This window comes from Coregonus lavaretus, assembly GCF_964263955.1.
Source record: "Coregonus lavaretus genome assembly, contig: HAP1_SCAFFOLD_1318, whole genome shotgun sequence".
Lineage (NCBI taxonomy): Eukaryota > Metazoa > Chordata > Actinopteri > Salmoniformes > Salmonidae > Coregonus > Coregonus lavaretus.
Window position 1 is genome coordinate 1 of NW_028164681.1, and position 136,232 is coordinate 136,232.

The window sequence follows — 136,232 nt, forward strand, 5'->3', positions numbered from 1 at the left end:
TTTGTGTTTGTGGGTTCTTGTTCCGTGTTGGTCATTGTTACGTGGACTTCACGAGTCGTTTCTTGTTTTGTTTATTGGTGTCTATTATCACTAAAGATAATAAAGTTAACCATGTTCGTTCATCACGCTGCGCCTTGGTCTATTCCCTACGACGATCGTGACACAGAGGAGGGGAAATGCAGAAAAGTAAGAGAGAGAATGACTAAATACTGCAGTCCAGAGTCCAGAGTTCTGTTTGCAGTGATTTGCAAGGATCATTTGATTCTTGCATGGACAATATGTTATTTAGCAAAGAATATATGGACTAAAGTGTGTGTGTGTGTGTGTGCGTGTCCCCGTATTGGTGTGGTTGTGTGTGTGCGCTTACTTATGTGTGTGTATGTCACAAAAATACAACACCTGTCAGCATCAGCATAAGTGTTGCCCCATGCCAACCCAACCCCTCCATGCCCCCACTTGCCCCTCCCCTGGAAATCCCTCCCAGAGGGGTATCCCTGCGCCCCTCTCTGCCCCCCTACCCTCTGATCCAGTGTGTGTGTGTCCCAGGTAGCACGTCTCTCCCCTGGCAGGCCGTCTGTGTGGCAGCATGGCCCTTGTCCCCTCAGCTGTAATTAACAGGCTTTAATGTCTGTTTGTCTGGCTGGAATCACCACTGGTCAGCAGCAGTCACTGCGTGGGTCCAGCAGAGTTTGTCTGGCAGCTGCTCACACACACACACACACACACACACATACACACACACACACACACACACACACACACACACACACACACACACACACACACACACACACACACACTGTGTCTGAGTGTGAGGGCTGCACCAACGGCCCACTCTCTGTTCAGATTGATTTGTGAACCCTCCCAGTGATGGATGCCTCTTTCCTCTACACCACTATTAGCTGGGTAGTTGATCACTGGCTGCTGTCACTAGAGTCACCAGAGCTACAGTACCAGACCAGTAGTAGGAGCGTTTAGGCAGCAGCAGAGATTAAGGGTCTGATATGGAATCCCCAGTCCGTTACGTCGAGCGTTGGAGGCTTAATGGTGTCAAAATGGCCCCTTGTTTTTTTTCTCCCTTTTGTCCCTTTCCTTTAATGTATCCAAGCCCCATCACCACCACCACTACTCTCCTTCCCCCAGCCTTTCCTCTCTCCTCCATCCACAGTCTATTTCGTGAGCTGCAGGCGACTGGCAGAGATCTAACTGGGCATCATCTTGCGTGGCCTTAGTTGTTTTGACAGAGGCTGATCAGAAGCAGGCAGCACTCCTCTCCCCAAAACACCTCTCCAGTGAGTACCAGACAGCATGGAGGAGAGCCATTAGCTGACTGGCTTCTCTGGGCTTCTGAAGGAGTCAGGGTTGGGGCTAGCACTCTGTCTACCAGTGTGGAATGGTGTGCTAGCATTCGCCTCAATGGTCTTTAATGAAAAAGTGCTGGAATGAAGAAGATGAGCAGAACACCTGAATGCGTCAAATGTAAAGGCAGAGATAGGTTAAGATACTGTAGGACTTGCCATCGCTCCATTAGAATTCAGCTGCTTGCATGCACAGCCTTTTCTCAAAGGGGATGAAGAAATACACCCTGTGATTTATTAAGACAACATTGCTTCAGACCACAGTGGTTGGGGACGTGAAAAAAGTGGCATAATAGAGTTAAAAGAGCTGAACGTGCAGGACTGTGTCCCTCTGCTGCTCCACAGTGGCTTTAAGACTCTAGAGTGGGCATTTGCAGGATGCAAACTGTGATTGTTTTATCCAGACTCCAGCACAGTAGTCTCAGTACCTCATCATGGCTCTCTCATCAGTCCCAACCAATTTATGAAATATGAGCTTCCGACCATAGCTGTGTCTCAAAGACCCCTTAGTTAGCATCTTCACAGCAACAAAAACATCATCCCAGCCCCCCTTCGCCCCTCTCTCTCTCCCTTCAGTCTTAATACCAGACATCAAGGACAAAACGGCACTCAAAGTGGCGTTTAGTGTCGGCACTCTATCCGTTGCAAACACAGGGCTTGATTACACTATCCCAAATTACTAATCAGGACAGCAGGAACATTGTAAATGCTCATCACATCGGCTGCAATCAAAGCATTGTTATGCGTTATATATTACACAGTCTTTAATTGGCCACTCTCGCTCTATGATTGACCAGCGCTGCTATTGCAGAAGCGGTTTTAAATAATGATGCCCGATCTAGCCTGGTTCCAGAACTGTTTGTGCTGTCTTGCCAACTCCTACAGTCATTGTTGTGCAATGGCAATATGAGTTGTCAAGACAGCACAAACAGATCTGGGACCAGGCTAGCTCGTATCCACTAGGAAGTGTAAATGGAGCTGGCCTGGACCTGGGTTGGCCCGAACTGTATCTCTGCAGTATTTTAGCCTAGCTAATGCCTGGTCACTCTGTCATATGGATGCATCAGACTGCCAGCTCCAGTTCCTATGGCAGATAGTCTTTGCATTGGCGGGCAGATAAATTATGTGTTTGCTTTCCTTTGACGGCACCATAATACTGAGGGGTCAGTAGGCTCGGGCTCTGGGACCGCTCGGCTGCCTCTTATTCGCCGCTCCGCGCTCGTCTGCTCAAGCACGGGGTCAGGACTGGGTCAGGGGTCAAGATGGTCTCCACGGCAGCGTCTCTTCTCAGTCAGAGAACGGCTGAACTCTTGTGCAGCAGCTAACTACTTTGCACCAACCACACATGACGAAAACTGGATGTCAATGTTTTTCAGTGAGTCCGAGACGGAAACTTCACCAAACCTAAAGGGCGTTAAAAGTTTGTGCAAATTAGTATGGCAGCATGTTGGATATTCCATGTATTCCAGATGTTTCTGGCCATCCTGCCCAATGGAATCCTGCCCAAAGAGCTGTGGAGGAGATGGATGGACGAAAGATGGTCCACTTCGTCACATACTTGAGACAATGTGTTCGAAACTTCTGAAGGGTTGGCGTTAATTCAGTGACAGTTTCTTCAGAAGAAGATTGGCATCAGGTGTCCTTCTCCTTGCAACGCCAATCCTCCATCCATCCATCCATCCATATTTCCATCCCTCCATCCTCCCATTCATTTCATTCAAACCTGCTTCCCGCTAGTTAACTTCACAGTCGTCACACAAGTGCTTTTGAATTAACGGCAGGTGTTTGTTTAGTTCATCTTTACAATTAACATTGTTTGATGAGTCAGCGAAACTACCTCTCCAATGCGTAGCGGGGGGCTGGGGAACAATGACTACTTCACGCCTCATGCAGTAAACACCATGATGATGATCCACAGTTGGATGATGAGGTCCCCATGGTTGAGTCATAATGGCTCCATGCCTGTGTGTCCATAGCGTTGATTACTTTGATACTGTATGTGCACTGACGCTGCGCCCTAGTCAAAAGTAGTGCATTACCCTACATAGGGAATTGGATGAAGGGCTCTGGTCAAAAGTAGTGCTCTACAGTATCTAGAGAATAGAGTGGCATCCATACAGTCTACTCTGTGTGAGCAGGATCTTCATTAATTATACAAAGTGTGCAACAGCCCTGTTATAAATAAATAAGAGGTCTGTTATGAGCTCTTATAGCTATCATGGTACCCCCACTGTGTTTAGTTCTGTTGTTTTCCCTTTAAAGAACACTCTGGAATTTTAAATGGCTTTATTCTCCCTTTTGTTTATTCCATCCGTTGTATTCACAGAAAATGCTAATTGAGTGGAACTTTAGAAGCTTTTGGATCTTAGCTTGTTGTAATAGTGTTTGGGAACTGTGTGTTGGAGCAGAGATGAAAAAATGAGTAATGTTTAATCAATATGGTTTTGTATAGAATTGTTTCTAAATTGTTATTGTACTCTGTTGGTGGGAGCTCCCTGTTGAGGCACTGTAGAAATGTTCAGTTTAGCTGTTCTCCTGGCCACATTACCTGCTCCGTGGGCTAGCAAACCTCATTTCTCTTCCACTTTGTCTCTCGCTCCCTCTTCCACTCCCTCCCTCCTCTCTTCCTCCAGACAGCCGCCTGCACTGCATTTGGTGAGACAGCAGTGGGATGGCATGGGGAAAGGAAACATTATTAGGAATTCATTGGGAATGTGTGAGGCATCCATTAAAGTCAGGCTTGGCCCACGTCGTGCAGGAACAGTTGGCTCCATTGACAGGACTGCATCCATCAGACCTGTGCTAGCAGGATATTGTCAGGATGCTTCCATGATTCCAGCTCCAGCACCACACTCCCTCCCTCAGCATCTCACTACAGAGACACACCAAGGGGCTGAGGTTGAGGCAGGCTGGCTGGCTGGAGCTTTGATGGGCTGTTGGGACATTAGTAAAGTTTCCTCTCCGTCTGAGCTCACTGACAAACTGAAAAACTGCATGCTTCTGGTCTATGGACTGGAGAAATGGAGAGGAACCGAGGCGAAACGAGGAAGCGAGGCGTTAGCTCAGGTGTTACTCTCTATCTCCATAGTTACTCTACATTTCATCATGGCTTTCTTGTTTAGTCACTCTTTCTCTCGCTGCTGGAGAAAACCAATACTCTTTTCTCAGTCAATCCATGTGATTATCAATACGTCACTGTATCAAAGAGTGTGGTATTAGATTTGTTTCTGACTGCCGTATGTATCGACTGGTTTGTATTGAGAGGCCCCATGTGGAAGGGGCTGAGGTTAACACCACCAATCAAGCTAATTAATTGCCCCAATTTAGTCATTAAGACAAAGTTGGAATGGAAACCTGACACGTGCGAGGCTGCAGAGATCCGGGGAAATCAGGGTCGTATTTACTAGGCACCAAACGGAAGGAAACTGACTGAAACAGGGAGGGACTACCTGGCCTCGTCCAATAAGAGAAGCTGCTTTTTTATCTTCTGTTTGCTACGGTGTGCACTAATGAATATGACCCTGATCCACGAAAGCAGTATTCTCACTGGCACTTCAGCACAGCCATATAACCTCACCCTCAAGATGCAATGCATGTCTCCAAGTCTCCCACTATTACAGATGTTGATATGCTGATATGTGTAGTACGTGATGTTGTGTGCTGATGCTGTCTTTTGGAGCTCTCTCTCGCTCCATTGATGGCACTGCAGGCTATCTTCTGGCTCAGATAAGACAGGCTATGTTAGGGGGAGGGGAAATGGTGCATGGGAGGGTTTGTGTACCGTAAATTATTTGAGGTTTAGGGGTGTGGAGATGGGGGTGACGTACTGTATTTGGTATATACATTACAGATGTGAGGTAGGGTAGTTTGGCACCTTGGGCTGTGCCAGTGCTGACTCTGGAGGTATAGGGAGTAGAGGTCTTCACGGGTCCAAAAAGTTGGACCCGTTCCGAAATGGACCTTGGGCTTTCCCACCCGGACCGGATAGATTATTTTTTATATATAGAGACCCATTCCGAACGGACCCGAGGACAACTAGACCCGTTCCGTATAGACCTGGTCGGATGCAGACCGGTCCGATCCGATCCAAGTGATGGAAGTCATTTTTTAAGCTACTTTATTAAGCGGAGCTGACAAAGCACGAGAGGAGGGAGAGAGAGGTGACGCTCTAGCAGGCGGGGGAGGGGCCGTACTTTGTGCGAGTGAAACGGGGAGCAGGGAGGGAGAGACCAGAGACAGCAACAGATCAACCAACCAAGCCAACTCGCGTTATATGTAGTAGACTAATAGCTGCCATAGCTAGGTTATTTATTATCAAATATGATTACATATTACCTGTCTTGACAGCATCAAACCAGGAGACGCTAGTTAGGCTAGCTAACGTTAGCTAGTTAGGCTAATTGAGGCTGCAGTGCATGCGCTTTCTCATCCTACAGTTACAAATAACAACTCCATTCAGAATATTAGCTAAATAGCAGCCTACCTGTTGGCTCTTGGTCGTTGTAGCCTATCCTTCTCCTTTAACTTTTAAATATGTAATTTTAATTCCATGTTCCATTTTTTTTTAGATATCTCCTAACTTTTGTCACACGGAGGCTTTATGACTGTAGCCTATTGCCACTTTGATGACTTGTAATTGGCCAACATCAACAAGCTACATGCGTCACGCTCCACTCTCGTGAAAAGCAAGAGCAGCAGCATAAATTATAAAAATGTATCTCTCTTTCTACTACAGCAGTAACGTTCAGATCTGTACGGGCCCTTCTGGACAAGTCAGTTAAAATTACACATACCCGAGACCCGTGACAATCATATCAGATCCGACCCAGACCATTTACATTATTTAGAATTCTGGATCCGGTCCTGCTCTTTCAGAATGTGGGGGGGTCATGTCCCCCCCCCGTTCCCCCCCGTCCCCAGTGATAGATGCGCCCCTGGTTGTGTGCAATCAGTCTTCCTGGTACAGATGGTTCCCAGGAAGCTGCCCTCCCTATCTGATGAGATAGGGCTAATAAAGATAAGAAAGATGGCGCCCTTAATGCTCCATCTCTTCCTCTCCTCCACTCCTCCACTCTCTCTTCCTCCGGTCCTTGAGTGGATGAGGACGGTAATAGGATAGAGGAGGTTATGTTGGCAAGTCAACACGCTCTCTGTGATATTTAAATGAGCCTCTTCTCTTTCATTTGTCACAGGCCTGTACATCCTCTGTACTAGGATGCTTAACGCCTGAAACCATCACCACTGTGTTTACTGAACACTTATTTGGAGTATAACACAGAAAGGCATTAGCACTGTAGGGGCAGGTCAGATTGATTATAAACACAAAGAATTAAAGGTGTAGATAGTAAGTATAGACCGGAAGTAGAGGCCTGGGCATTGTTGTTCACTAATTTACTCCAAGTAGGGAAAGGATGGTGGGGTTGAAAAGTAATAAAGGGGAATATATATATATAAAACATGGGGGATTGGAAGTGATGCAGACAATTACATTGATAGAAGATACAATCTATTTGCAATATTAAGCTGATCCATTCCCCCCCCCCCCAAAAATAAAATAAATAAATAAACGAAATAAAAAGAACAAAAAAAAAAAAAAAAGATTTAAAGGCACTCATCATAATGTGGCCAGTGTCACGATCGTCAGGGAGAGAAGTAGACCAAGGCGCAGCGTGTGAAACAAACATGACTTTAATTAGTTAAAGTATACCAAAACAAAACACGACTCGTGAAGTCCACGGTAAACAATACCGACACGGAACAAAAACCCACAAACACAAAGTGAAACACAGACAGTTAAATATGGCTCCCAATCAGAGACAACCAGCCGACAGCTGACACTCGTTGCCTCTGATTGGGAGTCACACAGGCAAACATAGAAACAGACAACCTAGAACACCCAAACAAAGAAACAGAACACAATGAATGAACACACCCTGGCTCAACATATAGAGTCCCAGAGCCAGGGTGTGACAGTACCCCCCCCCCTAAAGGCGCGGACTGCGACCGCGCCTAAATACGAGCAAAACAGGGGAGGGCTGGGTGGGCATACCTCCTCGGCGGCGGTTCTGGCTCCGGCCTTGCCCACCACCCTCCAACAAACCCCCCATAGCGCCCCTGGTCCGGTCTGGCCCCGCTGGCTGGAGCTGGACTGGACGTAGCAGGGGCGGTAGGCTTCAGCTCCTTAGTGGAGCAGTTGAGCGGTACCTGAATTGGCACCGATGACCCAGGCACGGGTTGTGCCGGACTGACGACTCGCACCCTAGGCTTGGTGCGTGGAGCAGCGACGGGCCTTACCAGGCTGACGACTCATACCCCGGGCTTGGTGCGAGTAGCAGGAACGGGCTGAACCAGGCTGACGACTCGCACCCCTGGCTTGGTGCGAGTGGCAGGAACGGGCTGGACCAGGCTGACGACTCGCACCCCTGGCTTGGTGCGAGTGGCAGGAACGGGCTGGACCAGGCTGACGACGCACACCGTAGGCTTGGTGCGTGGAGCAGGGACAGGCCGGGCTGGGCTGGCGACGCACACCGTAGGCTTGGTGCGTGGAGCAGGGACAGGCCGGGCTGGGCTGTCGACGCACACCGTAGGCTTGGTGCGTGGAGCAGGGACAGGCCGGACAGGGCTGGCGACGCACACCGTAGGCTTGGTGCGTGGAGCAGGAACAGGCCGGGCTGGGCTGGCGACGCACACCGTAGGTTTGGTGCGTGGAGCAGGGACAGGCCGGGCTGGGCTGTCGACGCACACCGTAGGCTTGGTGCGTGGAGCAGGAACAGGCCGGGCAGGGCTGGCGACGCACACCGTAGGCTTGGTGCGTGGAGCAGGAACAGGCCGGGGAGGGCTGGCGACGCACACCGTAGGCTTGGTGCGTGGAGCAGGAACAGGCCGGGCTGGGCTGGCGACGCACACCGTAGGCTTGGTGCGTGGAGCAGGAACAGGCCGGGCTGGGCTGGCGACGCACACCGTAGGCTTGGTGCGTGGAGCAGGGACAGGCCGGACAGGGCTGGCGACGCACATCGTAGGCTTGGTGCGTGGAGCAGGAACAGGCCGGGCTGGGCTGGCGACGCACACCGTAGGCTTGGTGCGTGGAGCAGGAACAGGCCGGGCTGGGCTGGCGACGCACACCGTAGGCTTGGTGCGTGGAGCAGGGACAGGCCGGACAGGGCTGGCGACGCACACCGTAGGCTTGGTGCGTGGAGCAGGAACAGGCCGGACCGTACTGGGAACACACACCACTGGCCTTAAACGGGGATCAGGAACGGGCCGGACCGGACTGGCAATACACCTCAGTACCTCTCGCCGTGCCTCTACAACTTCCTTCCCTCCTCTCGCCAATGGCTCCCGTAACCCGGTGGCCTTCTCTCCTCGTCTCCCATTACGCCCTGTGGCAGCCTCCTGCTGCCCAGTCGCCCATGCCGTGTGCCCCCCCCTAAAAATTTATTGGGGTTGCCTCTCGCCTGTCCGACGTTGACCCGTTTGGCGCCGCTGCTCCTCTCCTGCCTGGGTCTCCCCCTTTATCGCCTTCCGGTACCGGACGGCCTCCTCCTCAGTAATCTGCCCCCAACCGAGGAGGACATCCACAAGAGTCACCTCCTGCGTGTGTTCCTGGACACGCTGCTTGGTCCTGGTATGGTGGGTTTTTCTGTCACGATCGTCAGGGAGAGAAGTAGACCAAGGCGCAGCGTGTGAAACAAACATGACTTTAATTAGTTAAAGTATACCAAAACAAAACACGACTCGTGAAGTCCACGGTAAACAATACCGACACGGAACAAAAACCCACAAACACAAAGTGAAACACAGACAGTTAAATATGGCTCCCAATCAGAGACAACCAGCCGACAGCTGACACTCGTTGCCTCTGATTGGGAGTCACACAGGCAAACATAGAAACAGACAACCTAGAACACCCAAACAAAGAAACAGAACACAATGAATGAACACACCCTGGCTCAACATATAGAGTCCCAGAGCCAGGGTGTGACAGCCAGCCATCGGTCTTGTTGTTGGGGGTAAGTTGTACCATTAATACGAATGGGGGTGTCTGCCCTATCTTGCCATTGTCATTAGCAATTGTGGCCTTTCAATCAATTAATGCCAGCTGAGGGCATGGTGGTTCAAAACACTTCCATCCGGCTGGCTGGGACCTTGATGCAGTACATGATAGGCTACTGGCAGTAGTGTGGTTTTATTTGATTTATTAGGATCCCCATTAGCCAGCGCCAATGGCGACAGCTAGTCTTACTGGTGTCCGCCACATAACGAAAAATACATTACAGACAAAATATTTTACAATTGACATGCATTTAAAAACATTAACTGTGTGTGTGTGTGTGTGTGTGTGTGTGTGTGTGTGTGTGTGTGTGTGTGTGTGTGTGTGTGTGTGTGTGTGTGTGTGTGTGTGTGTGTGTGTGTGTGTGTGTGTGTGTGTGTGTGTGTGTGTGTGTGTGTGTGTGTGTGTGCATCTATCAGTTACACATACAGTACACTATTTTAGACCCAGCTTTTGGAACTTTGGCTTTTCTGGATATAGTCACTATATTGTGATCACTGCATCCAATGGGTATGAATACAGCTTTAGAACATAGTTCTACACTATTACTACAAATGTGATCAATATATGTGGATGATCTTGTTCCTGTAATGTTTGTAAACACCCTGGTAGGTTGATTAATAACCTGAACCAGATTACAGGCATTGGTTACAGTGAGAAGCTTCCTCTTGAGTGGACAGCTTGATGAAAATCAGCCAATATTCAGGTCCCCAAGAAAGTAGACCTCTCTGTTTACATCACATACACTATCAAGCGTTTCACACATATTATTTAGATACTGACTTAGCACTTGTTGGCACCCCAAAAGAAAAGGCTTGCAACCACAACATTTCAATAACACTTGACATAAGATCTTCTCTAAGCATTACAGGGATATGGCTCTGAATATATATACAGCAACACCTCCCCCATAAGCCTTCCTGTCTCTTCTATAGATGTTATATCCTTGTACTGCTACTGCCGTATCATCAAATTCATTATCGAAGTGAGTCCCAAAAATGGGTAATATATTAATGTTATCTGAGTTATTGATTTCATTAACCTTATTTGTAAGGCTACATATATTAATATTGGCTATTTTCAGCCCTTTTTTGGGTAGCTTATCAGAAATAGACATAATATGGAAAAGAGCAAACAAAGCAAGAGAAAAAATTATACATTCATCAGTCCATTAATCAGTTAGTGCGTGTAAGTGTGTGCTGCTGGGTTGAAGCTACGAACCCATAGGCTTGACTCTCTCATCCCTTCCAGGCTTTTGGGAGGGAGGGTGGATAATGAGCCTGTCATAGCGGATGTAAGCAATGTCCCCACGCACTCTGGCAGCTTTCATGGCTGGGGTAAGTTCTTTCCTCTTCTGGCACACAGCTTCAGGATAGTCCTCGTTGAGGAAGATATACGTTCCTCTCAAGTTCTTGGCTCTTTCCAGAACAGCTACCTTGTCCTTGAACCTCAGGAACTTGACAACAATTGGCTTGGGTCTGTCACCTGGGCCGGTGGTGGGTTTTCCAGTGCTGTGGGCACTCTCCACCTCAATCTTCCTGTGGTCCGTCTTCAGTTTCTCCAAGATCATTTCCCTCACTTTGTCCTCAGACTCCGTCCAGGTTTCATGTGGAGATTCTGCAATTCCGTCCACAACCATGTTGTTCCGCCTTGATAGTCCATTTCCATTTCCATTTAAGTCATTTAGCAGACGCTCTTATCCAGAGCGACTCACAGTTAGTGAATACATATTTTTTTACACTGGCCCCCCGTGGGAATCGAACCCACAACCCTGGCGTTGCAAACGCCATGCTCTATCAACTGAGCTACATCCCTGCCGGCCATTCCCTCCCCTACCCTGGACGACGCTGGGCCAATTGTGCGCCGCCCATGAGTCTCCCGGTCGCGGCCGGCTGCGACAGAGCCTGGATTCGAACCAGGATCTCTAGTGGCACAGTTAGCACTGCGATGCAGTGCCTTGAGATAATCAGATTTCTCCGTCATTGTTATCATGGATTCACATACAGAACTGATGTCCTCTCTCAATGACTTACAAATTGCTGTTATCTTGCTGTTCTCCTGTTTAGACTCATCGAGCTGACCCTGGGAGAAATGCAAACTATTCTTCAGGTCCTGGACCTCTCTGGTCAGGTCATTCATTCTTTTATTAATTGACCACCAGTATTTGGACAAAACACTTGAAGCTATTTTCTTGTTGTTGTAACAACTGCTTGTAGAACTATTTTTGTTCATTTATAAAGACCTTTCACCTGTGATAGAGAGACACCCCTGTCCTCAATGGTACTCCTGCCGGCTTTGGTCTGTGTCATGGTAGCAACGTAGGTTACGATGTTACTCCTCGCAGTTCCAGACAGGGCAGGTCGCAGGGAAGATTGAAAACAACAACAACAACAACAAACAGCAGGGATCTAGACAGCCACAAGCCTGGGACAAGCCTGGGAAAACCCCGCTAGTTTGATAGGCAGCTAGCTAGAATCTAGGCTAGCTGCTACGCCAAACAGCTCCTCATACCCGGCCGGTCGGCAGGATCACTGGACAGATTTTAGCGGTCCCAGCAACTGATGCCAACCACGTCGCGGGATCCAAACTCAAAAGGTAGTTAGCTAGTAACCAAACTTTTTCAATGGACTTTCAAAACACAAACTTTCCAAAACAACAAACCGAGCTCTCCCTCGTTTCGCGTTCAACAGGAAGTGACGAGCGTCTCCTGAGAGTAATAGCCCAGCATGAGCCAATTAATGGCTAATGACTAAGTTACACTAGCTAGGAGGGATACGTGAGAGGAGAATCAGGGGGATATATGAGAGGAGAGCTGGTCGGTTGGAGGTGAGCTGTAATTTTATTAACCACAGCCTCGTGATGGATATACAACATATACCCACTTATTTTTCAGTGGCCATTGCGTGTACTCACTTCTTAATCCCCACTATGCGTATCAAAGTAGTGTAGTGGAGGTATACACCATATCAATTAATACGGCTGATGGAACAGATCAGAATGTTTAGCTTAAAATGTTGATAAACTATTACACATTTTAGGTGCAGCAATGGGCACATGGTGGTAGGCCTACATGTGAATGTTCCAAAATGCAATTTGCAGGAAAACACCGGTTCTAAAATGCACACAGAAATGTTGAAAGAGGGCAGATCTGAAGATGCAACAACTATCATGGGTTGCTAATATGACTAGGATAATGGCTTTGACTGCTAGACAATAAAATATAGTTGTAAGAAAAACAAGAGAACAGGAGAACGCATATGAGGAAGTCTTTATAAAATAATTGCCTTCACGTTATTATGGTGGGATTTTGTCTATAGGCTACTATGAAGTAAAACACGGGGGGGGGGGGGGGGGTATCAATGCAAATAGTTCGGTTAGCCATTTGATTAGCTACATCACTGGTGTTTACACCACTCTCACTACACCACTGGCTAATGGGATTATATAGAGCTGCAGCAATTTCAATAACACTCAACTATACAAACAGTACTTTGTTGAAGCACCTTTGGCAGCGATTACAGCATCGAGTCTTCTTAGGTATGACGCTACAAGCTTGTGTTTGGGGAGTTTCTCCCATTCTTCTCTACAGATCCTCTCAAGCTCTGTTAGGTTGGATGGGGAACGTTGCTGCACAGCTATTACCAGGTCTCTCCAGAGATGTTCGATCAGGTTCAAGTCCGGGCACTGGCTGGGCTACTCAAGGGCATTCAGAGACTTGCCTGTCCCGAAGCCACTCCTGCGTTGTCTTGGTTGTGTGCTTAGGGTCGTTGTCCTGTTGGAAGGTGAACCTCCTCCCCAGTCTGATGTCCTGAGCGCTCTGGAGCAGGTTTTCTTCAAGGATCTCTCTGTGCTTTGCTCCACTCATCTTTCCCTCGATCCTGACTAGTCTCCCAGTCCCTGCCACTTAAAAACATCCCCACAGCATGATGCTGCCACCACCATGATTCACCATAGGGATGGTGCCAGGTTTCCTCCAGATGTGACGCTTGGCATTCAGGCCAAAGAGTTCAATCTTGGTTTCCTCAGACCAGAGAATCTTGTTTCTCATGGTCTGAGAGTCTTTAGGTGGCTTTTGGCAAACTCCAAGCGGGCTGTCATGTGCCTTTTACTGAGGAGTGGCTTCCGTCTGGCCACTCTGCCATAAAGGCCTGATTGGTCCCCTGTAGCTCAGTTGGTAGAGCATGGTGCTTGCAACGCCAGGGTTGTGGGTTCGTTTCCCACGGGGGGCCAGTATGAAAATGTATGCACTCACTAACTGTAAGTCGCTCTTGATAAGAGTGTCTGCTAAATGACCAAGGCCCTTCTCCCCCGATTGCTCAGTTTGGCCAGGCGGCCAGCTCTAGGAAGAGTCTTGGTGGTTCCAAACTTCTTCCATTTAAGAATGATGGAGGCCACGGTGTTCTTGGGGACCTTCAATGCTGCAGACATGTTTTGGTACCCTTCCCCAGATCTGTGCCTTGACACAATCCTGTCTCGTAGCTCTACGGACAATTCCTTCAACCTCATGGCTTGGTTTTTCCTCTGACATGCACTGTCATTTTACATTTACATTTACATCATTTAGCAGACGCTCTTATCCAGAGCGACTTACAAATTGGTGCATTCAACTTATGATAGCCAGTGGGACAACCACTTTTTTAAAATATTTTTTATGGGGGGTGGGGAAGAAGGATTACTTTATACTATTCCAGGTATTCCTTAAAGAGGTAGGGTTTCAAGTGTCTCCGGAAGGTGGTCAGTGACTCCGCTGTCCTGGCGTCGTGGGGGAGCTTGTTCCACCATTGGGGTGCCAGAGCAGCGAACAGCTTTGACTGGGCTGAGCGGGAACTGTGCTTCCATAGAGGTAGGGGAGCTAGCAGGCCAGAGGTGGATGAACGTAGTGCCCTCGTTTGGGTGTAGGGTCTGATCAGAGCCTGAAGGTAAGGAGGTGCCGTTCCCCTCACAGCTCCGTAGGCAAGCACCATGGTCTTGTAGTAGATGCAAATCTCAACTGGAAGCCAGTGGAGTGTGCGGAGGAGCGAGGTGACATGAGAGAACTTGGGAAGGTTGAACACCAGACGGGCTGCAGCATTCTGGATAAGTTGTAGGGGTTTAATGGCACAGGCAGGGAGCCCAGCCAACAGCGAGTTGCAGTAATCCAGACGGGAGATGACGAGTGCCTGGATTAGGACCTGTGCCGCTTTCTGTGTAAGGTAGGGTCGTACTCTGCGAATGTTGTAGAGCATCAACCTGCAGGATCGGGTCACCGCTTTGATGTTAGCGGAGAACGACAGGGTGTTGTCCAGGGTCACGCCAAGGTTCTTTGCACTCTGGGAGGAGGACACAATAGATGGAGTTGTCAACCGTGATGGCAAGATCATGGAGCGGGCAGTCCTTCCCTGGGAGGAAGAGCAGCTCCATCTTGCCGAGGTTCAGCTTGAGGTGGTGATCCGACATCCACACTGATATGTCTGCCAGACATGCAGAGATGCGATTCGCCACCTGGTTATCAGAAGATAAAATTAATTGTGTGTCGTCTGTGTAGCAATGATAGGAGAGACCATGTGAGGATATGACAGAGCCAAGTGACTTGGTGTATAGAGAGAATAGGAGAGGGCCTAGAACTGAGCCCTGGGGGACACCAGTGGTGAGAGCACGTGGTGCGGAGACAGATTCTCGCCACGCCACCTGGTAGGAGCGATCTGTCAGGTAGGACGCAATCCAAGAGTGAGCAGCGCCGGAGATGCCCAACTCGGAGAGGGTGGAGAGGAGGATCTGATGGTTCACAGTATCAAAGGCAGCGGATAGGTCTAGAAGGATAAGAGCAGAGGAGAGAGAGTTAGCTTTAGCAGTGCGGAGAGCCTCCGTGACACAGAGAAGAGCAGTCTCAGTTGAATGACCAGTCTTGAAACCTGACTGGTTTGGATCAAGAAGGTCATTCTGAGAGAGATAGCAGGAGAGTTGGCTAGAGACGGCACTCTCAAGAGTTTTGGAGAGAAAAGAAAGAAGGGATACTGGTCTGTAGTTGTTGACATCGGAGGGATCGAGTGTAGGTTTTTTGAGGAGGGGTGCAACACTCGCTCTCTTGAAGACAGAAGGGACATGGCCAGCGGTCAAGGATGAGTTGATGAGCGAGGTGAGGTAAGGGAGAAGGTCTCCAGAAATGGTCTGGAGAAGAGAGGAGGGGATAGGGTCAAGCGGGCAGGTTGTTGGGTGGCCGGCCGTCACAAGTCGCAAGATTTCATCTGGAGAGAGAGGGGAGAAAGTAGGGCAGTGTGAGCAGGACCAGCGGTGTCATTTGACTTAATAAATGAGGATCGGATGTCGTCAACCTTCTTTTCAAAATGGTTAACGAAGTGATCCACAGAGAGGGAGGAGGGAGGGGGAGGAGGAGGAAGATTCAGCAGGGAGGAGAAGGTGGCAAAGAGCTTCCTAGGGTTAGAGGCAGAGGCTTGAAATTTAGAGTGGTAGAAAGTGGCTTTAGCAGCGGAAACAGAGGAAGACAATGTAGAGAGGAGGGAGTGAAAAGATGACAGGTCCGCAGGGAGTCTAGTTTCCTCCATTTCCGCTCGGCTGCCCGGAGCCCTCTTCTGTGAGCTCGCAATGAGTCGTCAAGCCACGGAGCAGGAGGGGAGGACCGAGCCGGCCGGGAGGATAGGGGACATAGAGAGTCAAATGATGCAGAAAGGGAGGAGAGGAGGGTTGAGGAGGCAGAATTAGGAGATCGGAGGGAAAAGGATTTAGCAGAGGGAAGAGATGATAGGATGGAAGAGGAGAGAGTAGCGGGAGAGAGAGAGCGAAGGTTGCAACGGCACATTACAATCTGAGTAGGGGCAGAGTGAGTAGTGTTGGAGGAGAGCGAGAGAGAAAAGGATACAAAGTAGTGGTCGGAGACTTGGAGGGGAGTTGCAGTGAGATTAGTAGAAGAACAGCATCTAGTAAAGATGAGGTCAAGCGTATTGCCTGCCTTGTGAGTAGGGGGGGACGGTGAGAGGGTGAGGTCAAAAGAGGAAAGGAGTGGAAAGAAGGAGGCAGAGAGAAATGAGTCAAAGGCAGACGTAGGGAGGTTAAAGTCAGGGGTGAGCCATCCTCAGGAAAGGAACTTATCAAGGCGTCAAGCTCATTGATGAACAATAAATGACCAGGATGTTAAGCTTGAATGGGCTAGTGACTGTGACAGCATGGAATTCAAATGAGTAGATTGACAGATGGGTCAGGGGAAAAAGAGAGAATGTCCACTTGGGAGAGATGAGGATTCCTGTGCCACCGCCGCGCTGACCAGATGCTCTCGGGGTTTGCGAGAACACATGGTCAGACGAGGAAGGAGCAGTAGGAGTAGCAGTGTTTTCTGTGGTAATCCATGTTTCCGTTAGCGCCAAGAAGTCGAGGGACTGGAGGGTAGCATAGGCAGAGATGACCTCTGCCTTGTTGGCAGCAGAACGGCAGTTCCAGAGGCTGCCGGAGACCTGGAACTCCACGTGGGTCGTGCGCGCAGGGACCACCAGATTAGAGTGGCAGCAGCCACGCGGTGTGAAGCGTTTGTGTGGCCTGTGCAGAGAGGAGAGAACAGGGATAGACAGACACATAGTTGACAGGCTACAGAAAAAGGCTACAATAATGTAAAGGAGATCGGAATGAAATGAACTAAACATCTGGGAAAGCGAGAGAGCGGGGCCTCCCTCACTTACGTTTCACTGAAACACTCAAATATAACTCTCCCAACTTCCACTTTAGAAATTATAATTGTTGTAAACTACAGCGGTTCAATGTTTTCTAGGAATAGACTCTAACTTAGTTTATTCAGCTAGCTAACTTGGTACAGTATTCTTCAGTGAAAACCGTCCAGGGCACCGAATCCTATGACGCCATAGCCAACTAGCATGCCAGCCTCCAATAACACGGTTTAGCACCAATATTCGGTTACAACAAACCACCAGTGTGTTAACACGCCAAACAGATAATTCGTGTCCGTGTCTAACGTTGTGTAAAGTTTTGGGTTAGTTTTGACAGTATGAGTGAGTACGTCGTCAACTTATTCAGCCAGTTAGTTTGCTAGAATAGTTAGCATACTAGCTAGCCATTGCTCTCTGCCAACGAACCAACCCCTCCTCCCACGGCACGAAACACACAGAGAGAGCCAAGCTAACGTTAACTAGTCACCCATGTCCCGAATTCCCTTGAACGACTCTGGTTACCAGTATGTAAAAACAAAACAAAAATAAATGTAGGTTATAACTTACCCTTAGTAGCTACTATTAGCCAGTTAAGTGCAAAGCTAGCCACTGAATCGATTCAGCCAGTTCGCGTCTGTCCCAACGGAGAGAAAGCGTTTCCAAATATTACAGCTAGGTCGTTCTAGCTATTGTTTAGTTAGCTATCCAGGTAGCAACAAGCTAGCTACATTTTGAGTACAGTAGCTACTAACTACCTAACGTTAACGCTTCAGATAATGAGGTTAGAAAAACAGCTGAATGGTAGGTAGCTAGCTGGCATAATTACAGGTACTCTTAAGCGTGAAATAACATTGGAAACAACTATCCACAGTGATGTAGTAACGACAGGCTATCCAAATTGCTCCTAATTCTCTCCAGTAGTTAATCATTGAATCTGAGTCACAGAGAGAGAGGGAAACAGAGAGAAAGAGAGAGTGTCTGAAACAGTAGCGGTTCTATGGCGACATCTGTGCGACATTATATAGACAGGTGTGTGCCTTTCCAAATCATGTCCAATCAATTGAAATGATCACAGGTAGACTCCAATCAAGTTGTAGAAACATCTCAAGGATGATCAATGGAAACAGGATGCACCTGAGCTCAATTTCGAGTCTCATAGCAAAGGGTCTGAATACTTATGTAAATAAGGTATTTCTGTTTTTAATTTTGAATAAATTAGCAACAATTTCTAAAAACGTGTTTTCGCTTTGTCATTATGGGGTATTGTGTGTAGATTGCTGTGGATTTTTATTTATTTAATCCATTTTAGAATAAGGCTGTAACGTAACAAATAGTAGAAAAAGTCAAGGGGTCTGAATACATTCCGAAGGCACTGTATATGAGTTTCAATGTTTTGTGGAGCATGAATTTGTTTGCAACTCAACACTCTATCGATCCAACAACCAAGGTCATTTCTGCGGTGCTCACTGCTTTAATCTTATAAAATGCCAAAATCATTCAAATAAATAAATTTCCAAAGATGTAATTTGGTAGCACTGGCTCATGAAGCCAATATTCACTTATGGAGCGCAGTGGAATTTATCAAGGCCCTTTCTCTCTAGACACATTCTCAGGAATAAAGTAAAGTCTTTGAAATGTTATTCAATTCACAGTCAGGCCTTACTGGCAAATGCTGTAATTTAGGTACATTGCGGCAGCAATAGAAACGAAATTGTTCCTTTACTTTATATTCATTGCCTGTTAAATCCAGTTTAATTCAACGCTGTGGTATTTCACGACAGATGAATAGCAACTTTACTGCCGATCCTCATTTTTCATGGTCATCTGTTGTACAGTATAACCTAAATCCTTTAGACTTACAAAAGTGGAAAGAACTGCAGAGGAAAGAGAGAAGTTAGGGCAGTGAACTATAACAGCAGTTTCATAATTTAAATGAAATAACTATTAAACAATATTACATAATGATGTTCCAACTCCCTGTTGACATGAAATCCCATGTTATCTGCATCATGCCTGGCATGTAAGGACGCAGAGTATGAAGAGGTTGTACACAATTCCATTCCATGTTCCCATCAAGTATGCCCATCAAAATCTACCCATGTGAACATCTGGCTATGGTAGGAACATCAGTGGAACCTTAAGAGATGTCAGAGTAGCTTAGGCACAGCAGAGCAATGGTTTCCAGATTCACATCGGTGAGTCAGCCAGAGCATATGACATCATGCCTCCATCTTGGCTCTGTGTGGTACAGTAGCAGTAAGATGATTTGAAGGCTGCCAATTACTGGTAGAAACATGCCTAGGCCCCGCTGATCAAAGTGTCCTACAGTCTGAGTCAAGAAGATGTGCAGCTTCTTTGTTCATTCCTCTAAGGGGGAACAGAGCAGTAGAATATATGCAGAGGAGCTACAGAACCAGAGCTGCATCTCTCATAGAGATAGATACAGTAGAGGACTCATCTTTGTATCTGTGCCATTATAGCATCTGTGACAGCATGGGCAGCGCTATTGAGTCTATCTACAGTAAGGTTGTCTATTTTCTTCTTCGCGATTGGCTGATCCTCCTGAGCACCCGGTTGGACATAACTCCAACAGGGTCATCAGGAGGGATTAGCGAATGAAGTTGGAAGTCCCACACAGTTGACTACATAAAAATGGTGGAAGCCCTCAATGGTGCTGCCCATGCTAAAACTACCTTTTGGCCACTAGAGGCCTCTATCATTCTCTATGGCATCTCCATAGACTTTAGGCTAGTTATCCTCTTGTAGAATGTGTCGTGTGCATGTACCAAGTGTGCAGCCTATCAGGGGCGGAATGGCTATCTGACATTTCAGGCAAATGCCAGGTGGGCTGGTAAATGTTTTGCCTAGTGGGCCTGTCTAACTTTTCTTCCCCACAAAATTATAATTATCTGGCTAATAATGGGGGCCTTAAGGAACACATGGGCTGGTGTGGGGGTCTCGAGGAAAAAAATGGGCCAGTGTGGGGGCCTCAAGGAAAAAAATGGGCCAGTGTGTTAGAAAATGTCAGTGCTGATTTCTGGTCCCAGTCCTCCACTCTCTTCTACTACCCACCTATCTCTCCCTGCATCTCCATAGAATTGAGGTACTGTGTGGTGTATGTGTACCAAGTGTGTGCTTGTTCAGTATAAACCTATACAGGATCCACTCTATCCCACCACCCACCTACCTCTCCCTGAGACCACAGCAAGGCTGGCTAGATGATCAACATGCCAGAGATTGCATCAGAGTTTTGTCACACATTTTTTATGCCATCATTTGGACTGTCTGTTGAAATCCAATTATCCAGGGAGCCTGTGTAGCTTACAAGATGGGGGCGGTAAAGGAGGAAGGAGAGAAAGAGGGAGGAAGGGAAGGAGGAATGAGGAATGAGGGAGAAAGAATGGATGGATAATACTGTACTGTGATAACTGGAGCATTATTCTGTGAGAGCAAGACAGAAGGAAATAAGAGGATAGAAATCCCTGTTGATTCTTTAGCTTTCGTTTCTCACATTCAGTGGCTCCCTTAGCCAGAATGATAGTATGGAAATGGATGGTGTTTATGATACTAAAGATTTACTATGAGTAGGGGAGAGTGGGGTAAGTTGAGCCAAAGGGTTAGTTGAGCCCCCCCTTGTTTCTAGGTAACCATACCCTAAATTAATCATGTGACCAAATATTTAGGAAGAAGTCATCATTTCCTGGAGTCTGTGAAGGAAGAAATTACATGGAAAAAGTGGTAAGCAAGTTAGGTAAAAAAGAAACAGTCTGAGGAATCTATTGTGTTATAGATTTCATGCTTCTATCTAAAGTAAGGTAGATCGTTTTAAGATTGGTTTAAGATCAGTTGGGGTCTCTATAAGCTACAATATGAGGTCCTAAACCTAGCATGAAAGTGCATCCTTGTAGCTGTGTGGGCTAATATAGCCAAATGTTTGCCTTGGGGTAAGTTAAGCCAATGGCCATTGAGTAAGTTGAGCCAATGTCCACCATACCCCATACAAATGATGATTATATTTTGTCAGTTTTATGCATAATATGCATAGTATTTTAGCAATGTGTCATGCATATGAACTCAAGATAATGCATTTTTATTGTTACAGAGCAGACATCATCATGCGATGTGGATACAAATGTAAAACAAACAGAGTTCTAGCCCTGAATAACACTGAATGAGCTGCAAAGCTCCACAGTGGAGAATGGAGTATCTGTCCATAGGACCACTTTAAGCCGTACACTCCACAGAGCTGGGCTTTACAGAAGAGTGGCCAGAAAAAAGCAATTGCTTAAAGAAAAAAATAAGCAAACACGTTTGGTGTTCACCTCCTGTAGCTCAGTTGGTAGAGCATGGCGCTTGCAACGCCAGGGTTGTGAGTTCGATTCCCACGGGGGGACAGTATAAAAAATGTATGCACTCACTGACTGTAAGTCGCTCTGGATAAGAGCGTCTGCTAAATTATTAAAATGTAATGAGGGAGACTCCCCAAACATATGGAAGAAGGTACTCTGGTCAGATGAGACTAAAATTGAGCTTTTAGGCAATCAAGGAAAACGCTATGTCTGGCACAAATCCAACACCTCTCATCACCCCGAGAACACCATCGGCAGGGACTGGGAAATGAAGGAATGATGGAAATTATTGAAGGAAACCTGTTTCAGTCTTCCAGAGATTTGAGACTGGGAGGACAATGACCCTAAGCATACTGCTAAAGCAACACTCGAGTGGTTTAAGGGGAAACATTTAAATGTCTTGGAATGGCCTAGTCAAAGCCCAGACTTCAATCCAATTGAGAATCTGTGGTATGACTTAAAGATTGCTGTACACCAGCGGAACCCATCCAACTTGAAGGAGCTGGAGCAGTTTTGCCTTGAAGAATGGGAAGAAATCCCAGTTGCTAGATGTGCCAAGCTTATAGAGACATACCCCAAGAGACTTGCTGCTGTCATTGCTGCAAAAGGTGGCTCTACAAAGTATTGACTTTGGGGGGGTGAATAGTTATGCACACTCAAGTTTTGTTTCACAATAAAACATATTTTGCATCTTCAAAGTGGTAGGCATGTTGTGTAAATCAAATGAAACAAACCCCAAAAAAATCCATTTTAATTCCAGGTTGTAAGGCAACAAAATAGGAAAAAAGCCAAGGGGGGTGAATCATTTCGCAAGCCACTGTACCAGTTGCTGAATTTCAAAGTCAGAATCCCTGAATTTTAATAGCCGGACTGGTTTTTAATCGATTACTGTGGTGTCTTATTGGATCCTTATGACACTTAGTCAACAACAGAGTCACAGCAGAGGAAAAACTTGATGAAAAATACCTTTTTGAATCACCAGGTATTTTGAATCATGGCCCTTCTGCAGTTTAGATTACCCATACCTATCATCCTTTCCCACACTTACTTAAAAGGCAAAAGTCACCGGTAGCTTTCTCTCTGAAATGACTTTTCTGACCTCAATATATGAAGGCTGGGAGATGTCCCTCTTTGCCTGTCAGCCAGGGCCAAAGATAAATACTGTAAGTAAATAAACCCTGACCTAAAGGAGAAGCAATCCATTCTGATTTTCCAAATGAGTCTGTGCCTCCGAATCAATATGGCCGTGGGATCCCATTCTGTCTCTATTTCAGACAGCAGAGAGACCATCACCGAGCCAAAACCTCCTATTGCCTCAGTCTCTCTTTTTTCTTGCTCTTTTCTTTCTTTCTCTTTCTCATTATTTTCTCTCTCTTTGTAACTCATCCTCCCTCATTCCCTCGCACAATCTCCCCCTCCTGCTCTCTCTTCTCGCTCTCTCCCTCTCTCTCTCTCTCTCTCTCTCTTTCTCATTTTTCTCTATCTGTAACTCATCCTCCCTCTCTCCTGCTCTCTCCTCTCCCACTCTCTCTCATGATCCGTCTCTCACATCTCTTCTGTCTTTCACATCCCCCACTCTCTCCTTCCCTCTCTCACCTGACACCTCCCAAACAACACTCCTCTACTTCTGTCTTCTCTCTCCATCTAGCAGGAGCCAGAAACATCTGCAGACTTTCATGACTCATTAGCTGTTCCAAGTGTGTTTATTTAATAAGCTGACACACTTTAAAACAACCACCTAGGCTGAGCTTACACAGGCATGTCTGTGCGTCTGCATGTATGTATGTGTGTGTGTGTTTAGTTGGGGACGCAACGGTAGCCGCAGAGGCAGCATATGCTTCACAGTGTGACTGTATGATAGTTTAATGAGCTTTCTTTTCACAAAGTGATTGGATGAAATGGCGTGGGACAGAATAGGCTCTGCAATCACACTTGGTGTGTGTGTGTGTGTGTGTGTGTGTGTGTGTGTGTGTGTGTGTGTGTGTGTGTGTGTGTGTGTGTGTGTGTGTGTGTGTGTGTGTGTGTGTGTGTGTGTGTGTGTGTGTGTGTGTGTGTGTGTGTGTGTGTGTGTGTGTGTGTGTGTGTGTGTGCGTGCGCGTGTGTGCGTACATGCTTGCATGTGTGTGAAGCCTGGAACGTCCAGCTCTATTGCCGACACCTAACCCCTATCCACATACCTTCCATAGTCCCACTCATCCATTTGGCACCATTCTTGCATCATCTCAGGCGGGAAGTGTAATTTATAGCATGATTAAAACAAAAACTGCCTTCAGCTGCGGAGACAAGGTAACAGTAGATCCCCTGACTCCCACAGTGGGAGAGTTAAGCCTCATTAAAACACAGTGATGGACTGGGAGAGGCTCCTCCATACACACTCTCTCCATGCGTCTCACCACAGTCTCTTTGCTGTTTGTGTGTGTACGAGCATGCGTATGTGTGTGTGTGTGTGTGTGTGTGTGTATGTGACCGACCGGCTCAATTCGGTCCTATGTAGCAAAATATGAAATTGTGTTTTTTACATTGGACAAAAATAGAGACTCAGAGCTAGAAAATGGTATGTCATACACTGCAGTTGACGAACAATGGGAAAGTAATTCTGCTTTGAAAGTTGATAAACTTGTAACCCTACTTTTGAGAAATATTTTGGTGCACCTACTGAAGAGCTCTTTTTTGTCTACACCAATGTATCCACTTTATCTAGTCCTTGGCCTATATCCTAATCTGACTTTGGTGCAGGTCATGTTGTTCTTCACATTACTGTCTCTGGTAAATACACACTATATAAAATAAAATACAAATGTATTTGTCACATGCACAGGATACAGAAGGCGTAAATGGTACAGTGAAATGGTTAATTGCATATTTGCATAGTAGCGATATCAAAAATAGAAAGTGTCCAGATAAATATTGTATAAATATGTAATAATTATTAGATGATTCTTACCCAGACACACTTGTCTAAATTGATGGGTAATGTGAAATAAATGCTATAACCACCCCCCAGCCACATCTAGCTAGGTAGATGACTCACTATTGTCTAGACATGTTCATGAAATACAATAGATGACCTTAATCACCCCCAGACACACATGTAATCATCTGGCGAAGTGGAGTCTTGTTTGGACATGTAGCTAGCTAGCTAGCTAAACAATGAACCTAATGGTGCTTTCAAGACAACTGGGAACTTGGAAAAATACGAGGTCAAATCATGATGTCAGTGATATTCAGGTTCGGAAAGTCGGGGCTCTAGAAAGAAGCCAGAGTTCCCAATATGGAATTCCGAGTTGGATGACCGTTCAAAAGATTTTTCCCAGTCAGAGCTAGTTTTTTCCCGAGTTCCCAGTTGTCTTGAAATCACTGAAGTCGGAAGTCAGAGATTTCCAAGTTCCCAGTTCCGAGTTCCCAGTGTTTTTGAACGTGGTAATAATCCCAACCCATACTGATTGCCATAGCTAGCCACCATGCATGAATCTGCAGGTAGCTAAAGCTAACCAACTAGGTTCAATGTTAGCTAGCTAGCTAACATTAGGCTATAGCTAGCAATACAAATGGCTTTCTGAGATACAAATAATATTACTACACAGATCATACACGTAACTTTAGCTAGCGAGCCAGCCAGCTAACGTTAGCTAGCTAGCTAACAGTACGCTTTAACTTGACAATGAAAACAACTTTCTGACAAAATGTTAAATGTAGCTATATTATCTGATAATGAAGCTAGCTATAATATTACCCGTATACATGGATGAATGCTTCTCCCTCTCTGTCACAGATGCCAAGGTTGCCCTTAGTTTGAAGATGTAATCTGCGGACAGGTGTTTTATACAACAGCCTTCTGTGTTCTCTTTTCGACTCCCTCCGCATATTGGCAATCAAACGCCAGAATTTTCTCCATCTCCATAGCTATCATACTCTGCTTCAACCGGGCATTCCACTGATTTCAAAACTCTGTCAACTTCTTCCGTGGCAACAATACTGTTCGGTAATCGGGAAGAAATGGCGATCAACAGTATTGTTGCCACGGAAGAAGTTGACAGAGTTTTGAAATCAGTGGAATGCCCGGTGGAAGCAGAGTATGAAGACTCTACAATGTCTGATTAAATGAAAATGTTCTAACCTAAATCAGGGATTTCCTGATCGTCTGATTCATATTCAATGTCAGAGAGAGTCAGCATGGCACGATCGTCCTCTAGAAAGTGGAGAGCAGTAGCAACACTTTTGCAGTTCTTCATGATATCTTTCAAAAAAGCTGCGGTAGAAAGAATTATCTACACATACTGAGCAACTCATGTTATAGACAGAAGCATGCTACATGGCAGACCAATCCAAACTCATCTCTCCTTGCATGTGGGACCCAGCCATTATCTCAGCCAATCATGGCTAGCGGGAAGGTTTCTGTCTTTTTCCATGGCTAAACCAACAAGGCTCGTAATGTAACAATTGTATTCGTATTTACAGATGGCATACAACTTTGTTATTAAGGCACATGAAAGTTCACATGTTCCAGAAGGCATTTCTGTCCCAAAAAAAACATTTTGATGAAATTAAATGTTTACGTTCAAATGCCTCTCCTGTGAAGTAGTGACGTGTGACTTACGCCTAGTTTCCTGAAACCAGTCACATATGTGAAACTAAAAGTGCTGAGCGATTAACTGACATTTCAGTAATTTTTCCGTTTTTAAACAACTAATTGACTGATGTGTCTTTTTTTGTATTTGTATTTATTAGGGATCCCCATTAGCTGCTGCCAAGGAAGAAGCTACTGTCCCTGAGGTCCAAACACATTAACCTCTTAAGGATCTGACCCTTTTTTTCAATTTTCGCCTAAAATGACATACCCAAATCTAACCTGAGGCAAGGATGTGCATATTATTGATACCATTTCAAAGGAAACACTTTGAAGTTTGTGGAAATGTGAAATTAATGTAGGAGAATATAACCCATTAGACCTGGTAAAACATAATACAAACAAAAAAAACTGCATTTTCTTTTCTTTCTTTTTTCATCATCTTTGAAATGCAAGAGAAAGACCACAATATAATATTGCAGTTTAGGCGCAATATAGACTTTGGCCACTAGATGGCAGCAGTGTGTGTGCAAAGTTTCAGATTGATCCAGTGAAGCATTGCAATACTGGACTATTTTGTATCATGTCTGCCCAAATGTGCCGAATTGGTCAATTTACACATTTTCAAGTACATAACTATAGAGAACATCCAAAAATGATATGGTAATACAAAATGTAAGTTTACACACTACCAGGAATGTCATACATGATGGATCATTAGCTTATACACTAACTTCACACATCTAGATGGCCGGGCGGGGTGGGTGTGGAGCCAGAGACAGCAGGGGTTCAAACTGGACACCGATCCGTAGAGGTTAAGGCACTTACATTACACATAAAACAAAATATAAAACAGTACATAATTTAACATTATTACACCACTACATATCTACCATACAAAATGTATAATACCACCATACAACAATATTACAATGTACATTTGTATAGAGTGCGAGTGCTAGCGTTTGTGTGCATATGCGTGTGTCTGTACCAGGTGTACTGTTTTTTAAATCTAATTCTACTCCTTGCATCAGTTACCTGATGTGGAATAGAGTCATGGCTCTATGGAGTACTGTGCACCTCCCATAGTCTGTTCTGGACTTGGGGATTGTGAAAAGACCTCTGGTGGCATGTCTTGTGGAGTATGCATGGGTGTCTGAGCTGTGTGCTAATAGTTTAAGCAGACAGCTCTGTCTATTCAGCTTGTCAACACTTCTTACAAAAACAAGTAGTGATCAAATCAATATCGCCTCCACTTTGAGGCATCTGACCACACGACTGAACAGTAGTCCAGGTGCGACAAAACTAGGGCCTGTAGGACCTGCCTTGTTGATAATGTTGTTAAGAAGGCAGAGCAGCGCTTTATTATTAATAATAATAATAATAATAATATGCCATTTAGCAGACGCTTTTACCCAAAACAACTTACTATGGACAGACTTCTCCCCATCTTAGCTAGTGTTGTATCAACATGTGTTGACCATGACAGTTTACAATCCAGGGTTACTCCAAGCAGTTTAGTCACCTTAACTTGCTGAATTTCCACATTACTCATTACAAGATTTAGTTGAGGTTTAGGGTTTGATTATTGATTTGTCCCAAATCATAAACAATGCTTTCAGTTTTTGAAATATTTAGGACTAACTTATTCCTTACCACCCATTCTGAAACTAACTGCAGCTCTTTGTTAAGTGTTGCAGTCATTTCAGTCGCTGTAGTAGCTGACGTGTATAGTGTTGAGTAATCCGCATACATAGACACACTGGCTTTAATCAAAGCAGGTCGTTAGTAAAGATTGGAATTCCTGATTCTACCTGGATTATATTGGAGAGGCTTCCATTAAAGAACACCCTCTGTGTTCTGTTAGACAGGTAACTCTTTATCCACAATATAGCAGGGGATGTAAAGCCATAACACATACGTTTTTCCAGCAGCAGACTGTGATCGATAATGTCAAAAGCCGCACTGAAGTCTAACAAAACAGCCCCCACAACTTTTTCATCATCAATTTCTCTCAGCCAATCATCAGTCATTTGTGTAAGTGCTGTGCTTGTTGAATGTCCTTCCCTATAAGCGTGCTGAAAGTCTGTTGTCAATTTGTTTACTGTAAAATAGCATTGAATCTGGTCAAACATAATTTTCTCCAAAAGTTTACTCAGGGTTGGTAACAGGCTGATTGGTCGGCTATTTGAGCCATTAAAGGGGGCTTTACTATTCTTAGGTAGCGGAATGACTTTTGCTTCCTTCCAGGCCTGAGGGCACATACTTTCTAGTAGGCTTAAATTGAAGATATGGCAAGTAGGAGTGGCAATATCGTCCGCTATTATCCTCAGTAATATTCCATCCAAATTGTCAGACCCCGATGGCTTGTCATTGTTGATAGACAACAGTCATTTTTTCACCTCTTCCACACTCACTTTACGGAATTCAAAATTACAATGCTTGTCTTTCATCAATTGGTCAGATATACTTGGATGTGTAGTGTCAGCGTTTGTTGCTGGCATGTCATGTCTAAGTTTGCTAATCTTGCCAATGAAAAAATAATTAAAGTACACTACCAGTCAAAAGTTTGGACACACCTACTCATTCAAGGGTTTTTCTTTATTTTTACAATTTTTTTACATTGTAGAATAATAGTGAAAAGACATCAAAACTATGAAATAACACATTTGAAATCACGTAGTAACCAAAAAAGCATAAAGAAAATCAAAATATATTTTATATTTGAGATTCTTCAAATAGCCACCCTTTGCCTTGATGACAGCTTTGCACACTCTTGGCATTCTCTCAACCAGCTTCATGAGGTAGTCACCTTCTACAACGTAGAAAATAGTAAAAATAAAGAAAAACCCTTGAATAAGTAGGTGTGTCCAAACGTTTGACTGGTACTGTAGTTGGCAATATCTGTGGGTTTTGTGATGAATGAATCTGATTCAATGAATGTTTGCCTTTTTGCCCAAAATGTAATTTAAGGTGCTCCAATGCTTTTTACTATAATTTTTATATAATTTATCTTTATTTCATAGTATAGTTTCTTCTTCTTTTTATTCAGTTTAGTCACATGATTTCTCAATTTGCAGTACGTTTGCCAATCGGTTGTGCTGCCAGACTTATTTGCCATACCTTTTGCCTTATCCTTCTCAACCATTTCAATTCCTCATCAATCCAAGGGGATCTAACCGTTTTTACAGTAATTTTCTTAATGGGTGCATGCTTATTAGTAACTGGAATAAGCAATTTCATAAATGTGTCAAGTGCAGCATCTGGTTGCTCCTCATTACACATCACAGACCAACACATATTCTTTACATCAACAACATAGGAATCACTACAAAACTTATTGTATGACCTCTAATACACTATATTAGGCCCAGCCTTTGGAACTTTGGTTTTCCTAGATATGGCTACCATATTGTGATCACTACATCCGATGGATATGGATACTGCTTTAAAGCAAATTTCTGCAGCATTAGAAAAAATGTGATCAATACATGTTGATGATTTCATTCCTGTGGTGTTTTGTAACTACCCTGGTAGGTTGACTGATAACCTGAACCAGGTTGCAGGCACTGGTTACAGTTTGAAGCTTTTTCTTGAGCGGGCAGCTTGATGAGAGCCAGTCAATATTGAAATCACTCAGAAAATATACCTCTCTGTTGATATCACATACATTATCAAGCATTTCACACATATTATCCAGATACTGACTCTTAGCACTTGGTGGTCTATAACAGCTTCCCACAAGAATTGGCTTTAGGTGAGGCAGATGAACCTGTAGCCATATTACTTCAACAGTATTTAACATGAGATCCTCTCTAAGCTTTACAGGAATGTGGTTCTGAATATAGACCACAGCACCGCCCTCATGGGCATTTCTGTATTTTCTGTAGATGTTATAACCATATATTGCTACCACTGTATCATCAAAGGTATTATCTAAGTGAGTTTTAGAGATAGTCAGAATATGAATGTCATCTATTACTAGCCAGTTATTGACTTCATGAACCTTGTTTCTTAGGCTACCTATGTTAGTGTGGGCTATTTTTAGCACTTTTCTGGGATGCTTGATTGTTTTTATTGCTTTACTGGGAAGCTTATCAGAAGTAGACATGCTCATGTTATTTGGGTCAATTATTTGAATTCCATTTAGTTTTTTTTCTTCTGTGAGCTTAATACACAGTTTCTCTAGAGATAACTCAGATCAAGCCCAAACTGTGCGATGTAGTAGGGAGTTGTATTTTCCAACAGGCCAGTATTCTACATAGTTTAGCTCAGACAATGTGGTAATTAACTACAATGACCATAATCCATTGCGCGCCTACTTGTCCGGTCTGTGTGGAACAGACACGGAGAAGGAGAATAGACAGAAGAACACATGATCGAGAGGGATAGAGAGCAGTTGCTTCGCAAGGTATCTCTTCCTGAAAATACATTATCTAAGTGATTGATAGTTGGTATTCAGCAGTCATAAAAGTATGCCTTATTTACTTTGAAGAACTACTACAATTTTGATTTTATCAGACAGTATAGGCAGCAGCTCTATAGAGATGAGATGATGACTTGGAATGAAATAATAAAGTCATCAAAAAAACAAATGTACTGTAAATATACGCAACAACTGAAATATTTTATTAAAGTAAATTAATGTGAATAAATTATGGTTAATAAGTTATAAGCAGTAATGGGCAATCACTACCATCATGGGACTTTTATTAATTGTTTCATTCTGTGTTCTAACTAACTCAGGAAATGGATTAGAGAGCTTCCTAAACAGCAGACAGCTTCCATTGTTAGTTAATTCCCCTCCCTCTACATTTACATTTTAGTCATTTAGCAGACGCTCTTATCCAGTTTGTGCATTCATCTTAAGATAGACAACCACATCTCTCATTCATAGTAAGTAAATTTTTCCTCAGTAAAGTAGCTATCAGCAAATAAAGTCAGTGCTAACTCACAGTGTAGGGAGGGTTGAGCAGGGCAGATGGATGGTGCACTGGAGCTAAAGTTCATTGTGCTGTTCCTAATAACCCCCATATATTAAAGTTATCTTGTTCAAACAGGGGAGACATGGGTTGTGTTACTGACTGAAGAAGCCTGGATGATGAGATAATATCCATTCTGTATGTGTGGCAGCAGTCATGACAGTGGTTTGGCATCATCAATTGAATGTGACTCTGATTACTGATTTGTGTGTGTTTGTGTGTGTGTGGTGTGTCTTAGCGTGGGGTTTACACCCCCCCCCCTCCCCCCATCATAATTTGGGATGTTGGGAGCACAGTATAATCTTCTGATGTTTATATGGCTGGAGGCTAGTCTTGGTGAGATTGTGTGAGTTTACCTCAGAGTATTAGAGTGCATGTTACTGGAGCGTGATTTAGTGGCCTGTAGCCCTGTAGTAACTTTGATTAACTGAAGGGTCTTAACAGCCTGCAGTCAGCAGCCACTGGATGTATCCCCTGTCTGCCTTCCTGAGACTCTATCTACATCTACTGGGCCTGTTCGGAGTGAGGGGTAGAGGGAAGGAGAGGGAGAAGGTGAGGGTGAGGGAGAGGGTGAGGGAGAGGGAGAGGGAGAGGGAGAGGGAAAGAGAGAGAGAGAGGGGTGGGTGGTGGATGAGAGAGAGAGGGGGTGCATGAGACAGAGAAAGAGAGGGAGGGAGGGAGGGAGGGAGGGAGGGAGGGAGGGAGGGAGGGAGGGAGGGAGGGAGGGAGGGAGGGAGGGAGGGAGGGAGGGAAAGAGAGTGAGTGTAAGCCAGAGAGAGTTACTGTATGTAAAATATGCCCCCCGCTCTCCCTCAGACCTCGGCCAATAATGAAGTGATGACATGGTCTCTGCATGGCAGTTGCGGTGCGCTGCATCTGAGGCGTGTGTTGGGGTGGGGGGTGGGGGGGTGTTTGTTTGTGTGTGGGTACACTAGTGTGTGTGTGTATATTCTTGCTTGCTTCTGTGTGTATGGTCTCTGCACCAGCCATGCCAATTCTGCAGAGGCTCCTTGGGCTCAGCATGCCATAGCTCACCACTGCCCCCCCTCCCTCCTCCTCCTCCTCCTCCCCTGTTATTGGCCAGTATTGATCTGACACCAAGGTTACAGTGATGGGTTGGTTAGTTAAGGTAGGAGCAGACACAGAACAGGATGCAATTTTATTTCCCTGAAGAAGCCCTTGCAATCAGTCAGCCAGTGTACCTTAAAAACCAAACACTGCTTGCGCTGAAAAATGTTCATTTCAGCTTTCCTTTCAGCCCAAATGTACATTCTTCTTGTACCTAGCAGGGCAAGGGGAGGGGACCTTGATGTGCTCAAGAACAACGTCAACATTTGCTACAGTGTAAAGTGGCTGTAGTCTGAGACAATTGAAATTACCGGATGAGGTGCCCACCCCATCACAAAATAGGCTCTCTGTCTCCTCATTCTTCGAGAGAACCCCCCCCCCCCCCCCCCCCTCCCCTCCCCCCTCTCTCTCTCTCTCACTCTCTCTCTCTCACACTCTCTCTCTCTCTCTCTCTCTCTCTCACTCCGAACAGGCCCAGTAGATATAGATAGAGGCATTCTCTCTCTCCCTCGTTTAAAAGCAGGACCACGTTGCTCCTGTCAGTTACTAGATTGGAGCAATGTGTATTTTTTTAATATTCCACCTCCAGCCAAGCCCAGACTGCCAGCCAGCCTCATTTCACTGGTGGGGTGCTCATCTGAATAGGAGAGAGGGGGCAGAGGGAGACTGTTTCTTTGAGGTGGAAGTAACATGCTTTCACAGAGTCCTGGGCAGCCTTGCTTCTGCATGGAGAAATCCCCTCCTATCTCCACTACTCTCCCTCCTGTCTCTTTCACAGCCCAAAGCTTGGCCACAATGCGAGAATACATCCGAATACATCCTACCTTTTGTGTTGTCGCTAACTGTGCATCATCAGGAGAGTAGAAAAACATATAAACACTCGTAGGAAGGGGAAATATACACACTGCCTGCGTTCCCCGCTGCCCTGGTCACATCCCGGTACATTAAATGCAAGAGACGGATGAGAGGAGAGAGGGTTGAGATAGGAGAGGAGAGGAGAGAGGGTTGAGATAGGAGAGGAGAGGAGAGGAGAGGAGAGGAGAGGAGAGGAGAGGAGAGGAGAGGAGAGGAGAGGAGAGGAGAGGAGAGGAGAGGAGAGGAGAGGAGAGGAGAGGAGAGGAGAGGAGAGGAGAGGAGAGGAGAGGAGAGGAGAGGAGAGGAGAGGAGAGGAGAGGAGAGGAGAGGAGAGGAGAGGAGAGTTGGCCCAGTGAGAAGCACTCCAGTGTAATTGACAGGGCCTTTCAGCCCTCCTCCTCCTTCCATACCTCACTCCATTCCTCCATCCCTCCCTCCTCCTCCTTCCATACCTCCCTCCATCCCTCCATCCCTCCATCCCTCCATGGTCCTCTGTAGCTCAGCTGGTAGAGCACGGCGCTTGTAACGCCAAGGTAGTGGGTTCGATCCCCGGGACCACCCATACACAAAAATGTATGCACGCATGACTGTAAGTCGCTTTGGATAAAAGCGTCTGCTAAATGGCATATTATTATTATTATTATTATTATATTATTATATTATCCCTCCATCCCTCCCTCCTCTTCCTTCCATACCTCACTCCATCCCTCCATCCCTCCCTCCTCCTCCTTCCATACCTCACTCCATCCCTCCCTCCTCCTCCTTCCATACCTCCCTCCATCCCTCCATCCCTCCATCCCTCCATCCCTCCCTCCATTCCTCCCTCCTCTTCCTTCCATACCTCCCTCCATCCCTTCATCCCATGAATTGCATCTTTCATGTCTGTGTGACCAATCCCTCATCATGTAGGCTACAAGGGCACACTACTTTATACACACTGAGAAACACTCATGCAAACGGGACAAATAGGCGCATACACAAATTGACGCATGCATGCGTGCACACACACACAGATACGCGCACACATACACACACACACACACACACACACACACACACACACACTTATACACAGACATCAAATCAAATACAATTTTATTTGTTGTTTGATTCGTAAACAACAGGTCTGGACTAACAGTGAAATGCTTACGGGCCCTTCCCAACAATGCAGAGAGAAAGAAAATAGAGAAATAATAGAAAAGTAAAACATGTAATAATACAAGTAATAATAGATACACAATGAGTAACGATAACTTGGCTATATACCAAGGGTACCCGATGTGCAGGGGTACAAGGTAATTGAGGTAGATATGTACATATAACTAGGAATAAAGTGACAGATAATAAATAGCAGCAGCGAATGTGATGAGTCCAAAAAGTTAGTGCAAATAGGGTCAATGCAGATTGTCCGGGTAGCTATTTCGTAAACTATTTAACTAACTACTTAGCAGTATTATGGCTTGGGGGTAGAAGTGGTTCAGGGTCCTGTTGGTTCCAGACTTGGAGAATCGGTACCACTTTGTCAAGGGCTGATGTGGATGCTGTGTTGGAGTCAGGCGCAGGACACAGAAGCTTAGTCGAACCGACTTTAATTGTCACAAAGACAAATACAAAATAACGGGCCTCAAAACACAGGAGGCGAGTGATTACGCAAACGGTGCGTAAAACACTAAACACTAGAAAACAATAAACATACACCAACGGACAGGCGTTCAACAACACACAACTGCAAACAAAACCAAAGGAAACTTATAGGTGACCTAATCAATACAAAATACGAAACAGGTGCACCAACAAGACAAAACCAAACAAACATAGAGAACATCAAGCGGTAGCAGCTAGTACTCCGGGGACGACGAACGCCGAAGCCTGCCCGAACAAGGAGGAGGAGCAGTCTCGGCGGAATTCATGACAGTACCCCACCCTTGACGCGCAGCTCCAGCCGTGCGCCGACCCCGGCCTTGGGGACGGCCAGGAGGACGTGGAGCAGGGCGCGTAGGATGACTCCGGTGGAACTCAGTCAGGAGGGATGGATCTAAAATGTCTCTCCTAGGCACCCAGCACCGTTCCTCCGGACCGTACCCCTCCCACTCCACGAGATATTGTAGACCCCCCATCCGACGTCTCGAATCCACGATGGACCGGACTGAGTACGCCGGAGCCCCCTCGATGTCCAGTGGGGGCGGAGGGGTCTCTCTTATCTCACTCTCCTGGAGTGGACCAGCTACCACCGGCCTGAGGAGAGACACATGGAACGAGGGGTTAATGTGATAGTCATTAGGCAGTTGCAACTTGTAACACACCTCGTTCAATCTCCTCAGGACTTTAAATGGCCCCACAAACCGCCGGCCAAGCTTCCGGCAGGGCAGGCGAAGGGGCAGGTTTCGAGTCGAGAGCCAGACTCGATCTCCAGGGGCGTATACTGGACCCTCACTGCGGTGGAGATCGGCGCTCGCCTTCTGCCTGCGGATGGCCCGCTGCAGATGTACGTGTGCAGCGTTCCACGTCTCCTCCGAGTGCCGAAACCACTCATCCACCGCAGGAGCCTCGATCTGGCTCTGATGCCATGGTGCCAGAACCGGCTGATACCCTAACACGCACTGAAAAGGGGTCAGGTTAGTAGATGAGTGGCGGAGAGAGTTCTGAGCCATCTCTGCCCAGGGGATATACCCCGACCACTCCTCCTGCCGGCCCTGGCAATATGATCTCAGAAACCTACCCACATCCTGGTTCACTCTCTCCACCTGCCCATTACTCTCAGGGTGGTAACCCGAGGTAAGGCTAACCGAGACCTCCAAGCGTTCCATGAACGCCCTCCAGACTCTAGAGGTGAATTGGGGACCCCGATCAGACACTATATCCTCGGGAACCCCGTAGTGCCGGAAGACGTGGGTGAACAAAGCCTCAGCGGTCTGTAGGGCAGTAGGGAGACCCGGCATTGGAATGAGACGACAGGCCTTAGAGAACCGATCCACAACGACCAGAATAGTGGTATTCCCCTGAGAGGAGGGAAGGTCTGTGACAAAGTCCACCGAGAGGTGAGACCACGGCCGTTGTGGAACGGGCAGGGGTTGTAACTTCCCCCTGGGCAGGTGTCTAGGCGCCTTACACTGAGCGCACACCGAGCAGGAGGAGACATAAACCCTCACGTCCCTAGCCAATGTTGGCCACCAGTACTTAACACTAAGGCAGTGCACTGTCCGGCCAATACCTGGATGTCCAGAGGAGGGTGACGTATGAGCCCAATAGATGAGACGATCACGGACCTCGAGCGGCACGTACGTCCGACCCACTGGACACTCTGGGGGAGTAGGGTCGGTGCGTAACGCCCGCTCAATTTCCGCATCGACCTCCCATACCACCGGTGCCACCAGACAAGACTCCGGCAGTATGGGAGTGGGCTCAATGGACCTCTCCTCTGTGTTATACTGCCGGGACAGGGCGTCTGCCTTACCGTTCTGGGACCCTGGGATGTAAGTGATCTTAAAAACGAACCAGGTCAGAAACATGTTCCACCTAGCCTGACGAGGGTTCAATATCCTAGCTGCCCGGATGTACTCCAGGTTACGATGGTCAGTCAGAATGAGAAAAGGGTGTTGAGCCCCCTCAAGCCAATGCCTCCACACCTTTAGGGCTTGAACCACGGCTAACAGCTCCCTGTCCCCTACGTCATAATTACGTTCCGCCGGGCTGAGCTTTTTAGAATAAAAAGCGCAGGGACGGAGCTTAGGAGGCGTGCCGGAGCGTTGCGACAGTACTGCCCCAATACCGGCCTCTGACGCGTCCACCTCTACCTGGAACGCTAAAGTGGGGTCCGGGTGCGCCAGCACCGGAGCCGAAGTGAACAGGTCCTTCAGTTTACAAAACGCCCTGTCCGCTTTAGCCGACCACTGCAAACGCACCGGGCCCCCCTTCAGCAGGGAAGTAATGGGAGCTGCTACCTGTCCAAAATCCCGGATAAACCTCCGGTAGTAATTGGCAAAACCCCAAAACTGCTGCACCTCTTTAACAGTGGTTGGGGTTTGCCAGTTACGCACGGCTGACACACGGTCAATCTCCATCTTCACCCCTGACGCTGACAACCGATGACCCAAGAAGGAGATGGACTCCTGGAAAAACAGACATTTCTCTGCCTTGACATACAAGTCATGCTCCAACAGCCTCCCCAACACTCGGCGCACCAGGGCTACATGCTCGGCTCCTGTAGCAGAGTACACTAGGATGTCGTCAATGTACACTACCACTCCCTGCCCATGCAGGTCCCGGAAGATCTCGTCCACAAATGATTGGAAGACTGAAGGAGCATTCATTAACCCGTATGGCATGACAAGATACTCATAATGACCTGAGGTGGTACTAAATGCCGTCTTCCATTCATCTCCCTCCCTAATGCGCACCAAGTTATAAGCGCTCCTGAGATCCAGTTTTGTGATTCAGTCATACTCGCAATCAGAGGAAGAGGGTAACTGTATTTCACAGTGATCTGATTGAGACTACGGTAATCAATACACGGGCGCAACCCTCCATCCTTCTTCTTCACAAAAAAGAAACTCGAGGACGCAGGGGAAGTGGAGGACCGTATGTATCCCTGTCTCAGGGGCTCAGCTATGTATGTCTCCATAGCCGCCGTCTCCTCTTGAGACAGAGGATACACATGGCTCCGCGGGAGTGCCGCACCTGTCTGGAGGTTTATCGCACAATCTCCCTGTCTATGAGGTGGCAATCGCGTCGCCCTGTCTTGCTGAACACGAGTGCCAAATCCTCATACTCAGGGGGAATGTGCATTGCGGGCACTTGGTTCGGACTCTCCACCGTGGTCGCCCCAACGGAAACACCTAAACATCGCCCAACACACTGGCCAGACCATTCCTTGAGAGCCCTCTGTTGCCACGAAATGGTGGGGTCATGGGTGATTAACCAGGAAGCCCCAGCACCACGGGATACGCAGGGGAGTCAATTAGGTACAACTGAATAATCTCCTCATGACCCCCCTGCGTCTTCATCTTTAGTGGCGCTGTGACCTCCCTAATCAACCCAGATCCCAACGGGCGGCTATCTAGGGCATGGACAGGAAAGGGTGCATCAACGGGCAGGAGGGGAATCCCTAACTTAGAACAAAATTTCCGATCAATAAAATTCCCAGCTGCGCCTGAATCGACTAGCGCCTTATGCTGGGAATGAGATGCAACCTGAGGAAATACCACAGGTATACACAAGTGAACAACAGAGAGCTCTGGGTGAGTGGGGCGCCTACTCACCTGAAATGACTCCCCAGTGCGCGACCTGTTGCCCCGATTCCCTGGAGACCCTCCCCAGCACCTAGCCGCAGTGTGTCCTCCACGGCCACAGCTGGTGCAGGGGACGGCCCCTCTCGGGTTCTCTCTCCTTCTCTCTCTAGCGCCAGCACCCCCGAGCTCCATAGGGCTCGGCTCGGAGGTGCTGGGGGATGGAATGGACGGCCCCAACTCGGGACGTCCGCGGGTGGCCAGCAGGGTATCCAGACGAATGGACATGTCCACTAGCTGGTCGAAGGACAGGTTGGTGTCCCTGCAGGCCAGCTCTTGACGAACGTCCTCACGCAGGCTACACCGATAGTGGTCGATGAGGGCCCTCTCATTCCACCCCGCATCCGCCGCTAGAGTCCGGAAATCCAGGGCGAACTCCTGTGCGCTTCTCTTCCCCTGTCGGAGGTGGAACAGACGCTCCCCCGCCGCTTTACCCTCAGGAGGGTGATTGAAAACAGCCCTGAAGCGGCGGGAGAACTCCGCGTAGCTGATGGTGGCGGCGTCTATTCCCCTCCATTCGGCGTTGGCCCACTCCAACGCCTTGCCGGAGAGACAGGAGATGAGGGCGGAAACGCTCTAGTATCCCGAGGGCGCCGGGTGTATGGTGGCCAGGTAGAGTTCCACCTGAAGGAGGAACCCCTGACACCCGGCTGCGGTGCCATCATACGCCCTCGGGAGCGAGAGCCGAATCCCACTGGATTCCGGAGCTGGTCTGGTGGGGCTGGCCGATGGTGGTGGTAATGTAGGAGGAGGTGTGGGCACGCCTCCCCTTTCCCATCGGCGCAGGGTGTTCATAACCTCCTGCATGGCGGAGCCGAGTTGCTGGATCCTGGCGTCCTGGCAGCTGACCCGATCCTCCAGCGACTCGGTCGCCGCCGCTGCTCCTGCTGACTCCATATTCTGGTGTGTTGTTCTGTCAAGGGCTGATGTGGATGCGGTGTTGGATTCAGGCGCAGGACACAGAAGCTTAGTCGAACCGACTTTAATTGTCACAAAGACAAATACAAAATAACGGGCCTCAAAACACAGGAGGCGAGCGATTACGCAAACGGTGCGTAAAACACTAAACACTAGAAAACAATAAACATACACCAACGGACAGGCGTTCAACAACACACAACTGCAAACAAAACCAAAGGAAACGTATAGGTGACCTAATCAATACATAATACGAAACAGGTGCACCAACAAGACAAAACCAAACAAACATAGAGAACATCAAGCGGTAGCAGCTAGTACTCCGGGGACGACGAACGCCGAAGCCTGCCCGAACAAGGAGGAGGAGCAGTCTCGGCGGAATTCGTGACACACTTCCCGTGTGGTAGCAGAGAGAACAGTCTATGACTTGGGTGGCTGGAGTCTTTGACAATTTTTAGGGCCTTTCTCTGACATCGCCTGGTATAGAGGTCCTGGATGTCAGGGAACTCTGCTCAGTGATGTACAGGGTTGTACGCATTACCCTCTGTAGCGCCTTGTGGTCGGATGCCAAGCAGTTGCCATAACAAGCGGTGATGCAGCAAGTCAAGAGGCTGTCAGTGGTGCAGCTGTAGAACTTTTTGAGGATCTGAGGACCCATGCCAAATCTTTTCAGCCTCCTGAGGGGGAAGAGGCGCTGTCGTGCCCTCTTCACAACTGTGTTGGTGTATTTGGTACGTGACAGTTCCTTAGTGATGTAGACACAGAGGAACTTGAAGCGCTCAACCCACCCCACTGCAGCACCGTTGATGTGAATGGGGGCGTGCTCTGCCCTCCGTTTCCTGTAGTCCACGATCAGCTCCTTTGTCTTGCTGACGTTGAGGGAGAGGTTGTTGTCCTGGGACAATGCTGCCAGGTCTCTGACCTCCTCCCTATAGGCTGTCTCATCACCGTCGGTGATCAGGCCTACCACCGTCGTGTCGTCTGCAAACTTAGTGATGGTGTTGGGAGTCGTGAGCGGCCACGCAGTCGTGGGTGAACAGCACGCACCCCTGAGGGGCCCCCGTGTTGAGGGTCAGCGTGGTGGATGTGTTGTTGTCTACCCTCACCACCTGGGGGTGGCCTGTCAGGAAGTCCAGGATCCAGTTGCAGAGGGAGGTGTTCCGTCCCAGGGTCCTTGGCTTAGTGATGAGCTTGGAGGGCACAATGGTGTTGAACGCTGAGCTGTAGTCAATGAACAACATTCTCACATAGGTGTTCCTTTTGTCCTAGCGGGAAAGGGCAGTGTGGAGTGCTGTGGATCTGTTGGGGCGGTATGCAAATTGGAGTGGGTCCAGGGTGTCTGGGAGGAAAGCACACACACACACATGCATTCACACATGCTCACATTCTCATACAGGAAATTAGCATTGACTTCATTATCATTCAACGTTTTTGAAATGCAAATAATCCTCCTTTTATAACCTGAGCCTTCAGCCTCACATGAAATTACTCTGTGTGTGTGTGTGTGTGTGTGTGTGTGTGTGTGTGTGCGTGTATGTGCTTGCATTTATGCCTGTGTGTTTTTGTATGCCCGTGTGTGATCCCATAAGGTAGGCTGCGATGATGATGCAGAGCCAGGCTTGGGGAGAGAGACTCACAGCCAGGCCAGCTATGGGCTCTCATACACACACAGGCCAGGTGCCACGTTGGGGAAATGTATGGCTGCTTAAGATTCAAGTTGCTCTCATCCGCTCAAGCTTGGCATTTGTGGAAACTTAAATGAATGTCTAAAGCCCCAGCTTTTCCCCACACTTTGTGTGGATGGTAGCTAGCTGGAGTCAGAGCGCTCAACCACATGGAATGATAATGGGTCATCTGATTCTACTGCGCCACAGACAGACAATGTGTTTGTTGTGCCCCAGACAACGCATGCTCTCCTTTCTTCACATTGGATAACTGTTGTGTTTTCTCATCATTCAGGTTTTATAAGTTCGCTTTTAGTGCACCGGTCTCGGCTTTGTTTTCATCCGGATGCTTTTATCACTATGCATCAGAACAAAAACTCACCAAGGGAAAACACAAGGAACTAGCAGAGGAGGGAGAAGCAGCTCATAAAATATCAACTTTATCCTGCAAATGTAGCATACTAAAGATAACATTTACTATACAATAAGGAAGTTCAGAAATATGGTTCCTGGAAGGATAAATGTCTCTGTTGATGAGGCTCCCAAGTGGAAATAGCTGTGTGTATGTGTGTGTGTTTGTGTGTTTGTGTGTAGGATAGTCAAACATGGAACATTTGCCAGTCCCCACAAGGCAAAAGTATATTTTAGGCTTAGGGGTTAGGTTTAGGGTTAGGGTTACAATTAGGGTTAGGGTTATGGTTAGGGGTTAGGGGTTAGGGGTTAGGTTTAGGGAAAATAGGATTTTGTATGGGAATCAATTGTTTGGTCCCTACAAGGATAGTAAAACAAATGTGTGTTTGTGTGTTGTGTTGTGACTGACTTGACTGACTGACTGACTGCTGCAGGGACAATGGCAGTGTGAGCTGATGGAGTGACAGGGGGAGTGAGTGATTATTGAGCCTCGTTAATAATACATGATGGCAAGGAAGAAAGAAGGGAGGGAGTAGAGAGATAGAGGAGAGGAGAGAGAGAGCAAAAAGAATGATAGAGAACTTTTTGGAAGAAGGAAAGAACGTTGACAGAGAGAAGGATATAAATATGCCCCATAGAGGGACAGCATGAGCTCCTGACAGGTGGTAACAGTACAAAAAACCCTCCCTCCCTCCCGTATGGGTGTGACAGCATGGACAGAGCAGTCAAGTCTGACAGGCTGAGCAGAGCTCCCCACCAGCTGGGATGAAGCAGCTGTGGAGGCTGTGTAGGGATACAGTGAGGCTCCCAGTGACTCAGTCTTCTCAGTATGGAGCATTGTCTCAGTGTGTGGTACAGGACAGTAGTCAGGAACAGGTACAGGACAGTAGTCAGGAACAGGTACAGGACAGTAGTCAGGAACAGGTACAGGACAGTAGTCAGGAACAGGTACAGGACAGTAGTCAGGAACAGGTACAGGACAGTAGTCAGGAACAGGTACAGGACAGTAGTCAGGAACAGGTACAGGACAGTAGTCAGGAACAGGTACAGGACAGTAGTCAGGAACAGGTACAGGACAGTAGTCAGGAACAGGTACAGGACAGTAGTCAGGAACAGGTACAGGACAGTAGTCAGGAACAGGTACAGGACAGTAGTCAGGAACAGGTACAGGACAGTAGTCAGGAACAGGTACAGGACAGTAGTCACCTGTTCTGGTCTCTCTGTTATCACGCAACTCTAACGCTGTAATTACTGTATGTCTAATCTGACACGAGTTATGATAGGCACAGAGAGTATCAGAGTCACAATACTGTATGTATACTTTCTGGCTATGTGTACAGGTTTCTGTGTGTGTGCGTGCATACATGCTTGTCTGTGTGTGCATGTGCTCCTGCGCACTTTTGTGCGTGCTTGGGATGTGTGTATGTCCGTGTGTGAAATTTAGATTTTACATTTTAGTCATTTAGCAGACGCTCTTATCCAGAGCGACTTACAGTTAGTGAGTGCATACATGTTATTATTTATTTTTTTCATACACAAATGTATGCAACTGTGTATACAGCAGCAGGTTCATGTGGGCGTCGCGGTGATGTCCAGTCTGGTGAGCCAGCGGAGCAGAGAGAGTGGGTATGTGAAAGGACACTCACAGCTTGGCGGCTGTCCCCTACTCGCGGAGGGCCAGTAGAAAACAGTATGGCTCCAACTCGCAGATACAATTAACAGATAGACTCCTGAGTCTTCAAGCTGCGATGAAAGCAGTGATGGAGGTTACAGGATGGTAGCGTAGAGGTCGAAGTCAAGAATAAAGAACTGCTGAGAAGGAGTGCAAGAGAGAGAGCGAGGGAAGAGAGAGTGATGCGAAGAAAAATGCTAAAGATAGTGGCAAGGTTAGAGCAGACATAGCGTTGTGACTTAGCCCTATTGAACACACAGGAATAGAGGTCTTTATCCATATTGATGATGTGGAGAGAGGGCCATGGAGCTCTGAAGATCTATTGATCTGGGATTGAAATAAAAAAAATAGTCTAAAAATAGTATAGAAAGGGAATATGATCTTTTCTAGGCTTTGTTAGCAAGGAAATCACTTAGCATTCTTCCCTAGCATTGGTACTAAGGAGTCAAATAATTAGAGCCCTGGATTTTTCTAATCAGGAAATACTCATAGGCCAGAGGGTATAACTAGAAGCATGAGTTTTCCCAGGTCAGGTAACATGGTGGGGAAAAATTCCTGCCTCTAGTATAATATCACATCATAATTTGGGCAGCATAGAAGCGTTGATCTGTAGTAATATTTAGGAGGGATAATATGTTCCTACATGGTCCCATCTATATTCCTCCCATAGAGAACAGCCTGGCTGGGATGTCTGTGGCTGGCGTTTGTCCTTGTTTGTCTTTAAAACAGTCGGAGATAATAGCGCGGCTGTAATGGACACTGGCTATCTGTGTCCCATCTCTGGTACCCTCTCCTCGGATTTCGCCCCTTGGCTGCCTCGCCGACCACGCCTGGCTGAACACCGTGTCTCCAGAACTGCCACATAACATCCATTATTTACACACAGGGTTTCTCTGTCCTCCCGCCAGGGGCTGACCTCTCTCACTGGGACTCAGTTCACACTCAACCCACACTGGACCCTACTCTCTGGACTGATCTGGTCTGGTCTGGTCTGGTGTTAACACTTAGTCATAGCAACAGACAGGTCAGGGTTTAGTTTAGTTGATCCAGGCAAATACTGTATATACTATACTGTACCTGGTTGCAAAGCCTGCTTTTCTCTTCATGCTGTAATTGTGTGATTGTGCTCTGACAATTCTCTCTTTATTGCACCTGAGTTGTATTGAATTTAATTGAATTGAAGGCATATTTTCCACTGGGTTTTCGCTCTCTGCTTTAATGATTCTTCTATAGAGATTGAGATGATTAGGACCTCACTTTTCTTCATTATCCAATTTGTTTGTATTGGTATTGGAAAATGAGTTAAGGAAATAAATGAATGAAAGAAAATCACTCCTATTGTGGTAAGGAAGGCATGTTCTCTAGCATTTTCAACTGCAAGGTGCCAAACCGTGGGGCTGTTTTTCACCTTCCCAACGACATGGAAAAGGTGCATTTTCCAATTAACTAATACAAACACAGGCTCTTTCTCACATACCAGCTGCCTCTACACTCATGAGTGAAAATGTCAAACATGCCATGTGTAACAATTACCATGGGAACAGAGGCTTCAAAGGTGTTGTATTTGCATGTTGTGTTGTGGTGCTCAGACGTTTTGATGTAGAACAGTGCAAACATCTCTCCCTTTGGTAGAGTAAACAGAGGAAGCTGATGGGTTGCCAAATAATAACACATTCTTCAATACAAAGACGATATCCACCAGATTGTCAATCAGACTGGGTTGTAGGCCTACGTCCTGGGCTGTTCTAGGTACAGCTCAATCTTTGATTGAAGGGAGTTGTAAAGTCAGCAACATTATCAGTGTCCTCTGATGTAGGGTCAGCAGGTGATTTCAAACCTGAAATTACTCCTTTCTGATTTGTCACTACAAGGGCTGTCTGTGGAGCAGTTTAGCGTTTCTCCGTCATTAATCTTGTTCTGGAGGCAGCTCTGCAGAGTGGTCACTAGCTGGAACAGCCACAAAGTCATAAAGTCGGATTTTAAACCGAACCTTAATCCTAACCTTAACCATACTAACCTTGAATTAAGACCAAAAAGCAAATTTTTGTTTTGATAGATTTTTACAATATAGCCAATTTTGACTTTGCAGCTGGCCTATCTAAGGGAAATCACTTAGTTCTGCCTCCAGGACAAGACTCTTGACAATAAACGTCAACCTGCGTCTGTGGATGGGATTCTAATGGCTTTGCCTCCTGTCCACCTCTCACCTTTCTCCTTCTGTCTCTCTAGCTGGCACGTTAAGGGGAGGAACTCGGGGGTGAGCATATCGGCAACTTACATTTACATTTTAGTCATTTAGCAGACGCTCTTATCCAGAGCGACTTACAGTTAGTGAGTGCATACATTTTTTTTCATGCTGATCCCCACGGGACTACAACTTGAGTGATTGTAATTCTAATTCTAACGATGTCTGTCTCTGTCTCTCTGTCTCTGTCTCTGTCTCTGTCTCTCTCTCTCTCTCTCTCTCTCTCTCTCTCTCTCTCTCTCTCTCTCTCTCTCTCTCTCTCTCTCTCTCTCTCTCTCTCTCTCTCTCTCTCTCTCTCTCTCTCAGGTCCAGGATGCTGGGTGCTATGGTCCCTGTCTGTGGACTGCAGGCTCTGCTGACTGCCCTCCTTCTCTCTCTGGATTGTGGTAAGTTCTCCTCCCTACACTGATTAACATGGCCGTCTGTGTCCACCACATTAACAACACACTACCTATCTCCTGCTCTTCTGAGGGTGTTTCTGAAGAGGTCTTATGATAGCTCCAGGCTCTTAGCAGAGTATTGGCTAGTCACCAGTGCTATATCTAGTGTTAATACTAAGTCATTACTCTATACTAGCTGGCTCACTGGTCCCTGGACTCATATTTACAGCACTGCCCTGTGGAGGGTTGCTGTTTATGGAGGAATGGGTAGACACAGACACACTTACTTACGAAGAGAAATACACATGCACAGACATTCACAAACGCTCACAAAGACACTTGAATGCATGCATTAACACACGCACCACACACTACACACACGCACCCACCCACACAGCCCTCATCTCTCATCCCTATTTGGCTCGGACTGTTGGCAGACCCTTACGGCTTAAGGAAGAGGGGGTTGATTCCAGTAGTTTTCTCTCACTGTAGATATTGGAGCTGGACTAAAAGTGGCAAATGATGAGGCATTTACGGCAGGGGAAGACAAACCTCCGAGCTCCATTCAACCTGCAGTGCTCAGCTCTTGAGTCCCAGGCTCTGGAGAAATGGGAAGATTTGCTAATCTCACATGCAGAGCTTTATTTTGAGTTTATTTCCAGTATCACTTGTTAAATATTCACAGGACTTGTTAATATCCACTTTTGATGCTTGAAACAGCGAACTCAGCTGCATTTGTATATTCATTAGTGCACACCATAGCAAAATGTTTTGCAACGGAAAACGATTTGCAACAAAAATGAGCATTTTGTTATTGGACAAGTTCAGATTAGTCCCATCCCGTTTCAGCCATTTGCTTCCGTTTGGTTCCTAGTTAATACACCCCTGGTGAGAATCTGAGGATACAGACATGGATTCCTGTGTCTCAATATTCTATCCACATACTGTACAATGAGCCCTTTGCCATAGTATGTAGGCAGATACCTAATGTATCCTTATCTATGATTTGCCTCAGTACATTTCTGAGTGCTATGACAGTCTCTGGCTGTGTGTCAGTGTGTCAGAGCTGTCCCTGCACATTACGGCGTGCCAGTACTTTGGCAGGACAATTTAGTCCTCCAGCATCATCACTCTTGAGTCAGGCAATCGTTTGGAAGATGCCTGGGTAAGTTATTTTTTACCCTCTGACTGTGTGTCAGTGCGTTTCTCTCTCACTCTCCTTGAGAACACTCTGGCAGGTCTGAGCTCATAGCAGACAGCAGGCTATGTAGGCCAAGAAGCGTGCTCAGCAGTCTCACATAGCAAAAACATTAAAAAGTCCACTGCCTCCCGCAGGTCATATAACTTACTGACACACATGAGCCTTAATATCTGTCATGCAAATAGATGCATTCCACCCTACTGTGGAGAGGATGTTTTTGAAGATGTCGCCCCCTCCCTCTGGCCCACCCCACCCCCTTCCAACTTCCTCCTTTTCGGGTGAGTGAAAATGGAAATTGGTGATGGAGGGAGACAGACGGAGGCAGGGGGGAGTGGGCACAGAAGGGGGGGCTGGCATGAAAAGCTCCTCTGGTGACTGTGTTTGTTTGACGGGCCAGAGATGAGGACGGGAAAGGGGGAGGGGGGGGGGGGGGGGGGGGGGGGGGCATGTGGCCCTGTGCCACGCCAGATAAATGTAGCATTACGCCACACAGAGCGCGGGCATTAGTCATGCCAGTAGCCTCCGAGTGGCACTACACTGATGCGTGGCGGGATAGGACAGGGATGGGACAGGGCTCAGACACAGGCCCCTATCCCTGGGCATGGTTAATATTCATAGCTAGAGGAGGGAGGAGAGGAGGGGGGAGAAGAGAGGAGAAGAAGCCCTTTTTACATCAGCAGATGTCACTAAGTGCAATACAGAAACCCAGCCTAAAACCCCAAACAGCAAGCAATGCAGATGTAGAAGCACGAGAAGATTTCATGCAAGAGAGTGCCAGCATTGGGAATGTCATTCCAAACCTTGCATGGCGCCTGTCTGTGGGAGGCCTGCTGTTGCTGAATGTTTACCTCCCCTGTTATTGCTAATGGTGGGAGGTCAGCATGTCTTGGGGGGTATGATCTTTGACCCTCTGTAACTTTCTCGCTCATCATTATTCATGATTCATTCAGGATTATCTGTAATCATGGTAGCATCCACATTAATGTAGAAGTGTTTAGAAACATATTATATTCTTATTTATAATACAAATGACTCCAAAATCACACAATACATTATTTCCCATTTATTTCTATTGGGCACAAAATAATCTGAAACACAACCAAAACAAACTGCAAATGCATCCAATAAATGTGTATAGTCACAAGCTTTATGTAGTCATTGCGTGCTACGAACATGGGACCAAACACTAAACTTTTGACTATTTTATTTATAAGAATCTTTAGGGGTGTCAATAATTTAGGAGAAAAACAATGTTACTTGTTAAACAAAATCTATTTCTCTGAGCAAAATCTCTTTCTCTTGTATTAGTATAAAATAATATAATTTCCCAATTTTTTTAGCATAAAATATAACTCAGTATTTGAATGTTTAATTTTATACAGTCATTATTGCTCATCTTTATCAAGTATGCCAATAATTTCGGACCCCACTGTACCTTCAGATCTGCCCTTAGAGCAGACCACCCCTACAGCACAGTAACACTTACAGTACACAGAGCTCTGTGGTAGCTACTATAAGGGGACTATACAGTAAAAAAAATAACATCTACAGAAGTAGATAGACCCAATTTTCTCTGTAATGTGTTTTTGCTGCTACAGTGAGGGAAAAAAGTATTTGATCCCCTGCTGATTTTGTACGTTTGCCCACTGACAAAGAAATGATCAGTCTATAATTTTAATGGTAGGTTTATTTGAACAGTGAGAGACAGAATAACAACAAAAAAATCCAGAAAAACGCATGTCAAAAATGTTATAAATTGATTTGCATTTTAATGAGGGAAATAAGTATTTGACCCCTTTGCAAAACATGACTTAGTACTTGGTGGCAAAACCCTTGTTGGCAATGACAGAGGTCAGACGTTTATTGTAGTTGGCCACCAGGTTTGCACACATCTCAGGAGGGATTTTGTCCCACTCCTCTTTGCAGATCTTCTCCAAGTCATTAAGGTTTCAAGGCTGACGTTTGGCAACTCGAACCTTCAGCTCCCTCCACATATTTTCTATGGGATTAAGATCTGGAGACTGACTAGGCCACTCCAGGACCTTAATGTGCTTCTTCTTGAGCCACTCCTTTGTTGCCTTGGCCGTGTGTTTTGGGTCATTGTCATGCTGGAATACCCATCCACGACCCATTTTCAATGCCCTGGCTGAGGGAAGGAGGTTCTTACCCAAGATTTGACAGTACATGGCCCCGTCCATCGTCCCTTTGATGCGGTGAAGTTGTCCTGTCCCCTTAGCAGAAAAACACCCCCAAAGCATAATGTTTCCACCTCCATGTTTGACGGTGGGGATGATGTTCTTGGGGTCATAGGCAGCATTCCTCCTCCTCCAAACACGGCGAGTTGAGTTGATGCCAAAGAGCTCGATTTTGGTCTCATCTGACAACAACACTCTCACCCAGTTCTCCTCTGAATCATTCAGATGTTCATTGGCAAACTTCAGACGCGCATGTACAGTGGGGAGAACAAGTATTTGATACACTGCCGATTTTGCAGGTTTTCCTACTTACAAAGCATGTAGAGGTCTGTAATTTTTATCATAGGTACACTTCAACTGTGAGAGACGGAATCCAGAAAACCACATTGTATGATTTTTAAGTAATTAATTTGCCTTTTATTGCATGACATAAGTATTTGATACATCAGAAAAGCAGAACTTAATGTTTGGTACAGAAACCTTTGTTTGCAATTACAGAGATCATATGTTTCCTGTAGGTCTTGACCAGGTTTGCGTGCACTGCAGGATTTTAATCCATGACGGCGTAGTGTGTTACTAATGGTTTTCTTTGAGACTGTGGTCCCAGCTCTCTTCAGGTCATTGACCAGGTCCTGCCGTGTAGTTCTGGGCTGATCTCTCACCTTCCTCATGATCATTGATGCCCCACGAGGTGAGATCTTGCATGGAGCCACAGACCGAGGGTGATTGACTGTCATCTTGAACTTCTTCCATTTTCTAATAATTGCGCCAACAGTTGTTGCCTTCTCACCAAGCTGCTTGCCTATTGTCCTGTAGCCCATCCCAGCCTTGTGCAGGTCTACAAATTTATCCCTGATGTCCTTACACAGCTCTCTGGTCTTGGCCATTGTGGAGAGGTTGGAGTCTGTTTGATTGAGTGTGTGGACAGGTGTCTTTCATACAGGTAACGAGTTCAAACAGGTGCAGTTAATACAGGTAATGAGTGGAGAACAGGAGGGCTTCTTAAAGAAAAACTAACAGGTCTGTGAGAGACGGATTTCTTACTGGTTGGTAGGTGATCAAATACTTATGTCATGCAATAAAATGCAAATTAATTACTTAAAAATCATACAACGTGCTTTGTAAGTAGGAAAACCTGCAAAATCGGCAGTGTATCAAATACTTGTTCTCCCCACTGTATATGTGCTTTCTTGAGCAGGGGGACCTTGCGGGTGCTGCAGGATTTCAGTCCTTCAAAACATAATTCCACTTCGACATTATGGGGTGTTATGTGTAGGCCAGTGACAAAAAATCTAAATTTAATCCATGTTACATTCAGGCTGTAGCACAATAAAATGTGGAAAAAGTCAAGGGGTGTGTATACCTTCTGAAGGCACTGTACTGTATGTGTTTAGCTATTGAGTTAATCCATGTCATTTCAGCAAGCCATGATACCACCATCTCAGATTGTGCTGAAGTTGATTCTGTAGTTAGAAACAGATAAGATTATAATTCCTGCCATATTATTTTGTTGAAATGTAATTTGATCTCTGAGAAATAAAGCTAATTAATTGCACCCAAATGTACCCTTTCAATTTTGAGGATTCACATAATATTCAATAATTATAGTACCTAACATCCGATTTGAGCCTAACTTCTTCCTATCATTGAGTAAGACATGAGGAATCCAATAAAATGGTCAAAAGCCACCCACGGACCCCCACAACCCAAATCAATCCCACCCCAACAAGACACTATGTTTGACAAGTAGTATGGAGCTGCAGTTTGGAGTATTGCTTCTTCATCCTATGTAATGTATTTCCTGTGAATCTGGTGATTTCTTTCCCCCTGTTCAGAGAATTAGTGTTTAAAGTCGCTGGCATTATATAGTACCAGGTGTTGACCACTAGATGCCGCTAATCCTGCTACTGCCACAGCCTTTAATCAATTGAGCTGAACTGTGTTTTTTTAATGGGTCACAACATTTTCTTTACAACTTTGGGTAGTAAACCAATAGGTTTTTCTGATGATAAAAATACATTGTGTGGTCATCCTCACAAGTAAAGCCAGTACTCCATGAAAGCGGTTCAGTTTGTCCTTCTCTTAGCAACCTAATGCTTCAACCCATCTCCTTAAATAGTCCAACAAATGGCAGGTTTCTGAGAGGGCTATCCCTATGGTGCAATTCTCATTTGACATTTCCTACAAGCCCAAAACTTTTATGGATAAATGGGGTAGTGACTACAATGTTGTGACAACCCTGATGACGTACTACAATTATAAACCATTGCATGGCACTTGTATGTTTTCAATACAATTATTAGAAAACCTGTCTATATGTAGTGTGATTAGTGACATTTACCATTAAACCCAACCTAATACCAATACCATTGCAAAACACTGTACAGTGTGTTTGTGATGTTTACCATTGAAGACCATGAGAGACCATAACATTGAAACAATTATAACTACTGTAGCCTAATGGTTTGCTTGTTCACCAGGAACTAATCCAGATATTTTTTGAATGGGAATAAACCACACACAGAAGGGCAGTTTCCTGGACACAGATTAACCTAGTGGGAAAAACCTGGTATTTTCACATAATTTATGGTAAATAATGCAAGCAACTTCAATGTCTAATTTCTCTTAACAGGGGAAAAAAACATCACCAGTTTCACAGGGAATACATTACATAGGATGAAAGCCAATATTCCAATGTACTGTATAATGGTTGTTGGGGTGGGCTTGGCGTAGGGTGTGGAGGGTCCGTGGGTGGCTTTTGATAATTGTATTGGATTCCTCATTTCCTACTCATTGTTAAGAATAATTATGGTCCAAATCGGATGTAAGGTACTATATTTATTGACGATTGTATGAATCCAATAAATTAAAATTGCCATTTTGGGTACAATCAATTCGCTTAATTTCTCAGAGATCAAATGATATTTCAACTAATCTCCTGTGGACAGATTCATGTGTAAAAGGAGAAACGGGAAGTGACCACATTAGCAAGATTATATTTCAACAAAATAATGTTTCAGGAATGCTAATCTTATCTGTTTCTAAATACATAAATGATTTCAGCACAATCTGAGATGGTAGGTGTCTAAATCCTCTTTCTTGTGTGTTTTGAGGTGGAACGGCCGTACTGAAAGAGAGAGGATGTGTGTTTTCCCTGTCTCAGCTTGTGGTGTCTCTGTTGCCATGGTTATCATTAGGGCTGATTTGGGAGGAGTTAGCATCAGCAGGATAACAGCTTCAACATCCCCCCCTCTTCTCTCTCTCTCTCTCGCTCTCTCTCTCTCTCGCTCTCTCTCTCTCTCGCTCTCTCTCTCTCTCGCTCTCTCTCTCTCTCTCTCTCTCTCTCTCTCTCTCTCTCTCTCTCTCTCTCTCTCTCTCTCTCTCTCTCTCTCACTATTTTGGCTGCCTATTGTTCTCTCTTTCCTCATAAGAACATGATGTGAAAGCCTGTGTCCTGGTCAAGGCCTTGTCCCTGTATATACTTTAGGAAGATCCAGGCTTTTATTAAAAAAAATAAAATGGATAAACTGTGTTGTAAGTATATTCGAATAGACTACTCGCAGCAGCCTCTATCACACAAAAGTTCATGGGAAGCAATATGAAATAGGCATCTTCAAGCCCACACTCCAACATGGCCCTTCAAACCCACTCTCCAACATGGCCTTCCAGTTACCCCTGGTATAACTATAGCATCGCTTTCATCCTGACAAACAGCTCTTGAGAAAAACACTTCTGTGATCTCGACAACAGACAAAGAGATCACCTGAGAGAGAGAGAGAGAGAGAGAGAGAGAGAGAGAGAGAGAGAGAGAGAGAGAGAGAGAGAGAGAGAGAGAGAGAGAGAGAGAGAGAGAGAGAGAGAGAGAGAGAGAGAGAGAGAGAGAGAGAGAGAGAGAGAGAGAGAGAGAGAGAGAGAGAGAGAGAGAGAGTGAGAGAGAGAGAGAGAGAGAGAGAGGAGCAGGCAGGCAGGCAGGCAGGCAGGCAGGCAGGCAGGCAGGCAGGCAGGCAGGCAGGCAGGCAGGCAGGCAGGCAGGCAGGCAGGCAGGCAGGCAGGCAGGCAGGCAGGCAGGCAGGCAGGCAGGCAGGCAGGCAGGCAGGCAGGCAGGCAGGCAGGCAGGCAGGCAGGCAGGCAGGCAGGCAGGCAGGCAGGCAGGCAGGCAGGCAGGCAGGCAGGCAGGCAGGCAGGCAGGCAGGCAGGCAGGCAGGCAGGCAGGCAGGCAGGCAGGCAGGCAGGCAGGCAGGCAGGCAGGCAGGCAGGCAGGCAGGCAGGCAGGCAGGCAGGCAGGCAGGCAGGCAGGCAGGCAGGCAGGCAGGCAGGCAGGCAGGCAGGCAGGCAGGCAGGCAGGCAGGCAGGCAGGCAGGCAGGCAGGCAGGCAGGCAGGCAGGCAGGCAGGCAGACAGACAGACAGACAGACAGACAGACAGACAGACAGACAGACAGACAGACAGACAGACAGACAGACAGACAGACAGACAGACAGAATATGTGTTTTGATTTATGTCAAAACAAACACCTGACACGTCGCTAGTCAATGCCAATGACAGGAGAGGACGCGTTTGATCAGCTCAGAGCCGGGTGGATGGGCTAATAGAAAACAATGGAGCCTTTATCATTGAAAAGCCCCATTGCAGGTAAGACTGGGTGGAGAGGGAGAGAAAATAGATACAGTGGGGGAAAAAAGTATTTAGTCAGCCACCAATTGTGCAAGTTCTCCCACTTAAAAAGATGAGAGAGGCAAAATGAGAAGAAGAAAATCAAATTGTAGGATTTTTTATGAATTTATTTGCAAATTATGGTGGAAAATAAGTATTTGGTCAATAACAAAAGTTTCTCAATACTTTGTTATATACCCTTTGTTGGCAATGACACAGGTCAAACGTTTTCTGTAAGTCTTCACAAGGTTTTCACACACTGTTGCTGGTATTTTGGCCCATTCCTCCATGCAGATCTCCTCTAGAGCAGTGATGTTTTGGGGCTGTCGCTGGGCAACACGGATTTTCAACTCCCTCCAAAGATTTTCTATGGGGTTGAGATCTGGAGACTGGCTAGGCCACTCCAGGACCTTGAAATGCTTCTTACGAAGCCACTCCTTCGTTGCCCGGGCGGTGTGTTTAGGATCATTGTCATGCTGAAAGACCCAGCCACGTTTCATCTTCAATGCCCTTGCTGATGGAAGGAGGTTTTCACTCAAAATCTCACGATACATGGCCCCATTCATTCTTTCCTTTACACGGATCAGTCGTCCTGGTCCCTTTGCAGAAAAACAGCCCCAAAGCATGATGTTTCCACCCCCATGCTTCACAGTAGGTATGGTGTTCTTTGGATGCAACTCAGCATTCTTTGTCCTCCAAACACGACGAGTTGAGTTTTTACCAAAAAGTTCTATTTTGGTTTCATCTGACCATATGACATTCTCCCAATCATCTTCTGGATCATCCAAATGCACTCTAGCAAACTTCAGATGGGCCTGTACAGCAGGGGGACAAATCCTGGCACTGCAGGATTTGAGTCCCTGGCGGCGTAGTGTGTTACTGATGGTAGGCTTTGTTACTTTGGTCCCAGCTCTCTGCAGGTCATTCACTAGGTCCCCCCGTGTGGTTCTGGGATTTTTGCTTACCGTTCTTGTGATCATTTTGACCCCACGGGGTGAGATCTTGCGTGGAGCCCCAGATCGAGGGAGATTATCAGTGGTCTTGTATGTCTTCCATTTCCTAATAATTGCTCCCACAGTTGATTTCTTCAAACCAAGCTGCTTACCTATTGCAGATTCAGTCTTCCCAGCCTGGTGCAGGTCTACAATTTTGTTTCTGGTGTCCTTTGACAGCTCTTTGGTCTTGGCCATAGTGGAGTTTGGAGTGTGACTGTTTGAGGTTGTGGACAGGTGTCTTTTATACTGATAACAAGTTCAAACAGGTGCCATTAATACAGGTAACGAGTGGAGGACAGAGGAGCCTCTTAAAGAAGAAGTTACAGGTCTGTGAGAGCCAGAAATCTTGCTTGTTAGTAGGTGACCAAATACTTATTTTCCACCATAATTTGCAAATAAATTCATTAAAAATCCTACAATGTGATTTTCTGGAGAAAAAAAATCTCAATTTGTCTGTCATAGTTGACGTGTACCTATGATGAAAATTACAGGCCTCTCTCATCTTTTTAAGTGGGAGAACTTGCACAATTGGTGGCTGACTAAATACTATTTTTCCCCACTGTATGTCGGCCATTGTGTGGTTATGACTGTGGAAGAACACATTAACAGCCTCTCTCTGCCTTCTGCTCATTGCTGCTCGAGACAGATAAAGGCTTCTGCCTGTAGTTAATAATTTCCCACCGCTTAAAATTAGATGACAAAGTTGAAAATTGTATAGATCAGAAAGTCCTCTTCTGTGATTAAGCAGAAGCAGAGAGAAATACACTTTTGGCATTACTGCCTCTCTCTCTTCCTGTCTGTCCGCCTCGGGTTCTTGTTCATTCTTGCTCTCTCTCCGCTCAATCCATCTTTACCTCTCACCTCCCCTCTTCTCTTGCTCCTCTCCTCCGCAGGTTAGGCAGTCTGATTGGGCCTCATTCAGAGGAAAAAAGCCAGATGAAAAATAGGCGGATTACCAAACAAAGGGCAGTCTCAAGGGGGTTGTGCTTGTAATAACAATTCCATCTAAATGCAGATTTGATATCTACTGCAATGCGACCATGTCGATTACATTCATTATTTAACCATGTGGGAACAGAGCAATATTTTATCCTGGGCCTCTGCTTTAAGCAGTAATTTGGATTTTTAAGAAGGTATCTGCAATTGATTTATTTTGATTTTGTGTCGCAAATTGTTGCGGTCGAGGTAGAAAACAAAATACAATCTGGGAAAGGGAAGAGGTGAGACAAATAAACACATTTGTACAAACAAAGTTGACAGAAGGAGACTTAGGAGAGGGCACATTTTGTGAATAGTGCTTTCTGCTTGGCTTAATTCACTGCTCATTTGTTTAGGTGCTGTGGGAACACGGCTAATACAATGGTAATGTGTGGATAACCAAACTGGCTCTGGCCAAGTGAAAAGTGGAACGGGGTTTGGCAAATAATGCCATGCCTCATGTTTATACAGTTGAAGCATTATTGGTGCTTCTCAGTTTAAGCATACATTTGGCTGTATTAAATTCTACCCAGCTCCAGGCGAGGTGGCCCAGAAATTGCAGCGTGATAGTCCTTGGGGACTGTGTGTGTGTGTAGTTGTGCATGTGTGTGTGTGTGTGTGTGTGTATGTGTGTGTGGTAAACACACTTATGAGTGCCACATCCCTGTGGGAGGTAGAGGAAAGGGAGGGGAGGAGTGTGATGTCTGACAGCCTCCCCTGAACAACAGTGTGTGTGTCATCAGGCCTACTGACTCACTCCACTAAGCCTAAGAGAACCAGCACTCTCCCATCTCTGCCTCATGCTGCCGAAGTAGAGACACTTTATATAGGGAGAAAGATGTGTGCGTGCGTGCGTATACATACTGTAGGTGTGATTTTCAATCACATTACACCATTTCCCTTCTATAAATCACACCGTTGCTTCTCCTTTCCTCCATTTGCCATCCTCACCATCATGTTCTGAGCAGAGTGCCAGCCCCGAACGGTCCTCTTCATCTTTTTACTGTGTTTCTCCCCTCTGAGGAAAGAGGAAATTGGGCTGCGGGCTATCAAGTGAACCAAGTACAGAAGTGCCACCATTTCCCCTGAAAGACTGACACACATTACCTTCTGTACTCAGAGGACGGTCTCATATGTCACACAGGGAAACTGTACCTACCGAAACATTCTGTGTCAGGAACAGAGAATGCCCCGTATGACACTACTGATGAGGTCAATTGCCTTCAGTGGCACAGAAATCTCAGGAAATTCCTTGTGACCTTGTTGACTTTGTAACATAATCAAATCTGTCTCATAATAGATATGGTTTAAAGCCACTTCTGCAGCACACAGCCACACAAGGGTGGGCAGTATAAAAGTTGTAGTTCACAGTAAGTTATGTTTCCATTTTGAGCTCGTGTTGATATTTCCTAGCCCCATTACACGGCACTCTTTGAAAAGAGGCGGAAGTGTTTTCTTCACAGGTCACAGCTCCTTTGGTAGGTTGAGCATCACTTGAGTGTGCTGAGAGAAAAAAGCCTTTTTTAAACATGAATCACCTTTCATGCCGTCGAATGCAGCGCCAGTGACACGGTTCAGAATAGATCAGCTAGGTGAGGGAGTCAAACAGCACCATGGGCATCTCGGAGTGTTGAGCATGTCACACACAGACAGATGGAGAGGAGCCCTGTGTGTGTTGATGTTAAGCTCTTCGCCAATTGGTCCTCAGCCTCTTAGGAAGCCAGGGGTAAAGCATATAAACCAGAACTGACAGCTATTCACACGTCTCGTCTGCTATCTGTATGCCCTGGCACATTAAACTATCAGGCAGGAAATTAAATATTGCCACAAAAACATGTGTGTGTGTGTGTGTGTGTGTGTATGTAACTATCAGGCAGGAAATTAAATATTGCCACAAAAGCAATTTCATCCATTCCGGATCAGGCATAATTCAATGGGAATTGAAAATGAGGTAACAGAGGCAAAATTGAATTGCCGTCACAAAGACTGAATAAAATGAAATTGCTAGCTGAAGCCGAGCGAAAACATCAAGCCTGATTTCAAAAAGGAAAACAAATGAAAAATGGATTGTGTCAGAAGAAAACCAAATAAATGAACAGAGGCAAAAATAAAAAGCTTCAGCGGCCGTCTGTGGCTGCCTGGTTGTCACACCCTGACTCTGGGGACTCTATATGTTGAGCCAGGGTGTGTAGATTCTATGTATTCTAGTTCTGTGTTGTAGGTCTATGTGTTCTATTTCTATGTTGGCCAGTGTGGTTCTCAATCAGAGGCAACGAGTGTCAGCTGTGGCTGGTTGTCTCTGATTGGGAACCATATTTAAACAGTCTGTTTTCCATTCGTGTTTGTGGGATCTTGTTCCGTTTAGGTTGTGTTTACCGTAGGACGTCACGTTTTCGTTTTGTTGTTTTGTTCGTGCATTCATTATATAAATAAATATGTTCGTTCATCACGCTGCGCCTTGGTCTACTCCATATAACGATCGTGACAGAAGATCCCACCATACCAGGACCAAGCAGCGTGTCCAGGAGCAGGCAGCCTGGACGTGGGAGCAGATCTTGGACGGGCAGGGGTCCTGGACCTGGGAGGAAATCCAGGCCGGGATGGATCGCCGTCCATGGAGGGAGACGGTAGAGGCGCGACGTAGAGAGGAGCAACGGCGTAAACAGAGTCGTCGTCGGTCGGACGAGAGGCAACCCCAAAAATTTTTTAGGGGGGGCACACGGCATGGGCGATTGGGCAGCAGGAGGCTGCCACAGGGCGATTTGGGAGATTTGGAGAGGAGGCCACCGGGTTTGGGGGGCCAGAAGGCAGGTTGGCGGAGCCTGGATGGAGAGCAGAGCCAACTCCCCGTACTCAGGCATGGCAGCATGGGACTGGGCAGGTTCCGCGGTATGCGGAGCTGCGTACTGTGCCACGAGTGGTCCGGCATAGTCCGGTACGTCCTGTGCGAACACCCCGCACGTGTCGTGCGAAGGGGGGCATGCAGCCGGGACGGAGTGTGCCGGCTCAGCGCTCGTGGTCTCCAGTGCCTCTCCTCAGTCCCGGATATCCTGCGCCAGTGTCACGTGCTGTTATGCCAGTACGGGTACACAGCCCTGTACGTCCTGTGCGGATGCCTCACAGAGTGTGTGAAGGTAGGCATTCAGCCAGGACGGGTTGTGGCCGCTCTTCACTCCAGGCCTCCTATCCGTGTCCACAGCCCGGCCCGGCCTGTTCCTGCCCCTCGCACCAAGCCTACGGTGTGTGTCGCCAGCCCGGCCCGGCCTGTTCCTGCTCCACGCACCAAGCCTACGGTGCGCGTCGCCAGCCCGGCCCGGCCTGTTCCTGCCACTCGCACCAAGCCTACGGTGCGCGTCGCCAGCCCGGCCCGGCCTGTTCCTGCTACTCGCACCAAGCCTACGGTGCGCGTCGCCAGCCCGGCCCGGCCTGTTCCTGCTCCCCGCACCAAGCCTACGGTGCGCGTCGCCAGCCCGGCCCGGCCTGTTCCTGCCACTCGCACCAAGCCTACGGTGCGCGTCGCCAGCCCGGCCCGGCCTGTTCCTGCCACTCGCACCAAGCCTACGGTGCGCGTCGCCAGCCCGGCCCGGCCTGTTCCTGCCACTCGCACCAAGCCTACGGTGTGCGTCGCCAGCCCGGCCCGGCCTGTTCCTGCCACTCGCACCAAGCCTACGGTGCGCGTCGCCAGTCCGGCCCGGCCTGTTCCTGCCACTCGCACCAAGCCAGGGGTGCGAGTCGTCAGCCCGGTAAGGCCCGTTGCTGCTCCACGCACCAAACCAGGGGTGCGCATCGTCAGCCCGGTCCGGCCCGTTCCTGCTCCACGCACCAAGCCAAGGGTGCGCATCGTCAGTCCGGTCCGGTCCGTTCCTGCTCCACGCACCAAGCCAGGGGTGTGTGTCGTCAGTCCGGTCCGGCCCGTTCCTGCTCCACGCACCAAGCCAGGGGTGTGCGTCGTCAGTCCGGCACAACCCGTGCCTGGGTCACCGGTGCCTGGTCAGGTACCGGTCAGCTGCTCCACACCGGAGCTGAAGCAATCCGCTCCTATGATGTCCAGTCCAGCTCCAGCCAGCGGGGCCAGACCGGACCAGGGGCGCTACGGGGGGAGTATTGAAGGGTGGTGGTCAAGCCCGGAGCCGGAACCGCCTCCGAGGAGGAATGCCCACCCAGCCCTCCCCTGGTTTGTCTATGTTGAGGCGCGGTCGCAGTCCGCGCCTTTGGGGGGGGGTACTGTCACACCCTGGCTCTGGGGACTCTATATGTTGAGCCAGGGTGTGTAGATTCTATGTATTCTAGTTCTGTGTTGTAGGTCTATGTGTTCTATTTCTATGTTGGCCAGTGTGGTTCTCAATCAGAGGCAACGAGTGTCAGCTGTGGCTGGTTGTCTCTGATTGGGAACCATATTTAAACAGTCTGTTTTCCATTCGTGTTTGTGGGATCTTGTTCCGTTTGGGTTGTGTTTACCGTAGGACGTCACGTTTTCGTTTTGTTGTTTTGTTCGTGCATTCATTATATAAATAAATATGTTCGTTCATCACGCTGCGCCTTGGTCTACTCCATATAACGATCGTGACACTGGTGGTCGAATGAAGAATGGAATGAGAAAGGAAAGAGAAGGAAAGGGAGAGAGAAAAGCACAATGGCATGTCTTTGATGATCTCGGGACGCATCGCTCTTCCAATCAGCTAGTTAATTACAGTGGAGATAGCCAGGAGAGACACTCCCCCTGCGGCGACGCCACAACCCGCTCCGCCTCACTCTAAGTGAGTCGACACAATGCAGGTGTCGAGGAAACTGATACTAATGAAAATAAATCAATCCCCTAATTTCCTCTACTACCTACCATAAGCCACTGCCTTCAGTTCTCTCTCTCTCCTTTTCCCTTTTCTCTCCTTCCTTCCTTCTCTCATTCATAACAGCACGTCACTAGCAGTCTGTCTCTCCCCCCTGCTGTCTGGGAAATCGAGAGAGAAATAAGAGGGGTTAGTGTATTTCTCCCCTTGTTCCGCTCAAACGATACAGCTTATCTGACAGATCTCAATGTTCTTATTAATTCATGCTTTTCTAAGAGAGGTCCCACAGTGAGTGAGTTGCTGATTGAAAGTGTGTATAATAAGGAGGGCTTTTAAGGGGGTAGTGTGTGTGCCAGACTGTATTCCTTGGTGGCCTTTCCAGGCGCTGGCAGCTGATTCTGTCGATACCTCCATCCCAACACGCTCCCACATAACATAATGAGTTTGGGCTGGGAATGCTCTCAGGAGGAGCAGGGAGGAGGAGTGGAGGGAGGGAGGGAGTAGTGGAGGGATGAAGGGATGGATGGAGGAGGAGTGGAGGGAGGGAGGGAGGGAGGGAGGGAGGACTGGAGGGATGAAGGGATGGATGGAGGAGGAGTGGAGGGAGGGAGGACTGGAGGGATGAAGGGATGGATGGAGGAGGAGTGGAGGGAGGGAGGGAGGACTGGAGGGATGAAGGGATGGATGGAGGAGGAGTGGAGGGAGGGAGGGAGGACTGGAGGGATGAAGGGATGGATGGAGGAGGAGTGGAGGGAGGGAGGACTGGAGGGATGAAGGGATGGATGGAGGAGGAGTGGAGGGAGGGAGGGAGGACTGGAGGGATGGATGGAGGAGGAGTGGAGGTGAATAAAAAAGAGCCAGTTGGGTTTTATAGCTTCCAAACTAAACCTCATTTATAATAAGGTGAACTGTATGAACGGATAGAGATACAGTCCATAGACGTGACTGTAGAGTGTGTGTGGAATGTTTATGACAACCCTCATTTGTTATGATGAAAATGGTCCAATAATCAATCATTGAGACAGGCTTTCAGGTTTGAACAGATGAAACTGTTCACTTCATACAGAGTTTGATTGATGGCTTTTGAAAATACAAGTTTCATCTCCCCATCTGTACTGTAGCGTTCGCTCTGTATGTGTGGGGGGAATTGTCTGATATAGTGCCTTCGGAAAGTATTCAGACCTCTTGACTTTTTCCACATTTTGTTACATTACAGCTTTATTCTAAAATTGATTAAATTGTTTTTTCCCCTCATCAATCTACACACAAAACCCATAATGACAAAGCAAAAACAGTTTTTTTGACATTTTTGCTAATTTATTTACAAAAGAAAACTGAAATATTACATTTACATAAGTATTCAGACCCTTTACTCAGTACTTTGTTGAAGCACCTTCGGCAGTGATTACAGCATCGAGTCTTCTTGGGTATTATGCTACAAGCTTGGCACAGCTGTATTTGGGGAGTTTCTCCCATTCTTCTCTGCAGATGATCTCAAGATCTGTCAGGTTGGATGGGGAGCGTTGCTGCACAGCTATTTTCAGGTCTCTCCAGAGATGTTCGATCGGGTTCAAGTCCGGGCTCTGGCTGGGCCACTCAAGGACATTCAGAGACTTGTTTCCGAAGTCACTCCTACGTTGTCTTGGCTGTGTGCTTAGGGTTGATGTCCTGTTGGAAGGTGAACCTTCGCCTCAGTCTGAGGACCTGAGTGCTCTGGAGCAGGTTTTCATCAAGGATCTCTCTGTACTTTTCTCCGTTCATCTTTGCCTCGATCCTGACTAGTCTCCCAGTCCCTGCCGCTGAAAAATATCCCCACAGCATGATGCTGCCACCACCATGCTTCACCGTAGGGATGGTGCCAGGTTTCCTCCAGACTTGACACTTGGCATTCAGGCCAAAGAGTTCAAACTTGGATTCATCAGACCAGAGAATCTTGTTTCTCATGGTCTGAGAGTCTTTAGGTGCCTTTGGCAAACTCCAAGCGGGCTGTCATGTGTCTTTTACTGAGGAGTGGCTTCCGTCTGGCCACTCTACCATAAAGGCCTGATTGGTGGAGTGCTGCAGAGATGATTGTCCTTCTGGAAAGTTCTCCCATCTCTACATAGGAACTCTAGAGCTCTGTCAGAGAGACCATCGGGTTCTTGGTCACCTCCCTGACCAAGGCCCTTCTCCCCCGATTGCTCAGTTTGGCCGGGCAGCCAGCTCTAGGAAGAGTCTTGGTGGTTCCAAACTTCTTCCATTTAAGAATGATGGGGGCCACTGTGTTCTTGGGGACCTTCAATGCTACAGACATTCTTTGGTACCCTTCCCCAGATCTGTGCCTCGACACAATCCTGTCTCTGAGCTCTACAGACAATTCCTTCGACCTCATGGCTTGGTCTTTGCTCTGACATGTATTGTCAACTGTGGGACCTTATATAGACAGGTGTGTGCCTTTCGAAATCATGTCCAATCAATTGAATTTAACACAGGTGGACTCCAATCAAGTTGTAGAAACATCTCAAGGATGATCAATGGAAACAGGATGCACCTGAGCTCAATTTCGAAACTCATAGCAAAGGGTCTGAATACTCATGTAATTAAGATATTTCAGTTTTTTATAAAAACCTGTTTTCGCTTTGTCATTATGGGGTATTGTGTGTAGATTGCTGAGGATGTTTATTTATTTAATCAATTTTAGAATAAGGCTGTAACGTAACAAAATGTGGAAAAAGTCAAGGGGTCTGAATACTTTCCGAAGGCACTGTAAATCAATGACCAATAATCAATCAGAAAGAATGGGAAGGGGACCATCCTCTTGTTTCAACACTTAACAATAGAGGGACTGGTTGAACAAGCAACAGGATGAAACCATTACATCTCCCAATAGATTCATAGGAATCCATCCCCACCCCACTCAATGCCAAAGAGAATAGCATGCAACAGTATTGTATATCAGTGATCCCCTTCCAGCCCAGTACTAACACACACCTGATTCAGCTGATCCAGATATTGATAACAAGTTGATGAAAAGTATTATTATGCTGTAGTACACCTAGCCTCCATTTCCAGTCTTTCACATTCACTTTACAGAAAAAATTGTCAGACTACTGTAGTCCTATATATATTCTGATCTGTGTATATTTCCTCCCCTCCCTCCCCTCCCCTCCCCTCCCCTCCCTCCCCTCCCCTCCCCTCCCCTCCCTCCCCTCTCTCTCCTCTCCTCTCCTCTCCTCTCCCTCTCCTCTCCTCTCCTCTCCTCTCCTCTCCTCTCCTCTCCTCTCCTCTCCTCTCTCTCCTCTCCTCTCCTCTCTCCTCCTCTCACCCTTCCTTTTCCTCGCCTCTCCACTCCTCTCCCTCTCCTCCCTCACCTCTCCTCATCCCCTTCTCTCCTCTCCTCTCCTCTCCTCCTCTCTCTCCTCACCTCTCCTCTCCTCTCCTCTCCTCTCCTCTCCTCTCTCTCACTCCCACTCCTCTCTCTCCTCTCCCTCTCCTCTCCTCTCCTCTCCTCTCCTCTCCTCTCCTCTCCCTCTCCTCACCTCTCCTCATCCTCTCCTCTCCTCTCCTCTCCTCTCCTCTCCTCTCCTCTCCTCTCCTCTCCTCTCCTCTCCTCTCCTCTCCTCTCCTCTCCTCTCCTCTCCTCTCCTCTCCTCTCCTCTCCTCTTCCTCTTCCTCTCCCTCTCCCTCTCCCTCTCCTCTCCTCTCCTCTCCCTCTCCCTCTCCCTCTCCTTTCCCTCATCCCCTTCCTCTCCTCTCCTCTCCTCTCCTCTCCTCTCCTCTCCTCTCCTCTCCTCTCCTCTCCTCTCCTCTCCTCCTCTCTCTCCTCTCCTCATCCCCTTCCCCTTCCCCTTCCTCTTCCTCTTCCTCTCCTCTCCTCTCCTCTCCTCTCCTCTCCTCTCCTCTCCTCTCCTCTCCTCTCCTCTCCTCTCCTCTCCTCTCCTCTCCTCTCCTCTCCTCTCCTCTCCTCTCCTCGCTTCTCCACTCCTCTCCCTCACCTCACCTCTCCTCATCCCCTTCCTCTCCTCTCCTCTCCTCTCCTCTCCTCTCCTCTCCTCTCCTCTCCTCTCCTCTCCTCTCCTCTTCCTCTCCACTCCTCTCCTCTCCTCTCCTCTCCTCTCCTCTCCCTCTCCCTCATCCTCATCCTCATCCCCTTCCTCTTCCTCTTCCTCTTCCTCTCCCCTACTCTCCTCTCCTCTCCTCTCCTCTCCTCTCCTCTCCTCTTCCTCTTCCTCTTCCTCTACTCACCCTCTCCCTCTCCCTCTCCCTCTCCCTCTTCCTCATCCTCTCCTCTCCTCTCCTCTCCTCTCCTCTCCTCTCCTCTCCTCTCCTCTCCTCTCCTCTCCTCTCCCTCTTCCTCTTCCTCTTCCTCTCCCTCTTCCTCTTCCTCTCCTCACCTCTCCTCATCCTCTTCCTCTTCCTCTCCTCTCCTCTCCTCTCCTCATCCCCTTCCTCTTCCTCTTCCTCTCCCTCTCCCTGTCCTTTCCTTTCCTCTCCTCTCTTCTCCTCTCCCTCTCCTCTCCTCTTACAATTCCTCTTCCTCTCCCCTCCCTCCCTCTCCTCTCCTCCCCTCCCCTCCCTCTTCCTCCTCCCTTTCTCCTATCCTCTCTCCAGGCCTGGTGTGTTCAGACCCAGTGGTGAACATGAGGAAGGTGACGCACCAGATGGTGAGGGAGCAGCTGGCCAACAGCGTCCTGCTGCCCTGTGTCTTCACCCTGCGCCCCACCCCTACCCATGAGCCCCCCCGCATCAAGTGGACCAAGGTGTGGGGCCAGAGGGGTGCCGACGGTCGGCAGAGGGAACAGTCCGTCCTGGTCGCCAAGGACAATGTGGTCAAGGTAAAGACTGAGGAAGTGTAAAGAAATAGAAAATGTCACATTGTTTTGATATATATTTCTAAATGGAATTCAGTGGTTTTATAGGGCTGTGACAGTCATGGAATTTTAGGTGGCGGTTATTTGTCAGCCAAATGCCTAGGCAACCTAAGAATGTTTGCTACATCACCCTGCTGAAACAAGGAGCAACAAAGTTTAATCACGTTGTAAACGGACTCAACAGCACTTATCATCTTTTTGAATGCTCGGCCGTCCGTGGTCCTCTGTAGCTCAATTGGTAGAGCATGGCGCTTGTAACGCCAGGGTAGTGGGTTCGATCCCCGGGACCACCCATATGTTAAAATGTATGCACACATGACTGTAAGTCGATTTGGATGAAAGTGTCTGCTAAATGGCATATTATTATTATTATGACACAAAATTCAAAAACTGGCTAGTTTTGCCTCCTCTTGTCTCTCCTTATATCAGCTGTTAGATGTAAACCAGGCTTACTTTAACTTTGCTGCTTTTGGGTTTGTCAAATTATTTGTAAATTTCTTTACAGTTATGACGGTTATTTTATTTTCATGACGGCCTTCATCCATAATTGTCGGTTACACGATTATACAATTACCATGCCAGCCCTAATTTTATATGGAGAGTGTGTTGGCCATCCATCCAGTACTTATATTCAACCTTTTTCTTTTTAATTGCTATCTTAGTTGTCTTTGCTAATCGTGTTTTAATTGTGTTCATAACTGTACTGTCTTTCCGTGGTTTAGGTGAAGAAGGCGTTCCAGGGGCGCGTCACCCTGCCCGGTTACCAGGACAACCGTTTCAACGCCAGCCTGGCACTCAGCGGCCTGCGCTCCAGTGACTCAGGCATGTTCCGCTGTGAGGTGGTGGTGGGCATCAATGACGAACAGGACACCGTGCCCCTGGAGGTCACAGGTAATACTGACTGACCCCTGTTACACCTATTACACACAGGTCCTGTTCATTAGGCACCAAACGGAAGAAAACGTACACAACCAGGGAGGGACTACCTAGACTCGTCAAATAAGAAATTGCCATTTTCCTTTTCCGTAGCAAAACGATTTAAAGTGTTTGTGGCCTAATGAACACAACCCTGACTGTACCTCTACCTGGCATTGCTAATAGAATCATTATGTAAGCCAGTGGGTTTGTTAACTTTGTGGAAGTGTCTGGTCAGGGGAACGGAACAACATGTGCCAACTGGACCGAGTAACAGATCGTTGACCCAGCCGCTCACGAAAGCAAATAAACATAATGAGAAAATAAAGTGTGTTATCCAGCTAGTGTTACTTTGAGGGCTCTGAGATGCAGTTTATGTTGAATACACCCACTGCTGCACTGTAATGGCCTGTGGATATTATATGCCATATCAGCTAATAGTATCATAGTAATTACCAAATGAAAGTCTCTGAGCTGAGAAACATTGTCAGATTTTTCCAGGTCACCTGCTGTTTTTAATGATCGCCTATTACAGTAATGAGTAGAGGGAAGTGGCGCTCTGTTCTCAGCATTTGCTTTACAGTGCTGCTCTATCTCACCTAGATCTACACAATGTTGCCAGCGTGAGCTGAGCATCATGTCCGCATTAAGCCCAGTAGCCTCATTCACTCACCCACATACTGTACCCAGGCTCCATGAGCTCCCAGTGAGAATAGCACAGATATTATTACCTAATATAGCCACTGTGTGTTTGTGCCCATGCGCTTGTGGATCTGTGTGTATGCATGCGCTTGTGCGTATGGCGTGTGCATGCCTGCATGCCCGTGCGTGTGTGACAGTGGCCTTCTCAATCAATGATTATGACATCAAGGGTTGTGGTTTTTCTCCACCCACAGCTCCTCTCTCTCCCTCTCCTCTCTCTCTTCTCTCTCCATGAGGGCACTTTATTGGTCCCATAGAGACCCCTGGCTCGGTGCTCAAGAGACCCTGTCCCCCCCGCACACCCAATCAATTAACATGCTATAAAAACCCCTCCCTCCTTCAGAAACAGAAAACCATTACCCATTGGTCCTTCTGGGAGCAACCGAGCCATCCTCTGGGCTTAGCCATTTATTGCAAGTCACGCTACATTGTAGAGCGCACCAGTCCCAATACTTACTCCCCCAAGTGCTTAATACAGTGGGGGGAAAAAGTATTTAGTCAGCCACCAATTGTGCAAGTTCTCCCACTTAAAAAGATGAGAGAGGCCTGTAATTTTCATCATAGGTACACGTCAACTATGACAGACAAAATGAGAAAAAATAATCCAGAAAATCACATTGTAGGATTTTTAATGAATTTATTTGCAAATTATGGTGGAAAATAAGTATTTGGTCAATAACAAAAGTTTCTCAATACTTTGTTATATACCCTTTGTTGGCAATGACACAGGTCAAACGTTTTCTGTAAGTCTTCACAAGGTTTTCACACACTGTTGCTGGTATTTTGGCCCATTCCTCCATGCAGATCTCCTCTAGAGCAGTGATGTTTTGGGGCTGTCGCTGGGCAACACGGACTTTCAACTCCCTCCAAAGATTTTCTATGGGGTTGAGATCTGGAGACTGGCTAGGCCACTCCAGGACCTTGAAATGCTTCTTACGAAGCCACTCCTTCGTTGCCCGGGCGGTGTGTTTGGGATCATTGTCATGCTGAAAGACCCAGCCACGTTTCATCTTCAATGCCCTTGCTGATGGAAGGAGGTTTTCACTCAAAATCTCACGATACATGGCCCCATTCATTCTTTCCTTTACACGGATCAGTCGTCCTGGTCCCTTTGCAGAAAAACAGCCCCAAAGCATGATGTTTCCACCCCCATGCTTCACAGTAGGTATGGTGTTCTTTGGATGCAACTCATCATTCTTTGTCCTCCAAACACGACGAGTTGAGTTTTTACCAAAAAGTTCTATTTTGGTTTCATCTGACCATATGACATTCTCCCAATCCTCTTCTGGATCATCCAAATGCACTCTAGCAAACTTCAGACGGGCCTGGACATGTACTGGCTTAAGCAGGGGGACACGTCTGGCACTGCAAGATTTGAGTCCCTGGCGGCGTAGTGTGTTACTGATGGTAGGCTTTGTTACTTTGGTCCCAGCTCTCTGCAGGTCATTCACTAGGTCCCCCCGTGTGGTTCTGGGATTTTTGCTCACCGTTCTTGTGATCATTTTGACCCCACGGGGTGAGATCTTGCGTGGAGCCCCAGATCGAGGGAGATTATCAGTGGTCTTGTATGTCTTCCATTTCCTAATAATTGCTCCCACAGTTGATTTCTTCAAACCAAGCTGCTTACCTATTGCAGATTCAGTCTTCCCAGCCTGGTGCAGGTCTACAATTTTGTTTCTGGTGTCCTTTGACAGCTCTTTGGTCTTGGCCATAGTGGAGTTTGGAGTGTGACTGTTTGAGGTTGTGGACAGGTGTCTTTTATACTGATAACAAGTTCAAACAGGTGCCATTAATACAGGTAACGAGTGGAGGACAGAGGAGCCTCTTAAAGAAGAAGTTACAGGTCTGTGAGAGCCAGAAATCTTGCTTGTTTGTAGGTGACCAAATACTTATTTTCCACCATAATTTGCAAATAAATTCATAAAAAATCCTACAATGTGATTTTCTGGATTTTTTTTTCTAAATTTGTCTGTCATAGTTGACGTGTACCTATGATGAAAATTACAGGCCTCTCTCATCTTTTTAAGTGGGAGAACTTGCACAATTGGTGGCTGACTAAATACTTTTTTCCCCCACTGTATATTAATTGACAACGTATTGATACTGGGCCGGCCATATCAATATCATATTAATTCAGGGCTGCGCTGATAGGCTTGTTTTTGTGTGTCGTCTAAGACTTGATGAGGTTTTCCTCCTGTGCTTTCGGCCCATATTGAATGGTCAATTGTCTGTCTCACCAATTAGAGCTCAGGCATTGATCCTCGCTGTCAGCCACAGTCATGAGATATGTCAGGCCGGCTTAAGTGCTGAGCCACAAATAGACATATCTACACACGAGTGATGATATCTGCTATTCACGCTCCGCCCAGTCAAAACTGTTCGCTGCTCTGGCACCCCAATGGTGGGACAAGCTCCGTCACGACGCCAGGACAGCAGAGTCACTCACCACCTTCCGGAGACACTTGAAACCCCACCTCTTTAAGGAATACCTGGGATAGGATAAAGTAATCCTTACCCCACCCCAAAGAAAAAATTAATAATAATAATAAAAAATAAAAATAAATAAAAAGTTTTAAAATATTGTAAAGTGGTTGTCCCACTGGCTATCATAAGGTGAATGCACCAATTTGTAAGTCGCTCTGGATAAGAGCGTCTGCTAAATGACGAAAATGTAAAATGTAGATAGGACTGTATCAGTGTTGAATACAGTATACCGTGTTACAACAAGGGTGTCACCCAGTTACATACAGCTATATTTGTTACGTTACAGCCTTATTCTAAAACTGATTAAATAAAAAACATTCTCAGCAATCTACACACAATACCCCATAATGACAAAGTGAAAACGTTTTTTAGAAATGTTTGCAAATGTTTTAACATTTTAAAACAGAAATACCTTATTTACATAAGTATTCAGACCTTTTGCTATGAGACTCGAAATTGAGCTCAGGTGCATCCTGTTTCCATTGATCATCCTTGAGATGTTTCTGCAACTTGATTGGAGTCTACCTGTGGTAAATGTAATTGATTGAACATGATTTGAAAAGGCTGTCCATATAAGGTCCCACAGTTGACAGTGCATGTCAGAGCAAAAACCAAGCCATGAGGTCGGAATTGTTCGTATAGCTCCGAGACAGGATTGTGTCGAGGCACAAAACAATTCTGCAGCATTGAAGGACCCTAAGAACACAGTGGCCCCCATCATTCTTAAACGGAAGACGTTTGGAACCACCAAGACTCTTACTAGAGCTGGCCGCCCGGCCAAACTGAGCAATTGGGGGAGAAGGGCCTTGGTAAGGGAGGTGACCAAGAACCCGATGGCCACTCTGACAGAGCTCTAGAGTTCCTCTGTGGAGATGGGAGAACCTTCCAGAAGGACAACCATCTCTGCAGCACTCCACCAATCAGGCCTTTATGGTAGAGTGGCCAGAAGGAAGCCACTCCTCAGTTAAAGGCACATGACAGCCTGCTTGCAGCTTGCCAAAAGGCACCTAAAGACTCTCAGACCATGAGAAACAAGATTCTCTGGTCCGATGTAACCAAGATTGAACTCTTTGGCCTGAATGCCAAGCGTCACATCTTGAGGAAACCTGGCACCATCCCTACGGTGAAGCATGGTGGTGGCAGCATCATGCTGTGGGGATATTTTTCAGCGGCAGGGACTGGGAGACTAGTCAGGATCGAGGCAAAGATGAACGGAGCAAAGTATAGAGATCGTTGATGAAAACCTGCTCAAGAGCACTCAGGACCTCAGACTGGGGCGAAGGTTCACCTTCCAACAGGACAACGACTCTAAGCATACAGCCAAGACAACGCAGAAGTGGCTTCGGGACAAGTCTCTGAATGTCCTTGAGTGGCCCAGCCAGAGCCCGGACTTGAACCCGATCTAACATCTCTGGAGAGACCTGAAAATAGCTGTGTAGCAACGCTCCCCATCCAACCTGACAGATCTTGAGAGGATCTGCAGAGAAGAATGGAAGAAACTCCTCAAATACAGATGTGACAAGCTTGTAGCGTCATACCCAAGAAGAATCGATGCTGTAATTGCTGCCAAAGGTGCTTCAAGAAAGTAATGAGTAAAGGGTCTGAATACTTATGTAAATGTCATATTTCAGTTTTTTATATTTAATAAATTAGTAAACCTAGATTGATGAGGAAAAAATACAATTTAATCAATTTTAGAATAAGGCTGTAACGTAACAAAATGTGGAAAAAGTCAATGGTCTGAATACTTTCCGAAGGCACTGTACATCTATCTCAGTATCTGGTATCTCCTGCTGTTGTGTGTTATGGTTTGGTAAACATAGAGTAAGTGTATTAGTTCTGGGCAACGTGACCGTCCTGTTAAATGGAACTGTGTCTCCTCCGTGGTGCTCCCCAGGAACCCATTTGTCTCCCAAACGCCAGAACGCTAGCAGCTCTGTGTTTGGCCTGGCTCGCCTCGGAGGAGAGGGAGTACTAACAGAGAGCCTGCTACAAAGTCCTTTGAAGTTGAGCTGGAGTGTACAGCAGTATAGAGAAACAGGATGGAGGCCTGTAGAGGGGCCAGTGTGTGTGTGTGTGTGTGTGTGTGTGTGTGTGTGTGTGTGTGTGTGTGTGTGTGTGTGTGTGTGTGTGTGTGTGTGTGTGTGTGTGTGTGTGTGTGTGTGTGTGTGTGTGTGTGTGTGTGTGTGTGTGTGTGTGTGTGTGTGTGTGTGTGTGTGTGTGAGTGTGTTACGGCCGTGCACAGACCTTGGGGAGGGCAGGTACTCAAAATAAAAAATAAAATAAATAAAATAGACTTTCACAATTCATAACTACAAATTCATAACATACAAATTGCCCTGTAGCCAAAATGTCAACATTTATATGCAACAACACACTCACTCATCATACATTTTAATACAAGTTAGTGCCAATAACTACTAGGCCTATGGATGACGAAAGATGATTGATATCGGGAAAAGAGTGGCTATTAGCTGATCAGAGCAAATGTAGTTGAAATATTCTAGCTAGCTGTCGAAACAAACTTGTTTTTACTTGATTTGCGTTTGTTCTGCTGCTGACCTCTGCCCCATTCTTTGTCCCTAACGGTGAGAGACACATATGACAGATCCAACTCAAAAGTAGCCTCCTACCAGTATTCATGTCTTCCTGCACTGCGCATGGCTCAGAAACTTTAAAAAATAAAATACATACATTCATATTTAGACATGCATCTGGATTTATAAAATGTCAATCATGTTTACTATATTTTATCTTTGACATTTCCCAACATTTTCCTTAATGATACATAAAATATTACCATATGCCCGCAGCCAGTGGCCACAATCAAGTCAGACGAGTGCGCACTTGGAATTAAATTAGCTAGTTTGATGTGCAATTCACTACATTTAAAATTAAAACTGAAATGAAAGAGATTGAAATTAATAAAATTACAAATTAAAATCCACTTTTTCATAGGAGGGCAAAAGGGCAGGTGCTTGGGCATTGGTTGAGCCCTATCTGTGCATGTGTGTGTGTGTGTGTGTGTGTGTGTGTGTGTGTGTGTGTGTGTGTATGCCTGTGTGCATGTCTGTGAGTGCATGTGTGGACTGTACCACTGAGGGATACCTGGCTCATTTTCTGAGGCTAGCCTGCAGCGTGATTGGTCAAATTGGCCCGCACCAGGAGGAGTCTGTTATTCTATTGCACAAAGGAGCAGAAGATAAAGGAGCCCATGTTTGGAGCTGTATCCAAGCTTCCCTCAGCTTCCCTGTCCACAGGCTTTCATGTAGTGGGCTCTGCTGGGATTGAATGTGTGAATTGCAGGCCGAGGTGGCCCCACATGTGGTGGTTAGTGATGCTAGCCTGGTGGGGGAATATGAGATGGACACTTCAAAAGCAATTCCCTTCCCATTTCTCAGTAGAGTGGAGAGGAATCCTGGTCATTCACAGGTCAGGGAATGAGCGCATGGGATCTCTCTTCTCTCTCTCTTTTTCTATCTCTCTCTCATCACTGTCTTATTTCACTGTTTTATTTTCTGGCTATGAAAGCAAGATAGTCCTGATGTGGACTGTATGCTAAAGCAGTAAAGTGAAAATGAATTCACTGTATCCAAGGACAAGATCTCTCCCGCACAATTGGCCCAGTGCCGTCCGGGTTTGGCCGGTGTATGCCGTCATTGTAAATAAGAATTTGTTCTTAACTGACTTGCCTAGTTAAATAAAGGTTAAATAAAAATACAAATAAAAAATAAATAAATAAAAAGATAAGCTTGTCTGATGCAAATTAACTTAAAGCTCTGAGGTCGTTTTTTTAATGTTTCGTGCAGTTAGAGATACAACAGTTTGAAGTACATGATAATGTAGGGTTTGAGCCATGTGTCTGTGTGTGCTCGTGTGTGTGTGCGAGACTGCGAGTGTGTGAATGTGCGTGTATGTATGTATGGGCGTGCGTGCCTGCGTACAATGTCTCCATATTGCCCTTGTGTCGCCATACCTGTTTTCACCTCTGTGTCCTCTCCAGGTGTGGTGTTCCACTACCGTGCTCCTCATGACCGCTACGCCCTGACCTTCCCTGACGCCCAGCAGGTGTGTCTGGAGAACTCAGCTGTCATCGCCACGCCTGCTCAGCTCCAGGCCACCTTTGCTGACGGGTATGACAACTGTGACGCTGGCTGGCTCTCTGACCAGAGCGTGAGGTAAGGACAAGACAACCGGGCATGAAGCACGACTCAGCAAAACACAACACAGCATGGCAACTGTCTTATTTCATGTTTTTATTTAACCTTTATTTATCCAGGCGAGTCAGAACACTTTCTTATTTACAATGACGTCCTTATAGGGTTGTTTTATAGGGCTGTAGAAATTGCTTATGTATAAATTGTTTACTTACGATACTTATCTGCTGCAACAATGTAAAGCCATATCTGACGAATAAGTATCTTTAAGAAGAGTGGCAAAGTATAAGTTTACTTCAAACTAACGAAAAATGACAGGGCTTTGATAGGCGATTAGATACCTTTTATGTTGACATTTCTCTTTGGCCTCTGAAAGTACAGTATGCAAACTGTTTTGACCCCAATGGTCCTCTCATAAACTCCTGAAGGATTGAATTGCTTGTTTACATCTCAGAGGCTAGCTGTGTCATTCCTCATTACTCTCTGCCATTTTAGCCACAACTATCCCTCAACTACCTTTCATGTTGATGTTTGTGTTTCAGCTTGCCACCTCCCATTATGTCTGTTGATGACGGATAGTCAGTGTGTGTGTGTGTGTTTGTTTGTGTGTGTGTGTAGGACAGTCAGAGTCCGTGTGGATATTTTTACACATCTTTATCTCAAACGTCTGCCCAATAATTGCACTGAAGAAGCAGCTTGCATATTTATCCTGGACAGAATTTCCCTGAGAACTGCATCCTATCCATTCCCCTCCTCCCCACCTGGGACACATATAATTGGTCTATCTCCAGAGCTACTTGGCTTCACATCAATGAGGAGGCAAACGTGCAATTAATAATGTAAAAATAGAGACATCAGCGATCAGGATGGAAAGCTGAGATGGGGGATTTAGCTATAACATTCTCTGACGACAAGGGTTGCTATCCGAGCTCATGCAGGATTGTAACTACTGAGAGTGTAAGAAGCATTCCATCCTGTTGCCCTTCATAAGCCCCTTTATAACTGTATTCATGATCTCTTAATCAGCATTTAGCCTGCACCCTCAATGCTGTTTGAATCAATGTACCTTAGAGCAATGGTCACCAACCGATCGATCGCGATCAACTGGTCGATCTCCAAGGCATTCCAATGATAAGCTTTGCGTTCCTATTTTTTTTTATTCGGCTCACGCTGTTGGCGGTAGGTGCACCCGATTCAGCTGCCCTGCTCGCTGGCTGCTCTTCCCATTTTGAACCATTTCAGATGTCCGAAGGTACAAACTGCCTTCCCGGCGGGCCCTGGGGAAGCAAATCAAGTGCACTATAGGCCTACCACTGGCCAATCGGATGGCTCAGATTACCGTGTCTGCAGTAATGTAGCAGACGTAAAAGAAAGCTACAGAAAAGTTGATACTGTTAGATTTAAAAACTTTTAAAACCATGACTAGAGAGAGACTGTCAACGAATACAGCAAAGAGCTGCTGTTTTTATGAGTGAGTTCATGTTTAAGTTTTTACTCAGCACTGTTAACACTTTCTATTTACACTTTTAGAAGCCATAAAATGCCTGTTCTCCTTACTTCCACTCGCACTACAACCAGCACTGCAGCTGCAATGAATGAGTAGGAAAGTGTATCGATAGGCTTGCGTTGTTGTTATTATTAGCGGCTTGGGTAATTTTCTACATCAAGGAATATTTGACTTTCTCTGGTCATAGGAGTAACAGCATTAATTTGTGCATGATGCAGAAATAATGCAGTGCGACTCGAGTTTCGCCGTCAGCTGCAAGATGGTGTCCCTTTTTGGTCAGTGTCAGTGGAGGAAAGGGAGAGCGGAGGGATGGTGAGAGGGGGACCCTCAGTCTGCTGCTCTCTCCCTCCACAGTAAAAAAAAATAGCAAATGTGACCGACCGCCTCGATTCGGTCTTATGTAGCAAAATTTGAAATTGTGTTTTTTTACATTGTATAAAAGTAGAGACTAAGAGCTTGAAAATGGTATATCATACACTGCAGTTGAGGAACAATGGGAAAGTAATTCTGCTTTGAAAGTTGATAAACTTGTAACCCCACTTTTAAGAAAATGGCCCTTGAATGTTTTGGTACACCTACTGGAGAGCTCTTCTTTGTCTACACCCATTAAGCATCATTCACACCCTCTTAAGCCCCACCTAGGGCTGTGCCGGTCACGAAATTTAGTCAGCCGGTGATTGTCAAGCAAATAACTGCCAGTCTCACGGTAATTGACCGTTAATTAACATAAACACATTTAGCATCTCCTGGCTTCCAAACAAAGCCTACAAGCCACTGATGCAGACCTTTGAAACATCTACATTTAAAAAAGTATAATAAATACATGTAATAGAGCCTACACCTTCACAATAAATCCATTATTTATTTTAGACAGGGCTAAAGAAACATGATATGAAGAAAATGTAGTCTATTTCAGAAGAACAGAATAGCATACTCTGAGTTGTCCTTATGTTAGGCCCTGATCTGGCTATGCCATATGGCTGTGGGCTACACAAGTTCATTTAGCAGACAAGATTTGCTTAGCATTATTTCATATTATTTTATAGTATGGAGAATACAATTGAACAAAACTGAATAAAATAGAAAGGATATTTTCTCCAAACGATTTGAGGGAGTGCGCACATAATAATAATATGCCATTTAGCAGACGCTTTTATCCAAAGCGACTTACAGTCATGTGTGCATACATTTTTACGTATGGGTGGTCCCGGGGATCGAACCCACTACCCTGGCGTTACAAGCGCCATGCTCTACCAATTGAGCTACAGAGGACCACCCATATCTAACAAAGAAATAGATACTCCTATATGCTTAATTTAGAGTTATTCGTGTAATTTAGTTGTTCTACAAACGTTGGGCTATTTGTTTTGATTTTTAATACATTGTAAGGCTGCATGATGCGACTCTAATGATGATTTGAAAAAAGTTGCTTGAAAGGCATGAGCTCTGCTTTGTTTTTTGCGCAGGCTGTACACACTTTATCAGTCTCTCATTCACAATCAGAGCTGGGAGAAGCCTAATTACCGTGACTAAATGGTCACGTGGAATTTGACTGTCTTCATGACTCGTGACCGCCGCTGTGGCGGTAATATGGTCACCGTAACAAGACCCCACCCATCTCTTTAAGGCCATGTGGTAAACACACGCAATATCAAATAAAATCAGACTTTATTTGTCACATGCACAGGATACAGAAGGTGTAAACGGTACACTGAAATGGTTACTTGCATAGTAGCAATATCAAAAACAGAAAGTGCCCAGATAAAAATATTGTATAAATATTTTATAATTATTAGATGACACTTACCCGACACACTAAAGCTAACAAACTAGGTTCAATGTTAGCTAGCTAACATTAGGCTATAACTAGCAATGCAAATGGTTTCTGATTTCTGACACAGATCATACACGTATTGTTAGCTAGCGAGCCAGCAAGCTAACGTTCGCTAGCTAACAAACAGTACGCTTTAACTTAAATAAAAACAACTTTCTGACAAAATTAGAAATGTATATCTGAAAATCTAACTAGACTCTTACCCGTATACATGGATGAACGTTTCACGGCAGACTGGAACCATTTAACTCCGTTTTGTTTGTAGCTACATCTTGTTTGGCCAGCGTTGTGTCAAGTCACTCTGGTTCACACTGACCGTGGCGTGTGCAGAAAGTAGCCCATCACTTTTTCCAACTGATCTGTCGATAGCGTCTGCTAAATTCAGGGCATCAATGTTGGTGAGAAAAGTAGCAAAACTTTTGTAGTTCTCGATGGCTAATGTTATATCTTTCAAAAACGGCGCGGTAGAAAGGACTATCAACACATATTGAACAGCTCACGTTACAGACAGAAGCATGCTACATGGCAGACCAATCCAAGCTCATCTCCCGGCATGTCCAGCCCATCTATTATCTCAGCCAAATATGGCTAGTGGGAAGGTTCCTGTCTTTTTCCATGGCTAAACCAACTAGGCTCGTAATTTAACAATTTTATTTGTATTTATGGATGGAATACAAGTTTGTTATTAAGGCACATGAAAGTTCACATATTCCAGAAAGCATTTCTGCCAAAAAAACGCATTTTGATAAAAAATGTATGTTTACATTCAAATGCCTCTCCTGTGAAGTAGTGACTTGCGACATACGTCTAGTTTCCTGAAACAAGTCACAAATTATTAAAATGTATGCTCACTCAGCTGTGCCTCACAAGTAATACAACAACTGATCTATTACCGGTGTGATTATATATATATATATATATTATTATTATTATTTTTTATTTTTTTTATGGTCTGAGAAGAACAACAGGAAGAACAACAAGAATAACAATTCAAGAAAAACCAATATGTGGTGATAATGTTTTGGGCCTATAGCCTACTGCACTAACCTCATTATTACAGTACTGTTTTGTGCATAGGCTTATGTTTTTTAAGTCATGTAGAAACGTTTTTTTAAGGTAGATCTCGGCTTGCATTTTGACTCAGAATGTGATCTCGACTCAAAAAAGGTTAGTGACCACTGCTTTAGAGTAATTGCACAGTTGGAACCCGGATATAAATCAAATAAATGATTTGTCTCCCCTCGTCCCTCTCCCCTCCCTCTCTCGCTCTCCACAGGTACCCTATCCAGTCACCCAGGCCGGGTTGCTATGGCGACAGGGAGGATTCACCTGGAGTGCGCAACTACGGCAATCGGGCCCCTGACGAGCTGTTTGATGTCTACTGTTTTGCCAAGCAACTGCAAGGTACAGTAGGAGGGAGGCGTCAATCAGATTTTAGTCATGCAGGAGCTACGATGCTGGATCAGCCTGACTTAGGCTTAATGCTCCTGTTAGGCAGAGAAAGATATCCACGTCCCAGGCAACCTGCTGTCCTACTGTTTCAACTTTAAATGGGTCACTATCATTTAAGCCAGTGGTTTCCAACCTTTTTTGGTTACTGTACCACCAACTGAATTTAGCTCTGCCCGGAGTACCTCTGAAGTACCCTCATGTGCATTTTACCAGTAGGCCTATGGCCTCATGAGTCTTCTCAAGTACCCCCTGTGGATAGGCCAAGTACACCCAGGGGTCCAAGTACCCCTGGTTGGGAACCACTTATTTAAGCTGTAGCTGGGTGGTGAGTTATACTGCCGTGGCCAGGATCAGGGAAGCTGCTACAGGAGGATGGAGTCATATTCACACCAGGTGCCTTTAAAATACATCTGGGTAATTTGTTACTGTGCAGAGCCAGACCTGTCAGTTAATAGTTCTACAGGAAGTAGATGAGGTAATTTTATGAGAAGTGTAATTCTTGACACCCCAGTAATTTGCAAGGTGTCAAGAATTACACTATCTAGCTGGATAGGATGGATGTTCATTGTTGGGTTCTATGGTTCTGTGTATTCTTCTGTGAAATGACTCTGCATGACTCATGGGTCATTGCTTCGCTGACCTCCTGTTCAATCTTGTCTGTTGACACTTCTTATATTACATTTCACACCACTCTATCCATCTCCTACTTCATTCTCATCATATCCCCCTATCCTCCCCCGTTACTCCATACCACTTCACCTCCCATACCTATCTCTCCTTCCCCTCACACTATACACTCATTATACCACCGATCTCTCCATCTCCATCCCCCTCTCCCAGGTGAGGTGTTCCACTCATCTGTACCAGAGAAGCTGAGCCTGGCCACAGCCTCTACCCACTGCCACTCTCTGGGAGCCCAGCTGGCCACGGCAGGGCAGCTCTACCAAGCCTGGCAGACTGGCTTGGACCAGTGTGATCCGGGCTGGCTGGCCGATGGCAGCGTGCGCTACCCCATAAACCTTCCCCGACGCAACTGTGGCGGGGATGATCCGGGGGTGCGCACTGTCTACCACAACCCCAACCGCACCGGTTTCCCAGACACCACCACCCGCTTCGACGCATACTGCTACCGAGGTAACGGCCGGGGTCGCCATCGCCATGGCAACCTTACTGTTTAATTTCCGTTAATTAGTGCAGGTTGTTTGTCTCATGCATGAATTAATGAATTATCACAGAGGGGATTCGGTGACATTTTGGTCTTCTACTGTAGCAACCAGCTATAGCCCAATATCAGCATTTCCAAGCTCTCAATACAGACTTAGAGAGACCCAACATAGTTATGTACACTGGCTGCAGCCTCCATGTCCTTGCAGTGTCATTCTAAAGTGTTTATAATGTTTTTGGACCGCTGGAGATTTGTCTAACTTAGTTTCAAGTTCACTTTGGAATGACTGTAGGCTCCAGTGTGCTGTGTGCTTCGGATTTGATTGTGTTTGTGCAGAGTGTGATCTGCATTAGACTGCATTAGCTCCTCAGAGTGTCATGGAGAATGATTGACAGGCACTAAATTGATACAGACGTAATTAAGTCTTATCTTAGACTTTGCCCTTAAGTAAAGTCACCCAAGGAGAGTGTAAAAACATCTCTTAATATAATATGTATGCTTTCTTAATTAAAGCAAAACCAAAAACAGAGGTCATCAACATCTAAGAATATGGATGATTCACAGCTTATTGAAAAAATGGCAGCTTATTGTAAAGATTAATATTTAAAAGCCATGCCTTATTGCCAGGAAAGCAAATAGGAATGCTAATAGTCTTCATATAATTCCAGAACGTGAAGCAGGATTCCAGGCAGCCCAGCCAATGGGGTTCCTCCAATACAGAGACCCAGAGGCCAACTCCTCAGACACTGAGCCCCAGCGCTCTGTCCCCTACCCCCAGCCCTCCACCTGGACTGGCACGGTGGACCTGGACAAGGAGGGCATCAGCTCCATCGCTGGAGGCAACGAGTCCTCCGAGATCTCTGAGGAGCACGTGGTGATCCACCTCCGGCCAGGGGAGAGTACCCAGGGCTGGGGAGAGGAGAACCAGGAGACCAAGGGCCAATCCAAGACTGGAGCCCCTCAGGACCCATCCTCCAGCCCCAAGACCAGCACCTTGGATCTGTCTGTCCTGGAGAGTCTGGAGACCCACGGAGGTTCTGCACAGGAGGAGGTGGAGGGTGAGGGTGAGGGGGACGAGGAGTGGCGTTTCATGTCGTCCAACTCCCCTCTGTCCTCCCAGGCCTCTCCAACGCTCCAGGCCCAGACAGCCAATAGCGTTCTCCACAGCTTCGTCAACAACCTGATGAAGCCCTTCAGGTATTGGACAGGCTCTGTGGAGGACGGCACGGAGGCCCCTCTCCCAGCCACACCTGCCTCACTGCCCGAGGGTAGAGGAGTAGAGGAGGACCAGACAACCCCGGGGTCGGCTATGGTCACACCCACCGAAGGGAAGCCTAAGCTGGGCAGCAAAGGAAGCACAGACAACACTATCATAGAGCATCGGAGCGGAGGCTCCTTGTTCAAGACATCCACCAATGGGCTCACCAGCACTGAGGAGGGTCTGTCTGAGCAGGATAGAGAGGTGGTCACTTTAGTCCCATTGGGTCCTGTGATCCACTACACACTCACCCAGCCTGGGAGGAAAGGTCCAAGCACGTTCCTAACCAACCCTCAAGGATCATCGTCTAATGGTAAGACCCACTGGCTGAGTCACAATCCATCCATCAGAGAGGCTATGTGGGTTGGCTGAGTACATTGTGTCTTCTTTTAGTGTCGTTCATTACCTTTTCTCTCTAAAAGTTGTTTTCTTTTTGCGTTCCTATTTGCTCCACCTCAGTGTTTCTTCCAAATCAATGGCTTGTGTTAAATTGAAAATGCGCTGTTTACGAAGGTAGTAAATTGAAAAGGTTGGTTTCTGTGGATGCCAGCTCAGGTCCTTTATTGCTTCCGCGGTAAATAAAGTGAAGGTTTGTTTCAGACTATTAAACACTGTCTCTGGACAATATTTATGGGAGAAACATTCAGCCACTCTATGGAGGGAAATGGACGTAGAGTAGAAGAAAATAAACATTACATTTGGCATTACAGCCTTCCTCTGGTATCTCTGTGTCGCAAATGGTATAATTTCCACAGTATCAGAACACCACTCATCACTTTCCTTCTTTGGTTTTCCTAAGGAGAAATTATGTTAAATGTATATGCACTTTGGGTGTCTATTCAAATCAAATCAAATACATTTGTATTTGTCACATATGCTTACTTACGAGTCCTTCCCAACGATGCAGAGTTAAAAAATAAGAAAAATAAAAATAGTAACACAAGGAATAAAATACACAAGAATGAAGCTATAAACAGGGAGTACCAGTACCAAATCAAAATCAATTCAAATCAATGTTATTTGTCACATGCTTCATAAACAACAGTTGTAGACTAACAGTGAAATGCTTACTTTGCCAACAAAGAGTTAAAGATAAAGAATATAAATAAAAAATATAAATAGTGACAAGAGGAATAAATACACAGTGGATAACGAATAACAATAATGAGTAAAAATAACATGGCTATATAGAGTGAGTACCAGTACTGAGTCGATGTGCAGGGGTAAGAAGTATTTGAGGTAGATATGTACATAAAGGCAGGGTAAAGTGACTAGGCATCAGGATAGAAAATAATACGAGTAAAATAAAGAACAGAGTAGCATCAGCATATGATGAGTGTGAAAGTCTGTGTACGTGTGTGTGTGTGTGTGTGTGTGTATGTGTGTGTGTGTTATGTATGTGTAGGTGTGTATACGTGTGGGTTTGTGTGAGAGTGTCAGTGTAGTGTGTGTAAGTGAATGTATATATAGTCTTGTGAGTGTGCATAGAGTCAGTGCAAGATACACACTTAGAAAAATGGTTCCAAAAGGGTTTTTCAGTTGTCCCCATAGGAGAACCCTTTTGGTTCCAGGTAGAACTCTTTTGGATTCCATGTAGAACCCTCTGTGGGAAGGGTTCTACATGGAACTCAAAAGGGTTCTACCTGGAACCAAAAAGGGTTCTTTAAAGGGTTCTCCTATGGGGACAACCGAAGAACCCTTTTAGGTTCTAGATACACTACATGACCAAAAGTATGTGGACACCTGCTTGTCGAACATTTCATTCCATGGACATTAATATGGAGTTGGTCCCCCCTTCGCGGCTATAACAGCCTCCACTAATCTGGGAAGGCTTTCCACTAGATGTTGGAACATTGCTGCAGGGACTTGTTTCCATTCAGCCACAATCCAGTTCTTCCACACCAATCTCGACAAACCATTTCTGTATGGACTTCGCTTTGTGCACGGGGGCATTGTCATGCTGAAACAGGAAAGGGCCTTCCCCAAACGGTTGCCACAAAGTTGGAAGCACAGAATCATCTAGAATGTTATTGTATGCTGTAGTGTTAAGATTTCCCTTCACTGGAACTAAGGGGCCTAGCCCGAACTATGAAAAACAGCCCCAGACCATTTTTCCTCCTCCACCAAACTTTACAGTAAGCACTATGCATTGGGGCAGGTATCATTCTCCTGGTATCTGCCAAACCCAGATTAGTCCATCAGACTGCCAGATGGTGACGCGTGATTCATCACTCCAGAGAATGCGTTTCCACTGCTCCAGAGTCCATTCTCGGCGAGCTTTACACCACTCCAGCCGACGCTTGACATTGTGCATGGTTATCTTAGGCTAGTGTGCGGCTGCTCAGCCATGTAAACCTATTTCCTGAAGCTCCCGACGAACAGTTATCGTGCTGACATTGCTTCCAGAGGCAGTTTGGAACTTGGTAGTGAGTGTTGCAACCGAGGACAGACTGTTTTAATGCGCTACGTGCTTCAGCACTCGGCGGTCCCATTCTGTGAGCTTGTTTGGACTACCACTTCGCGGCTGAGCCGTTGTTGCTCCTAGACGTTTCCATTTCACAATAACAGCACTTACAGTTTACTGGGGAAGCTATAGCAGGGCAGAAATGTCAAGAACTGACCTGTTGGAAAGGTGGCATCATATGATGGTGCCACTTTGAAAGTCACTGAGCTCTTCAGTAAGGCCATTCTACTGCCAATGTTTGTCTATGGAGATTGCATGGCTGTGTTCTCGGTGTTATACACCTGTCAGCAACCGGTGTGGCTGAAATAAACAAATCCACTAATTTGTCCACATATGTTTGTATTGCATTCAGAAAGTATTCAGACCCTTTCCCTTTATCCATATTTTGTTACATTACATCCTTATTCTAAAATGTATTAAATAATTTTAATTCTAAAATGTATTAAATAATTTTTCAATACCCCATAATGACAAAGCGAAAACCTTTAAAAAAAATGTTTTTATTGCAATATTTTTTTGTTTTTTTGAAATACCTTATTTACATAAGTATTCAGAACCTTTGCTATGAGACTCGAAATTGAGCTCAGGTACATCCTGTTTCCAATGATCATCCTTGAGATGTTTCTACAACCTGTGGTAAATGTAATTGTTTGGCCATGATTTGGAAAGGCACACACCTGTCTATATAAGGTACCACAGTTGACAACGCATGTCAGAGCAAAAACCAAGCTATAAGGTCGAAGGAATTGTCCGTAGAGCTCTGAGACAGGATTGTGTCGAGGCACAGATCTGGGGAAGGGTACCAAAACATTTCTGCAGCATTGAAGGTCCCCAAGAACACAGTAGCCTCCATCATTCTTAAATGGAAGAAGTTTGGAACCACCAAGACTCTTCCTAGAGCTGGCCACCCGGCCAAACTGAGCAATCGGGGGAGAAGGGCCTTGGTCAGGGAGGTGACCAAAACCCGATGGTCACTCTAACAGAGCTCCAGAGTTCATCTCTGCAGCATTCCACCAACCAGGCCTTTATGGTAGAGTGACCAGATAGAAACCACTTCTCAGTAAAAGGCACATGACAGCCTGCTTGGAGTTTGCCAAAAGGCACCTAAAGGACTCTCAGACCAGAGAAACAAGATTATCTGGTCTGATGAATCCAAGATTGAACTCTTTGGCCGGACTGACAAGCGTCACGTCTGGAGGAAACCTGGCACCATCCCTACAGTGAAGCGGCAGGGACTGGGAGAACAAAGTACAGAGATCCTTGATGAAAACCTGCTCAAGAGCGCTCAGGACCTCAGACTGGGGCAAAGGTTCACCTTCCAACAGGACAATGACCCTAAGCACACAGCCAAGACAACGCAGGAGTGGCTTCAGGACAAGTCTCTGAATGTCGAGTGGCCCAGCCAGAGCCCGGACTTGAACCCGATCGCACATCTCTGGAGAGACCTGAAAATAGCTGTGCAGCAACGCTCCCCATCCAACCTGACAGAGCCTGAGAGGATCTGCAGAGAAGAATGGGAGAAATTCCCCAAATATAGGTGTGCCAAGCGTGTAGCGTCATATCCAAGAAGACTCGAGGCTGTAATCGCTGTCAAAGGTGCTTCAACAAAGTACTGAGTAAAGGTTCTGAATACTTATGTAAATGTGATATTTCAGTTTTTTTTGTTGTTGAAATTAGCAAACATTTCTAAAAACCTATTTTTGCTTTGTCATTATGGGTTATTGTGTGTAGATTGAGGGGGGGAAAAAACAATTTAATCTATTTTAGAATAAGGCTGTAAGGTAAGAAAATGCGGAAAAAGTCAATACTGAATACTTTTCCGAATGCACTGCATAGTGTAGCACCTTTTTTTCTAAGAGTGTGTATATTGTCAATGCAGATAGTCTGGGTAACCATTTGATTGGTTATTTAGCAGCTTTATGGCTTGGGGGTAGAAGCTGCCTGTTGGTCCGAGAACCGATGCTCCAGTGCCGTTTGCCGGGCGGTAGCAGAGTGAACAGTCTATGGCTTGGGTGGCTGAAGTCTTTGGCAACTTTTCGGGCCTTCTTCTGGTAAAGAAGTCCTGGATGGAAGAGAGCTCTGCCCCAGTGATGTACTGGGCCGTCCGCACCACCCTATGTAGCACTTTGCGACCGAGGGCGATGCAGATGCCATACCAAGTTGTGATGCAGCCAGTCATGATCCCCGCAATGGTGCAGCTGTAGAACCTTTTGAGGATTTCAGGGCCCATGCCAAATCTTTTCAGGCTCCTGAGGGGGAAGAAGCTCTGTCTGGCCCTCCACAACTGTGCGGGTGTGTGTGGATCTTAGTGATGTGGACGCCAAGGAACTCTCGACCCGCTCCACTACAGCCCCGTCGATCTGGATTGGGGCGTGCTCTCCCCTGTAGTCCACAACCAGCTCCTTGGTCTTGCTGATGCTGAGGGAGAGGTTGATGTGCTGGCACCACACTGCCAGGTCTCTGACCTCCTCCCTGTAGTAGGCTGTCTCATCGCAGTTGGTGTTCAGGCCTACCACCATTGTGTCTTCAGCAAACTTTATGATGGTGTTGCAGTCATGCTTGGCCATGCAGTCGTGGGTGAACAGGGATTACAGGCGGGGACTAAGCACACACCCCTGAGGGGCCCCCAGGTTGAGGGTCAGCGTGGCGGAGGTGTTGTTGCCTACCCTCACCACCTGGGGCTGGCCCATCAGGAAGTCCAGGATCCAGTTGCAGAGGGAAGTGTTCAGTCCAAAGGTCCTGAGCTTGGTGATGCGCTTGGAGGGGATGATGGTGTTTTAGTCTATGAACAGCATTCTGACATAGTTATTTCCCCTTTTGTCCAGATGGGAGAGAACAGTGAGAAATGCAATTGAGTTTCCGTTATCTGTGGATCTGTCGGGCGGTATGCAAATTGGAGTGGGTCCAGGGTGTCTTGAATGATGGTGTTGATGTGTGTTATGACCAGCCTTTCAAAGCGCTTCATAATTACAGATGTAAATGCTGACGATAGTAATTATGCCAGCAGCATACCACCCTGCATCCCACTGCTGGCGTGCCTCTGAAGCTAAGCAGGATTGGTCCTGGATGGGAGACCAGATGTTGCTGGAAGTAGTGTTTGTGGGCCAGTAGGGGGCACTCTTTCCTTTGGTAAAAAAAAAAGATCCCAATGCCCTAAAGCAGTAATTGGGGACATTGCCCTGTGTAGGGTGCTGTCTTTCGGCTGGGACGTTAAACGGGTGTCCTGACTCTCTCTGATCACTAAAGATCCCATGGCACTTATGGTAAGATTAGGGGTGTTGACCCCAGTGTCCAGGCTAAATTCCTCATACCATCATGGCCACCTAATCATCCCTAGCTTCCAATTGGCTCATTCCTCTCCCCTGTAACTATTCCCCAGGTCGTTGCTGTAAATGAGAATGTGTTCTCAGTCAACTTACTTGGTAATATAAGGGTTAAATAAATCAAAGCAATTTAGGCAGGTTATCTTGGATTTCTGGGTAACAGTGGTTGTCAGCTTGAAACATGTTGGGATTACACACTGGGAATGAAGAGATTGAAAATGTCTGTGAAGCCCGGTGGTCTTGCGAGTGTTAACCTCTTTAAAAGTGTTACTCACATTGGCCACGGAGAGCGATCTGACACGGTCATCCAAAACAACAGGGTTTTTGGTTTGGATTCGTTCATATGGTCACTGTGGGAACGACATTATTTATGCACTTATTGATGAAGCCTGTGACTGATGTGGTAAACTTCTCAATGCTACCGGATGAATCCTGGAACATATCTCAGTCTGTACTAGCAAAACAGTCTTATAGCCTCACGTCTGCTTCATCGGACCACTTCCTGTTTGAGCTTTTGTTTGAAAACAGGAAGCACTGGTACTTCCTGTTTGAACTTTTGTTTGTAAACAGGAAACAAGAGGATAGAGTCGTGGTCTGAGCTCATCCATCTTATTCTCGAGTGATTGGACATTTGCCAATAAGACGGAGGGGAGTGTCGGTCAGTTTTCTCTTCGCCTGTGGTGTTTTGGTAGCTCATGAAACAAAGGAATAAGGTCCGGTGTGAACAAGGGAACAGCTGAGTTGGAGTTGAAGTAGGAGTTGAAGTCAAAAGCTAGGTTAGTAACTGTTGATCTGATTTCCAAAAGTGCTTGGCGGTCATATGTAATAATAGTATGAACTTTCTGTACAAAAAAGTCAAGATAAAAAAAAAGTCACTAAATAGCAAAGTCGGGTTGGAGCTCGTAAGATGTCGACCTTCTCCGTCGGCGCCATCTTTCATCTTAGGTCCAGAGCCATCACTAAGCCAGCTTCCAGCAGAAGTGAGAAACGCAGTGCAAAGAGGGAAATGAAAGCAGAGAGCGAGGCCGGCCAAAGCAAAAACTCAGAAAGCCAGAGTCAGTGCTGCAGCGATGTGTTTGGCTCAGCGGTGTGAATATATAGAACTAATTTGATCTGTGTGTGTGTGCGTTTGTGTGTGTGTGCATCAGTGACTGTGTGTGAGCATGCGTGCGTGTGTGTCTCTGTGTATTATGTCTACATGAGTGCGTGTGTATGTGTGTTCATGTCTACTTCTGTGTCTGTGGCTCAAGGATTTTGAGCTAGCATCCAAACCCCATGTAATTCTCCACAGAGCTGAGCTAAGCGTGTGAGTCTTAAAGGTCACCTTATTGGGCTATTCTCCGCATGAAAGTCCTGCGACTTCAAACCACAATCAAGTCCTGGGATTCCTCTCCTGTTCGAAGGAGGGACAATGTTTCATCTTACGGCCACCACTTACACAGCTATACACAGCCACCAGAGCTAACTGGAGAATAGAGAGGAAAAGCTAAAGTCTCGCACAGAGGTGTTTCAATCGGTTCAATGACGGAAGGGCTCCTTCTATGGCCCGGGCTTCATTAGATACAAATACTGTTGCTATCCTCCCTGAAACCGAAACTCCAAACTCAAGGCATTAATGTTTTATGCTGGGTGAAAATCTAGCTTTAATCTGCGTACATTATTCTCAGCCTCTTTCCAATTAATGCAGGCTGACTAGGTGCTCCTCGCCTTGCTCTCCGCCATTCACGTCTCCCCCAATTACGACGGCCCTGGGTGAGCGTAGGCGGTCATTATCACCATGGCGATGATGAGCGGATGGAAAACACGAAGGATGAAAAAGAAGAGAGGAGGAGAGAGGAGGATGCATCAGGAAGGGGCTTTTTTTACAGGAAGTTGTTGAATTAATGTTTCCTCTTAAAGTGGCATCACTCGACAGATATAAACTATGTTATCGAGTGCCGCAGGCTGTTGCTTGCACTTGGTAATCTACATTATCAATGCTGCCATTTTAATTTTTATGATTGGCAGGAAGCTATGGTGGAGAACCGTGAAGAAGCACGTCTCGAGCAAAGTGTCAGGAAAAACATTGCTTGTGAATCTTGACACATCGATCAAAGAAAGGCATGTTTCCCCATTTCCCCACACAGTCTTAGCAAAGCATCGTGGGAATAAATCTTTGTGATAAAACATCACGCTCCTACACTGACACTCCAGATAGACATGATTCACACACCACACAATAACTTTTCCCAGTCGTCTTTATTAGACGGCATATCTTACAACAGTATAGTGCTGAGAATGTGTGTGTGTGTGTGTTAGCGCGTGTGAGTGTGTGTGTGTTTGTTAGATGCCGTATCTTACAACAAAAGTGCTGAGTCTGCACGAGTACACTGTGTCCTGGGGAAGGCTTCAACTCCTATCCCATTATGATGTGTAACTGGAGGGTTCGACTCTGCTTGTTTACCCCAGAAAGAGACAGATATACAGCTGATTTACAGCACCGCTGTCACTGAAAACACACAATGGAGCACATCATTGACTTGCCTTGATTTAGTCATTTGTGGGCAGTTTATCACAGTATGACAACGTTTGTTTTGCAGGATTTTTATGTGTTGACTTTAAGCCAAAAATCACAACAATAGCAGTGAAATATGCCCATCGAAATACTAGGCTTAGCATGAAATATTCATATTTTTAATATCAGCCATTGGAATAGATCATTAGACTTGATTAATTAATTTAATCACTCAATATCTCATCACTATGTGAAGGAAAAGTGGTTAATTAGCTATTCACATTATTAATTGGACAATTACACCATCTACAGCTCTTATGTAAATGAACCCGTGCTCACATAGCACATAGGGGGTGATGGCAACATGTAGATCCCTCAATAATTTAGTATTGATTTAATATTTCATTTGTGGACATACAGTATTTGTCTATGTTTCTCCCCACAGTAATTAGTGTTGTATTATGTAATACAGCCAGAGGCACTGCTGTGGTTCTTTGCACACCAGAGAGTTAGCTGAGCTTTGCTGTGTTGAGCTACAGTAGGCTTAGAAGCAGTGGGCCGGGGAACTCTAGCAGCCTAATATGGTAATACTATGAGAAGATTCACTGCTAAAAACCAACCCACACATCTAGTCTGAATTATTAATTGTGTAGATACAGTATGGTTTAGTACATTACCTAGAAGCACATGAGGCTGGTGAGAGAAGGACGGCTCATAATAATGGCTGGGATGGAGTGAATTAAATGGTATCAAACTCATGGAAACTACATGTTTGATACTATTCCATTAATTCCGTTCCAGCAATCACAATGAGCCTGTCCTCCCCAATTAAGGTACCACCAGCCTGTGCTAGAAGGAGCATAGCGGTGCACTTAATCTGAGTAAGCAATGGTGTAGATATGCAGTAGTTTAGTACCGTAAGTCAATGATGGATGGTGTTTAAAAAAATAGTTTTTAATGTGTTTACACTTGGTCAGTTTTAGCCCAGGTATTGGTTGACTGTAGCTTGGTGTGGGGTCTAGGAGAGTTTCTATGGAATGAGAAAAGGGACAGAGAATGGAAATTGCCTTACAAGATCCTTTTCCTTTGTGTGTGCTGGGTCTGATACACAGTGTGGGTCTGCTACTGTGCTTTGTACTGGAATACAAACAGCTGCACCATTATTGGAATGACGATGGGAATACAAATGAATAAATATTTTAGCAGATTTAGCAAAAAATACATAAATACAATTGTTGCCGTAAATGAGGGTTCGCCTCCAGCATACAAATAAATAACCAGCCTTCCTGCGGAGCAACACAACAACCAATCACCATTTAAAGTCTTACTTACACTCCATTCCTATTTGCATATTAAACCCTGTAAAATATGTCTTACATCTGGGTATAGATACAGTATCAGAATGGATAAATAAAATAAAAAGGCATACATAATAAAACGATCGATTTAAATTCATTAAATACAATGACTGCTGCACTGGAGGCAGTGTTTTATGATTGCTAATTCAACACGCATTTAATTACAATCATTAAAACAATTTCCCTCCCATGCTATGTTAATGAATGAGTGTTGTCCCTCTGCAGGATTCACAGCAGTGGGGCCCGATGGGAGTAGCAAGACCGTGGAGGCTGTGAATGGATCTGGAGGCCCCCTCCAGGGCACCAGGGGTGGGTTGGCTTCATCCCAAGGGTCCCCGGCACCATCCCCAGGCAGTCAGCTGAAATGGGCCCTCAAGGCCATGAAGGGCTCCAAGCTGGAGGACCCGGGACAGGGACATTTGGCCTATGTGGGGAAGGATTCCACCTGGGAGCCTGTGGAGGCCAAAGCGGGGCCCCTAGAGGTCATGACCCTGTCTACCAACACAGAGAGCTACTCTGGTGAGGGGAGAGATCAGGATGAGGACCGCAGCATCCCTCGATCCATCCTGGAGAGAGAGGACAAAGAGACAGAGGCGGAGGGAAGCGGGAGAGCAGGGAACGACTTTCCAGGTGGCTTTGTATCGAACGGTGACACGAACCCAGCCAGCGGTGCCAACAGAAGTACAAAGCCTTCTCTGTCTGGATTGAAACCCACCCAGACCCAGAGCCAGAACCAGACTGTGGCGGAACACACCACTATCTCTAAGTGGCAGCTAGGGGACCAGCCCACCACCTCACCTACTGCTGCCTCTGCTGCTGGCACCAGCCAGGGCCTAGGGGAAACCGCTGAGGAGGCCAGGGGAGAGATTGTCTATGTCCGACACACCACTGAGAAACTCCTTCCAACCACCTCCAGTAAGAAAGTTGGCTTCCCCCCTGTGATCAGAAAGCAGAGCCTGAACACAGCCAGGGTGACTGAGAGACAACGAAGACCAAATGAAGCCACCACACCTGGGGTCAGCTCCAGACCTGCAGCCCCTATGGAGCCCCTGACAACCATCAAAACCTCCACAGCAGACACCCAGAGTACAGACTCCAGTGATTCTACCAAGGAGCCACCCATCTCCATTGCATGGGTTCCAGTAGAGAGAGAGAAGACAGCTAGTACCACATCTTTGACCAGAGATGGATCACAAACATCTGCAGCTTCGACTCAGCTGACCACAGCGGTGTCCGTTCTGAAGGGCAGGGACCATGAGGCAGAGTCCAGGTTAGCCGTTTCAGAATCGTTCGTGGTGGGAAAAGGGTGGAAGCCGTTGGGAGGGATGATCCCTAAATCTAAGGAGGACAAAACCCCATTGACCACAGAGAAGACAGAGAAGACAGAGAAGACCACCTTTGGTGTCGTTGTGCCCAACTGGGGCTTTGGCCTCAACCCTTCAGGTATCTTCCCTATTCTCTATTATCGTCACCATTATTAGCCTTTATCTAATCCTACTGTGTAATCATATAATCCATTACTCATCTAAACCAGTGTTACATATCATCCATAACATGCTGCTAATCCATAGGAGGGGAGCTGAGGACCCACGCTCAATTTAATTAATGATGTTGCAGATGCTCTTTGTCTGTCTGTCTGTCTGTCTGTCTGTCTGTCTGTCTGTCTGTCTGTCTGTCTGTCTGTCTCTCTCTCTCTCTCTCTCTCTCTCTCTCTCTCTCTCTCTCTCTCTCTCTCTTCTCTCTCTTTCTCTCTCTCTCTCTCTCTCTCTCTCTCTCTCTCTCTCTCTCTCTCTCGCTCTCGCTCTCTCTCTCTCTCTTGCTCTCTCTCCCTTGTGCTCTCGCTCTCTTCCCGTCTCTCTCGCTCTTGCTCTCTCTCTCTCTCTCTCTCTCTTGCTCTCTCTCTCTCTCTTGCTCTCTCTCCCTTGCTCTCTCTCCCTCGCTTTCTCTCTCTCTATACACTGATTATACCAAACATTAGGAACATCTTCCTAATATTGAGTTGTACCCCCCCTTTTGCCCTCAGAACAGCCTCAATTCGTCGGGGCATGGACTCTACAAGGGTTCGAAAGCGTTCCACAGGGATGCTGGCCCATGTTGACTCCAATGCTTCCCTCAGTTGTGTGAAGTTGGCTGGATGTCCTTTGGATGGTGGACCATTCTTGATACACACGGGAAACTGTTGAGTGTGAAAAATACAGCAGTGTTGCAGTTCTTGACACAAACTGGTGCGCCTGGCACCTACTACCATACTCTATTTATTTTTATTTAACCTTTATTTAACCAGGTAAGCCAGTTGAGAACAAGTTCTCATTTACAACTGCGACCTGGCCAAGATAAAGCAAAGCAGTGCGATAAAAACAACAACACAGAGTTACATATGGGGTAAACAAAACATAAAGTCAAAAAATACAACAGAAAATATATATACAGTGTGTGCGAATGTAGTAAGTTATGGAGGTAAGGCAATAAATAGGCCATAGTGCAAAATAGTTACAATTTCGTATTAACACTGGAATGATAGATGTGCAAAAGATGATGTGCAAATAGAGATACCGGGGTGCAAATGAGCAAAATAAATAACAATATGGGGATGAGGTAGCTGGGTGGGCTAATTTCAGAAAGGCTGTGTACAGGTGCAGTGATCGGTAAGCTGCTCTGACAACTGACGCTTATGTTAGTGAGGGAGATAAGAGTCTCCAGCTTCAGAGATTTTTGCAGTTCGTTCCAGTCATTGGCAGCAGAGAATTGGAAGGAATGGCGGCCAAAGGAGGTGTTGGCTTTGGGGATGACCAGTGAGATATACCTGCTGGAGCGCAGACTACGGGTGGGTGTTGCTATGGTGACCAGTGAGCTAAGATAAGACTGGGATTTGCCTAGCAGTGATTTATAGATGACCTGGAGCCAGTGGGTTTGGCGACGAATATGTAGTGAGGGCCAGCCAACAAGAGCGTACAGGTCACAATGGTGGGTAGTATATGGGGCTTTGGTGACAAAACGGATGGCACTGTGATAGACTACATCCAATTTGCTGAGTAGAGTGTTGGAGGCTATTTTGTAAATGACATCGCCGAAGTCAAGGATCGGTAGGATAGTCAGTTTTACGAGGGCATGTTTGGCAGCATGAGTGAAGGAGGCTTTGTTGCGAAATAGGAAGCCAATTCTAGATTTAACTTTGGATTGGAGATGCTTAATGTGAGTCTGGAAGGAGAGTTTACAGTCTAACCAGACACCTAGGTATTTGTAGTTGTCCACATACTCTAGGTCAGACCCCCCGAGAGTAGTGATTCTAGTCGGGTGGGCGGGTGCAAGCAGCGTTCGGTTGAAGAGCATGCATTTAGTTTTACTAGTGTTTAAGAGCAGTTGGAGGCTACGGAAGGAGTGTTGTATGGCGTTGAAGCTCGTTTGGAAACTCAGTGTCCAATGAAGAGCCAGATGTATACAAAATGGTGTCGTCCGCATAGAGGTGGATCCGAGCGTCACCAGCAGCAAGAGCGACATCATTGATATACACAGAGAATAGAGTCGGCCCGAGAATTGAACCCTGTGGCACCCCCATAGAGACGGCCAGAGGTCCAGACAACAGGCCCTCCGATTTGACACATTGAACTCTATCTGAGAAGTAGTTGGTGAACCAGGCGAGGCAGTCATTAGAGAAACCAAGGCTATTTAGTCTGCCAATAAGAATGCAGTGGTTGACAGAGTCGAAAGCCTTGGCCAGGTCGATGAAGACGGCTGCGCAGTACTGTCTTTTATCGATCGCGGTTATATAATATCGTTTAGGACCTTGAGCGTGGCTGAGGTGCACCCATGACCAGCTCGGAAACCGGATTGCATAGCGGAGAAGGTACGGTGTGATTCGAAATGGTCGGTGATCTGTTTGTTAACTTGGCTTTCAAATACTTTTGAAAGGCAGGGCAGGATGGATATAGGTCTATTACAGTTTGGATCTAGAGTGTCACCCCCTTTGAAGAGGGGGATGACCGCGGCAGCTTTCCAATCTATGGGGATCTCAGACGTTACGAAAGAGAGGTTGAACAGGCTAGTAATAGGGGTTGCGACAATTTCGGTGGCTAATTTTAGAAGGAAAGGGTCCAGATTAAAAGGCACTTAAATATTTTGTCTTGCCCATTCACCTTCTGAATGGCACACACACACAATCCACGTCTCAGTTGTCTCAAGTCTTAAACATCCTTCTTTAACCTGTCTCCTCCCCTTCATCTACACTGATTGAAGTGGATTTAACAAGTGACATCAATAAGGTATCCTAGCTTTCACCTGGATTCACCTGGTCAGTTTATGTCATGGAAAGAGCAGGTGTTCTTAATGTTTTATACACTTAGTGTATATTCCTCTCCACAGTCTTCCTCTCCATTGGACCTCAGAGAGTGCTGCTGTAAACAAAGAGGGGCTGTGAACAAGTTGAATGGAAGCAGCCTTAGTGTTATAATTAGAGGCTCTGGGTTAGTAAGACAGGCTGTGAGAGGCTGAGTTCTTAGACCCCGGCAAATCAATGTTGATGGAAGCTAGAAGATGCGAGCTGTAATTTACTCTCTCGCCCCCTGTGTCTCGCAGAGCGAAGCCCTTCGTCCAAGTTCAGAATGATACAGCATGTGTAGAGACTCAAGTTGCTCGGCCTCTCTCACTTCTTCACATTGATTCACCCTGATGGGAATGGGTTTTAAGCCTCACCCATTAATATTTTACTCTGCAGTGAAGGCAGGAAGGGAAGATAACATCCTTCGTTGAGGAGTTTTGTCTCTTGGCCTCGTTTGAAATCCACACTGTAGGGCTGACTCCCTGCTTAGAATGTTCTAGTGAAATATTTAGTGCCTATTTCAGTGGAAAGTTAACGTCTGGTAAAGGAACACTAATGTCCCATGTAGAATATATGACTATGAACTAATGATGCAATGCTGACATCTAGTAGCTGCATACCTTGGAATATCTCAAACATCCTTTATCACAGCTGTATGTACTCCTTCGTGTTCTAAATCCAAACACATCCAGAAGGCATTGTTTGCCTCTCTTAATAATTATCTTTAATCAATGGTCAGCTATTGCAGTAACACAGTCCCCAGAACCCAACAACACAGCCCAGATCTGTCCCCTCTCTCTCTCTCTCTCTCTCTCTCTCTCTCTCTCTCTCTCTCTCTCTCTCTCTCTCTCTCTCTCTCTCTCTCTCTATCTATATATATATATATATATATATATATATATATATATATATATATATATACCGTACCAGTCAAAAGTTTGGACATACCTATTCATTCAAGGGTTTTTCTTTATTTTTACTATTTTCTACATTGTACCATAATAGTGAAGACATCAAAACTATGAAATAACACATATGGAATCATGTTGTAACCAAAAAAGTGTTAAACAAATCAACATATATTTTATATTTCAGATTCTTTAAAGTTGCCACCCTTTGCCTTGATAACGGCTTTGCACACGCTTGGCATTCTCTCAACCAGCTTCACCTGGAATGCTTTTCCAACAGTCTTGAAGCAGTTCCCACATATGCTGAGCACTTGTTGGCTGCTATTCCTTCACTCTGCTGTCCAACTCATCCCAAACCATCTCAATTGGGTTGAAGTCGGGTGACTGTAGAGGCCAGGTCATCTGATGCAGCACTCCATCACTCTCCTTCTTGGTCAAATAGCCCTTACACAGCCTGGAGGTGTGATGGGTCATTAACCTGTTGAAAAATAAATTATAGTCCCACTAAGTGCAAACCAGATGCGATGGCGTATCGCTGCAGAATGCTGTGGTAGCTATGATGGTTAAATGTGCCTTGAATTCTAAATAAATCACAGACAGTGTCACCAGCAAAGCACCCCCATACCATCACACCTCCTCCTCCATGCTTTACGGTGGGAACCACACATGTGGAGATAATCCGTTCACCTACTCTGCGTCTCACAAAGACACCGAGGTTGGAACCAAAAATCTCAAATTTGGACTCGTCAGACCAAAGGACAAATTTCCACCGGTCTAATGTCCATTGCTTGTGTTTCTTGGCCCAAGCAAGTCTCTTCTTCTTATTGGTGTCCTTTAGTAGTGGTTTTTTTGCAGCAATTCGACCATGAAGGCCTGATTCACACAGTCTCCTCTGAACAGTTGATGTTGAGATGTGTCTGTTACTTGAACTCTGTGAAGCATTTACTTGGGCTGCAATCTGAGGTGCAGTTAACTCTAGTGAACTTATTCCACAAATTAACTTTTAACAAGGCACACCTGTTAATTGAAATGCATTCCAGGTGACTACCTCATGAAGCTGGTTGAGAGAATGCCAAGAGTGTGCAAAGCTGTCATCAAGGCAAAAGGTGGCTACTTTGAAGAATCTCAAATATAAAATATATTTTGTATTTGTTTAACACTTTTTAGGTTATTACATGATTCCATATGTGTTATTTCATAGTTTGATGTCTTCACAATTATTCTACAATGTATAAAGAAAGACTCTTGAATGACTAGGTGTATCCAAAATTTTGACTGGTACTGTATATATATACAGTGGGGAGAACAAGTATTTGATACAGTGCCAATTTTGCAGATTTTCCTACTTACAAAGCATGTAGAGGTCTGTAATTCTTATCATAGGTACACTTCAACTGTGAGAGACGGAATCTAAAACAAAAATCCAGAAAATCACATTGTATGATTTTTAAGTAATTCATTTGCATTTTATTGCATGACGTAAGTATTTGATCACCTACCAACCAGTAAGAATTCCGGCTCTCACAGACCTGTTAGTTTTTCTTTAAGAAGCCCTCCTGTTCTCCACTCATTACCTGTATTAACTGCACCTGTTTGAACTCGTTACCTGTATAAAAGACACCTGTCCACACACTCAATCAAACAGACTCCAACCTCTCCACAATGGCCAAGACCAGAGAGCTGTGTAAGGACATCAGGGATAAAATTGTAGACCTGCACAAGGCTGGGATGGGCTACAGGACAATAGGCAAGCAGCTTGGTGAGAAGGCAACAACTGTTGGCGCAATTATTAGAAAATGGAATAAGTTCAAGATGACGATCAATCACCCTCGTTCTGGGGCTCCATGCAAGATCTCACCTCGTGGGGCATCAATGATCATGAGGAAGGTGAGGGATCAGCCCAGAACTACACGGCAGGACCTGGTCAATGACCTGAAGAGAGCTGGGACCACAGTCTCAAAGAAAACCATTACTAACACACTATGCCGTCATGGATAAAAATCCTGCAGCGCACGCAAGGTCCCCCTGCTTAAGCCAGCGCATGTCCAGGCCCATCTGAAGTTTGCCAATGACCATCTGGATGATCCAGAGGAGGAATGAGAGAAGGTCATGTGGTCTGATGAGACAAAAATAGAGCTTTTTGGTCTAAACTCCACTCGCCGTGTTTGGAGGAAGAAGAAGGATGAGTACAACCCCAGGAATACCATCCCAACCGTGAAGCATGGAGGTGGAAACATCATTCTTTGAGGATGCTTTTCTGCAAAGGGGACAGGACGACTGCAACGTATTGAGGGGAGGATGGATGGGGCCATGTATCGCGAGATCTTGGCCAACAACCTCCTTCCCTCAGTAAGAGCATTGAAGATGGGTCGTGGCTGGGTCTTCCAGCATGACAACGACCCAAAACACACAGCCAGGGCAACTAAGGAGTGGCTCCGTAAGAAGCATCTCAAGGTCCTGGAGTGGCCTAGCCAGTCTCCAGACCTGAACCCAATAGAAAATCTTTGGAGGGAGCTGAAAGTCCGTATTGCCCAGCGACAGCCCCGAAACCTGAAGGATCTGGAGAAGGTGTGTATGGAGGAGTGGGCCAAAATCCCTGCTGCAGTGTGTGCAAACCTGGTCAAGACCTACAGGAAACGTATGATCTCTGTAATTGCAAACAAAGGTTTCTGTACCAAATATTAAGTTCTGCTTTTCTGATGTATCAAATACTTATGTCATGCAATAAAATGCAAATGAATTACTTAAAAATCATACAATGTGATTTTCTGGATTTTTGTTTTAGATTCCGTCTCTCACAGTTGAAGTGTACCTATGATAAAAATGACAGACCTCTACATGCTTTGTAAGTAGGAAAACCTGCAAAATTGGCAGTGTATCAAATACTTGTTCTCCCCACTGTATATATATATATTTTACATTTTTAGTAATTTAGCAGACGCTCTTATCCAGAGTGACTTACAGTTAGTGAGTGCATACATTTTCATACATTAATCAGCAACAGAAATCGCACACTCCGTGACAAAAATATCCGTGATTAGATGTGAGTTGCATTTAAAAGAGAGATTTGGGATGAAATGCCAAGTAACCCCAGTTAGGGCTCCCGAGTGGCGCAGCGGTCTAAGGCACTGCATCTCAGTGCTTGAGGCGTCACTACAGACCCCCGGTTCGATTCCAGGCTGTATCACAACCAGCCGTGATTGGGAGTCCCATAGGGCGGCACACAATTGGCCCAGCGTCGTCTGGGTTTGGCCGGTGTAGGCCGTCATTGTAAATAAGAATTGTTCTTAACTGACTTGCCTAGTTAAATAAAGGTTAAAAAACATACAAATAACAAGCCTTTGATTTGCTCTTGCAGCTGTAGCTTGGCCTATGGAGCCATGGAGAGGGCTCTGCAGGTTCAAAGACAGTGCATACAGTTACCATAGAAATTAAGACAAGAAAATATTCCACTACAAATGTGACTTTATTGGACAATTTAATAATGTTCAATAAATTGAGTTGTAGTAGTTGAAGTCTCTCCATGGTTGTCAGAAGAACCGATGTGGATGTGGTGGAGGAGTCAGGCGCAGGACACAGAGGCTTCGTCCAAACAGACTTTACTAGTCCAAAGTGCAACAATACAATACACGACCTCGAAAACAAACAGAGGCGAAGGAACTACGCGAACATGCGTAAACATTAAACAAAACAAACAGAGCGCAAAACATGCAGCTCAGAATGACAGGCAGCCAACAACACACAATCTAACCAATACAAAACAGGGAACTTATAGGACACGTAATCAGCACACAAACAGACACAGGTGTACAAGACAGACCAAAGCAATCACACCACGAAACATACAACGGTGGCAGCTAGTACTCCGGGGACGGCGAACGCCGAAGCCTGCCCGAACCAGGAGGAGGAGCAGTCTCGGCCGAAACCGTGACAGTACCCCCCCCTTGACCCCGGCCTCGGGGACGGCCAGGAGGACGCGGACCCGGGCGCGTGGGATGCCCACGGTGGAACTCAGTCAGGAGGGATGGATCGAGGATGTCCCTCCTAGGCACCCAGCACCGTTCCTCCGGACCGTACCCCTCCCACTCCACGAGATACTGGAGACCACTCATCCGGCGCCTCGAGTCCAAGATGGTCCGGACCCTGTACGCCGGGGCCCCCTCGATGTCCAAAGGGGGCGGAGGGGTCTCTCCTATCTCATCTTCCTGGAGTGGGCCAGCTACCACCGGCCTGAGAAGAGACACATGGAACGAGGGGTTAATATTTTTGTACTCAATAGGCAGTTGTAACCTGTAACACACCTCGTTCAATCTTCTCAGGACTTTGAAGGGCCCCACAAACCGCCGACCCAGCTTCCGGCAGGGCAGGCGGAGGGGCAGGTTTCGAGTCGAGAGCCAGACTCGATCTCCCGGTGCGTACACCGGTCCCTCACTGCGGTGGCGATCGGCGCTCGCCTTTTGTTGACGGATGGCCCGCTGCAGATGGACATGGGCAGCGTCCCACGTCTCCTCCGAGTGCCGAATCCACTCGTCCACCGCAGGGGCCTCGATCTGGCTCTCGTGCCACGGTGCCAGGACCGGCTGATACCCTAAAACACACTGGAAAGGTGTTAAATTGGTGGAGGAGTGGCGGAGAGAGTTCTGGGCCATCTCTTCCCAGGGGATATACCTAGACCACTCCTCCGGCCGGTCCCGGCAATAGGACCTCAGAAACCTACCCACATCCTAGTTGACTCGTTCAACCTGCCCATTGCTCTCTGGGTGGTACCCCGAGGTAAGGCTCACCGAGACCCCCAAGCGTTCCATGAACGCCCCCCAGACTCTGGAGGTGAACTGGGGACCTCGGTCAGACACAATATCCTCGGGGACCCCATAGTGCCGGAACACGTGGGTAAATAGGGCCTCGGCGGTCTGTAGGGCAGTAGGGAGACCCGGCATTGGGAGGAGACGACAGGCCTTGGAAAACTGATCCACAACGACCAAAATGGTGGTATTCCCCTGGGACGGGGGTAGGTCGGTCACAAAATCCACCGAGAGGTGGGACCATGGTCGTTGTGGAACGGGCAGGGGATGTAACTTACCCCTGGGCAAATGTCTAGGCGCCTTACACTGGGCGCACACCGAGCAGGAGGAGACATAAACCCTCACATCCTTAGCTAACGTTGGCCACCAGTATTTCACGCTAAGGCAGTGCACTGTCCGGCCAATACCTGGATGTCCAGAGGAGGGTGATGTATGAGCCCAATAAATAAGACGATCACGAACCTCGAGCGGAACGTACGTCCGCCCCACAGGACACTCGGGGGGAGTAGGGTCGGTACGCAGTGCCCGCTCGATTTCCGTATCGACCTCCCATACCACCGGAGCCACCAGACAAGACTCCGGCAGTATGGAAGTAGGCTCAATGGACCTCTCCTCTGTGTCATACCGCCGGGACAGGGCGTCTGCCTTACCGTTCTGGGACCCTGGGATGTATGTGATCTTAAAAACAAACCGGGTCAGGAACATGTTCCACCTAGCCTGACGAGGGTTCAATCTCCTAGCTGCCCGGATGTACTCCAGGTTACGGTGATCAGTCAGAATGAGGAAAGGGTGTTGAGCCCCCTCAAGCCAATGCCTCCACACCTTTAGGGCCTGGACTACAGCTAACAGCTCCCTGTCCCCAACGTCATAATTGCGCTCCGCCGAGCTGAGCTTCTTGGAGTAGAACGCACAGGGGCGGAGCTTAGGTGGCGTGCCGGACCGTTGTGACAGGACTGCCCCAATACCGGTCTCGGACGCGTCGACCTCAACTTGGAATGGTAAAGAGGGATCCGGATGCGCCAGCACCGGGGCCGAGGTGAACAGGTTCTTCAGTTTGACAAATGCCCTGTCCGCCTCAGCTGACCACTGCAAACGAACCGGACCCCCCTTTAGTAGGGACGTAATGGGAGCTGCAACCTGTCCAAAACCCCGGATAAACCTCCGGTAGTAATTAGCAAAACCCAAGAACTGCTGCACCTCTTTTACAGTGGTTGGAGTTTGCCAATTACGCACGGCCGACACACGGTCTACCTCTATCTCCACACCAGACGCGGACAACCGATAACCCAAAAAGGAGACGGACTCCTGGAAGAACAGGCATTTCTCTGCCTTGACATACAAGTCATGCTCCAACAGTCTTCTCAACACTCGGCGCACCAGGGCTACATGCTCGGCTCGTGTAGAAGAGTACACTAGGATGTCGTCGATGTACACTACCACACCCTGCCCATGCATGTCCCGGAAAATCTCGTCAACAAAGGATTGGAAGACTGAAGGAGCATTCATTAGCCCGTATGGCATGACGAGATACTCGTAATGACCCGAGGTGGTGCTAAATGCTGTTTTCCATTCATCCCCCTCCCTAATGCGCACCAGATTGTACGCGCTCCTGAGATCCAACTTTGTGAAGAACTGTGCTCCGCGTAATGATTCCGTCATAGTCGCAATCAGTGGAAGAGGGTAACTGTACTTAACCGTGATCTGATTGAGACTACGGTAATCAATACACGGGCGCAAACCCCCGTCCTTCTTCTTCACAAAGAAGAAACTCGAGGAAACCGGGGAAGTGGAGGACCGTATGTATCCCTGTGCCAAGGACTCGGCTATGTAAGTCTCCATAGCCGCTGTCTCCTCTTGAGACAAGGGATACACACGGCTCCGCGGAAGAGCCGCTCCTGTTTGGAGATTTATCGCACAGTCCCCCTGTCTATGAGGTGGTAGCCGTGTTGCCCTCGTTTTGCTGAACACAAGTGCTAAGTCCTCATACTCGGGGGGAATGCGTATTGCGGGCACTTGGTTCGGACTCTCTACCGAGGTCGCCCCTAAGGAAACACCTAGACATCTCCCTACACACTGGGCAGACCACTCCATAAGAGCCCTCTGTTGCCACGCAATAGTAGGATCATGGGCGCTTAACCAGGGAAGCCCCAGCACCACGGGGTACGCAGGAGAGTCAATCAGATAAAACTGAATGATCTCCTCATGACCCCCCTGCGTCGTCATCTTAAGTGGTGCTGTGACTTCTCTGATCAGCCCCGACCCCAACGGCCGGCTGTCTAAGGCGTGGACAGGAAAGGGGGCTTCTACCGGCCGAAGGGGAATTCCTAACCTATAACAAAATGCCCGATCAATAAAATTCCCAGCTGCGCCTGAATCTACTAGCGCCTTATGCTGGGAATGAGGTGCCACCTGTGGAAATCTCACAGGAATACTCATGTGACCAACAGAGAGCTCTGGGTAAGTGGGGCGCCTACTCACCTGAAATGACTCCCCAGTGCGTGACCTGTTGTCCCCTCTCCCAGGAGACCCTCCCCAGCACCTGGCCGCGGTGTGTCCTCCACGGCCACAGTTGGTGCAGGGGGTGGCCCCCCTCGGGTTCTCTCTCCTCCTCTCTCTAGCACCAGCACCCCCGAGCTCCATGGGAATCGGCTCGGAGGTGCTGGAGGGTGGAATGGACGACCCCCACTCGGGACGTCCGCGGGTAGCCAGCAGGGTGTCGAGACGAATGGAGATGTCCACCAACTGGTCGAAGGATAGGTTGGTGTCCCTGCAGGCCAGCTCACGACGAACGTCCTCTCGTAGGCTACACCGGTAATGGTCGATGAGGGCCCTCTCATTCCACCCCGCATCCGCCGCTAGCGTCTGGAACTCCAGTGCGAACTCCTGTGCGCTCCTCTTCCCCTGTCGGAGGTGGAACAGACGCTCCCCCGCCGCCTTCCCTTCAGGTGGGTGATCGAAGACCGCCCTGAAGCGGCGGGAGAACTCCGCGTATGTGATGGTAGCGGCGTCTATTCCCCTCCATTCGGCGTTGGCCCACTCCAACGCCTTGCCGGATAGACAGGAGATGAGGGCGGAGACGCTCTCGTATCCCGAGGGCGCTGGGTGTATGGTAGCCAGGTAGAGTTCCACCTGCAGGAGGAACCCCTGACACTCGGCTGCAGAACCGTCATATGCCCTCGGGAGCGAGAGCCGAATGCCACTGGGTTCCGGTGCTGAGAGAGGAGGACTGGCCGTTGGTGATGGGATGGTGTACGAAGGCGTGGGCGCCTCTCCAGTAACCAACCGGCGCAGAGTATTGGACACCTCGTCCATGGCGGCCCCAAGTTGCCGGATCATGGTGTCCTGATAGCTGATCCGTTCTTCCAGCGACTTGGGTGCCGCCACTGCTCCTGCTGACTCCATAGTAGGTGTGTGTTGTTCTGTCAGAAGAACCGATGTGGATGTGGTGGAGGAGTCAGGCGCAGGACACAGAGGCTTCGTCCAAACAGACTTTACTAGTCCAAAGTGCAACAATACAATACACGACCTCGAAAACAAACAGAGGCGAAGGAACTACGCGAACATGCGTAAACATTAAACAAAACAAACAGAGCGCAAAACACGCAGCTCAGAACGACAGGCAGCCAACAACACACAATCTAACCAATACAAAACAGGGAACTTATAGGACACGTAATCAGCACACAAACAGACACAGGTGTACAAGACAGACCAAAGCAATCACACCACGAAACATACAACGGTGGCAGCTAGTACTCCGGGGACGGCGAACGCCGAAGCCTGCCCGAACCAGGAGGAGGAGCAGTCACGGCCGAAACCGTGACAATGGTATTCATTAGTTTTCCATCACATGCCACGTTGGACACTGGACTTGTTCCATCACTGCATCTCCACATTTTTTATATATATATATCAGTATAGGGTAGTGTTGTAGTGTGCTGGTCTCAGCCCCCTCCCCTGTAACTATCCATTTATCACATGGGGATAAGACCAGCTAAGTCTATGTCAACTAAAGCTCCACTTCCCCACCACTCCTTCATCTCCCTGACTCACATGCCCTCCAGCTAAACACATACAGATGGACCCACATAGGCCAAGCTCCCGATGGGATAAACATGCAGAATCACAAATGTGTAGTCCATGATCCCCAGACCCACACATGTACACATACGCGCATGCACGCACGCACACAGCACACACACACACACACACACACACACACACACACACACTGAAATCAGGACAGGTTGATACTCCAGAGAAGGGGGTTTTGGCGCTATTACTTTAATTACTACTAGGCCTAATTTGCATAATGTATAATCTAAAGGAAATGTAATCAGTGACATTGTGGCACAGTATCTGGAAATGTTGGAACTGTATTATTTTATATTGAAGTACACCGCAAAGGCCTGTCAAAGTCTTACACCATTTATCCACCTTCTTGTTTACGACCTGCTTCATTCTTTATAAGGTAACCCTGCAGGGAGTTTACACAGAGACTCCCAACTTGGCACCCATGTGCAGAGAGGGATAGCACAGAAGGAGATGTAGGCTTACAGTATGCAGCCTGTCTGTCGGACACTTAAATTACCAAAACCAATCTGAGACAGGAAACAAGATGTCTGTGAAATATGGCCTACTTGACTAAAGCTTTACCCAGGCTCTTAGATGGATCAGGCCCACCGCACATGAATAACCAATGAAGCCCTGGATCGGAGTGTTACATTTTTGGGGGAGAGAACAGCTTGGCATACTGTATGGCCCTTGTCTGGCTCTGTGAGAGGCTATGCTGTACCCAGATTGATTATCTGTGTCCTGTTTCTGTCTCAGAGAGCCTCTAGCTCCTCCAGCTGCTTCAGGTTTATGTATTTTATTACTCCTTGGGTCACTGTTACACCTCCCTCTGTAATAATGTTTAGAAAGCCTCTTTGGCCCTTGGTGTTGAGGGACCACAGGATCAATGGCCCCGCGCTGGCCCCCAAGGCCCCTAGCTGACCTCAGCAAGAATCTAACTACTCATCAATGCCATTAAGACAGCTTCACTACAGAACCACTACCATTATCTCATCCCCTTGTTTCGCCTCTCTATCTCTCCGTCCAGTCCTCTATTCTATTCCACGCCTTCATTCGGCCATTTTCCATATCAAACGTTCATGCTGGATATAATCCCATGCTATTCCACAAGGTGCTTTTTTATGAATGGGGATCTGTTAAAGCAGCGCCTTGGGAAATCTGTACTCCATGGTGGGGGGGAAGATAAAGAGTGTTACGCTGACTGTGCAGAGCTGGCTTTTTGTGTCCTAGTAACGAGGGGAAACTAAGGAAGGAACCATAGTGTATGAGAATAAGTTTAAGAGGATGTCTCTTGGAGTGATGTGGACACTGCCCGCTCTCTAATACACAATTGTGCTCTTCCCGGGTTTGGGATCCTGCTGGGTTTCCTTATGTGGCTGTAAACAGGAATGGTGTCCGAGTCTGGATGACGGCCATCCTGTCTTATTTTAGGAAATCCTTTTGTATGAATAGTATGCATTGCAAATAAGATATTGGATTTCTTTTGGATCACATATGATCTGTACGGAGTAAACATATTGTATGATGGCTTCATCTCCGCTGTGTAAGCACTGGCGCTCCTTCCATAGTGTTGAAGTATCTGTACTGCTTTTCTCAGAGAAATAATAAAAATGTAATTAAAACCATAGCAAAAAAATATAAAACCATAACAAAGAGGGTATTTATAGGAAATGCAAGCAAAATTGCTATTGTGAGATTACAGATGTTTTTTATTCCATATTGAAACCAAAACCCACAGTGAAAGAGACTGAACAATGCCCCCCCCCCCCCCCCCCCTCACCCCCCCCTCACCCACCCACTATTTTCATTAAAGCTTCAACAGTACACCATCAGCAGACTTAAAATCTGTAACTGTATTAAGCTGGATGTATAGCCAAGCTCCCATTATAAATTGTGAATGACTGAATCCCCGGGCTGTTCCAGATAGGGAAATAAAGAAATAAAGAAAAGGAGTCTTCGCAAATATAATAAAGTTTTTCCTCAAAGCCCTTGAAAGCACAGTTGGGAGACAACAGAGACATTATGTACAGTACATTGTGAGACATAACAGAGACATTCTGTACATTACTGTAGTTCAACCGAGATAACAATCACACAAGAACAGAGAGAACAAGACTTGTGATTGCCCGATCCTTGTTTCCCTGTGTGCTGTAGGCGTTTCATCCATCAGGATTGCGTTCATTGTTGGCTGTGTTCTGTACTGTTGCATTCAGAAGTGTTGCACATCTTTAGGGCCCTCAGACTGGTAACATCATAGTGGGCGGTAGATATTATAGTTGCAGACTGTCTCAGCCAGGCTACGGTAGAGGTAATTAAGTCTCTACCTGGCATTAGGCCTACTTCCCTAGCCTAGCATGGCTACCTGGCATGATTTACCTAGCCTAGAATGGCTACCTGGCATGACTTCCCTAGCCTACAGTAGCATGGCTACCTGGCACCCCTTCCCTAGCCTACCATGGCTACCTTGCATTACTTCCCTAGCCTGTGAGTGTTTGAAATTAGTGATCAGTAATTCCACAGAAGATGATGAATGTTATTTGTCCCAGTGGGCTAGAAACATTTGTGTAAACAAACTGGCTCTATGGAAGATAAAACAGCCAAGTACAAACCACAGACCAGATTAAATCTTATGTCCCCAATGTTTGTCTTAATATTTTGTCTGTTTAAGCTACAATTATCTCCACTTTTATTATGGTCATTCCGTTTTAGATGGCCATAAACTACATTAGCAAAGGACCTCTATTGAGCCATATGTCATCCTTTTAAAAAGTGACATTGACTTGATGTGTTTCGTTCAGAACCATATCAGTATTTTTATTGTATTTTACAGCGCCGGTGTCCCTGCGGGTGTGTTGAGTTTTATAAACCTGTGAATCACATCACCTCTGTGTCCCTCGAAATAAGAAATGAAGCTGCAGGTCTGCAGGCGGAGTGCTGTCAATGGAATATAATACCCTTAATAGAGGCTTTGTCCTCGTCTGCAGAATGGGATCCTTCTGAGCTGCAGCTCTGACCTGGATGGAGCCGGAGCCAGAGGAGAGGCTAGGATAAAGTATTCAGTCCTATTTGATTATGCATGGGGACTCAGCTTCCCCCTCTGATGTGTCATTTCACCACCACATCTATATCCCCCAGGAGAACAAAGAACAGACAGAGGCACAGAAGCTGTTTCTCTATATCCTGTCTCTTGTCTCTCAACTCCACCTCTTATTTCTCTCTGACAGAGAAAGATTACATAACACTTCGGACCTGGCATTCATGTCAAATTAACCATGCAACCATTGCTGTCTTATGCATACAGACTGCCTGTCGACATTTGAAGGAGATCGTCCACGATCCAGCCATAATATATTAGTTTAGCATTTGCGCTGTAGCCAGCCAGACATACCTCAAGGTTAACTGCACACTAAAAAATGAGGGTTCCTCAAGGGTTCTTTGGGAAGGGGGACGGTTCTATGTGGAACCATACTGACTCAAAGAACCCTTTGAGACCTTCAACAGTTCTTTGCAGTTCAAAAAATGGTTATTTCCTCTTTTAGTGATAGTTGAAATGCAGGGGCGGCGGATCATTTGAATATTTTGTGGAATGGTTTGCTCACAGCTTTTTTTGTGCAACGGTGAGTGAGAGTGTATTTTCAGTTGATCTAATCTGTTATGCTATTACATGTTACACTGTATATGACTATGGCCAGTGACGGGGTCTTGTAAAAGTTGACTAAGTCGGTAGTTCTTAATTCTCTCCTCAGGGACCCCCAGCTCTTCCAGAGCTAGAACACCTGATTCAACTAGTTAATAAACACAATAATAAAACCTATGGAATTTTAACAATATAACATGGCTATAGATGGGAGTTCAGGTGGGCCTTTGCGCTTCAGCAAACAAATGGATTAAAGTGAGCAAAAATAAATCAATCTCAGATTTTTTTTGAGTGCTCCAACTTTTTCTTGGCGCACGCATGGGACAGATGTCCATGAGTTGTTGTGATTCTGGATGGCCAGATAGCTACAAACAATTACAATAAACTGCCATGTGCGGAATTGTATTTGACTCATTTCAGCAAGTTTCATCTTGTTCTTGATACCATGTCTAGTTTTGAGGTGTTTTGACAGATTTCATGTCAAATAACCCTTATTTGGCACTATATAGAACCATTTCCTTTTAATGTGTGGGAAGACGATGAAATCATAGTCTTTTTTAGTTGCAGGGGGAGAAAGAGAACCCAGCTGGTTTTGAAAGTTGTGAGTTCTGAGATGCTTCCTCCACTTCAGAAGATGATCAAGTTAGTTTGGAGGCAGTGAACTCATTGCAGTCACATCGCATCATGTTTTACCAGCCCGGGGAGAGGGCAATCTGGCTGTGGAGGAAATGATGGAGCCTGGTGGGCCGGGCAGTACCCAGAGAATTACCCCACAGAACAGGCGATATATGGGGAAGAGGGGGGGTTGCTATTCTTTGCTATTTGCAGCTGTCAGCAGCAGCTCTCCAGACACTAACAATAGTGAAGCAGAAACAAAACAGGCAGGGTGGATGAAAGCCTCCTCTCCTCCATCCCTCTCTCCTGGCTATGCCTACCATCAGAGATCCAACAAGCAACTCTAGACCGACAGCTGCACTCTCCTCTTAAACAACTGATGGTTTTGTATGCTCCTCAAGTGGTTGTGTGTATGTTTTATAAAAGGTGTATACATTTGAAGTCGGAAGTTTACATACACTTAGGTTGGAGTCATTAAAACTCGTTTTTCAACCACTCCACACATTTCTTGTTAACAAACTATAGTTTTGGCAAGTCGGTTAGGACATCTACTTTGTGCATGACACAAGTAATTTTTCCAACAATTGTTTACAGACAGATTATTTCACTTATATATTCACTGTATCACAATTCCAGTGGGTCAGAAGTTTACATACACTAAGTTGACTGTGCCTTTAAACAGCTTCGAAAATTCCAGAAAATTATGTCATGGCTTTAGAAGTTTCTGATAGGCTAATTGACATCATTTGAGTCAATTGGAGGTGTACCTGTGGATGTATTTCAAGGCCTACCTTCAAACTCAGTACCTCTTTGCTTGACATCATGGGAAAATCAAAGGAAATCAGCCAAATAAATTGTAGACCTCCACAAGTCTGGTTCATCCTTGGGAGCAATTTCCAAACACCTGAAGGTACCACGTTCATCTGTACAAACAATAGTACGCAAGTATAAACACCATGGGACCACGCAGCCGTCATACCGCTCAGGAAGGAGACGCGTTCTGTCTCCTAGAGATGGACGTACTTTGGTGCGAAAAGTGCAAATCAATCCCAGAACAACAGCAAAGGACCTTGTGAAGATGCTGGAGGAAACAGGTACAAAACTATCTATATCCACAGTAAAACAAGTCCTATATCGACATAACCTGAAAGGCCACTCAACAAGGAAGAAGCCACTGCTCCAAAACTGCCATAAAAAAGCCAGACTATGGTTTGCAACTGCACATGGGGACAAGGATCATACTTTTTGGAGAAATGTCCTCTGTTCTGATGAAACAAAAATAGAACTGTTTGGCCATAATGACCATCGTTATGTTTGGAGGAAAAAGGGGGTAACTTGCAAGCCGAAGAACACCATCCCAACCGTGAAGCACGGGGGTGGCAGCATTATGCTGTGGAGGTGCTTTGCTGCAGGAGGGACTGGTGCACTTCACAAAATAGATGGCATCATGAGGAAGGAAAATGATGTGGATATATTGAAGCGTGTGCGAGCAAGGAGGCCTACAAACCTGACTCAGTTACACCAGTTCTGTCAGGAGTAATGGGCCAAAATTTACCCAACGTATTGTGGGAAGCTTGTGGAAGGCTACCCGAAACGTTTGACCCAAGTTAAACAATTTAAAGGCAATGCTACCAAATACTAATTGAGTATACAGTGGGGAAAAAAAGTATTTAGTCAGCCACCAATTGTGCAAGTTCTCCCACTTAAAAAGATGAGAGAGGCCTGTAATTGTCATCATAGGTACACGTCAACTATGACAGACAAAATGAGAAAGAAAAATCCAGAACATCACATTGTAGGATTTTTAATGAATTTATTTGCAAATTATGGTGGAAAATAAGTATTTGGTCAATAACAAAAGTTTCTCAATACTTTGTTATATACCCTTTGTTGGCAATGACACAGGTAAAACGTTTTCTGTAAGTCTTCACAAGGTTTTCAGTCACTGTTGCTAGTATTTTGGCCCATTCCTCCATGCAGATCTCCTCTAGAGCAGTGATGTTTTGGGGCTGTCGCTGGGCAACACAGACTTTCAACTCCTTCCAAAGATTTTCTATGGGGTTGAGATCTGGAGACTGGCTAGGCCACTCCAGGACCTTGAAATGCTTCTTACGAAGCCACTCCTTCGTTGCCCGGGCGGTGTGTTTGGGATCATTGTCATGCTGAAAGACCCAGCCACGTTTCATCTTCAATGCCCTTGCTGATGGAAGGAGGTTTTCACTCAAAATCTCACGATACATGGCCCCATTCATTCTTTCCTTTACACGGATCAGTCGTCCTGGTCCCTTTGCAGAAAAACAGCCCCAAAGCATGATGTTTCCACCCCCATGCTTCACAGTAGGTATGGTGTTCTTTGGATGCAACTCAGCATTCTTTGTCCTCCAAACACGACGAGTTGAGTTTTTACCAAAAAGTTCTATTTTGGTTTCATCTGACCATATGACATTCTCCCAATCCTCTTCTGGATCATCCAAATGCACTCTAGCAAACTTCAGACGGGCCTGGACATGTACTGGCTTAAGCAGGGGGACACGTCTGCACTGCAGGATTTGAGTCCCTGGCGGCGTAGTGTGTTACTGATGGTAGGCTTTGTTACTTTGGTCCCAGCTCTCTGCAGGTCATTCACTAGGTCCCCCCGTGTGGTTCTGGGATTTTTGCTCACCGTTCTTGTGATCATTTTGACCCCACGGGGTGAGATCTTGCGTGGAGCCCCAGATCGAGGGAGATTATCAGTGATCTTGTATGTCTTCCATTTCCTAATAATTGCTCCCACAGTTGATTTCTTCAAACCAAGCTGCTTACCTATTGCAGATTCAGTCTTCCCAGCCTGGTGCAGGTCTACAATTTTGTTTCTGGTGTCCTTTGACAGCTCTTTGGTCTTGGCCATAGTGGAGTTTGGAGTGTGACTGTTTGAGGTTGTGGACAGGTGTCTTTTATACTGATAACAAGTTCAAACAGGTGCCATTAATACAGGTAACGAGTGGAGGACAGAGGAGCCTCTTAAAGAAGAAGTTACAGGTCTGTGAGAGCCAGAAATCTTGCTTGTTTGTAGGTGACCAAATACTTATTTTCCACCATAATTTGCAAATAAATTCATAACAAATCCTACAATGTGATATTCTGGAGAAAAAAAATCTCAATTTGTCTGTCATAGTTGACGTGTACCTATGATGAAAATTACAGGCCTCTCTCATCTTTTTAAGTGGGAGAACTTGCACAATTGGTGGCTGACTAAATACTTTTTTCCCCCACTGTATGTAAAAACTTCTGAGCCACTGGGAATGTGATGAAAGAAATAAAAGCTGAAATAAATCATTCTCTCTACTATTATTCTGACATTTCACATTCTTAAAATAATGTGGTGATCCTAACTGACCTAAGCCAGGGAATGTTTACTATGATTAAATGTCAGGAATAGTGAAAAAGTGAGTTTAAATGTATTTGGCTAAGGTGTATGTAAACTTCCGACTTCAACTGTACCTCTCTGACATCTGCCCACTCTACTAGCTACCTTATCTCTCTGAAGATGAGGAAAAACAAACCATAGGCTAGTGGAGAAACGCTAGTAGAATGTGCTTGTGATGATAAGGAAGGATGGATTATTTTTCAGGAGTGTGGCAGCTCGGATAAAGCAATTTATTTAGGCTCACTGCAAAGTGCTCTTGTAGCAACAATATCCCAATTTGGCCTTTTGTTTCGCAATCTTTTAAATTGGCCTCTATTGAGTAGCCAGTCATCATGTTGCTTGTTGCTCCTCTCCCCGCTAATTTAGTGTGATTCTAGGAGGTGCTCTCGGGTGGTGAGGGTTGTCTGGGTTTAGCTGTCTCCAGCTTCCGGACTGGAGCTAATTGTAAGTGTCATACATACTGATAAAGCTGTGGGGGGGAAAGGTTTTACATTGGGATGATGGGACTTGATTATCAAAATTGATTATAAGGACCTGTGAAATGGAAATGAATTTGGTGCTCAATTTTCTACATGTTTAATACAATTTGCTGTAGCACTCTGAAATATGGCTAAGAGGGGAAAGATGAACTCCAAAATTTCAACTTTTCTGATTACAGTTCCACACTTGCATGTCCCTCCAAGATCCCACACACATGCACGCACGAGCGCACACACACAGCCCCAAGTCGTGGCATAACCAGACCAAAATAGATCTCTTCGCTCCTGGTTATAGTTTTTATGGACTAATGGATTTGATGACCTTGGCATTATGTAATAAGACTTACATCATCCCCCTCTATAGCAGGGCTGTTCAATTCAGGTCCTGGAGGGCCGAAACACTTCTGTTTGTTGTTTCTACCTGGTAGTTAATTGCACTCAGGTCTGAGTTAGTCCCTGATTAGAAGGTGAGGATGAAAACCAGATGTGTTTGGGCCCTGCAGGACCCACATGGAACAGCCCTGATCTAAAGCAATATGACTCATCCTATGTCAAAGTATCGGCGGTTTGTCTCTTAGTCAAAGACTAACATACCTGGACATCCAGGTGTGGACTATCTGTTCAATCAATTACATGAATTGATCAATTCATTATTAAGGAGACACCAAAACCAGCAGGACTGACAACAGAAATACACTTTATGGTCTGTTTGACTGGCTGCTGGAGGTTTGTGTTAAGAGGGAAAAGGGGGTCAGACAGACCTCAGCTCTCTGGTGATTGCTGTCCAGCCCCACCACAGAGGTCAGCCTCTCTGTAGACACTGGGCTGACCACACTGACTGACCTCCATGATACAGCCAGCCACTACAGGGCACAGTGCAGCAGGGCCAAGCTTAACCAACCAATGAAGCACTGATAGAGTGCAGCACCAACACACTGATAGAGTACAGCACCAGCACACTCTGTAATTGGATCTTTGTTCGCTCCAATTGTATCATTGCATTGTGATACAAAAAGCGGCAACGATGTGCTTTAGGGCAATGCGGATGCCTCCGAGCGGTCGGGTAGGCTGTTTGGAGTGTTCAGCCTGCTGGATTTAGGACCAAGCAACACCACAGAGCGGGCTGGCTGGATTTAGGATCTCGCAGACGCCACAGAGTGGCCTGACAGGCTGTGTTAAGGCAAAGCTTCTGGATGGATGGCTGGACCAGCACGGGAGAGTTGAGCATAGTTCAGTGTGTTGCGCTCTTTCACCAAGTTGTAAAAGCAAGCAGAGCAGAAACTGGCTACTCTTTAGTTGTCTAATGTAGCTGGCAAGGTAACTGCTGTTTAACTTAAAAGAAAAAAATGAATTTAGTGTTTATTCGCAGTGCTAAGCTAGTATTGTAACTGACATGTAACATTAGCTAATGTTTCATCCCCTCTTGACTGAGGTGAACTAATTATCTACGCTAGCTAGTAGCTACCACAGCCAGGTCAGCTCTAGCCTCAAGCTATCTGTCAGATAGTGATATGTGGTGGCTATTATTACTATCTAACAGCAGTTGTTTGTATGGAAATGTTTTGTAGACATTGTTTTGTCCCCTTTCAACAGAAGTAAATTAACTTGGCTAGCTTTTGCCAATTGATGTACTGTTAGAGAGAGAGAGCTGGCCAAAAGTTGGCTAACGTTAGCTATTCTTTTTGCCTCAATCACACTAGACCTGAATCAAATGATGAAACCATCAGCCAAACAATTGAAGATGGCTGCCGTTTTACGGGCTCCTAACCAATTGTGCTATTTTGTGTGTGTTTTTTCGCATTGTTTGTAACTTATTTTGTACATAATGTTTCTGTCACCGTCTCTTATGACCGAAAAGAGCTTCTGGATATCAGAACAGCGATTACTCACCTCGAACTGGACAAAACATTTTTCTTTAACGAGTCAGATGCGAAGAATTTACTCCAGATACCCGACCAGACCCAAATCCCCGTCATTCGAAATGAAGAGAAGACGCCGATACAGCGGACGCAGGTGCGGGTGCCTTGTGAGAATTTGTCGGCGAGTGGTTAACCCGCCTCTACGATCCATCCTATTGGCCAATAAACTGGATGAGCTCCGTTCAAGACTATCCAACCAATGGGACATTATAAACTGTAATATCTTATGTTTCAGCAAGTCGTGGCTGAACGTCGACATGGATAATATACAGTTGGCTGGTTTTTCAGTTCCACTCCAATTTGCATACCGCCCCAACAGATCCACATATGACGCAATCTCTATTGTACTCAACACTGCCCTTTCCCATCTGGACAAAAGGAACACCTACGTGAGAATGCTGTTCATTGACTACAGCTCAGCGTTCAACACCATAGTGCCCTCAAAGCGTATCACTAAGCTAAGGACCCTGGGACTAAACACCTCCCTCTGCAACTGGAGGGGCCACCCCCAGGTGGTAAGGGTAGGCAACAACACATCTGTCACGCTGATCCTCAACACGGCGGCCCCACAGGGGTGCGTGCTTAGTCCCTTCCTGTACTCCCTGTTCACTCATGACTGCGTGGCCAAGCACGACTCCAACACCATCATTAAGTTTGCCGATGACAAAACGATGGTTGGCCTTATTACCGACAACGACGAGACAGCCTATAGGGAGGAGGTCAGAGACCTGGAAGTGTGGTGCCAGGACAACAACCTCTCCCTCAACGTGATCAAGACAAAGGAGATGATCGTGGACTACAGGAAACGGAGGGCCGAGCACGCCCCCATTCTGGTCGATGGGGCTGTAGTGGAGCAGGTTGAGAGCTTCAAGTTCCTTGGTGTCCATATCACCAACAAACTATCATGGTCCAATCACACCAAGACAGTCGTGAAGAGGGCACAACAACGCCTATTCCCCCTCAGGAGACTGAAAAGATTTGGCATGGGTCCTCAGATCCTCAAAAAGTTCTACAGCTGCACCATCGAGAGCATCCTGACTGGTTGCATCACCGGCTGGTATGGCAACTGCTCGGCCTCCTACCGCAAGGCGCTACAGAGGGCAGTGCATACGGCCCAGTACATCACTGGGGCCAAGCTTCCTACCATCCAGGTCCTCTATACCAGGCAGTGTCAGAGGAAGGCCCAAACAATTGCCAAGGACTCCAGCCACCCTAGTCATAGACTGATCCCTCTGCTATCGCACGGCAAGCGGTACCGGAGCGCCAAGTCTAGGTCCAAAAGGCTTCTTAACAGCTTCTTCCCACAAGCCATAAGACTGCTGAACAGCTAATCAAATGGCTACCCCCCCCCCCTCCCCCCCCCTTTGTTTTTACACTGCTGCTACTCACTGTTTATTATCTATGCATAGTCACTTTACCCCCACCTACATGTACATATTACCTCAATTACCTCGACTAACCTGTACCCCCGCACATTGACTATATATATAGCCTACTTATTGTTATTTAATTGTTGCTCTTTTATTTTTTACTTTAGTTTATTTAGTAAATATTTTTCTTAACTCTTATTTTTCTTAAAACTGTGTTGTTGGTTAAGGGCTTGTAAGTAAGCATTTCAAGGTAACGTCTACACCTGTTGTATTCTGCATGTGACAATTAAAATGTGATTTGATTTGATGTTTTTTCAGTGCAATGTGAGTTTTTATTAGTCAGTATGGCAATGTAACGTTATTGATCGTCAGTTTCCCTTGCTAATTCCCTATTTTTCACACTGACACAGTAATAAACAGCTCTAACTTACAGGCTTGACTGTCATGGTGCACAGTAGGTCTGTGCAGGACCGATTTCTTCATCCCACTCCCGCCCGCATCCACAGCTTTTCATTCCGCACTCCGCCCACACCCGAAATGGTCCCAAACCCAACCGCAGTCCCGCAGTGTTATTTTAGGCATATGTGACGCATCTCACTTTTCAGCCATGGTCCCAGCAATTTTGCACTATTAGGCTATCTGAATTACTGGGCTATATCAGCCAATATGCTAGATGTAGTTTGAAGAGAGCCGAGTTGGAGAGACTTGCACTTTCTCTTGAGCTACTTTATAGCCTACCTTTTAGGAGTGGGAAGATTTTCAGACGAAGAAATATGGGTGATCAATATTTAGGCCTGTTTCTAGGCAATGTAGTAAAGTATTTCAGAAGCACATTTTCTTGGAAAGATAACTGCCCCATGCTTCTCCACCCATGCATTGGCTAAAGCCTACTCTATTTAATTGAGACCACACGTGCACCTGATCTCGCAGGTATGGCTACTGAAATGGAAGGAGCAAGAATGATGACAGCGACACTTGCTACGTTTTGCATAGGCCTATAGGATATAGCCAAACTTTTAGGAGGACGATTTGCAGGCAGAGACAAATAAATGGGTAATCAATACTTACTGAAAATGAAAAGGCGCAACGCTCGCTCAACATAGTAGCCTAACCTATGTGTGCGTTGTGCCTTTTCCTTTTCAATGATGATTACATTTTTTGATTGCACTTCGAATCACGTTTGTTAAGCGCCTTCCACTTCTTTCCATTATCAATAGCCTATTTATTTACAGATGCTGTAGTAAACTACAGTCTAATCATATTTAAGTTAGTTTCATATTTAGGTTAACTGCCACGTGATTCTCTGCCCATAATTCAATGAGACCATACTTACTAGGCGCACTTGAACTCTCACGCCCAACTAGGGGAGGTAGGCTACTGAAGTTGTAGCAGCTAATTCTGAGTATGAATAATGCGAAAAATATGTGATTTTAATACAATGGGTAGGCTAACGCATACAGAGCAGAAAGAGGACCGTTTCCAAGTAATCTGTGGGACAACAAAAATATTTTCATCCCAATGTTGTCTGTCTGACCGCCCGCAGCATGAAAAATGCCTACCGCGCCGCAATGATCTCTGTCGGGACCTGCATGTCCTGCAGGCATCCCGCGGGAATGCAGCCCTCTAGTGCACAGTCAGTACACAACACTGCTCATCATGTCTTAGCAGGATCAGATAGTGACAGGGGTCCCCATGTTCAGACATCCAGGGAAGACCAGTCTACGGAGCTCAGGTGAATTTTGCAGTATATTAACAATATCAGTGAATGATATAAAGTTCCATCTTGAATTGATGGGTAGACCTACAGTAGCTACAGGACAGCAGCTTAAGCTTAATTTTTGCAGATACAACACTGTGCAGCAAGCACTGGACAAGCCAGATGCTATTTTAAGGCAGTCTGACAAACTTCCAAAGTTGATTTCCAAACTGTATCAAGGGTTGATAGAGGCTATTCCCGTGGACACAAAACAAGTCAAACAAAAATGTGAGGAAGACCTGTTAGAAGCTATTGATGATGATGAATTGATACAGATATGTTTGAATGCCCAGTCATGTTCATATAATCTCAGACATAAATTACTGCAGTTTAAGACCATCCATAGAACGTACTATATGCCAGTGAAACTGAATTACATGCAATCAGGAATGTCATTCCTCTGCTGGAGGTGTAAAACACAAAAGGGGACATATTTGCATTTATTATGGTCTTGTGAAGGCTGGCTGAATTCTGGCAAAGAGTATGTTATTTTATCTCAGCATGTCTACAGATTCTCCCTTCTCCCTGTTTTTGTTCGCTTGGAAATTTGATTTGATTTATTACAAGATTAAGGGTATACTGGGCAACTTTCATAAGGTTTGGATGCCTTATATGGAATACAGTACGACTAAAGGAGACTGTATTGAAAACATGCCAATGTCAGGGGAGGTACCTATTTAGGCAATCCCTAGCTGCTGGGCTAATCAGTCCTGGCCCTGTGGGTCTGCCGTCCTGTGGGTTGTCAATCTGGCCTTGGCCTAACACACCCAAAACCAATAAATTAATGTTTCACTAAGATCCTAAAGCTGAGTGGGGTGTGTTGGTGCGCTGCAGGCTGGTGGACCCCTAGGGATAGGATCGGGTGACCCAGCTATATTGTGCGCAAATAAAAAGAGCTCTACAATACTATTAGGCCTATGAGATTAATTATATGGAGGATTTGCTGTTTATGTGTGTTAATGTATATTTGAGGTGTACAGTGCCTTGCAAAAGTATTCATCCCCCTTGGCGTTTTTCCTATTTTGTTGCATTACAACCTGTAATTTAAATTGATTTTTATTTGGATTTCATGTAATGGACATACACAAAATAGTCCAAATTGGTGAAGTGAAATGAAAAAAATAACTTGTTTCAAAAAATTCAAAAAAATAAATAATGGAAAAGTGGTGCGTGCATATGTATTCAACCCCTTTGCTATAAAGCTCCTAAATAAGATCTGGTGCAACCAATTACCTTCAAAAGTCTCATAATTAGTTAAATAAAGTCCACCTATGTGCAATCTAAGTGTCACATGATCTGTCGCATGATCTCAGTGTATATACACCTGTTCTCAAAGGCTCCAGAGTCTGTAACACCACTAAGCAAGGGGCACCACCAAGCAAGCGGCAACATGAAGACCAAGGAGCTCTCCAAACAGGTCAGGGACAAAGTTGTGGAGAAGTACAGATCAGGGTTGGTTATAAAAAAATATCAGAAACTTTGAACATCCCACAGAGCACCATTAAATCCATTATTAAAAAATTGAAAGAATATGGCACCACAACAAACCTGCCAAGAGAGGGCCGCCCACCAAAACTCACGGACCAGGCAAGGAGGGCATTAATCAGAGAGGCAACAAAGAGACCAAAGATAACCCTGAAGGAGCTGCAAATCTCCACAGCGGAGATTGGAGTATCTGTCCATAGGACCACTTTAAGCCGTACACTCCACAGAGCTGGGCTTTACGGAAGAGTGGCCAGATAAAAGCCATTGCTTGAAGAAAAAAATAAGCGAACACGTTTGGTGTTCACCAAAAGGCATTTGGGAGACTCCCCAAACATATGGAACAAGGTATTCTGGTCAGATGAGACTAAAATTGAGCTTTTTGGCCATCAAAGAAAACGCTATGTCTGGCGCAAACCCAACACCTCTCATCACCCCGAGAACACATCCCCCCAGTGAAGCATGGTGGTGGCAGCATCATGCTGTGGGGATGTTTTTCATCGTCAGGGACTGGGAAACTGGTCAGAATTGAAGGAATGATGGATGCCGCTAAATACAGGAAAATCTTGAGGGAAACCTGTTTCAGTCTTCCAGAGATTTGAGACTGGGACGGAGGTTCACCTTCCAGCAGGACAATCACCCTAAGCATACTGCCAAAGCAACATTCGAGTGGTTTAAGGGGAAACATTTAAATGTCTTGGAATGGCCTAGTCAAAGCCCAGACCTTAATCCAATTGAGAATCTGTGGTATGACTTAAAGATTGCTGTACACCAGTGGAACCCATCCAACTTGGAGGAACTGGAGCAGTTTCGCCTTGAAGAATGGGCAAAGATCCCAGTGGCTAGATGTGCCAACCTTATAGAGACATACCCCAAGAGACTTGCAGCTGTAATTGCTGCAAAAGGTGGCTCTACAAAGTATTGACTTTGGGGGGAGGTGAATAGTTATGCACGCTCAAGTTCTGTTTTTTTGAATCACCTAACTATGTTTAATTGTCACTCTATTAAATTAATCATGTAACAATTAACTCATTAGGAATTTGGTGCACTACGGAAGAAGTTGTTTAACGAGTTACCAGCTCCCGAATTAAACTCTTAGAATATATACAGTGGTGTGAAAAAGTGTTTGCCCCCTTCCTGATTTCTTATTTGTTTGCATGTTTGTCACACTTAAATGTTTCAGATCATCAAACAAATTTAAATATTAGTCAAAGATAACACAAGTAAACACAAAATGCAGGTTTGAAATGAAGGTTGTTATTATTAAGGGAAAACTAAATCCAAACCCACATGGCCTTGTGTGAAAAAGTGATTGCCCCCTACAACCTAATAACTGGTTGGGCCACCCTTAGCAGCAACAACTGCAATCAAGTGTTTGCGATAACTTGCAATGAGTCTTTTACAGCGCTGTGGAGGAATTTTGGCCCACTCATCTTTGCAGAATTGTTGTAATTCAGTCACATTGGAGGGTTTTCGAGCATGAACTGCCTTTTTAAGGTCATGCCACAGCATCTCAATAGGATTCAGGTCAGGACTTTGACTAGGCCACTCCAAAGTCTTCATTTTGTTTTTCTTCAGCCATTCAGAGGTGGACATGCTGGTGTGTTTTGGATCATTGTCCTGCTGCAGAACACAAGTTCGCTTCAGCTTCAGGTCACGAACAGATGGCCGGACATTCTCCTTCAGGATTCTTTGGTAGACAGCAGAATTCATGGTTCCATTTATCACAGCAAGTCTTCCAGGTCCTGAAGCAGCAAAACAGGCCCAGACCATCACACTACCACCACCATATTTTACTGTTGGTATGATGTTCTTTTTCTGAAATGCGGTGTTACTTTTACGCCAGATGTAATGGGACACACACCTTCCAAAAAGTTCAACTTTTGTCTCATCAGTCCACAGAGTATTTTCCCAAAGGTCTTGGGGATCATCAAGATGTTTTCTGGCAAAAATGAGACGAGCCTTAATGTTATTTTTGCTCAGCAGTGGTTTTCGTCCTGGAACTCTGCCATGCAGGCCATTTTTGCCCAGTCTCTTTCTTAAGGAGGAGTCATGAACACTGACCTTAACTGAGGCAAGTGAGGCCTGCAGCTCTTTGGATGTTGTTGTGGGGCCTTTTGTGACCTCTTGGATGAGTCGTCGCTGCGCTCTTGGGGTAATTTTGGTCGGCCGGCCACTCCTGGGAAGGTTCACCACTGTTCCATGTTTTCGCCATTTGTGGATAATGGCTCTCGCTGTGGTTCGCTGGAGTCCCAAAGCTTTGGAAATGGCTTTATAACCTTTTCCAGACTGATGGATCTCAATTACTTTCTTTCTCATTTGTTCCTGAATTTCTTTGGATCTCGGCATGATGTCTAGCTTTTGAGGATCTTTTGGTCTACTTCACTTTGTCAGGCAGGTCCTATTTAAGGGATTCCTTGATTGAGAACAGGTGTGGCAGTAATCAGGCCTGGGTGTAGCTAGAGGAATTGAACTCAGGTGTGATAAACCATAGTTGAGTTGTGTTATAACAGGGGGAGCAAACACTTTTTCACACAGGGCCATGTAGGTTTGGATTTTGTTTTCCCTTAATAATAACAACCTTAATTTCAAAACTGCATTTTGTGTTTACTTGTGTTATCTTTGACTAATATTTAAATTTGTTTTGATGATCTGAAACATTTAAGTGTGACAAACATGCAAACAAATAACAAATCAGGAATGGGGCAAACACTTTTTCACACCACTGTATACAGTTGAAGTCGGAAGTTTACATACACTTAGGTTGGCGTTATTAAAACTCGTTTTTCAACCACTCCACAAATTTCTTGTTAACAATCTATAGTTTTGGCAAGTCGGTTAGGACATCTACTTTGTGCATGACACAATTAATTTTTCCAACAATTGTTAACAGACAGATTATTTCACTTATAATTCACTGTATCACAATTCTAGTAGGTCATAAGTGTACATACACTAAGTTGACTGTGCCTTTAAACAGCTTGGAAAATTCCAGAAAATGTGTCATGGCTTTAGAAGCTTCTGATAGGCTAATTGACATCATTTGAGTCAATTGGAGGTGTACCTGTGGATGTGTACCTGTGCTTGTGTACCTGTGTACCTGTGCCCATACGTAAAAATGTATGCGAACATGACTGTAAGTCGCTTTGGATAAAAGAGTCTGCTAAATGCGCCTCCCGAGTGGCGCAGTGGTCTAAGGCACTGCATCGCAGTGCTAACTGTGGCACTAGAGATCCTGGCTCGAATCCAGGCTCTGTCGTAGCCGGCCGCGACCGAGAGACCCATGGGGTGGCGCACAATTGGCCCAGGGTAGGGGAGGGAATGGCTGGCGGGGAGGGAATGGCTGGCAGGGAGGTAGGAATGGCTGGCAGTTGGTAGAGCATGGCGTTTGCAACACCAGGGTTGTGGGTTTGATTCCCATGGGGGGCCAGTATGAAAAAATAATGTATGCACTCACTAACTGTAAGTCGCTCTGGATAAGAGCGTCTGCTAAATGACGTAAATGTAAATGGCATATTATTATTATTATTATGTATTTCAAGGCCTACCTTCAAACTCAGTGCCTCTTTGCTTGACATCATGGGAAAATCAAAAGAAATCAGCCAAGACCTCAGAACATTTTTTGTAGACCTCCACAAGTCTGTTTCATCCTTGGGAGCAATTTCCAAATGCCTGAAGATACCACGTTCATCTGTACAAACAATAGTACGCAAGTATAAACACCATGGGACCACGCAGCCGTCATACCACTCAGGAAGGAGACGCGTTCTGTCTCCTAGAGATGAACGTACTTTGGTGTGAAAAGTGCAAATCAATCCCAGAATAACAGCAAAGGACCTTGTGAAGATGCTGGAGGAAACAGGTACAAAAGTATCTATATCCACAGTAAAACGAGTCCTATATCGACATAACCTGAAAGGCCGCTCAGCAAGGAGGAAGCCACTGCTCCAAAACCGCCATAAAAAAGCCAGACTATGGTTTGCAACTGCACATGGGGACAAAGATTGTACTTTTTGGAGAAATGTACTCTGGTCTGATGAAACAAAAATATAACTGTTTGGCCATAATGATCATCGTTATGTTTGGAGGAAAAAGGGGGTAGTTGCAAGCCGAAGAACACCATCCCAACCGTGAAACACGGGGGTGGCAGCATTATGCTGTGGGGGTGTTTTGCTGCAGGAGGGACTGGTGCACTTCACAAAATAGATGGCATCATGAGGAAGGAAAATTATGTGGATATATTGAAGCAACATCTCAAGACATCAGTCAGGAAGTTAAAGCTTGGTCGCAAATGGGTCTTCCAAATGGACAATGACCCCAAGCATCCTTCCAAAGTTGTGGCAAAATGGCTTAAGGACAACAAAGTCAAGGTATTGGAGTGGCCATCTCAAAGCCCTGACCTCAATCCTATAGAAAATGTGTGGGCAGAACTGAAAAAGCATGTGCGAGCAAGGAGGCCTACAAACCTGATTCAGTTACACCAGCTCTGTCAGGAGGAATGGGCCAAAATTCCCCCAACTTATTGTGGGAAGCTTGTGAAAGGCTACCCGAACCATTTGACCCAAGTTAAACAATTTAAAGGCAATGCTACCAAATACTAATTGAGTGTATGTAAACTTCTGACCCACTGGGAATGTGATGAAAGAAATAAAAGCTGAAATAAATCATTCTCTCTACTATTATTCTGACATTTCACTTTCTTAAAATAAAGTGGTGCTCCTAACTGACCTAAGACAGGGAAGTTCTACTAGGATTAAACGTCAGGAATTGTAAAAACTGAGTTTAAATGTATTTGGCTATGGTGTATGTAAACTTCCGACTTCAACTGTATATGTTATATATCGATAACAGTCACTTATCAAATAATTACCTCTTATCAGTCTCATTCTGAACGTCGCATAATCCTTGAACTTGCAAGAACCCTAACCTTATTGATGAATCAGCAATACACAAATTGGCTTAATTATTTACAGTGAGGGAAAAAATTATTTGATCCCCTGCTGATTTTGTACGTTTGCCCACTGACAAAGAAATGATCAGTCTATAATTTTAATGGTAGGTTTATTTGAACAGTGAGAGACAGAATAACAACAAAAAATCCAGAAAAACGCATGTCAAAAATGTTATAAATTGATTTGCATTTTAATGAGGGAAATAAGTATTTGACCCCCTCTCAATCAGAAAGATTTCTGGCTCCCAGGTGTCTTTTATACAGGTAACGAGCTGAGATTAGGAGCACACTCTTAAAGGGAGTGCTCCTAATCTCAGCTTGTTACCTGTATAAAAGACACCTGTCCACAGAAGCATTCAATCAATCAGATTACAAACTCTCCACCATGGCCAAGACCAAAGAGCTCTCCAAGGATGTCAGGGACAAGATTGTAGACCTACACAAGGCTGGAATGGGCTACAAGACCATCGCCAAGCAGCTTGGTGAGAAGGTGACAACAGTTGGTGCGATTATTCGCAAAAGGAAGAAACACAAAAGAACTGCATGGAGCCCCTCGTCCTGGGGCTCCATGCAAGATCTCACCTCGTGGAGTTGCAATGATCATGAGAACGGTGAGGAATCAGCCCAGAACTACACGGGAGGATCTTGTCAATGATCTCAAGGCAGCTGGGACCATAGTCACCAAGAAAACAATTGGTAACACACTACACCGTGAAGGACTGAAATCCTGCAGCGCCCGCAAGGTCCCCCTGCTCAAGAAAGCACATATTCAGGCCCGTCTGAAGTTTGCCAATGAACATCTGAATGATTCAGAGGAGAACTGGGTGAAAGTGTTATGGTCAGATGAGACCAAAATCGAGCTCTTTGGCATCAACTCAACTCGCCGTGTTTGGAGGAGGAAGAATGCTGCCTATGACCCCAAGAACACCATCCCCACCGTCAAACATGGAGGTGGAAACATTATGCTTTTGGGGTGTTTTTCTGCTAAGGGGACAGGACAACTTCACCGCATCAAAGGGACGATGGACGGGGCCATGTACTGTCAAATCTTGGGTGAGAACCTCCTTCCCTCAGCCAGGGCATTGAAAATGGGTCGTGGATGGGTATTCCAGCATGACAATGACCCAAAACACACGGCCAAGGCAACAAAGGAGTGGCTCAAGAAGAAGCACATTAAGGTCCTGGAGTGGCCTAGCCAGTCTCCAGACCTTAATCCCATAGAAAATCTGTGGAGGGAGCTGAAGGTTCGAGTTGCCAAACGTCAGCCTCGAAACCTTAATGACTTGGAGAAGATCTGCAAAGAGGAGTGGGACAAAATCCCTCCTGAGATGTGTGCAAACCTGGTGGCCAACTATAAGAACGTCTGACCTCTGTGATTGCCAACATGGGTTTTGCCACCAGTACTAAGTCATGTTTTGCAGAGGGGTCAAATACTTATTTCCCTCATTAAAATGAAAATCAATTTATAACATTTTTGACATGCGTTTTTCTGGATTTTTTTGTTGTTATTCTGTCTCTCACTGTTCGAATAAACCTACCATTAAAATTATAGACTGATCATTTCTTTTATCAGTGGGCAAACGTACAAAATCAGCAGGGGATCAAATACTTTTTTCCCTCACTGTATTTACTAACTAACTAAATAATAACACAATACAAACACACATAGGTTATTGATTACTCACGTAATACAATGAAAACAGGTCCCTAGTGGACTGGACTAACATTAGCATGAATGCTTGGGTAGTGGAGGGGTCAGAATGGAAGGGAGAGACAGAGATACAAACTATTGTAGTTACTTTGGAAACTACGCTCACAGTAATCAAAATACTTATGCAACCTAATAATTGCTAATCCGGATTAGAAATGCAACATGTATTTGCGTGTTGCTGGCCTCGATAGTTGAGTTGATGATGTAGGACTCTGGTGTGTCCACCAGAGACCTTAATGTCCTTGGTAGAGTTTCTGGTCGTATTGGTGGTTAGAATGGATACTTCAGATTTACCAGCAGTTGTCGGAGAGGGATTGTCCTCTATCTCGTGTCTTTAGTGAAAGTTCTCTAGATGACTATACCTGCCAGCTGCAGACTGAAATGATAAGGTCTAGTGCATTGTCTTCTTCACCTCGTGTAGAGTTGAGAGTTTCAGAGTTTCTCCATTTAAAACGTGTGGACTAATGTCTCACGTTTTCTGGTCTTTCTGGTCTTGTAGAAATTCAACCATTTTACAATGCTTAGCTCACGCTTCACGTCTGCTGGTCTTCCTTTGGTAATGGATGTCACGCCCTGGCCTACAGAACTCTAGCTAGTTTGGTCAGGGTGTGAATATTCTAGATTTGTATTTCTATGTTGGCCGGTGTGGTTCCCAATCAGAGGCAGCTGTCGCTCGTTGTCTCTGATTGGGAATCATACTTAGGCAGCCTTTTGGCACTGTCTAGTTGTGGGTTCTTGTTCCGTGTAAGGTTTGTTGTGTTGTACCTTTGGACTTCACGTTTCGTTTCCTTTGTTGTTTTGTCGTGTGTTTATCGTTAAATAAACATGTACGCATATCACGCTGCGCCTTGGTCCGACCCGTCTTTAAACAAACATGACAGAAGAACCCACCAAACGAGGACCAAGCAGCGTGCCCAGGAGCAGCAGACACCCTGGACACAGGTGGAGGAGCAGAGAGTATGGACTTGGCGGGAGATAAGAGAGGATCTGGCAAGGCAGATGGAGGCCCTGAAAGGGATCAGTGTGGAGAAGGAGAGACAGCCCCAATAAAAAAAATTGGGGGGGCTAAAAGGGTGGTCGGGGAGCGCTGCACTCGTGGGGGCTCAAGGAGGAGTCCTCACTGGAGGAGGACAGGGCGCGGAGTGTAAAGGACGGAGACAGTCATAGACCTCCAGCGCCGGTTCCCAATCCGGTACGCCCCGTACCTGCTCCCCGCACCAAGCCAGTGGTGCGTGTTCCCAGTCCGGTCCGGCCTGTTCCTGCGCCTCGCACCAAGCCAGTGGTGCGCGTCACCAGTCCGGCCCGGCCTGTTCCTGCTCCTCGCACCAAGCCAGTGGTGTGCGTCGCCAGTCCGGCATGACCCGTGCCCGTTCCACCGGTGCCTGGTCCGGCACCGGTCAGTGGCTCCACTCCGGAGCCAGAGCGGTCTGCTCCACCGGTGCCCAGTCCAGCTCCGGTCAGCAGCTCCACTCCGGAGCCAGAGCAGTCCGCCCCACCGGTGCCCAAGCCAGCTCCGGGCAGCGGCTCCACTCCGGAGCCGGAGCCGCCACCGAAGCTGGAAGCCCACCCGGACCCTCCCCTATTCAGTCAGGTTTGTGCGGCCGGAGTCCGCACCTTGGGGGGGGGGGGGGGGGGCACTGTCACGCCCTGGCCTACAGAACTCTAGCTAGTTTGGTCAGGGTGTGAATATTCTAGATTTGTATTTCTATGTTGGCCGGTGTGGTTCCCAATCAGAGGCAGCTGTCGCTTGTTGTCTCTGATTGGGAATCATACTTAGGCAGCCTTTTGGCACTGTCTAGTTATGGGTTCTTGTTCCGTGTAAGGTTTGTTGTGTTGTACCTTTGGACTTCACGTTTCGTTTCCTTTGTTGTTTTGTCGTGTGTTTATCGTTAAGTAAACATGTACGCATATCACGCTGCGCCTTGGTCCGTAGTTTAAACCATTTTGCAACATTTAGCTCAAGCATCACGTCTGCTGGTCTTCCTTTGGTAATGGAGTTGTAGTTTTAAACCATTTTGCAACGTTTAGCTCACGCTTCACGTCTGCTGGTCTGAGGTGAATTTCGTCACAAGGCTTTTTATGCACTTGGGGTAAAAGGGGCGTTCCATCATGTTTGTGCTCATCTGGGCGTGGCCACTGACTGATAACAGATCAAAATGGAAAACAATCATCTCATCTAAAATGCTAAAATCACATTGTTATCTTCACAAAAGTATTATTATACTTAATAATTCGTTTTATACAACAATTAGATGCAAACCACATAACTGGGAAGTGTACCCCCCCCAGAGATACAGTTATGTTGTTCCACTGTCTTTAATGTCATCACAACATAGTAATGAATTTGACATGATAGTTCTTTAAGTCCCCACCAACCATTTCCCACATGCTTTTAAGAAGGAATATTGTTTCATTATCCACTTTTGGATGTTAGAGTCTTGGCGGGAAGACTTCCTTTGTTAACAAAGGGGTCCTTTCTCCCAATACTTCATGACAAGGAAGAGAAAGTCTGCACAGTATTTACGACCGGTCATAAAACTGGCCCCCAGGAAAAGGGGTGTTCAAACCCCCCCCAAATAAATCGAGCACACAGCCATGCAATCTCCATTGACAAACATTGAAAGTAGAATGGCCTTACTGAAGAGCTCAGTGACTTTCAACGTGGCACCGTCAGAGGATACCACCTTTCCAACAAGTCAGTTCATCCAATTTCTGCCCTGCTAGAGCTGCCCCGGTCAACTGTAAGTGCTGTTATTGTGAAGTGGAAACATCTAGGAGCAACAAAGGCTCAGCCGCGAAGTGGTAGATCACACAAACTCACAGAACGGGACCGCCGAGTGCTGAAGCGTGTAGCGCGTAAAAATAATCTGTCCTCGGTTGCAACACTCGTCTGTCCCCGAGTTCCAAACTGCCTCTGGAAGCAATGTCAGTCCAAGAACTGTTCGCCGGGAGCTTCATGAAATGGGTTTCCATGGCCGAGCAGCCGCACACAAACCTAAGATCACCATGCACAATGCCAAGCATCGGCGGGAGTGGAGTAAAGCTCACTGCCATTGGACTCTGGAGAACTGGAAACGCGTTCTCTGGAGTGATGAATCACGCTTCACCATCTGGCAGTCCGACGGAAGAATCTTGGTTTGGCGGATGCCAGGAGAACGCTACCTGCCCGAATGCATAGTGTCAACTGTAAAGTTTGGTGGAGGAGGAATAATGGTCTGGGGCTGTTTTTCATGTTTCTCTATCTGTCTATCTGTCTCTGTCTCTCTCTCTATCTCCACCCCACCCCCCTCTATTTGTCTATCTATCTCTGTCTCTGTCTCTGTCTCTCTCTCTATCTCCACCCCACCCCCTCTCTCTATCTGTCTATCTGTCTCTGTCTCTCTCTCTCTCTCCACCCTGCCCCCCCTCTCTATCTGTCTCTGTCTCTGTCTCTCTCTCCACCCCGCCCCCTCTCCTCTATGTCTATCTGTCTCTGTCTCTCTCTCTCTCTCTCCACCCCACCCCCCCTCTATCTGTCTATCTCTCTCTCTCTCTCTCCACCCCGCCCCCCCCTCTATCTGTCTATCTGTCTCTGTCTCTCTCTCTCTCTCTCTCTCCACCCTGCCCCCCCCCCTCTATCTGTCTATCTGTCTCTGTCTCTCTCTCTCTCCACCCCGCCCCCCCCTCTATCTGTCTATCTGTCTCTGTCTCTCTCTCTCCACCCCACCCCCCCTCTATCTGTCTATCTCTCTCTCTCTCTCTCCACCCCCCCCCCCCCCTCTATCTGTCTATCTGTCTCTGTCTCTCTCTCTCTCTCCACCCTGCCCCCCCCCTCTATCTGTCTATCTGTCTCTGTCGCTCTCTCTCTCCACCCTGCCCCCCCTCTCTATCTGTCTATCTGTCTCTGTCTCTCTCTATCACCACCTCACCACCCTATCTCTATCTGTCTATCTGTCTCTGTCTCTCTCTCTCTCTCTCCACCCTGCCCCCCCCTCTCTATCTGTCTATCTGTCTATCTGTCTCTGTCTCTCTCTCTCCACACCACCCACCTCTCTCTATCTGTCTCTGTCTCTCTCTCCACCCCACCCACCTCTCTCTATCTGTCTCTCTCTCTCTCCACCCCCCCCCTATCTGTCTATCTGTCTCTGTCTCTCTCTCCACCCCCCGTCCCCCCCTCTATCTGTCTATCTGTCTCTGTCTCTGTCTCTCTCTCTCTCCACACTGCCCCCCCCTCTATCTGTCTATCTGTCTCTGTCTCTCTCTCCGCCCCCCTCTCTCTATGTATATCTGTCTCTTTCTCTCTCTCTCTCTCCACCCCGCCCACCTCTCTCTATCTGTCTATCTGTCTCTGTCTCTCTCAATCTCCACCCCGCCCACCTCTCTCTATCTGTCTATCTGTCTCTGTCTCTCTCAATCTCCACCTCATCACCCTCTCTCTATCTGTCTATCTGTCTATATGTCTCTGTCTCTCTCTCTCCACCCCACCCATCTGTCTATCTGTCTCTGTCTCTCTCTCCACCCCGCCCCCCCCCCCCTCTATCTGTCTATCTGTCTCTGTCTCTCTCTATCTCCACCTCACCACCCTCTCTCTATCTGTCTATCTTTCTCAGTATCTCTCTCTCTCTCTCTCCACCCTGCCCCCCCTCTCTATCTGTCTATCTGTCTATCTGTCTCTGTCGCTCTCTCCACCCTGCCCCCCTCTCTATCTGTCTCTGTCTCTCTCTCCACCCCGCCCCCCATCTCTATCTGTCTATCTGTCTCTGTCTCTCTCTCTCTCCACCCTGCCCCCTCTCTATCTGTCTCTGTCTCTGTCTCTCTCTCCACCCCGCCCACCTCTCTCTATCTGTCTATCTGTCTCTGTCTCTGTCTCTCTCTCTCTCCACACTGCCCCCCCCCCCTCTATCTGTCTATCTGTCTCTGTCTCTGTCTCTCTCTCCACCCCGCCCACCTCTCTATCTGTCTATCTGTCTCTGTCTCTGTCTCTCTCTCTCTCCACCCCGCCCACCTCTCTCTATCTGTCTATCTGTATCTGTCTCTGTCTCTCTCTCTCTCCACACTGCCCCCCCTCTATATGTCTATCTGTCTCTGTCTCTCTCTCCGCCCCCCTCTCTCTATGTATATCTGTCTCTTTCTCTCTCTCTCTCTCTCCACCCAACCCCTCCCCCCTCTATTTGTCTATCTGTCTCTGTCTCTGTCTCTCTCTCTCTCTCCACCCCGCCCCCCCTCTATCTGTCTCTGTCTCTCTCGCTATCTCCACCCCACCCCCTCTCTCTATCTGTCTATCTGTCTCTGTCTCTCTCTATCTCCACCTCACCACCCTCTCTCTATATGTCTATCTTTCTCGGTATCTCTCTCTCTCTCTCTCTCTCTCTCCACCCTGCCCCCCCTCTCTATCTGTCTATCTGTTTTTCTGTCTCTGTCGCTCTCTCCACCCTGCCCCCTCTCTATCTGTCTCTGTCTCTCTCTCCACCCGCCCCCCATCTCTATCTGTCTATCTGTCTCTCTCTCTCTCTCTCTCCACCCTGCCCCCTCTCTATCTGTCTATCTGTCTATCTGTCTCTGTCTCTCTCTCTCTCTCCACACCGCCCCCCCTATCTATCTGTCTATCTGTCTCTGTCTGTGTCTCTCTCTCCACCCTGCCCCCTCTCTATCTGTCTCTGTCTCTCTCTCTCCACCCCACCCACCTCTCTCTATCTGTCTCTGTCTCTCACTCCACCCCCCCCTCTATCTGTCTATCTGTCTTTCTCTCTCTCCACCCCGCCCCCCCCTCTCTATCTGTCTCTGTCTCTGTCTCTCTCTCCACCCCGCCCACCTCTCTCTATCTGTCTATCTGTCTCTGTCTCTCTCTATCTCCACCTCACCACCCTCTCTATCTGTCTATCTTTCTCTGTATCTCTCTCTCTCTCTCTCTCTCCACCCTGCCCCCCTCTCTATCTGTCTGTCTCTCTCTCTCTCCACCCTGCCCCCTCTCTATCTGTCTATCTGTCTCTGTCTCTCTCTCTCTCTCTCCACCCCGCCCCCTCCTCTCTATCTGTCTATCTGTCTATCTGTCTCTGTCTCTGTTGCTCTCTCCACCCTGCCCCCTTCTCTATCTGTCTCTGTCTCTGTCTCTCTCTCTCTCTCCACACCGCCCCCCCTATCTATCTGTCTATCTGTCTCTGTCTGTGTCTCTCTCTCCACCCTGCCCCCTCTCTATCTGTCTCTGTCTCTCTCTCTCCACCCCACCCACCTCTCTCTATCTGTCTCTGTCTCTCTCTCCACCCCCCCCCTCTATCTGTCTATCTGTCTGTCTCTCTCTCCACCCCGCCCCTCCCCCCTCTATTTGTCTATCTGTCTCTGTCTCTGTCTCTCTCTCTCTCCACCCTGCCCCCCCTCTATCTGTCTCTGTCTCTCTCTCTATCTCCACCCCACCCCCTCTCTCTATCTGTCTATCTGTCTCTGTCTCTCTCTATCTCCACCTCACCACCCTCTCTCTATCTGTCTATCTTTCTCTGTTTCTCTCTCTCTCTCTCTCTCTCCACCCTGCCCCCCCTCTCTATCTGTCTATCTGTCTGTCTTTCTCTCTCTCCACCCCGCCCACCTCTCTCTATCTGTCTATCTGTCTCTGTCTCTGTCTCTCTCTCTCTCCACCCCACCCCCTCTCTCTATCTGTCTATCTGTCTCTGTCTCTCTCTATCTCCACCTCACCACCCTCTCTCTATCTGTCTATCTTTCTCTGTTTCTCTCTCTCTCTCTCTCTCTCCACCCTGCCCCCCCTCTCTATCTGTCTATCTGTCTGTCTTTCTCTCTCTCCACCCCGCCCACCTCTCTCTATCTGTCTATCTGTCTCTGTCTCTGTCTCTCTCTCTCTCCACCCTGCCCCCTCTCTATCTGTCTCTGTCTCTCTCTCTCTCCACACTGCCCCCCCCCTCTATATGTCTATCTGTCTCTGTCTCTCTCTCTGCCCCCCTCTCTCTATGTATATCTGTCTCTTTCTCTCTCTCTCTCCACCCCGCCCCTCCCCCCTCTATTTGTCTATCTATCTCTGTCTCTGTCTCTCTCTCTCTCTCCACCCCGCCCCCCCTCTATCTGTCTCTGTCTCTCTCTCTATCTCCACCCCACCCCCTCTCTCTCTCTGTCTATCTGTCTCTGTCTCTCTCTATCTCCACCCCACCCCCCATCTCTATCTGTCTATCTGTCTCTGTCTCTCTCTCCACCCCACCCACCTCTCTATATCTGTCTCTGTCTCTGTCTCTCTCTCCACCCCCCCCCCCCTATCTGTCTCTGTCTCTGTCTCTCTCTCCACCCCGCCCACCTCTCTCTCTCTATCTGTCTCTGTCTCTCTCTCTCTCCACACTGCCCCCCCCCCCCTCTATCTGTCTATCTGTCTCTTTCTCTGTCTCTCTCTCCACCCCGCCCAACTCTCTCTATATGTCTATCTGTCTCTGTCTCTCTCTCTCTCTCTCTCCACCCTGCCCCCCCTCTCTATCTGTCTATCTGTCTCTGTCTCTGTCTCTCTCTCCACCCTGCCCCCCCTCTATCTGTCTATCTGTCTCTGTCTCTCTCTCTATCCAGCCCGCCCCCCCTCTATCTGTCTATTTGTCTCTGTCTTTCTCTCTCTCTCCACCCCACCCCCTCTCTATCTGTCTCTGTCTTTCTCTCTCTATCCACCCCACCCCCTCTCTCTATCTGTCTATCTGTCTCTGTCTTTCTCTCTCTCTCCACCCCGCCCCCCCTCTCTATCTGTCTCTGTCTTTCTCTCTCTCTCCACCCCACCCCCTCTCTATCTGTCCCTGTCTCTCTCTCTATCTCCACCCCACCCCCCTCTCTCTATCTGTCTATCTGTCTCTGTCTCTCTCTATCTGTCTATCTTTCTCTGTATCTCTCTCTCTCTCTCTCTCTCTCTCTCTCTCTCTCTCTCTCTCTCTCTCTCTCTCTCTCTCTCTCTCTCCACCCTGCCCCCCCTCTATCTGTCTCTGTCGCTCTCTCCACCCTGCCCCCCTCTCTATCTGTCTCTGTCTCTCTCTCCACCCCGCCCCCCATCTCTATCTGTCTATCTGTCTCTGTCTCTCTCTCTCTCCACCCTGCCCCCTCTCTATCTGTCTCTCTGTCTCTCTCTCTCTCTCCACCCCGCCCCCCCTCTCTATCTGTCTATCTGTCTCTGTCTCTCTCTCTCTCCACACTGCCCCCCCCTCTATCTGTCTATCTGTCTCTGTCTCTGTCTCTCTCTCTCTCCACACTGCCCCCCCTCTATCTGTCTATCTGTCTCTGTGGCTCTCTCCACCCTGCCCCCCTCTCTATCTGTCTCTCTCTCTCTCCACCCTGCCCCCTCTCTATCTGTCTCTCTGTCTCTCTCTCTCTCTCCACCCCGCCCCCCATCTCTATCTTTCTATCTGTCTCTGTCTCTCTCTCTCTCCACCCTGCCCCCTCTCTATCTGTCTCTCTGTCTCTCTCTCTCTCTCCACCCCGCCCCCCCTCTCTATCTGTCTATCTGTCTCTGTCTCTCTCTCTCTCCACACTGCCCCCCCCTCTATCTGTCTATCTGTCTCTGTCTCTGTCTCTCTCTCTCTCCACACTGCCCCCCCTCTATATGTCTATCTGTCTCAGTCTCTCTCTCTGCCCCCCTCTCTCTATGTATATCTGTCTCTTTCTCTCTCTCTCTCTCCACCCCGCCCCTCCCCCCTCTATTTGTCTATCTATCTCTGTCTCTGTCTCTCTCTCTATCTCCACCCCGCCCCCCCTCTATCTGTCTCTGTCTCTCTCTCTATCTCCACCCCACCCCCTCTCTCTATCTGTCTATCTGTCTCTGTCTCTCTCTCTATCTCCACCCGCCCCCCATCTCTATCTGTCTATCTGTCTGTCTCTCTCTCTCTCCACCCTGCCCCCTCTCTATCTGTCTATCTGTCTCTGTCTCTCTCTCTCTCTCTCTCCACCCCGCCCCCCCCTCTCTATCTGTCTATCTGTCTCTGTCTCTGTCTCTCTCTCCACCCTGCCCCCTCTCTATCTGTCTATCTGTCTCTGTCTCTCTCTCCACCCCACCCACCCCCCCCTCTATATGTCTATCTGTCTCAGTCTCTCTCTCTGCCCCCCTCTCTCTATGTATATCTGTCTCTTTCTCTCTCTCTCTCTCCACCCCGCCCCTCCCCCCTCTATTTGTCTATCTATCTCTGTCTCTGTCTCTCTCTCTATCTCCACCCCACCCCCTCTCTCTATCTGTCTATCTGTCTCTGTCTCTCTCTCTCTCCACCTCACCACCCTCTCTATCTGTCTATCTTTCTCTGTATCTCTCTCTCTCTCTCTCTCTCTCCACCCTGCCCCCCCTCTATCTGTCTCTGTCTCTCTCTCCACCCCACCCACCTCTCTATATCTGTCTCTGTCTCTGTCTCCACCCCCCCCCTCTATCTGTCTCTGTCTCTGTCTCTCTCTCCACCCCGCCCACCTCTCTCTCTCTATCTGTCTCTGTCTCTCTCTCTCTCCACACTGCCCCCCCCTCTATCTGTCTATCTGTCTCTTTCTCTGTCTCTCTCTCCACCCCGCCCAACTCTCTCTATCTGTCTATCTGTCTATCTGTCTCTGTCTCTGTCTCTCTCTCCACCCTGCCCCCCCTCTATCTGTCTATCTGTCTCTGTCTCTGTCTCTCTCTCTCTCCACCCCACCCCCTCTCTATCTGTCTCTGTCTCTCTCTCTATCTCAACCCCACCCCCTCTCTCTATCTGTCTATCTGTCTCTGTCTTTCTCTCTCTCTCCACCCCGCCCCCACTCTCTATCTGTCTCTGTCTTTCTCTCTCTCTCCACCCCACTCCCTCTCTATCTGTCCCTGTCTCTCTCTCTATCTCCACCCCACCCCCCTCTCTCTATCTGTCTATCTGTCTCTGTCTCTCTCTATCTGTCTATCTTTCTCTGTATCTCTCTCTCTCTCTCTCTCTCTCTCTCTCTCTCTCTCTCTCTCTCTCTCTCTCTCTCTCCACCCTGCCCCCCCTCTATCTGTCTATCTGTCTCTGTCGCTCTCTCCACCCTGCACCCCTCTCTATCTGTCTCTGTCTCTCTCTCCACCCCGCCCCACATCTCTATCTGTCTATCTGTCTCTGTCTCTCTCTCTCTCCACCCTTCCCCCTCTCTATCTGTCTCTCTGTCTCTCTCTCTCTCTCCACCCCGCCCCCCCTCTCTATCTGTCTATCTGTCTCTGTCTCTGTCTCTCTCTCTCTCCACACTGCCCCCCCTATCTATCTGTCTATCTGTCTCTGTCTGTGTCTCTCTCTCCACCCTGCCCCCTCTCTATCTGTCTCTGTCTCTCTCTCTCCACCCCACCCACCTCTCTCTATCTGTCTCTGTCTCTCTCTCCACCCCCCCCCCCTCTATCTGTCTATCTGTCTGTCTCTCTCTCCACCCCGCCCCTCACCCCTCTATTTGTCTATCTGTCTCTGTCTCTGTCTCTGTCTCTCTCTCTCTCTCCACCCCGCCCCCCCTCTATCTGTCTCTGTCTCTCTCTCTATCTCCACCCCACCCCCTCTCTCTATCTGTCTATCTGTCTCTGTCTCTCTCTATCTCCACCTCACCACCCTCTCTCTATCTGTCTATCTTTCTCTGTTTCTCTCTCTCTCTCTCTCTCTCTCTCTCTCTCT

General features: G+C 46.6%; 1 protein-coding gene across 1 annotated transcript; it reads left to right on the forward strand.

The window, feature by feature from the left end:
* Positions 1–45,389: 45,389 nt before the first annotated feature.
* LOC311116780 (uncharacterized protein) lies at positions 45,390–91,670 on the forward strand (the record flags this gene model as incomplete). Its single annotated transcript, XM_084191819.1, has 8 exons — positions 45,390–45,462; positions 64,855–65,078; positions 65,837–66,005; positions 73,219–73,393; positions 77,990–78,117; positions 79,006–79,299; positions 79,999–80,901; positions 90,453–91,670. Coding segments are annotated over 8 exons (3,184 nt in total), but the record flags the coding sequence as incomplete, so codon positions are not given.
* Positions 91,671–136,232: the final 44,562 nt, after the last annotated feature.